Source organism: Mauremys reevesii, linkage group 4, assembly GCF_016161935.1.
Source record: "Mauremys reevesii isolate NIE-2019 linkage group 4, ASM1616193v1, whole genome shotgun sequence".
Lineage (NCBI taxonomy): Eukaryota > Metazoa > Chordata > Testudines > Geoemydidae > Mauremys > Mauremys reevesii.
The window spans coordinates 16,827,542-16,971,720 of NC_052626.1; the positions used below are offsets into that span (position 1 = coordinate 16,827,542).

Consider the following 144,179-nt stretch of genomic DNA (forward strand, 5'->3'; position numbering starts at 1 on the left):
TACCTGTGGGCTAGTTCCTTTGATAATGTAATTCAATAACTAATTAAGAACTGAGAAATGAATGCAAATATATGTGACTAGACAGCAGTCGAATTAATACATTTCTGTATTTGGGGCATTTTTGGACAGGCATGAATTATCCGTTGACTAGTTGAGTCTACAACAACTTACTTGCATTTGTTATAATATGCTTTGTTGGCAGCTCTTTCTTGTTACCATTAAATTCATGGCATAAAATGTTATAATTTTACAATATTTAACTCCTCTTTGCTGTAACCGAAAAATTGAATCTTGGCCTAGATCCCCAGCTATATCCAGCGAGTGCACAGTGCAGTTCAGGAGGATCTTTATGCTTGTGGATCCCGGGACAGCTGTATGCTAAGCTGGTTCCTTTGTGTAATGTAGAGCAGTCCAGAGGCTACTCAAAATTTTCACTGGTTGCCAATGACCGTTAAGGGGCTGATATAACAGCGGGGGATCACCTGGACTTTAAGGAATGTTTTATTCCACCCATGCCTAATTGTTCATGCACAAATCCATGAATAAGTGGCCAGTTAGATTGCATTAATGGACTTGATTCTAAAAGCTCTTCTGTGGCTACTCCCCCATGAAGGCTTCATGAGCCTCTGAGGGTGTGCAACCACAGTCGTTCATTTCCCCCTCCAAAATGGGTAATGAAAGCCCTCCAAGAAGCCAGCTGCTCATAACGTTGGAGACAAGCGCTTCACCCAGTTGACAGATGTCCGCTAACCAGAGAAACATTGCAAAGAGGCTGCATGTCTGAGATCTCTCTCCATGCGTGGCAGCTCAGAAGCTGAGCTCAGCGAGGGAGAAGAAATGTAGGCCAATGGCTGCAGCTTTTTTTTTTTTTCCTCCTTCAAAAACTCACCCACCAGAGTTGTAATTTAATGAGGGAGCTGAAGACAGCCCTTACATGAACTAGTGCATCCAGAGGCTGCAAACATTTTCATTTGTATTGGTTTCTAACTGTACAGAGTAGGCAGGCGTACAGTTTCCCTTTCTTTTCCATACCCCAATGGTGCTCCCCGTTCACAGGTGCACAGTTTGATGTACTTTCCTGTGTAACTTTCTATTTCCCTGAGTCATCTGCCTAACCCAGAGAAAGTGTTGTTTGTCGCCATGCCGGTCCCAGGATATTAGAGACAAGGTGGATGAAGTAATAGCTTTTATTGGACCAACTTCTGTTTGGTGAGAGAGAGGAGCTCTGTGTAGCTTGGAAGCTTGTCCGTCTTTCCAATAGAACTTGGTCCGGTAAAAGATATTACTTCACCCACCTTGTCTCACTAACAGAGGAAAATAATTAAGTGATGGCATACTTTTGATAGTATAGCATTTTGGGGAGAATGCCTGAGTTGGGAATCATGCTGCCCCCTAATGAACAGAAGTGAAATAGCAGGGAAGTTGTTCCAGTCATTCAGTTTTAATTTTAGTTTAGTGTGTGCATGTTTCTATATACAGCTTTCTCTCTTATATCACTCTTATAGTGACTGAAAGCAATGCAGATGTGCGTGTTAGAGTAGGGTGCAGAAACAGAACAATAATTTTGCCCATTGTATTATCTTGCACTAGTACAAATGACAAACAAAAATGGCATGGCCTGTTGCCACACAATCATGTATGCACTGTTAACATGATAGTGCATTCATGCCGTGCTCTGTTTCCTGGGCCATGTGCTTTCACTTGTGAACACAGTTGGTAGAAAGATTATGTAGGCCTTTGCCCCTGTGTTGGGTACCAATGAACTGTACATATCTCACAAACTGTATTCCAGCTGTGAACATGTGGTTAATCATTTCATAAGGTAAAAGATTGTTTCCATGTGCCCTTTGTTATTGCTGCACTAACACGTGTCTGTATGTTTGCCTTGAACTCATGTACATTCCATCATATGCTGAAAGGAGAAAAGAACGCTTAAAAACTCCTCTTTAAACTGATCATGAGTGCCCTCAATATAGTTTCTGTAGAAGATTTTGAAGACAAGTCACCTGTTTAGTGATGCAAGAACTTTCACCCAATCTCACTGTGAGTGAAATGAAAGAAACATACAGATTTTTTTATTTAAAAAGCCTTAAACTAAGAAGAATAATCACTGATTAAACATCACCAGCATCTTTCCCCATGCACACAGCCCCACCTAATGGACTGGCTGAAAGATACTCACTATACCTACAAAGTGTGGTGTATTCGCTTTTTCTTGTGCAAAACGAATTACCCTGAAAACAGGACCCCAGAGCACATTACACTGTTAATTAGGGGTGCAAGCGGCATTTTCCAGGGAATTAAAAAGATCTGCAAAATGGCCCTGGTCTCTAGGAGGTGATTCTTAGCAGCAAAATGTGTCTTAGTGGCAGTGACTCTCTTATCTGAAGCATTCAGTGTTCTCTCGGCAAGGATTAACTACAGCATGGGATCTCCATGTTTCTTAGTCATATTATCATTATGCCACTGATTCTGGAATGTCATAATCATACAGAGCAGCATAGCCCTGAGGGAAAACACCGGGAAATCATGGAGAGAAGAAAGATATCGGATAATCCAGGCCTCATTTTCTATTGTGTATTTGAGCTTTAAAAAAGCACCAAAACACTTGAGGTTTGGGTTCCACAGAAAGCCCCAAGTGCCTTGGCCTGCGTAGTTCATGTCCGATGAAAGGCCACTTGTACGGCTGTCTATTTTACATGCTCCTGTTACGTTAATTTGAATAAGCCTGTCTGAAAAATTATCATCCCAATATTATGCTGATGTTATTACGGGATAACACCCTTTCATGTCTAATGCCTGAAAACCTGTGGATTTAACTAAATACCAAAACACAATGATTAACTATCAACAGCACACTTCAAGGAGCTCGGTCAAGAGATTAGGGCCTGATCCAACGCCCTACTAAAAGCAAGAGAAGATTCCTATTGACTTCTCTGGGCATGGGACTGCACCCGTCAATCTGAAATGATTATCTGCTCTCAGAGCATCTTTCGGGTTTATGAATGTCTATGGTGCCATTCTGAACTTTAAACAAAATGGCTAGCATTATAGTAGGACTCCTATGAAAGCAATGTTTAATGCTACCTTTGCTTATTCCTGGAGAAGTGGTCAACTAAACCAAAAAAGCAGTCAAAGAAACTAAATCTGGATGATTTAGGCCCAGGTTTCTAAAGGCATATAGGCATTGTTCCACTCAGTGTTGCAAGACCTAAGACTCACAGAAAACCAATGGGTATTATGCTCCGAAGTGCCTAAATCACTTTTGAAAACGATACATGTGCTGCTAAATCACTTAGGATCAGGCCTTCAAAGGTGTTTAGGCACCTAAAGATGCCCGTAGATGTGGTGGGATTTTCAAGAGTTTCTAGGCACTTAACTTTCACTGATTTCAATGGTAGTTAAGTGCCTAGAAACTCTTGAAAATCCTGATAGGCACCTAACTGCCGTAAAAATCTGACCCTTGGTATCCTGCCTGCACAGGAGAGATTATTTTCTGTAGTGAATTTTCCACTGCTTTGTCCAGTTCATTTAAATCTCTCAGGCAATGAGGCTTCCACAACCTCTGCTGGGAGACTTGCCTACTTAAAAGTGATGGCCCTTTTGTAAATGAATATCTGGTACCAAAACTAAATAATTCTTCCACATCTTAAGGGATGTCGGTTTGGGGAAGTCGATCCTGATATTTAGCTTACGTTTAATCTTCTTTCTAATGTGCTAGTTGTACCCACTGGTATTGTGCTTGATATGAAAAATGTTTATATGACGAAGGGAGCCTAGTATCATACAGCAGTCATTTTAAACAGTATTGTTGGCACTCTCAGAACTGTAATGTTTGTTTTATTTACATTAACAACATCATCAGATAAAGCATTCTGTACAACAGTATTATTCATATGGGAGAGAGAACTTCAGCAGAAACATATGCTATATATGATTTCCTGTCCTGCCTTTGATCACTCTTGACTACCTTCTGAAGTGTTGGAATGACAGTATGAAAGTCATTATCTTTTGGCTGCATGAATATTTCAGTGACCACAGATGTCCTCTTAAAGGGGAATGCTGACCAGGTGCCAGATTCTCATCTCAGTGATGTTACATCTTGGTGTTATACAAAATATTCACATTCAAAGATTTTCACATTTCAATATGAAATCAAAAAATAAGTCCACTTTTGTTAAAAGCTTTGCTCCAGGACACACATTTGTCAGAAACAGGTCCATTCTCTAGTCCAAAATTTGCCATTTTTTTAAAAACAACATCAGCTTTCCTATTTGTCATATGGGTAATCACAGTGTGTCTTAGTAAGAAGAGTTTATTAAAGAAAATTGCTGATATAAAAACAAATAGGCTTCTACACAGTTTGAGTTTCAGCTTTGTCTCATTTGTTTACCAAAAGAAGAGTACTCTGTCTGGAACTCTAATCAGAAAACAGTAATCTAGAGGCTGAATAATATAATGCAAGTAAACATTATTATACCATTAAAAATAGGCAAAAGTTTAAATTTGCACTCCCCCCTCTGCAAATTTAAAAATAACTGGGTTAATTTAAAAGTATTGAATGGAGAGAAATGAAATAACAGCCCCTAACACATTTTCAGACTTTCAGAAATGTCATTTATTTCCCAACAAACATTTTTCAAGACTCTATAGTGCATTATTTATTTTAATTAATCAGTTATGAAATACATTTAGTGCTGGTTTTAACCTCAGCTGTTGGTCTAGGGTGCAAGACTTACAGCACTGGAAATTAAAATCTTAACCACAGCTAGCAATAGTACGACCTTACCACACTGGCTGTTGCACAGTAGCCATGAGTTGGAGGGAGCATCTATTATACAGCAAGGAGTGAGAGGGTAATTTAATCTTCAGGCTGAATAAATCCTTGGCCTCTCTGCAGTGCAACTAAAAGATTGCCACTTGATCCCCACTGTGATGATGATTTTAGTAACTAGACTGAGCTCATCAATTGCTATGAAGTAGTAATCGCCAGCACTAGGCAAATTGAATATTCAATTCTCTGATTATCAGCACTTTTCAGCTAGCTAGATCTGGAATATCACTCAGGCCACTGGAGCCCTATTCAACTTACAAATATCCCCCCATGCATCCCCGAGTCAGGATCAAGAAAGAGAAGCTGGCTCTGAGCTGTTTTCAGTTCCTCTGGCGCTGGCCTTGACTTCTCTGCAGTGCACTGGTAGAATATGTCTACGCTGCAACGTAAACCCATGCTTGAGCCAAGGCTCAAGTCTGATCCCCTTTGCATCTACACTGCAATTGTGCTAACCCAGGGCTTGGACCCAGTATCTCAGGACCCTGCAGCACTGGAGGGTCTGAGATCAAGTTAAGCCAGGACCCAGGATCTGAGCCCTATTTCTCTGCAGTGTAGATGCATCCCTGCTTGACTCAGGTCCCGGGAGTCAGCCGGAAGTATTCCACAATTCCATGGAACAACTTCCTTAGTCCTCTCTATCCCAACAATTTGCAATCCACTCTATGGAAAAGGAAAGCCCTTCCCCCTTGCTGAATGGCAGCAGCTCACGTCAATGTTCACACATTCTCTTCTGATCGCCGATCTGCAAAGACGCTATCAGAGACCCTCCTGGGTTTCAGTAGAGATTTAAGCCTTTTGCAAAGCGAGTTGCTTCCTAGTAAAGCGCAGGGTGGGCAGTAAAGTTTTCCTACAGTGCACCATGGTCTTCGGGGTAGAGTGGCTACATTTGGCAGCCGGAAGGGATAGCAGGGACTCCGGGATATGGTTACTTTGACTTGGGTCTGAGCACTGCAGTGTGGACACAGGGGCCCTAGGTTCAAGCATGGGTTAGAAAAGTCTTCACGTAGGGTTAAAATACAGTGTAGACGCTCAAGCCCAGGGTGCCATGATGTGGGTCAGCTGACTTGAGTCCCATTAACCCTGGGCTTACATTGCAGTGTAAACATACACTCAGCAGCAAGGAGCCTTGAGAGATAAGGAAAGGACAAGGAACTGCAGCAGCCTACCCCACTGCTTGACAGTGGAGATAGTGCCCAATGGCACCACTTGGCTTTCCCCTCCATGGAGGAAGGTCCCACTCCCCTCACAGGATGTTCTACCTCCAGAGGGTCTGAAGGAAGATAATCTGATAGCAGGTGAATCTAGGGCATGGGGTTCACATAATCCTATCTGGGCATATGTGATGGGGTGTACAGACCCCCACACTGGGCAACAAGGGGCTAAGGCACTACTTTGGACCCAGTAGCCCCGCCCGCCATACCTGTAGGAAATGCTCCAACTGGAGGAGGAGGAGTTAAAAAGTAGTGGAACAGCTCATTTCGTGGCAGACTAGGGAAGAGAGCAGACCAGAGTGACCAGACGTCCCGATTTTATAGGGACAGTCCCGATTTTGGGGTCTTTTTCTTATATAGGCTCCTATTACTCCCTACCCCCATCCTGATTTTTCATGTTTGCTGTCTGGTCACCCTAGAACAGGCCTGTGACCTGCAGCTCCAGCAGAATTGCCCAAAGGTCCCTCCTTGAGGCAAGGGAGGACCTGCCATAGAGTCAGCCTGAGAGGGAAGCGTTCCCCTCTCCCCCCATATGAACTCTAGACTTTGGTAATTCGCTTTATTTTTTGGTTTGGACTACCCCAGCAGGGGAAGGCCCTTGGACCGAACTGGCCAAACCATGGGAGGAAGCAGTTGCCCTGGAGGAAGAGAGCATGCCACCACCAGAAGGTGCCTTGTGGTGAGCAGGTATCCTTCACACTGCCTTAACCCAGACGGTGACCTAGGGACAATCACGGGGCGGGAGATAGGAAGTGGCCCTGGGAGGGCAGCCGCAGCTGTCAGAGCACTCATAGCCCTCAAAGGGCCCTGGATCAGAGACCGGTGGAATAAGAGGACCCAGGCTCCCATCCCAACAACCCCTCTACGGGTCACAGGTCTTAGCCCTGACCACTTGAGCAGGGGGTTGGACTAGATGACCTCCTGAGGTCTCTTCCAAACCTAATAGTCTATGATTCTAGGCAATACTACCGACCAAGCAACACTGAGTGAGGACCGTCACAGGCTATGAATATCATCATCTATTTGTACACTAGTTGCACCTGTGCACTCCAATCAGTGAGAAGGCCCCTGTTGTATGAGGTACTGTACAAAGACATAACAAAAAGACAGCCCCTGCCCCTAGGAATTTACAATCTGTCTAAATACAAGGATCTGCCTATATGAATAGCCAATAATGAGCCAGTCACACAACGTTAGCGACATCTTTCAATCCCTGTAGACCTGGGGGCAACTAGAGGTGAAAGGTGGAGGAGACCTCTGTGACACCGGCGGGGCAGGTAGGCCCAAGAAGGTGGGGTTCAGATGATTTGCATTTCCCTAGGTCCAAATATTCCTATGGACCAGACCTGAGGCATTTGGGGGCTGGGTTGTGGTGGGGAACCTTACACTGCCAGTTCTTATATTCAGCTTGTTCTGTGGCTAAACAGAGGGCTCTTCAGAACTGTCAGTCCTTTAACAAATGCAAAAGTCTTTCTTTTATAAAGAAAAAAACAAACCAAAAATGAATGCTGAATGCTAATTAGGCTGCTGTTATGCAACTCATACATAAAAGCCAAGGCAGATGATACTACTAGCAAGGCAAGCAGCCAGCACACTGTTATTTTATAAGATTACCTCAGAAGTGTATTGTGGGGAGAACAAGACTCACACAACTCTGTGGTTTTTCTTGCTTGGGTCAGCTTGACTTGCTTACAATACATGTCATTTTCAGAGGAATAAATATACATTTTGGGCAACACTGGTCTGTCAAGTAAACTCTAATGGCTCCATTCTTTAGACAAGTTTACTCTTCTCACACATATGACACTGCTTGTACTGATAAAATGAAATGAGGGGAAGCGTCATTGGGGGGAGTAGAGTCAGCACTTAACTAACAAAAGTCTCCCTGTGCTAGTCATGTTTCTGTACCATGTTCATCTCTGAGTGACAGAGGGAGCTATGCGAAATTCAAGCCTTTAGTATTATGGAACTGCACACGCCCATGTCTGCTGTCTTGTTTCAGGTGATTGCAGCGCCACCCTTTTGTGCGCAAACATACACTGCTATTGAAAAGCTCGTTCTTGGCTAGGATGCTGATCGGGATATATAACTACTCAGATACAGGGTTTTGCTACACAAGCTTCTAGCAGGATGGCTATTTGATCAGATAGGAGACAGCGCAGCAGAACTTAGCAATAGGCTGTTTATATTTCACCAGGGATGCTTTTCTCTGGAGAGCAAGGATAAGCTGGAGGTGCTGGACTGTGACTCAGGATACATGAGTTCAATTCCTGTCTATGCCAGAGACCTTGGGCCAATCAGTTAATTTCTGTGCCTCAGTTCCTTGCCTGTAAATGAGGACAGTACCTGCTTTTGGTCTGTCTTATCCATAGGGCCCTACCAATTTCACAGCCGTGAAATAAGCCCTTCCCCGTAAATCTGATCTCGCTTTTACTGCTGGGAGTGCCCCAGTCACGAGGCTTCTAGCTGCAAGTCCCGGCTGGGCTGGGGAGGGAGAGGACTTGTCCTTCCTCTGCATGGCCGTTCTCGCTCTCGGGTAGATCAGACCCACCTCAGAGTGCCTCCCCCTGCTGCAGGAAGCTCCAGCACCAGAGGTTCCTGCAGCTGGAGGAGACTTGTGGAGGTGGGTCCGATCTTCCCCTGCTCCTGGAAGTGCCCGAGCCACGGAGCTCCTAGCTGAGAGTCCCTGCTGGGCTGGGGAGGGACAGGACTTGTCCTTCCCTTACATGGCAGCTCTGGCGGGCAGGGGAGGAGGGAAGTGGGGAGATCAGATCCATTTCCGGGTACCTTTTGGATTGGGACCCCCACGGTTGCAACACCATGAAATTTCAGATGTAAACAGCTGAAAATGTGAAGTTGACCAGTTTTTAAACCCTCTGTCCGTGAAATTGATCAAAATGGACCATGAATTTGGTAGGCTCCTACTTAACCACTTAGGTTGTAAACACTTTGTAGCAGGGCCTGTCTCTTACTATGTGTTTGTACAGTACCTAACACAACAGGAAACTGATTTGGCTAAGGCCTCTAGTTGCTATCATGGTACAAGTAACACTTTCACCAAGATAGCTTATATCAAATATTTCCTGTGTGAAGCTTTTGCCCTCCTGACAACAACAGTCATCACCTTGGATTGATTTCATTTAAAAAATGAGCACTGTTAGAGGGGTAAGTCAGCTCTTCATTTAAAATCTATTTCCTATTAATGATAAACACAACTTTTAGAGAATTGCAATATTTTCAAATGCATATAGGGCTGAGTTTTTGTTTTGGCTTTTCCCTGACATGTCGCTTTCATTGGAGCTAATAGACCGGGTAGTTCTTGTTTAGTGAAAATCTATTCCAATCTGTTGAGCTGATGCAAAATACTTTGTGCCACTTAAAAGCAGGATGGATAAGTGCTGTATGGGGGAAACTATTGGCTGAGAATTGATTTGTCTCAGTCTGGCATCATGACCTGACCCATTGGTTTAGAGGACTGAACCAACTTCCATCCTGATAATTTTCTATATGTGAGATTAGTGCTTGGTAAAGGTGTCTGTCAGGCCTCTATTTGTCTATCCATCCATAGGATAAATGTGCAGCATTAGCAGTGCAATATTTCTCCTCACTGGCTATACCGATGTGCCTCAATCCTGACTCTGAGGGGCCACCTCTAGGGGTCCATCACAGGGTGACAGGCCCCTTTAAGAGTGAGTGGGGTCTTGTCCACCTGTGACTTGTCAGCTGCCTCCTAACTGGGTTTTAAGAGAGAGCACCTGGGCCATATAAAAGGGAGAACCTGAAAACAAAGTGGGTCAGTCAGGAGATTAGTGGGTACTCAGGAGACTGGAGGAGGTTGCTGAGGAAAGATGCAGAGAGCAGAAAGCTCTCTGAAGGCCCTCCTGGGGAATAGAGAGAAATTGTCAGAAAGCCATTGGAGGGGCTGGCCTGCTGACCTTCCTGAGGCAGAGCACCATGGCTGGAGAGGGCTGAAGGCTAAGAGCAGCACATGTCTGTTGGCTCTTTGGGCCAGAGAGCTGATGCTAGAGAGCCACCTGAGGTCTGAAGGCTGGGGCTGAGGCATGGTGAGAAACACTGGGGCTGTACTTGGTGGACTTTTGGGACTTGAAGATTGACTGTGCTGAGGAATTCTGGATTATGGCCGTGGGACTTTCATTATGGTTTATGTGCACAGGGTTTTCTCAGGCTATAAATTTAACCCTGCAAGGGCAATATCTATACACTTGTTAAGACTTCGTGGAGTCTTTCTGGGAATTGCTGAAGGGGAAATTGAGGCAGGCACATCTGTCATGCTGTGGCCTGCTCCAGGAGGGTCCTTCGGGTGGGGGCAGTCTTCTCACAGGTTCTTTCCGTGCCCATTTGGTCCTGGCCTCTCTGCTGAGATTGTTGACACACTTGATAGATTATTCCCACTGTCTGCTGGTTTTTGAGTTATGTGGGTATAATTTTTAAGCAGATAAAAATAATTCTAAATCATCCCAGGCAGGGCATTGTTCTGTGTTTGCACAATACCTAGCACAATGGAGTTCTGGTTCATGACTGGCATTCCTAGTTGCTACTGCAATACAAATAATAAATATTAATAATCCAGAGAGATACAGGCAAAGAATTATCTTTACTAGTGATACATTTGGCATCTAAAAATACTAGATCACTAACAGCTGATTGGGAAATTACTTGATTTCTTCAAAATCAAACATTCAGATTGACAGAACTAGGAAGGACATCTGCAACCATGCCACCTAGTGACAACAAGTGACATTACAATCTGTTGCTAGGATGTGATGACAGATATCTGGAACTGCTTGAAATAGAATCTGCAGCAAAAGCATAAACTTTTCCTTGGTGGTGTTTTGAACATTTTGAACTATTATTTTATCTGCAAATTAAATAACACTCTCATTTAACCTACTTCTGAGTTTTGTCTAGGTGATGTTGAAAGCACTCATATACTACAATGGCAACTGGCCTTATAAAAACCTAGATTGTTGAGGACTTTTTGAATAGTTTTTATGAACAAGTTTTCCACCAAGGCATCTTAATTAAAAAGCTTCTGCTCTACACCCTTTTGTAGGAAGTGTATGTATTCAGAACCTCTCAGGATCAGGGCCATAGCCAAACAATTGATCTTACTTTGATATTTGTGTGCTCTCAAAGGACCAGGTCCTCCCATTGAAGTCAATAGGGGTCTTGCCATTGACTTCAGTGGAAACAGAACTGGGACCGTAAGAACATAGGAATGGCCATACTGGGTCAGACCAAGGGTCCATCTAGCCCAGTATCCTGTCTTTTGACAGTGGCAGGTGCCAGAGGCTTCAAAGAAAATGAACAGAACAGGGCATTTATCGAGTTATCCATCCCCAGTCATCCAGTCCCAGTTCTAGCAGTCTGAGGTTTCGGAACACCCAGCCCATGGGGTTTTGTCTCTGATCGTCTTGGCTAATAGCCATTAGTGGACCTATCCTCCAAGTAATTCTTTCTTGAACCCAGTTATGCTTTTGGCCTTCACAGCATCCCCTGGAAAGGAGTTGAAAAGGGAGAATGTGCACTGTGTGAAGAAGTACTTCCTCATGGTATGTTTTAAAGCTGCTGCTTATTCATTTCATCGGGTGACCCTTGGTTCTTGTGCTATGTGAAGGGGTAAATAACACTTCCTTATTCACTTTTTCCACACCAGTCATGATTTTATAGACCTTTATCATATCCCCACTTAGTCATCTATTTTCTAAGCTAAACAGTCCCAGTCTTTTTAATCTCTCCTCATATGGAAGCAGTTCTGTACCTCTCATCATTTTTTGGTTCCCCTCGCTGTACTTTTCCCAACTAATATATCTTTATTGAGATGGAGCAACTAGAACTGCACAAAGTATTCAAGGTGTGGGTGTACAATGGATTTATATAGTGGCATTATGAAATGTACTGCCTTATTATCTATCCCTTTCTTAATGGCTCTTAATATCTGTTTTTTTGACTGCTGCTGCACATTGAATGGATGTTTTCAGAGAACTATCCACAATGACTCCGAGAGCTCTTTCTCAAGTGGTAACAAGCTAATTTAGACCCCATCATTTTGTATGTATAGTTGGGAATATATTTTCACATGTTCATTATTTTGCATTTATCAACATTGAATTTCATCTGCCATTTTCTTGCTCAGTCACCCAGTTTTGTGAGATCCTTTTGTAACTCTTTGCTTTGAACTTAACTATTGTGAGTCATTTTGTATCATCTGCAAACTTTGCCACCTCACTGTTTTACCCCCTTTCCCGATCATTTATAAATATGCTGAACAGCACTGGTCCCAGTACTTATCTTTGGGGGACTGTGCTATTTACCTCTCTTCACTTTGAAAACCGGCCATTTATTCCTACCCTTTGTTTCCTATCTTTTAACCTAGTACTGATTCATGAGAGAACTTTTCTCTTACCCTAGGACTGCTTACCTTGCTTAAGAGCCTTTGATGTGCGACCTTGTCAAAGACTTTCCAATTTAATATTTCAGATTTAGGACATTTATTCCCTTCTAGAGTTTCTTTCATTTGTTTCACTTTTCAAGTCCTTGATAATAAAGGTTGCAGCTATTTGTGATGTGCTAAGGTCTCTGACCAATTTCATCCTAGGAAACTGTTCCTTGGATCACTGCCTTCTGTTGCTCAGCAGATATTCTCTGTGACTGTGACAGGAGAGGGGAGATGAGGATAGTTGCATGAGGACTCACATTAAAAATCCCTGGTTTGAAACAGTAGCCTGTGGAACCTCATGTTCCCTCCTCACCCTTAAAGAGAAATGTATCACACTTCAGTAATGGAGAAACAAAGGAGAAGGAAATTGGACTCCAGTGAGGAGGGAGGATGAGGGAGAGATTTACAGATTTGTGTTTTTAAAAGGCAGTTTTTATTGCTGGCTGTTTGCTTTTTAAACTGAAATGAGAATGAGAGAGGAGGCCGCAATCTTTCAGCAGGGGAGGAGTTTATACTGCTCTGAGTGATCAGCATGCAGCTTGTTGTACAGCTTCCAGAGAGGAAAGATGGTATTGTGGTAGAGCTGGGTGATTTATTTATTTTTTAGAAAAAGGCACATTCAGTAACATTGAAACACTTGGAGAATTAATGTGGGGTTTGCCAAATTGTTTCAGTCCAAAAAAAATTTCCTAAAAAATCAAAATGTTTTGTTTTGACATTTTGAAGGGAAACATTTTGATTATTTGGTGGTCAAAACAGCTTATCACTCCAAAATTTCCTTTAATTTTATTTTTTTAAACAAATGTTTTAAAGTGGTTGAAATCGAAACAACTCATTTCAGTTTTGTCAAAACAAAACATTCAGCTCAACTCCCAATTTTTTATTTTATTTTTTTGTGTTAAACAAAAACAAACAAAAAATGAGGTTCCAATTCAACCCCATTACCACCCCCCCCCTTTTAATTTAAATTGGCAGTGAACTGGAATAATCTGTCATTCATACAGCTCAATCTTGTGTTGTGGTTCAGCCATTTGCCAGGAGCTCCGGAGATTCATAGATTTTAGGGCCAGAAGGGAGTACTGTGATCAGCTGATCTTCTGCATAACAAAGGGCATAGGATTTCCACCTGTACTTTCTGCCTCAGGCTCATAAATTCTGTTTGACTTGCAGCATATCTTTTAGAAAGACCTTCATTTAAACAGAGATCAGAGTTCAGTTCCTGCTTCTGCCACAAATTCTGTCAAGTCATTTAATCTCTCTGTGCCTAAATTCCCCATCTGTAAAATGGGGCTAATAATACTGAATTTCCACCACCCTGCATCTATCTTGTTTATTGGGGGGAAGGGATAGCTCAGTGGTTTGAGCATTGGCCTGCTAAACTCAGGGCTGTGAGCTCAATCCTTGAGGGGGCCACTTAGGGATCTGGGGCAAAAATTGGTCCTGCTAGTGAAGGCAGGGGGCTGGACTCAATGACCTTTTAAGGTCCCTTCCAGTTCTAGGAGATTGGTATATCTCCAATTATTACCTTTTATTACCTATTTCAACTGTAATCTCTTTGGGGTGTAGCCTGCCTCTAACTATGTGTTTGTACAGCTGAGGAATCTTGATGCCACTGTATTACTACTAGCTTGATTCTGAACAATTAGTCCAACATCTGGATTTCTCCCAATCTCATTCTAAACAATGCTGGTGGGGTATTAAGAAACCTTTGATGTGAATTATTCCTAAAGAAGGACACACCTGAGGGGGAGGAGGCAGTTATGCCTTGGGGTAAGATTTTAAAGTTGTATACAACAGGTTTGTGAAAACCAAAGCTTCTTGCCTAGAGATGTTTGCTATGTTCTTTTGTTCCTCTCTTGTGATACTTTAGTAGTGTCAAGCCATCATATTCTGTACATGGGGAATGCTATATAAAAGAGAGATGTATATATGCAGATAATTAATAGAGTGAGATTTGCTGGCACATAAGAGTATGTAGTATTGTTCAGAAGTGAGTAGGTTCAATAAAGTTGTTGTTACACATTGCAAATGGCTTCCTGTATTCAGCTATTAACATTCTGTACAGTGACTTAGCATATGTAATGAGGGCTTTGCATTTGGGTCAGAAAGATTCTCCAGCACAAATACGGTGAAGTTCTAGTGGTTTCCCAGCAATCCTAGAGAAGAACTGAAGTAACTTGTAGGCATCAGTGTGACATGCAAGTTATTGTAAATTTCTCCTCACATGAGACATTTACCAGCACTTTGCTCATGCTACTGCAAACTCACATCTCTTGCTGACAAATTCCCTTTCCTCTGTGCCATGGGGCTTAATCTTGGTCTCTGTACCTTCCTTGCTGCATTTAATCAGGCTAGGCATGTTAACTACAACATTCTTGTAAGGATTTTAAACACTTGGGTCTCTCATCTGCAACTTAACCAAGTTTTTCGCTTGTAAAGCCACTGAGAGGTATGAATATTTGTTCAGTTCCCCAGTCAATATGGCACTGAAATAAGTGGGGTGTGTTTCCCAGGCTTATTGTGTATCTCTATCTATTTAAATGTCCCCGCATTGCTTTAGTATGTGAGCATCGTACAGAGAACTGATTAATTGATCCTTACAATTCTCCTTTGAGGTAGAGAAAGTATTAATAACTTCACTTTACAGAAGGGGAATTGAGGCACAGGGAGATTAAGTGACCGGTCCAAAGTGACACAAGAGATCTGTGGCAGAGCTAGGAATTGAATGCAGATCTCCCCAGTCTCACTGTAGTGTCTTATTTACAAGAGCATGATTATAGAAAATCTCCTTCACTGCTGGAGTGCCCATCACTTCTTATCATGATGGGCATTGCTTTCTTAGGCACTGGGTTGATATTCTCTTTGTTTTCTGGTGGCCTCTCCTTTACCACAAATGAAACGTATATCTGTAATCATGGGGACACGTTTTCAAAAGAGGGTGCAATGGGTGCACTCGCAAAAATGCAAGAGCACCCACATTTGCTCATGCAAGTGAGTAACAAGGTGAATAACTGCCTCATTTGCACAAACAATTGCATCAGGTATAAATACCTGGCCCAGGTATTTTAAAACCTAGCTCAGAATATACACATATATACGTTTAAACTACACATTTGAAAATCCACAGAGGCCTAAATTTTCAAAGTGATTAGTTACTTGGGCACCCCAATATTGTGATGCCCTAACCTGAGAATCTTGAAAGGGCCCTGGCTACAGAGAACAATTGCTCAGTGATTTCTGAAAGCCTGACTGCATTAAGATATCTCAATTGGGGGGATGGGGAGTTTTATGGCCTCTGTTATACAGCAAATCAGACAAGACGATCACAGTGGTTCCTTCTGGCCTTGGAATCTATGAATCTCAGCTGGCAGGGGCGGCTCTATGGTTTTTGCCACCTCAAGCATGGCAGTCAGGTGGCTTTCAGCGGCTCGCCTGTGGGCCGTCCGCTGGTCACGCAGATTCGGCGGCATGCCCGCGGGAGGTCCAACGGTGTCTCGCCGCCGAATTACCGCCGAAGCCGCGGGACCGGCGGACCTCCCACAGGCATGCCACCAAAGGCAGCCTGACTGCTGCCCTCACAGTGACTGGCTTGCCACCCCCCGCGGCTTGCCGCTGCAGGCACGCACTTGCTGCGCTGGTCCCTGGAGCCGCCCCTGTCAATTGGGCACCCAAAATCACTGTCCATTTTTGAAGATGTAGATCATTCTCGTATACTGACCCACCAATACCTAATTTCAGGACTCCCTGGCTGCAGATGGTTACACTGATAATACCTAAAACAAAAGATTGGTTAAATTGTCCCATCTAGGCACAGCCCTGCATTGGGAGCTGTGCAGAGCCACTCCAACCTCAAAGGGAGCTTGGGGAAAAATTGTGCATCAGACGAGCACAATCTCTCCATAAATTCCCTGGGCCGGAGGTGGAGGGGGAGTTGCACAGCTTTGTCCTGTCCTTTATGATGGGTACTTCAGTCTATCAGAGAACAGCTGATCCATAACAACACAACTCCCTGTCATTGTTGTGTGTATATACAAACTGACTAAAATGGTTTCATGGAGTCAGAAGACTTTAAACAAGGATTAATCTGCCAGGAATCAGACTGGCTGCTGCAGCAACCGGCTCATATATTCCCAAGAGTATTGTAGGCTGTTGGACCAAAAAAAGTTGCTAATTTCCATACTGGGTCTGCAGCAATATGTAGGTTACTGAACATGCTTATCTACATATCTACATTGACTCCGGTTTGTTTTCTTGGTATGTTGCTTTTAAAAAAATATATTTATGCATTTGCATTAAACTTTGGTTTTTGTGAGGGCGAGTGGTAATCATAGGCTAAACGTGTCTGTGTGATGGACATTCATGTTATTATCATTGAAGTTTTGTCTCTTTAAATTAAGAAGCAATAAATAACTTGTTTAGCACCATGAGCTGATTAAAATCATTTTGACACTGGTTCATAAAAAGCACTCCATCTTAGGCACTTTGGCAAAGCAGTTGAAACTCATCAGTGGTTCTGTTTTGTGAGAGCTGTCTCAGGGAGGATGGGAATAAACTGCTTTACGCTCTCTGAGAATACCGTCTGCTATCAGGCTGAAGCCGCAAAGGCAATGTTATCCCAATTATTTTATATATTTCATATCTTTATAACAGTAGTTTCATTTGTCCATATCAGAAAATATTTGTTGTTGCTAACCAGAGTTCTGAGAAGAACCAGGGCTTAGTAGTAAAGGCATGGTCTTAGGAGCCAGGAGATCAGGGCATTTCTAATCCCAGCTCTGCTGCACATTTGTTATGTGATGGTGTTCAAATGTCTTTATCCCTGCCTCAGTTTCCCCCTTTGTAAAATGTGAATAATACGGTTTCCTCCACTAGGGCACTGAGGGGCTTAATTCTTTAGTGTAGATACAATTTTGAGCCCATCAGGTAGAAGGTACTGCAGAAGAGCCAGAGGTCTTTGGAGCATTAACTATGTTTGCCTGTGTTTGCGCAGTGCCTAGTCCTAAATGATACACTGTAACAGCAGGTGTGGATTTCCAGGGCACAAGGAACCCCTGGCCAAGCTCCCTTTTTCCTCTTGTCACCCCCTGCATGAGCCACTGGGCTGGAGCTGCTATACTGTCTTTGTGTTAGTGGATGATACCCCTTCAATGTGGTACTCCCTGTGTGGCCAGCTATTAGGGTCACTTCCTGCCAGCAGAGTGGCAAAAACCAGCACAGACATAGAGGGAGAAACTAGGCCATTGTTCCTGGTGAAAGCTCCACCGGAGTATCACACAAGGGTAGGGAATGAGGAAGCAATGAACAACAGAAAACTTGGGCAGGCTAGAAAGGCACTGAGCTCTTTCTTTTGAATGTGTCATCTCAGGGGGATCGTTCCTTCTTCTGTACATCCAGGGTCTGGACTCTGTCCTGTAAGGTGCTGAGCACTCTGGCACATGACTCATAAGCATGCGCTGAAGTACTTTGCTGGATCAGGGCCAGAGTGTCCAGTGCCATAAAGGATGGATCCCTCTGAAAGCATCCCTGCGGATGAGGGCAAACAGATCCCAGTTCAGGGAAGCATCTCTGTTCAGAACAGCGCTTATAGCACACGCTATGGGGTTGGCCTTAATGCACATAGTTCCGTGCTGTCCTGAATTGGAGCATTCTCAATCAGGAGCCAGAGAGAAGATCCAAGAGGGATGGGCAGTTCTGAGGTTGATGTAGAAACTCCAAGGAAATGAGGAGAAATCAAAGGCTGGTTATGTGTTGGAGCACGGTCTGGGGAGGAAGGGAGGGCAGTGTTAGCTCTGAAGGTCCTGGGGTCCTGTGAGCCTGACATGACATGACAGAGCTGTATACAGATACAACCGGGGCGTTACATGCATGGCAGACAGAGGTATATTCTTTCCTGATAAGCTGCCTGCCAGGATGAGAGCTGTGAATGGGGTTTGGGGTTTTTGTTTAGTTCAGCGCTTGTGGATATAATTATGACAATCTTCATAAAAACCAAGTCCCTGTTATGATTTAATGCAGCTTGGCGTATGGATTCTGCAGTGATTAGCATGTCAGAGAGGTGCAGTCAGATCTGTAGCTGGAACTCTAATTACCGGTACAAACTGAGAGGAAGTGTAGGACACCAGTCATTTAGCTGAAGGGCTGCTTGTAGGATGGTATAGGTAGCCCAGCACTTTCGGTCCCCGCGTGCCTAAAGTTAGGCTCTTAAATCCGCCTTTAGGCACCTAGGTAAAAGTGGGCTAGTTTTCAGTGTTTGAGCTCCAAGCTCCCATTCAGGTCTCAGCCTCTCTGAAAATCTGGCTATCTACTTAGGTGCCCACATGGGAGCTGCTAAGTGCTTTTGAAAATCTGGCCATAAATGTAAATTTAGGAGCCTAAGCAGGCTTGGAAATGTTAGCGTTAGAGCTTTTATTATACTTGTATCCAAGGTGACCATAAAAGCTCCTTACCTGCCAAGATAGGCATTCAGTTTTCTGTAAATCTCCTCTCCATGGCAAGTATCACTAAGTGGTGAACCACAAATGGAGTCTGATCCTGTGAGATCACTGACTGCAGTAGGCACTGAAGACATTCAGCATCTCTCAGGATCAACCCTTCTGTTAGGAGTAACTATATGACTGAGCCCAAATTTTCCTGCTCCTTTAGGATTAAGAAACTAGGCTTGAAGTCTAACAAGAATCGACCTTTGCAAAAGCTGTCCAGCCTTCCCTAGATTCCAGGAGGTTAGAAACTTCTTGCAAATTGTTTTTGTTAACAGATTTCAGCGTTTCTCCAACTGGTAGAAAACAGGCAGTGTCAGAGGGCTGGAATGCTGGTTCATTTCTGTTTGGAATGAAAGTTCATGGTCCAGGGTTCTATTATCCAAAGTCGATCACAATCACAAGCATAATATACAACTAACAGAGTTCTGTATTTTAATCAGACTGTAATTGACATAGTGGGTGCTCAACACCTCTGGGGGCGGGGGAAACAGACCACTTTTATTTAGATGCCTAAATATTAAATTAAGGGTCCAACTCTCAGCATCCAACTTTGAAAATATTGGGCTATATTCCTGGCAACACACTGTCATGCTAATGCATAATTCAGTGAGCCCATCTCTCACGTAACATGCACAGCCCTACCGCCCACACAAAGTTCTACAGGGAAATTATGTAACTCCTTTCTTTGTCATTGAAATAGTGCCTTAGGTCTGGAAAGTGTTGTATGCGGTACCAAACTTTTTCTTGCCTAAAAAGATCTTGCTTTGATAATATATAAATTGAGTTTCCTGCATAAATCAGTGCTTTTTTTCCCAAAGCCGTATTGTAGCAGCACCACTCAAAAATTGTAGCATTCATATTTGTAAATCTTCCGGAACTAGTCATGAAGAACCAAACTTTCTGTTGTCAGGTCACATTAATTCCAGAGTTCCTTACAGGCAAATTATATCTTGAATACTCTGCACAATTCACCAAAAAAGGGGCCTTTTATTCTATGTAAAGCATCAGCTCCCATTAAGCAGGAGAAACAAGTCACCACATGCAAAAGATAGAAGCATCCAGATAGGTTGAGCAAGCTTAGAAAAATAAGTTCAGACCGTGGCGAGCAATTACAATTCACTCAAATTAGCACCACAGTCCATCCAAAACCAAGGTAAACAGTCTTCCCTCAGCATTTGGGAAAAGGGGAGAGATCACAGCTCACAGTTGAGTGGTAGGTCAGACGAGTGCTCCTGAGTTCTGGTTTAAACATTAGTCATTTCACCTGGCTCCTGACATCTAGATACCGTCAGAAACATTCGAGCACAGCCAGGAAGATAGACCAGATCAGTACTTCTCAGCCTTCTTATAGCTAGCCCCAAAAGGACGGCTGTGGTTTCTTGCCATAACCCCAAATCCCACAATCCCTTGCAGCTACAAAACGGCAGTTTCAAAGGAGAAGGGGTGCACAACATAAAACTGCAGCTGGGTTTTGGGTACTGGGTGGGGGAGTGATAGATGGGGGTTGCTGAGTATAGCACTACTTCCTCTTCCTCTCTTCAATGCCACACAACATTCTGAGGGAAGTGCCTGTCTATCATCCCACTGTACAGTGCTGTATTTTGAAGTGGTGCTTCCCCCCAGTGAACCAAGCCTGGTGCAGACAAGAAGGGGAGAGGAGCAGCAAGTGGTGACAGAGTAGCAGTAGCAGCAAGAAACTGGGTGTTTCCAGTGATTAATTTGTGCCAGGGTTGCGCCCTGGCATCTCTATGCTTGGCAGTTCATAACCCTGGCACCTCTCGGCTTACTGCATCAGTTGTGAAAGTAAAAAAATTGCTTGAGCCCTGGCACGTCTTTCATTACAAATTAAGCACTGGGTGTTTCTCTTTCTGTCCCTCCTTCAATCCCACTGGGCCTGAACATACACCAAATAGCTGTTGTTTGTGTTGTGATCCATGGACTGTGACCCTGTGGTCACCTCTTCACAAGTGAGGGATGCAAAACAATCTAAGAGACACTGGCCTACGGGAGCACCCAGGTCTTATTGTCTCTGGTCTCTGGGATTCTATGAGGAAATTTTCATAAAATCACAGAAGAGAAGGTTACTGATCCTATGCAGTGAGGTTCTTCAAGATAATTTTCCCCTTGGGTGCTTCACTTTAAGTTGTTGGGATGTCGAAGGCTGGGACGGGAGCTGTTGTCGTCTTGTGGGTCTCTGTTTCCATCTTTACAGGTCCTTTTGTCTCTGAGGTTGTGTATAAGGCACAGACCGGAATCTTTGCACTGAGTAGTACTTGCCCTGTTTTTTCTTATTTGTAAGCATGTATATGCCTAAGGAATTCAGCGTCAGTCTGGAGTCCTTCAGTGTGTGAAGGGACTCATCAGTTTTGGATGTGAATAGCTTGGGGCCTTGAAATGGAAGATCCTCGACCATTGATTGTACCTCTTTGGGAAACCCAGAGAGATGGAACAAGGGCACATGTCACATGACTACAGACGTGTCGCCATATCTGAGTTCAGTGAGGGTTGCAAGGCTCTTTGAGTGAGAAGATGGCCCTCCGAGGTGGTCGTCCTGAACTATTCCTTCTTTCCTTCAGGCAGAACCTCAAAAAAATCTGATAATTTTGAGTAGTTTGTATAATTGTACTTAGCCATTAACACCTCATAGTTGGTGATCCTAAATTGTAGGGTTGACAATGAGTAGGCCTTACAAACATAAAGGTCTAGTTTCTTCCAGTCCCTGTCACACGGGGTAGTTCTTGAATGGTGGTGTCTACTCCATTCGTTCACTGCTTCCACCACCAGGGAGTTTGATTGTGGGGATGTGAAAAAAGGAATTCTATTCCCTTAAAGGTCACACAATACTTTTCATCTACCCTTTTGCAGGTGGATGGGACTGTTGCTGGGGTTTTGGCTGTGTCCAAGAGGGCATCATTGGTTGGTAGGGCAATTTTGGAGGAAGTTGATGTGTTGACTCAAGCACTTCCTCTAGTGGAATGTCCAAGGAATCTGCCACTCTCTTAAAGAGTTCCTGAAATTGTTTCAAATCATCCCCCATGGTGGGAGGTGGGGGCATGATGGCTTCATCCAGGGAAGAGGAGGAGAAGTTGGCTGCTGGTGCAGCTTCCTGGTCTGAAGCCTCCTCCAGTTCCTTGACCACCTCTTCTGGGGGAGGGTCCTGGTACCGAGGGTGAAGGGGAATGTCTTGACCTCATCCTGCTCTAACTTTTTTGCCACCCCAAGCAAAAAAAAAAGAGCCCCCGCCCCCCCGAGCGCACCGTGCAAGCCCCCGCCCCCCCGATCGTGCTGCACTGCCCGAAGCCCCCGCCCCCCCTCCGAGCACCACCCAGCCGAAACAAACAAAAAAAAAAACCCTCCAGCGCTGCCCTGCTGAACCAAAAAAAAAAAAAAAACCCGAGCGCCGCCCCGCCCCAAGGTGCCGCCCCAAGCACGTGCTTGGTCGGCTGGTGCCTGGAGCCAGCCCTGCATCCTGGCTGGACTGGGAGACTTGTGGTGTTGTGCTTGGTACGCTGCCCATGGGTCCCAGTAAGGCCAGTGTAGTGGGAAAGGCATGGGTGATGGCATCCAGGGGTGTCCTTACCAGCTCTGAGTTTGAGATCCCGGGTGATAATCCCTTTTTTGTGATGGACCTGGTCTGGCAGATGTGTCTGGGGAGGCAAAGAGTGATGGGAGGATTAGATTTCCCCATCATCCTCAGGATCAAATACAATAGATAATAAAAATGCTGCTAAGGAAGTGTCCTACACTAAGTGAATTTGGTTCAATGGCAAATACAGCTAACTTTCTCTATGTGGTCAAACTACATAGAATTGTTGCTTGCGTTACGTTCTCCCTTTCTATCAGATGTGTTTTCATGTCCATTCCTTGGATAGATAAGTGTGTGAGCAAACGATCCCTTTCTATATCACAAAAATGTGAGGAAAGGCAATTACACTATGAATTGTAAAAATCCTCCTTTGGACTTTTTTAGTGGTAGATCACAGCAAACTGTAATGGAGCTAAAACATAAGGTATTATAAATATCTTTATTATGGGAGTCTTGGATTTATGAGATCAGTTTATCTGGGTAGTTTTAGTGACAAATGCGAAGTGGTAATTTCTTTTGTACTCTACATAAACTGTTAGATTAAAATCTGATGTAAAGTTGTTACCTCTTCCTGCTTGTCAAATGCAAATAGATGATATTGCACAGAGCATGTTGTTAGTAAACACTGCTGTCATTTCCTTGTTAGCCACGATAGCCCCAGATCCAATCCCAATGGATTTATCTGGCTTTAAATGACCGCAGAATTATTTAAGTCCCCAAACACCAGCTGAATTGGAAGTCAGTGAGCCCATTAATGTTTCATGGAACTAAAATACTGGAAGAATGGGGATTGCACTCTACAGAGGCATAGGGAAACTAAGGTACATTGTACTGGTAGCTGCCGTCCCAGGATCCACATACAATGAACTCCTGGTCTCATTGAAGTAAATGGCAAAACTCCCATTGGCTTCAGGTTGGCCAGGATTTCACCCAAAGGTCCTGACAGACTGAGTGAGGGTGCATTCTGTTCCTCTGCTGCTCGGCCCACCTGACGCTGACTTAACAAGCAGTGGGACTGAACACGGGTACTTTTTAAGCCCTAATCCAGACCTGCACAACTCGTAAAGCAGCGAGGGCCATATTACTCCAAAGAAAACAGTTGAGGGCCGAACCCCGCCCCGGCTCTGCCGAACCCCCCTCCTACCCCAGCGCCGCCAACCCCCCCCCGAAATACTCCCCTCCCCGAGCACTGCCCATCCCACGGAAACAAACCCTCCTTCCCCAGCGTTGCCCCACTGAAACAGCGGTATTGAACCTCGCTAATATGTTATAGCGGGCCCCTAAGGTAGTATAATTAAGGTAAAAGAAAAATGTCTTTTTGCTAGAAGTAGAATAAGATCTCCCCCCCGCCACTTTGTAATCAATTGCCCTGTTGAATGAATGAGGTGTGACTGAGGAAGGCGTGGAAGGCAGCACCTCCAGACAGCTGCAACTCGTGGGGAGGGGATGGGAGCCAGACCAGATCAGTAGAACAGGTCAGCCACCGACTCCCTCGGCTCACCCACTCACCCCCCACCACTGCTCGCCCACTCGCCTCCTCAGCCCCCCACCCCCCTGGCTCGCCTACTCAGTCCCAGCCACTGCCAGCCCGCTCGCTCGCTGCCACTGCCCCCTGGCTCACCTCATCAGCCCCCCACCCCCGGCTCGCCTTCTCACCCCCCGCCACTGCCCGCCCGCCTCTTCAGCCCCCCTCCCTCACCCGCCGCTTGCCTACTCATCCCCCACAGGCCACACAGTGAGCCCACCTACTCATCCCCCACGGGCCGCATGCAGCCCCCGGGCCGCATGCTGTGCAGGCCTGCCCTAATCCAAAGACAAAGGCTCCTCTTGACTTCAATGGGATTTGAATTGCGTCCGTACCTGGTTTATATTTCTGATCACCAAAATACAGCCACATGCCAGACCAGGCTAGCTGTACCTTACCCTTTGAGCTCATCAAATCTATTGCTGATTTAGGGACATAGCAAAGAAGTCAAGTACCCTGTACTCATTTACTTTTGTAAGACATCATAGTTGAAAACTTAGTTCCTTCCTGACTCCATAGACTGAATTTATCTCTGACATTCGTAGCCTTGCATCAGGGATGTGTTTGATCCCCTAAATCTGTAACCCTGGTTATGCATGCACTATCTGACACCTATATTTCAGGGTGTGGGATGATTATCTCTTGCCTGTATGTAGACAAGACGACTTGTGTTCTCATTGTGATGGACCACCTAATGATTAAGTCTCAAAAAGTTGGGCAGTATCAGTTATACTTGTAACACTGTCACACAGAATGCTTGTCAGGTTGGATGTAAATATTTTATTGGCTTGAACATTTTGTGTTCCAGGCATGGTCTTATGACTTTGGATGTAATAAGCTAGGAAGGACAATATACCTTGTGGTTGCTATTAATCCAAGAAGAGAAAAAGATGGTTTAATTGATAAAAGCGCATTGGGGTAGGTGCCTAAATCTGACATTTAGGTGCCACTGGTGTTCCCAGAATCCCCACTCAGCCACCAGATATCCCTGTAGGTGCCTACAGTCCCTAGGTCTCCAAGTTTCTGTCATTCATGTCCCAAAGGTTCCTGACCCTGCCTAGCACCTTACCCAACCCTAAGTCCCAGCAGGTTTCACAAACTAGTCATTCCCCTGCCTATTTTGCCTTCGGGGCCCAATACAGTAGGTGTGCTTACTGGGCTATAGCGTATTCTGGGGCAAGTCTGTCTCACTCTAGCCTGAAACTGTTCCATTGTGTATAAATACTTCAGTAGTCATGGGACCAGAGAGTGAGTGAGAATGAATCGCTAGGCTGGTGATTCAGGGCACTCACTTGCGAGGAAAACCCAAATTCAAATGCCTGCTCCACATCAGGCAGAGGGGGGAAGTGAACCCAGGTCTTCCACATCTTGGGTGAGAGGCTAAAACCACTGGGCTAAAAGTCACAAGGAGGGTGGTATCACTGCCACCTTTTTGGCTGACCTAACTTAAGCACCAAACTTCAGAAGTGGGTTCGGAGTTGTGACTCATGAGTGGAACTTCCTCCGAGGGGGTAGGACTTAGAACACACTCTTCTCCTCGCATTTCCTATTGGTTAGCTTATGCAGTTCCCCACTCAGTCTGCTGGCATTTGTGAATCCTTTTCTTAGGTACCTAACTCTCCCCAAGTGTTGCATAGGAAGACTTGGCACCCAATTTAGGGCTGTGAATTCCGTCTGGTGGCAGGGCACTTAACGTAGTAGTACCAACGTTCTGTTTGTGAATCTATCCCTTAGTTTCTGTCTGGGAACGAATAAATCTTGACAGTGTCAGTGATCCACTATATGTAGCCATAAACTTCTCATTCCACTCCCAGGGAAACCAATGTTGGCATCAAAATTCAGTGCCAGGCAATTCCTTTAAACCATTTCAATGAACTTTAATGTACTTCCAAAACGAAGCACTCTCCTGGCATGATGGGTAGATGTTGTGTGTTGTAATGAATATGGCCAGGAACAGAGACATGCAGAGGTACAAATCAGCAATGGTGCATGACAGAAATTAGTAACGCAGCAGTTTAAAGATGTTCCACAGGCTTCCTGAAGAATATAAATGCACATTCTCTATGAACCAGAGCTGGATGAATAATTCACAACATAATTTATTCAACAAATTTTGCCTCTTTTAAGGGTGAGCAAATTTCCCACGAACAGACACATTTTTCTTGAACTTCTCCCCTATCCTCAATTATTTGCTGAATTAGGCCCAATCCTGCAAACATTTACACACATGCTTACCTTTACTACCCTGATTTCAATGGGAATACTCACGGTAGTAAAGTTAAGCTTGTGTGTAAGTGATTGCAGGATTGGGGCCTTAGTTTAGAAATAATTATTTGGGCTGTAGATTGTTGAGGAGCAGCTTGATGTGGGTATTCACTTTTTGTGCTGTTTTGATTAGACCCAGAGCATAAGGAATGCCAGGAAGCTGTGGCTGCAAAAGAATTTTTAAAAGAATTCAAAAAGACCATCTTTAAAATGTATCAGAATCCTCAGGTTATCTGCAGGTTGCTAACCTAAGTAACAATTTCTTCCCTCCTCTTGTTACACTTGTGTTGCATCTTACCGTGTATTAGATGGTAAGTTCTTGGGGACAGGGATGGTGCCTTCTTGTGTGTCGTTACAGCATCTAGTACAAAGAAGCCACACGTCGTATTATCACAAGAGTACTGTAATTACAGTGTAATTACATTGCAATCACATTTGTAATTACACTTTTTGATTCTTATAGTTACTACTAGTTTATATAAACCAGGAAGTTTACTACATGACTGAGAATAATTATAGTGTAAATACAATGTAGTTAACAATATATGTAGTAAGAACAACACCAAAGGGGAGATAATGTTAATACTGCAGTTAATCTTCAAGTTATAAGAATGCTAATTACATGTTGGAAAGCAAAAAGACAGCATGATTGCATTGTTATTGTGAGGCTCTTATTATAAAATGTGACCTGATTCAGGTTGGGTCCTCAGTACAAAATTAATAATAAAGTAAATAATAATAATATACTCTGTGCTTTCTGGTGAGTATGTTAGGAATGTCCATACAGCAGGTCTGATCATTGGTCTGGAAGAAGAATCAGAGCCTGAGCTCCTTTGCTCTCTAGCTCAGTTTCAGCACTGTGGGATACACTGACTTTTTATTCTACTTACAGAGAAGCTAAAGCACCGACTACGGATAACAAATATATCATGTTGTCTTCTAACGATCTCAGAAGCACAAATTAAAGTAACTTCAACACGTTCTAGCATGAGAGAGGCAACACCGTACTGTAATACACTCTGCTGTCAGTAGGAATGGGGGAAGAGGGGATTCCCACAGAGCAGTTATAATACTAACTTGCTCCCAGATCTGAAACAATAAAACTCAGGCCTTTTCCATGTGTGAACTCTGCAACCCAGGAGAACATATCTTACAGATAAACAATTTCATTATCTTGCAAAAAGTACTTGCAGTCTGTGTTATAAGCCTATCCAGGGAGAAGTTATTGGGCTCCCAAATTTAATTTGAGCAGCAATCAGTCAGTGAGTACATTGAAATTAACACGGATTTTGTACATCCACATTGTTTTTACATCCTGTAATAAATGTGCTGTAGAGGAGCAATGCAAGTCAGTACTGACAGCAAATACTCCATAATATAGAGCCCCAGCTGGTATAGGAAGAAAAAACACACCCATAAATCAGTGTCTCATGGGTATCAAGATTATTTTCTGCCCACGCCAGTGCCATGTATCAAACAAAAAGATAATAAATATTGTAATACTAATAGCAATGCATCAGGATATGTGGAGTTATGTTGGTTTTTTTCCTGATTTGTAGTATTACCATAACACAAATTTAGCCCAATGCAGATGCAGCATCTGACTTTTTCAGTGACATCCTTTACCTAACTTTTTAGTTGCTCATCTGTCTGTCATTCAAACAGAATTCTGTGACTCCCAGTGCCTCATGCTTACAAGAGATTGGTAGAACCTGGGGTTAAATTGAACCAGCTTCACAAGTTGGTATAATTTTATGAGAAAGTTTCTGTAGCACAAGATGACAAAGCTTTCGTTTTTAAAAGCGTTTGTAGCCTTCATGGCTGGGAAGATAAACTCTGTTCACAATATGGAGGTTAACTGATAAAGCGATATCTAGCTGAATCGGCAGACAACCTGAAACATCTGAAATGTCTTAACTGGCCCCATCACCTCAATCAGATGTTGACTCTGAAGCCTAATAATGATGGCATGAATGCCAACATGAACCATTTCAGTGCTGGTCAAATCGCACAAGAAAAACAAGGGAAGATCACATTAGGAGAATCTGCTGTAACTGGTGTCTCATTTGGCCATCTCCTTTTGGATACTCAAGTGGGTGGGACTGTGTTTGTGGGTAGAGCTTCCATTACCTTTTTTTCTTTCAGTTTTGGCCCCTAGGTATTCCTGTTCATGGCTGCTAATATTGTTGCTTCATTACAGATATAATTAGAAATTATAAAATATAACTGCTCCCCAACTTGCCCCCCCCAAAAAAACTCTACACAACAGGACATAGTAAGTGATGGATCTGTGATATTTTTCTCCCCATCTCGGCTCATAAAGATTAAAATGAAACATTTAATTTCTCTGTAATGCCAAATATAAACTCTGGATACAATGAATTAATTTCAACATGTTTCACATTTTATATTCCAGGTGCTTATATGAGGCCACCTCAGTTACCTCCATGGACTAAAATTGGGTCCCTGGAACATTTACATTCCTTCACACCTATGGTACCTGCAATGACAATGCTCATCCATCTTTTGAAATATCTAGCTGCATTTTTTATAATTATAGCTGTAATATTTCTCTAACCTTATGCACATTGGACCAGAATATCATGGGGCTTGACCATTCTCTAGGCAGGAAAAAATATATAGGGAGTTGGAAATCCAGTGATTTCCCATGAGTGGAATTTCCATCGAATTCTCCCATTACAGAGTTGGGAATTTGACCTATGCAGAATGAGCAAAAACATTTCTGCCCTGAAATCTGCAAATCCCATCAAGATCTCTAGAGAGCAGAGCCTAAATTCTGGATCCCTTCCCCTCCATGGCAATGCAGCTCCCCCAAGGAGCTGGGAAGAGAGGAAGGAGTGGATTCCTTGTGATTTTTTTTTTCCAGGTGAGAGGTCGCTGAAAATGGTGTCAGTCTCTAGGAGTGAATTTCACTCTTTCTGCAGTGATACAGAATCATATCTTGCAGTTTGGGGACTTAGATGATTGCACAGAATAGATCTAAACAGTTCATTCCTTGTCACCAGTTAAATATTCTATCAGGGTTGCCAGGGGAGAATATTCAATTGCTTTTTAATCTGGAAGCTGAATAACAAGCAGTTCTTCCTGGAAGCAACCTAAGTTACGATTTTGTTTGTAGAAGACAGCATTCTTTATTCTGCTTTTTGCATTGCTGAACTTCTCCGCTGGCTCCTCTAAATTTAAACATGACAAAAGGAAGAGCAAATGATTTGAACTTTCCCCTACTTAATTTCAAAGCAAACAGAGTGAATCTGCATATAAAAATGGGTATTTAAAAAATGTAACAAGGAAACTGATTCAGTGCAGTGGCTCATTTTTGAGTGTATCCTTGCAATTAACTGAGAGAGAAGCCAGGGATCACCATACTTATTTTGAATAGATGTATCCTTCAGAGTGTGGCTGCTATTTATAGTCAAAATGAGTCTAAACATCCCTGATGTAAGCCTCAGTTACCCCAGTAGTGACTTTGGCCCAGTGTTCTATGACGATCACAAGTCTCATCAAGGATCTAAAAGGAATCAATGGTGTAGTGGTTTTAAAAAAAAAAGTGAGTGAATTAACCTGAATTAAATTCCATATTCCTCGAAGGAGAAGTCGGTAAACTCAGTCAGATGGGTTTATCCTTGACTAAACTACTGAAAAGAATGATGATTCTGTATAAGCAAGCTGTGCTGGAATGAATAGAAAGGATGCTTTATGGAGTTTAGCACAGTTGTTGGGTACCCAGTTTGGAAAACATTGAGAAACAGTGTCCTCTACTTTGAGCTCACAGGAACAGGGACTATCTTTGTTTTACTCATTTGGACAATGCCTAGTTGTGTGGGGCCTGGATTTGGGCCTGCTGGTGCTACCACAATATAAATAGGTAAATAAATACATCGTTGGTCCAATCTCTTTGAATTAGAACTGAGCTGAAATGTGGTATCTGTATTGGATTTGGACAAAATTTCAGATTCAAGAAAACATTTGTATATCTTTAAAAAAAATGTTTTTGTTCAACTTTGTGTAACGGGGCTCCATTTAAGACAGGCAGGGTCTTATTCTGCTCTCACACCAGTTTTACACTACTGTGAGTCCATGTTTTTCACTTGAGCTACTCCTGATTTATGCTGGTGTAACTGAGATCAGAATCAGGCTCAAAGTTCAGACATATTTGAAATGTGACTATGCCCAAAATAAGACCATGAAAACTTGTGTGAGAGAAATACAAGAGAAATGAGTAATATGGGTGACTTGAAACAAAGTTCTTCCCTCTTACTCAATGTAATGTAAATCCCAAGAGTTCTCCCTTCCTTGTACAAGTTTGGCCCAGCTGAACAGTCGTCCTCCATGTCATAGGGACACTCTGGGGCTCTCCATGCAATATAAATTGCACTGGGTAACTCTGGGACCTTTTTTTTTGCTACTGCAGAAGTCCTTTCTCTTCTGGCAGGATCTCTCTGCAACATTTGATACTGCTGACCAGAGAATCCTGCTCTCCCACATTAGAGACAGGCATAGCAGGGGTTAGAGGGTTCCTGTCCAACCTCACCCAGGGAGTCATGATGGGCATGTGCTCCTTCACCTCTAGAATCCTCACCTGAGGTCTGCCTCAGGGAGGCATCTTGTTTAACTTCCATTTGCAGCTTCTGGGGAGATTGGACTGTCAGAAAGCCTTAGACAAGGTCTCTCGCCAAAGGCTCTTAAGCAAACTAAGCAGTAATGGGCTAAGAGGGAAGGGCCTCTCGTGGATCAGTAACTGGTTAAAAGGCAGGAAACAAGGGGTAGGACAGTTTTGACAGGTAAATAGCAGTGTTCCCCCAGGGGTCTGTACTGGGACCAGTGTTGTCCAACATTCATACATGGTCTGGAAAAAGGGGTAAAGAGTGAGGTGGTAATGTTTGCAGATGATACAAAATGACTCACGATAGTTAAGTCCAAAGCAGAGTGTGACGAGTTAAAAAGGTCTCACAAAGCTGGGTGACTAGGCAATAAAATGGCAGATGAAATGTGTATTGGAAAACATAATCCCAAAAATACATACAAAATGATGGGTCTAAATTAGCTGTTACTACTCAAGAAAGATATTGAAGTCATTGGGGATAGTTCTCTGAAACATCCACTCAGTATGGCCATTCTTGTCGTCTTCTTATGTGTCAAGTCTGCTCAAAGTAAAGGTCTCTTGCTTTGAACATGGCTTATCCCAGAGTTTGTTAAAATTCCAACAGGCCCCAGGTCTCTGCTCACCTCACAGCAATTCTGTAAAGGAGAGCGGGGTCAGACGACAGAGGGGATCACAGAGCAGGCGAGGTTGTTGCAGTGGGGTCAGAGCATGGAAAGTGGAGCGTGAATAAGAAAGAGCTCCTTAAAGAAAGGTTTAGCTTGGTTTGGATTCAGTTCTGCTTAGGAGCTGAGGGAAGGTTTGAGAGGGTTCTTATTTCTCCAAAATCAGGTCACCAGTTTATGATGACATGGTTCTGCCCCTGCTACTGTTTGTGGGACAAATGTTCCATGGTGCGATAGCGGATAGGTTACTATTCACTTGTTCTCCAAGGCTTAGTGGACCACAGAGGTCAGTTCATGAGCACCAGTGTTGGCCAGAAAAGGTTCATGATGCCAGTGTGCTCAAGAGGCTGGGTTGTACTTGAAAGAGGAAGAATGGACTTTATGGTGTTTCTGTGTTGTTATTTTGGGGAACCCCCACATATCTACTCCTAATATGGCTCATGAAGCTGTACCCCAATATTGCCAAGCCAAGAGAAAGGGAATTCAGCTACAGGCTCAGTAGCTGGGGCTTGGTGGTGAGTGCACCTTTGGGTAGCTCAAAGCTCACTGGAAAGGTCTTCGGACCCATGTGGATGGCAGTGTGGCCAACAGGTTTTGTGTAATTATGGCGTGCTGTGCTTTGCACAAAATATCGGAGTCTAAAGAGGACTACTTCAGGAGTGAGTGGGCACTGGACAGATCTGGTTTGCCAACCCTATACCGCCAGCCGGGTCCCACCCCATGTTCACACTGCTCCTTGTTCCTCATGGGCAAGGGAAATTTGTGATGCTATGTGCTTGCACATCATGGAACAGTGGGGAGCCAGAAGGTGAAGGACACTATGTGCTACTATGGTGCTTCTCGAAAAGCTCAACAGACCATTGCTACACAGTTGTGTTGCACCATACCTGCATGGGTTTCGATCCCTGGCAGCTGACACGAATGTACTAACTGAAAGCAGACAATTGTGGGAGGGCCCCTCCACAAGGCTCACACTTTGGGCTGTGGTTTTGTGATGCAGAGGGGTATATGCAATTTCATGCAAGCATTGAGCAAAGTTTATATATATAAACAGCTCTGTGTAAGGATGCTTTAGGGAGATCACTTCAGTCATTGTTAAAGTACTTTTGAAAAACAGTTCAGTAAAGTTTTGGGAGGGGTTTCACATAATCCTTCTTCAGTCTTTTCTGGCCATGGTCCTGCTCCCTCTGGGCATACTCCCATTCCCTGTGGCATGACTGCATTTCAAGGAGCCGGTTCATGAGTGCCTCATCCTGCCTAAGGAGCCCAATCCTCCCTTGCTCTAAGGAACTTGAATTGTTCCTTGAGCAGGTCCTCCAGGGTCCTTTTCCCTCTGCCTCTGCTGTCCCTGGGGTGCTGCTCCTACCCTCCTGCAGAATAGTTTCCCTGTCAGCCGCACAATGTCCTGCTGAGACAAAGAAAAAGGAGCCATATTTCATTTCTCCTTTGAAGGAACCCAACCAAACCTCCATGTAACATAACTGCTGACAAAGGCCACAATATCGATACTTTTTTTCAGCATCTCAAGAATGCAACTGTTAGTTTCCTTCCTTCTCAGACAACTTTTGCAGCCCACAAGGAAAGAGCTGGGTAATAAGGGTAAGATCTGCAGTCCTGTTGTTAAAATGTTGTAATGTTTACAGTGCATAAAGGGGTTGGTTGGGGTGGGGTTTGGTTCCTTTCAGGGGCAATGTTACCAGTTACCCGTTTGTTCTTTAAAGGCTGGCTATCATCTGGGCAACATAACAGGAAGAGAGCAGTATCATTCCAGTCCTGTGGGGAGGAGATCTGCCCTCCTATGCCAAAGAGATGTTTCTGCTAATGGTCACCACTCTTCCCATGACTGAGTGGAGGAGTTAGGTGAGTTACACAGGTGGACCAAGCACATTTGCCTAGCCATTAAACCAGCTTAATGCCAAAAATATGCTGAGTCCTGCTTACAGGACTGGGAGGCAATCTGAGAGGAAATTGACTGAATTCTAAGCCAGCAGACCGAGTTCCTGGGGAAGAGAACAGAGAATCACAATGAACATTCACCCAGCTCCTAAAACCCCTCTGCATGGCCAGCAGGTCCAGCGAACAGCATTGAAAGGAGCAGAGACACAGACCGTCTGACTGCAAGTGGATTTTCTTCCCTGAACTATTAACACTGCAAGCCTGTCACTTTCCACTGATAAGGCACATGGAGTTGTATTTGCAACCACCAGAGTGGATCCTTCACCCATCCCTGCTTCTCCTGGCTTCTGCAGTGCAGGGAGAGTCCAGACACCAGGGAGTGGGATGGGAGAATGGACTGCTCTGACACTCCTCAGACAACTAAATTGTTCCTTTTTTCCTGGGCCTAGGCAGGCCCTCACTCAAGCCAGCAACCACCCCCTTCTGTATGACATGCATTTCTAAGAAGGAAAGACAGAGTGGGGGGGTGGGGGAAGGGTGATTTGAGATTTTTGAACAACCATTAGGGTGACCAGGTGTCCTGATTTTATAGGGACAGTCCTGATATCTGGGGCCTTTTTTATATATAGGCTCCTATTATCCCCCCACCCCCTGTCCCAATTTTTCACACTTGATATCTGGTCACCCTAACAACCATAAATGTCATGAAACAGTTCTTTCCCTACCTGGCCCTTTTCCAAATCTGCCCCCTTCCTCCCTGGTCCATGCAGCCCAGGGGCTGTTGCTACCAAACTGCTGGCAGAGAAATGCACAGACACAGAGGCACAGTGATTGCTCATTAGTGATTTTGTTACAGCTTCCACTACGTGCATTACAATAGTTCAATGGATTTTAATACAATCACCGATTTACAGCTGTGTGTTGCTCAGGGGTCATGGAAGGGTGGTGGGGAGGGGAGAGGGGGGGCGCCGGCTTCAGGCATGTATCATATCACGAAGTAAGAGGGGATATTTCCAGGGAGGGGCAGGAGGCAGGCTGAGGTAACACTTAACAGCCTCAGATTCTGGTTCCTGCAGGGGCTCTGGGTCCTCCTCAGACTTCTTGTTGTGGGGCTTCCTCAACCGAATCCACTGGGTAGCAGAGGTGCGTACATACTCCCACCCCCTCATGCGTGCTGATTTCTTTATTGTGCACTGTCCTTCAGTGGTGTGCTTCAGATGTGGGGTCCTCGCACAACAACGCACATGTAACTACATATAGGCACCCATGTACATGTAGCCAGAGATGACTGGACCGCTTCACGCCCTCAGAGCCTTCTATGCTACAGGTAGGTGTGGAGAGGAGCCCTTTCCTTCCATCATCCCTCTATCCCTCCTGGTTAAAGGATCCCGTTTTTCAGTGCTCTAAAATCCACATGCTATGATGGATATTCTTGAAATTTGCTACGTGTCATGGGAGGGCAGGGTAGGGTTAGTGACCCAAATTAGGGGTCATTTTGAGCCAGGGTTTGTAGAGTTATGTCCCCCACCCTCCAAAACGAACCCCAGTCATTTTTTCAAAAAAAGTTTCTGTGTGTATGTTTCACCCACAGAGCTAGGATCCAACTATTGGTGTGATGTGAGTCAAAGTGGTCTCAGTCGGCCAAGTTTTACCCAAGAGAGTGCCTGCCACTCACTAAATATTTGGCAGACTCAAATTGTGAATGGTATTTAAGAACATGTTCACTTCTTTGCTTGAGTAGATGTGACGTCTGGGAGGATTACAGTGTGCATGCACCAAGAAAGAAAAAAAATGTGAGAGGGTTTCTAGTCAGCCATGGGTAGTTTGAGCAGATGTGCTGATGCCATTGCCCGTGGTGAACTTCCCCCCCAGCCCCCTGACATTTCTAGTCCAAACCTTTGTACACCTGCACAATACAGAGTCTAAGGCCAGAAGGTACCATTTTGATCATCTAGTCTGATCTCCTCTGTATAACACAGACCATAGAACTTCTCCAAAATAATTCCTAGAGCAGATCTTTTAGAAAAACCTCTTGATTTAAAAATGGTCAGTGATGGAGAATCCACCATCACTCTTAGTAAATTGTTCCAAGGTTACTGTTAAAAATATACACCTTGTTTCCAGTCTCAGTTTGTTTAGCTTCAACTTCCAGCCATTGGATTGTGTTGTACCTTTCTCTGCTAGATTGAAGAGTCTATTATTAAATATTTGTTCCCCATGTAGGTACATATGGACTGTAATCAAGGTCCCCTCCTTAACCTTCTCTTAAGCTAAATAAATTGAACTCCTTGAGTCTATCACTATAAAGCATGTTTTCCAATCCTTTAATTATTCTCATGACTCTCCTCTGACCCCTCTCCTATTTATCAACATCCGTTCTGAATTGTGGACATCAGAACTGGCCACAGTACTCCAACCGCTAGTTGCACCAGTGTCAGATACAGAGCTGCTGTTTTGCAGGTGTTAAGTCCGTGTCTTCCTGATAGCCTATCAGATGGCGATTCTAGCTGAGGTGGTAGGAAATGTCACTCTGTTCGAAGCTGGGTATAATAACAGCACCTCTCAGTCTTTGTGTGAATCATGACTTGCTGATTTGGGTTGAATTTTTATTCTTAGACAGGTTGTGTACTTCTGATGGATTTGACTGAAATAATCAGCACATGCTCTATACCGCTGATCCTAATGCTAGCAACAGATGCTCATATGCTCACAATTTCCTGGCAGATGGATCCCATCCACCATCTTTCACTTATTCAATTTCAGGCTCAAAGCCACAAGTGAACTAAGTGAACATGCTGGAAAAGCACAAAATAACAAACAAACAAAAAAAACCCCACTTTCAGTCTAAATTCTTTAATCCCATTCACACCAATTGAATAATAAATGGTACCTGATGTGTTATCAGACCCAAAGTCTTGAGACTAATAAAAGAATAAATTGGATCTGTTTCGACAAGGCAAATAAACCTTTTTAGCATATATTAATTACACTAGTCAATGCCATTGATAATGACAAGCTCAGATGCGTTATTTTAGGGAAAGGGAAACAGAAATGCACACACATCGCCAGCATGGCTTCTAGTGAATAACGAAACAGAGTTCTTATCCAGTCTGTTTTTTTACCTTTTCTTTGGCAAGAGAATATGGGACAAACAGATAGCATTTGAGTCTAGGTAAGGTTTATTAGTAGTAGTTTTATCGTAGCACCTAGGAAGCCTAATCAGGGACCAGATGTGCTAGGTACTGAATAAAGTGGTCACTGCCCCCAACAGCTTATGGGCAAAGTATAAAACAAGAGATAGCAGACACAAATAGGGGGAAAATACAAGGGAACAATGAGGCAATACTGGGCAACATGATAGGCAGTGGTCTTAGCACATCAGCAGCCTAACCACTGTGAAGGTGAGAAGTTTGGCCAAAAGCCCATCCTGGTTCAGTGGTGAAGTGAAAACAGCTATTAAAAATATTAAAGCAATATATAAAAATGGAGAAAGCAGGAAATAGGTAGCAATCAATATAAACGAAACATTATAAAGTGCAGAAAATGGATAAGGGAAGCTAAAGACATCAGGGAAAATTCTGCAGTGATCAGGGCTAAGGATACTAAGAAGGAGCTTTTTAAGTATATGAGGAACAAAAGAAATCCTAGCCCTGTGATAAGCCCATTCCTAGGTAGAGATATTAAAATTGTTGAAAAGGCAGATGTGTTAAATAAATATTTCTGTTTTGTATTTTGGAAAGAAGCAGGATTATGTACTTGTACCACAAAAAGCTGCTGAAGTACTTTCTAGTGTTTTAATAACTGAAAAGATATTAAACATCATGTTACTATTGATAAACATTCTTAAATGGGGAGGCCCAGATAACTTGCACCAAAGCGACATAAAAGAGCTGGTTGAGATCTCTGGCTCCCTGATGTTTGTTTTTTAAATAAATCTTGGAATGCCAGGAAAGTTCCAGAAAAATGGAAGAATGCTAATGCTGTGCCAATCTTAAAAAGGAGCAAGCAGGATGATCTGGGTAACTATATGCCAGTTAGCCTGATATCAGTCCTGGGCCTAGTAATGGAAAATCTGATATTGGATTCAGTTGGTGAAGGAATTAAAGGATAGGAATATAATTCTGATCAACATGATTTTCTGGAAATAAGTGTCCTCAAACAAAACTGAGTCCATTCTTTGAGATTACAAGTTTGTTTGGTAAAGTTAATAGAATTAGACCTTTGAAAGGCGTACTGCACAACATTCTGATTAAAAGATTAGCACTACACAATATCAGCAGAGCAGGTGTCAAATGTATTAAGAATGAGCTAACTGGCAAGTCTCAAAAATATTTGTCAATTGGGAATTATCACAGAATGGGGGTGTTCCTAGTGGGATTCTGCTGGGATCAATGCTAGGTCCATTGCTATTCAACATATTCATCAATGGTCTGGAAGTAAATACAAAAATCACTGCTGATAAAATTTGCAAATGACACAAAGACTGGCAGAGTGGTAAATAAGGAGTACAGGACAGTTGTACAGGGCAATCTGGATTGCTTGCTTAGCTGGGCCCGTTCAAATAAAATGAGTTTTAATACAGCTAAATGAAAAGTTATATACCTAGGATCAAGGAATGCTGGCCCTATCTACAGAATGGAAAATGTATCCTGGAAAGCAGTGTCTGAAAAGGAATTGGGGTCATGGTGGACATATGACTCTGAACATGAGCTCCCAGTGCAATGCTGTAGTCAAAAAGGCTCATGCGATTCCTGGATGTATAAGCAGGGGAGTAGCTAGTAGGAATAGGGAGGTGATGTTCCCTCTGTATATGACACAGGAATACTGCATACAGTTCTGGTGTCTACATTTTTAAAAGGCTGTTGAAAAATTGGAGAGGGTGCAGAAAAGAGCCACAACAATGATCTAAGGGGTGGAGAAAATGTTGAACAGAGAGAGAGAGAAAAACTTAAAGAGCTCGGTCTGTTTAGCTTATCAAAAAGCGTGAGAATTGAATTGATTGCAGGGGAGAAAATACCAGGTACTAAAGAGCTCTTCAATCTATTGGAGAAAGGCATAACAAGAACTAATGCGTCAAAGCTGCAGTCAGGCAAATTCAAACTGGAAATAAGGACAATTTTTTACAATTTATATTTAATTGATTCCCCCCCCGCAAAAAAAATTAAGAGAAAACAATAATAAAAAAAAGACAGTCCCCCCTCCCCCACAACAAAAGGAAAGGGAGGGAAAGGAAGGGGGCAGAGAAGGGAAAGTAGAATGACAGCTTGGTTTCCATCCATTAGGGATTAACCGAAGATTTCTACAGACTGCCTCCAAGATGTAAATTATTAGAGTGAGTCTTCCCTAGAACAACCTGTGACCCGGTGTGCCTAGCAGCCCGCACTGGAAATGCCAGAGCAGATACTCCCAAGACTGGTGGGTAACACTGAAGTTAAACTCCCCAACCAGTCACAAACTGTGCTCCTGATCCCCCACCCTGGTTATCAAGAAGCTGAAAAAGAAAATCACACAGTCCCCTTTATTGCATTCCAGTTCTTTGGCTCCCAACGAGCACCTAGGTCCAGTACAGTGAGAAGTTATTTTAAAAACTCTGCTCACTATACAAAATGTTCTTTAAAACCCCAAAGGGCCAGCCACATTGCCAGGTCAGTATTAGGTTGGCTCTTACCCAAAGTACCACGCTGCCAGCCAATCCTTTAGTGTCTAAAACTAAAAGGTTATTATAAAGAAAAAAGAAAGAACAAGATGAGAGTTGTTAAATGATAAAGCACTCAGATATATACAGAGACTTCAAAGTCCATATATCAGGTTCTTAGCAGTAGTGAATTTGCTGGCTTGAAAGTACCTCTGGAAAACATCCACAGCTTGGATGGGTCATTAAGTCCTTTGTTCAGAGCTTCAGTTTGTAGAAAAATTACTCCAGAGGTAAGAAGCAGGAATGAAGACAAAATGGAGATGATGCTGCTGCCCTTCATATTCCTTTTGCCATGTGGCTTGTACTTTCTGTGTCCCAAACACAAGCTTTACAGCATATGGCATCGAAAAGTCTTAGAGTTCTGTCCGTAGCAATGTCCCTATATGTCTTGCTGAGTCAGAAGGTGTACCCCTGGTTCCTTTCAGTGAGTTCATTGTACAGTTGACCCTTGATGGGCCATCCATCAGGCTAGGCAGTGCTGATGCCAATCTGTCTGGGGGTGTCACCCAGAAACAGCACAAGTTTGGAAATATCATACATTATCTATAACTTCCAATACAAGGCGATACAAACATATAAACAAGATTACCATACTTAGCAAATTATAACATTTTGACAGATACCCCACATGGCATATCTGGTCAGATTCCTTGCAATTTTATAATATTGGTATCAACACTATCATAAAGTGTCCCATATATTCCATACAGTGTCACACCCACTATGCAAAATTTATGCAGAAAGGGGTGTCCCTAGACACTGCTGAATGCATCAGAATAATTCCCAGTCCTGGACAATACAACCAGTCTTGGGAGTATCTGCTCTCCTTTTTGCAGCCTGTCCTGACCTTGGCATTTCCAGTGAGGGCTGCCCTAGGCACATTTCTTGATGTCTTCAGCTCAAGACTGGGTGCCTTTCTGGGCAATATGCTGTAATCAGGGGTTCTCAAATTGGAGGTCACAACCCCTGAGGGGGTCACAAGGTTCTTACATGAGGGGTCGCAAGTACATACTGCCCAGCTAGCTAAGTTTGCTGTGATGTATAAATATTACTTTAAATAGGGTTAAATATAAAAAAAGTATTTTTAATTTATAAGGGTGGGTCACACTGAGAGGCTTGCTGTGTAACAGGGGTCAGTACAAAAAGTTTGAGAACCACTGCATGTAGCCAAACACAAGTTATGTTTTAGTCAACTGCAAACTATTGGGGCCAATACAGGGATAACGGTGAAATTTAATGGCCTATGGTATGCAGTTCAGACTACATCTAATAGGCTCTTCTGGCCTAAGCCACTATGAATAATGAAGTTTTTTTGCAGGCATTTTGGAAAAGTAGGATTTTGAAGGAAGAGAATAAGGCAGCTTTGCAGAGAGCTCCTCCCAACTGTGAGGGGCACCTTGGGAGAAAACAGGAAGGTTCTTGTTTGAGAATTTAACCAATGGGTGAAGGAGGCAGGCATCATCAGCCAATTGAAGGTGGGAGTTGACAGCTCAGTGGTGAATGAGAGATGATAGGTAGAGCAGAGGTAGACTGAGAGGATCCTTGAAAGTACAGACAAGTAGCTAATGTTTGATGCCATAGAGACAAGGGAGTGAGGGAGGGGATGTAAAGAGGAGTGACATGGTCACAGCAATGGGCTATGAAAACGATCTTTGCAGCAGCATTTTGAATGGTTAAGAACAGGGCAATATTCATTTGTCAAGAGAGGAAGGTGTTGCACTATTCGAGGTGTGAGATGAGAGCCTGGATGGAAATTTTAGTTGTGTGGATGATAGGTGAAGCCTTGTCTAAGAGATGTTATGCAGAAAGAAACAGCCAGGCTTAGACATGGGAAGACCTAGAGAGAGGCCCAAGGTGACATCCAGGTGACAGGCCTGAGTGATGGGCAAGATGGTGGAGTGGTCCACAGAGACCAAGAACGGAGGTAGCGGGGAAGTTGGGGAGAAGGGGAGATAAAGAGTTCCATTTTTGTCATGTTGATCTTAAACTGACAGCTAGGCATCCAAGGAGATGTCAGAGCGACAGGCCACCATTTTAGTTTGGACAAAAGGAGACAAGAAGAAGATGATTAAGGTGAGGGTTCAGCATTCAGAGAGTTGGTCAAGATATTCTGAGCATCCAGCCTCTGAAAACCAAGCACCTTTAAGGTCAAGTATCAAATTGGGTACCCAAAAAATGAAGGCATTTTAAAATCACTACATATGAAATCTTGGCCTTAGAGCAAACTCACTTGAGCCGCTCACAATCTTACCATTACCATAGTATCTGAGCCCCTCTCAATCTTTATTTTATTTATCCTCATAACATCCGTGTGAGGTAGAGCAGTGCTATTTCACAGATGGGGAACTTGGGAGCAGAGTTACAAAGCCCCAGATTTTCAAAGGTATTTAAGTGTCAAGTGGACTTAGGCACTTAGGACCACAAGTCACTTTTGAAAATAGAACTTAGCCATCTAAGTCATAGAAACACCTAAATGCTTTACAAATCTGGCACTAAGGGATTTGCCCAAGATCACAGAGGAAGCCTGTGGTGGAGCAGGCATTTGAACCCAGATCTCTTCAATCCTAAACAAGTGTGTTAACCAATGGACGATACGTCCTCTAAATTAGAGCCACTGTGAGAAAGAAATTTATCAGGATCAGCTGCTCTCATGAGTTCTGTATCTGAATCAGAGCAAGAGAATAGCTTCCTATTGGTCTTTGGAGAACTGGTTGACAGACATTTTTTTCCCAGCAAAAGACTTCAAAGAAAATTAAAATGGTTCTTTCATTTTCTTCAACCATATTTTTTTGTTTTTGTTTAAAAAACTGAAATTCCACAAATTTTTTATTTTCATTTATTAAAAGAAAATTTTTAAAATTGGTGAAAATAGAAAGATTTGTATGAAAATTTCCATTACATTGAAATGACATTTTATCATTAAAAAAAAAAGGTTTCAATGAACATTTTTTGACTAGTTCTGTTTTTTGGATCCATTCCAGAACCAAATCAGAAAGAGGGTGAGCTCTGCTCCAATCATTTGAAGCTATATTTCCTGAAATTGAAACGAATACAAGGTTCATCTCTAATTAAAAGGAAGATTTGCTTTCCTTGTTTCTAATGCTGAGACTCCCCAAATGTCCTTGAGCAGGCCACATCTGTGGAAAGCTCCTCTAGAAGCATGTTCCAGCTGTGACTGACATAATCCCAGAGTCATTGAGTAAATATCCTTGAAGAATTATGGAGGAAAAGATTTTTTTAAAAATACGAGATTACTCAGCAGCACAGGAATGAAAGCCTAGAGAGAGGAGATGGACTAGAAACGACTAAAATGTGAGTAGCAAACACCCACCTCAGATGTGTTCACAGGCACTCAGTCAGTTTTAAAAAGGCTAAATAAACTGCTTTGCTCCTGAAATCTTAATGTGGTCTGAAAAAATAAACAGAAGTCAGATGAGTACATTACTTTTCATTTTTAAAAGGTTTTAAAAGACTGTTTTCTCCCAGGAAAGTGCTGCAAAGTGCTCCCACCCTTATTTATCACCCCTTAAATTACAGCTATCTTGCAGTAAAGATCTGAGGTGAAATCCCGGCTCCATTGCAGACAATGGCAAAACATCCATTATTTTCAATGAAGCTTAGACTCAAATACCCACACCTCCCCCTCACATGGATGTACAGCCCTACCCAGTGCTGGGTGAAATAGCTGTGCTAACAGTGAAATAAAGTTCATACAGGGTCACCCAGAGGGATGGGCAAGTGAGACAATTTGCCCCAGCCCCGCAGAGGCCCTGCGAGCCCTGGCCTGGCAGCAGTCTGGGTCTTCGGCAGCATTTTGGTGGCAGGGGGCCCTTCAGTGCTGCCGAAGATATGGAGCAACCGAAGGGCCCCCCGCCGCCGAAAAGCCCCGCGATTCCTGGCCTGGTGGCAGTCTAGGTCTTCGGTGGCATTTCGGCGGTGGGGGGCCCTTCAGTCACTCTGGGTCTTCGGCAGCTTTTCGGCAGTGGGGGGACCCTTCAGTGCTGCCGACGATGAGGAGTGACTGAACAGCCCCCCGCCATCGAAATGCCGCCGAAGACCCGGACCGCCGCCGGGTGCATACAAGCGCTGCAGCTCCCCTGCTTTGCCCCAGGTCCCCTGAATCCTCTGGGCGGCCCTCAGTTCATGTTGCATGATACTGCTTGGAGCTAGGATGGGATTTGAGGCACTTCCAGGAGATGGTTAATTGCCTGCTAGTTCACTTTAACTTAAAAGCCTAAATCAATTCACATATCACCAATTTTACTAAAATTTCAGGTCTCAGCAAGGGATGGCTTTGTGTGCTCTCCGTTTTGTCTTTAGGGGTTATTTCCCTGCTCAGCTCTCAGGTAAACTTTACTTAATGGCAAAGCTGATGCAGGAGTCCACAAAAAATGTGAAGCACAGCAAACATCATAGAGTCTGTACAACTGCTGCTTTATTGCATGAAAAGAGGAATGCTGGCTCAGAGGAAAAATGACAGTGGATAAACATCTTCAGGGCCCAGGAACGGAAAACATTTAGGGATCAGAGCACCAAAAAGTGAATTCCACAGATAGGTACATCTAGGTGTAGGGGTTTGGGCCTAAAGCAGTAACAGATGAAATGACACATGTGAACATAGCTAGTAAAATGGTCAGGAACACTCGGACAATACTACAGGCCAGGAACTTGCTGCTTTATTCCTCTACAGAACACAGTGGGGGAAACACCCACAAAGCAAACACGAAGTAACGGGCAGTAGCGGTAGAGCATGGCTCCAACCCATAATACTCTGAGTAATCCAGTTAACCCCTTGATATCCACTTTACTATAGTACAATTATCTGTGGCCCTGCGCCTTGTGTAATCACTGGGTTGGTCTACGGTACACTGCCAGCAGGGGTGTGACTGCAGCATGTGGAGCCATACCTGAGCTAGATTAGATCTGGCTAGTTTAAATAATGATAACAGTGGAGTCACAGCAGCATGGGCTAGCCACTCAAATACATTCCCAGGCAGAGAACATAGAGGCCTCCCTTGTTGCTGCCGGTTCACTGCTATTGTAATTTATTCAAGCTAGCTAAATCAAGGTAGGGGTACATTTGCTGCAGTCACACCTCTGATTGCAGTGTAAAATGCTCCATCATCAGAACTTTACATCCACTTTGCACTGGTGTAAGCATTGCCAACCTCCAGGAATGTCCTGGAGTCTCCAGGAATTAAAGATTAATCTTTTACTTAAAGATTATATCATTGGATGAAACCTCCCGGAATACATCCAACCCAAACTAGTGTAAGTAGAGTCTGAATGAGCTCGCCCCTAACATCTAGTGGTGCGCTGTGGAAAAAGACTTCAGGAGCTGATCTCGTTTGCCTGGAAACACCCACCCTGCTTAGGTGCTCAGCATGATGGGATTGCTTGCCCAAATGATCACTTGTGGCTGGTGTTGGATCCCCAGTCTCCTTGTTATTGGAACAGGAGTAATAAAGTGTTGTTATCCTTGTTTCGTGAACCAAGGGCGGCAGAACTGAACGTGGCATAACCCGATGGAGGGACTTGCCCTCAACTGAACGTCACTCGCTAGACAGGGGACATGGGTTCCAAAGCCCAATGAGTTGAGAGAGAGTGGGGATAGGGACTTGTATCTGATGTTGTGGGCCCTGTTTAAGGGCTTGAGACACTTAGATCTTTTCTCTCTCTGTGCTATAATAAAAATGTTAATTTAGACTTAATTGAGAGTCTTATCACGGATACCTATCTCTAAGTATTAGATCTACTTTAGGACAGTGTCTGTTTTGCAAGAGACTGCCCAGTGTACACCTGCAGTGAGGTGCCCCCCACTAACAGCTGAAATCACTGAGAGCTGTGTTAAGTGGAGGGTCCTGAAGACATCTTGGTGAGTGACCAGCAGGGTGGCTGGTGGAGAGGCATGGCCAGCAGGGTGGCTAGTGGAGAGACGTAGCCAGCAGGGCAACTGGTGGAGAGATGTGGCAAGTGGCCAGCAGGGCAGCTGGTGGAGAGATGCGGCAAGCGGCCAGCAGGGTGGCTAGTGGAGAGGGCCAGAGCAGAGCCCTGCAGAGAGGTATGGCAATTGGCCATTGGGGCGACGAGCAAATGCCCGAACAGCAAAGCATGTAAGGTGCCTTCTTACCCCCCCCCCCACTTCCACACAGGATGGGAGGTTAACTCTGCCGATGAACCTCTGAACTCTGGGGCTGCACTGGCTAAAGACAGCAACTGTGAGTGGAGTGCAGAGAAGGGACAGGCACATGAAAGGGACTTTTGGGTTGCTGGACTTAAGAACCTGAGGGAAAAGGACACTGCCCAGCTTATCTGGGGGTGGGTCTTTTGCTCATGGTTTATGTTTATGAACCCTAGCTGCGGTGTTTTCCCAAATTAATGCTGAGGTTCTTCCCTCCTTTTATTAAAAGGTTTTTTGCTACACTCAGACTCTGTGCTTGCGAGAGGGGAAGTATTACCTCCTGAGGCGCCCGGGGGTGATGTGTAATTGTCCCAGGTCACTGAGTGGGGGCTCAGGCTGGTTTGTGTTGTATTGTTGAAAAGGAACCCCTAGGTACTGAACCCAGCCCTTGTTGCTGCTGGCTGCACCTGGCAGAAGGGTTACATTGGCAATCCTAACTGGATCCTAATGAGGGCAAAAACCAGTACAACTAACTAAGTCCCATCAAGGATTGCTGACAGAACAACTTATAAACGGTGTGCATGGGACACAGTATGATGGAGACTGAACGGTGACATTCTCAAGCAGCAATGTTGAGCTGATGAAGGATGCCACAATGGGTCAAGGTGGCAGGCAGAAGTGGCAGCAGCCACTCCCTGCGAACACAGGCCTCAGCAAAACTCGGTCTGGCAGATGGCAGAGATTGCAAGGCAGCATTGCTTCACATTAGCTACGTGTGTTGCAAACTTGCTCTCAGTTACACGGAAGTTCCTGTTTCACTGCCACGTGGCTGCTATTCTGACTTTAAGGCAGTTGATAAGCAGAGAGGATTCATTTATCCTCTGGAAAACAAAGGTGGGTGACTAAAGAAGATGCTATGATGATACCTTTGGCATATAAGCAAATGCGCAACTGCTTAAACAGTGTTCAGCTATGCCTGGCTCGCCAACAGAATTCAAAGTCTGTTTCCAATAATTATGTTCTATATGAAGTTAATAGTTAGCCTTCCTCGGGTCCTTTTCAGGCCTGGGGTAATACCTTTTAGATGTGTGTTCATCACTTTCAGGAATGGGTTAGAATATAACAGCATGTTTGTCTTTTAGGAAATACCACAGGCTTCTCCTGGGACAACATTGCATGTGTTATAACACTTAATAGCAAAATCAATATGTTCTTTTCTTGCATTCTCTTGATATATGCCCTCTTTCCAAAAATCCAAGCACAGAGAAAACTGTTTCTCCTCCATTGAGGAAGCTTGCACTTTCTCCCAGCTAAGTCTCCACATCCACTTCTTTTCTTCTGTATCCACCACCTCTATTTTCATGGACTTGTGTCTATGAGCCAATTAAAACAAGGAGGTCTCAGCTTTACTGAGTACAGGCATCTCAGTTCCACAATCTGTCTTCCATTAAGAGCACAAGTACTCATCATACCTGGAACTCTTGCATGACTGCAGAACACAGCACCCTGCACAGTAAAGTCAAAAAACCCTTAATAACTGGTAAATGTTCTTGTATGTGAGCTGAAGGTGGAGATAGCTAGAGATGTTCTGATTCAGTTAACAACTAACTAACTAAATAAATAAAATACAGTTAAAGTTTTTAGAGAATACTAAGGATAAAACAAGTGAAACCTCAGTTAAGTGCATCATAAGTTGCTTGAAGAATCGGAGATGCTGCTCTGTTCTCTAGCAGACCACAGAGTCTCTCAAAATAAATATTTTGTCCTGCATATTTCTTTTGCAGGGACTTAGCTGTGTACCATTAGCCTATCTCCTGCTCGCTATTAAGAAGCCTTTTGATATTAGAGCTGGTCAACATTTTCTGAATTTTGTGTTTATGACAACATTTTTCATCAACATTTTGACTTTCATCAACACTTGTTTTCTTTCCTCACATAGCCACCCTCATATCACACAATGTAAAGATGGTTTTTTCCTGAGAAAAACTGTTAGCTATGATACAGCATTAAAACCTCTGACTGATTAAAGGTGTCAAAGTAATACAAAGTATTGAAAAAGCAATCCCCAGGTTTGTTAATTTACACTATAATTAAGGGTTTAAATTATAGACTCATGATGTTGCAAAACAATTTTTAACATGGATAAATAGAAAAATCCCATTGCTTCCTGTTCATAAAAGTAAAGACAATCATTGACATGGAGCGCCATAACCTGAGCTAATATTTGATCATACAGCAGTTTTCTTTTTTAGGAGTAAATTTGAAATGATGTGTGTTTGATGAGTGGTAGAAACAAATGTTTGTGGATTTCACCTGCTGTAGGTTTTGAACCATAGCTTTGTCATTCACTATCCATATTTCTTTTACATTTCTAGAGCACTTTCCATGTGAGGAACTCTTTCCATACAATAATTAAGCCTCACAATAACTCTGTGAAGTAGCGAAGTAACGTTACCGTGAGGTTACAGGCAGGGGGCTGGATCGTCAGCTAGTGTAAATTGGCATCGCTCCACTGACTTCAATGGAGCTACGCTGATTTACACCAGCTGAAGATCTGGCTCTCGTTCTGCATTGAACTCCATAGCAAAACCACCAGACTTGGAACAGTGAATTTAGGGAAGTTTGCATTTACCTGAATTATCCATATATCTAGTACATATATGATGCAGGAAAATCTAAAGCTATAGATCTGTTATTTCTTTGTATTAGGTCAGATCATGTCCAGACATTTTGGAGAAGCACCGATAAGCTGAGTCGCTCATGCTGAGAATCGGTACCTTTCTTACCTACTCTCCTTACTTGTTTCTTAAGACTTGTCTACTCGGAGCTGCAATGTGCACTATGGGGGTGATTTCTAAAGCACGCTTACATGTTGTGCACAGATTGTTCTATGAAGACTTATATAATAAATAATAACTGGAGATATACCAATCTCCTAGAACTGGAAGGGACCTTGAAAGGTCATTGAGTCTAGCCCCCTGCCTTCGCTAGCAGGACCAATTTTTGCCCCAGATCCCTAAGTGGCCTCCTCAAGGATTGAACTTACAACCCTGAGTTTAGCAGGCCAATGCACAAACCACTGAGCTATCCCTCTCCCCCACTTGCTGGGGCTTCCTGAAAGTTCCCTGATGTGCTTTAGAAATCCCCCTCCCCACCCCCACTCCCCCACGTACAGGATGCACCAGTGCTCCATTAGACTAGCAGTTCTCAACCCATGACCCGATTAGCACACAGCTCACCTGTATGCTAAAGGCTGGCTGGAGTGCTGGGGACTGGAGGGGTCCAGGCTGCCCTGCCAACCAGCGCAGTGGGGGTGGGGTCTGGGGCAGCCGGCTGGCCCACCCTGTGAGCTCTGGGGTCCATGAGCTCCATGTTCCAGGGCAGCCGGCCAGCCCGCCTCACATGGCACATGTCTGGGACAGCTGCCCGGCCACGAGAGCCCCGGAGCCTGGGGCAGCCAGGTGGCCCTGGTCCAGGGCAGCCACACGGTGGGCGTTTGGGGCAGGCAGCCGGGATGCCCCATGGGGCCCAGGGCGGGCAGCCCTGTGCGGCAGGGGTCCAGGTCAGGCTCTGGGCTGCCGCTGCCCTGCCATCCAGCCCCTGCGGCCCAGGTAACACATTGTGGGCTACATGTGCGGCCCACAATGTGTAATAAGCTGAGAACCACTGGTGTAGACAAACCTGTAGCCTAATACACTCAGATTGGATCCATTTCCTGCACTCTGCTTCCTCACAGTCTAAACCTTGATGCTAGCAGTAGAGCCCTCTTACTCTCCACTCCACACCTGCTATCCTTCTCTGAAGCCTGACCTCTCATTAAACCCACCCACGCTGTAGCATTCTAGGGCTGACACACAGCACAGACGCACTTCCCCTCAGAAGCCATGATCTCATCTCGGCAGTGATTTCAGTTCCAATTACACTTGCACACCAGATCACACAGAGGCTCTGTAGGAACTCAGACGATACAGTTTTGTGGGCTAGTTACACTCCTTGAGTTGAATCAATAAACGTAGCCTGGGGTAATAAAATAAGAAGCTTCTCTCTTTGTACTGTGGCAGAAAATAGCGAACAGACAGCCAGTGAGTAATTCCCTTTGCCCTGCTTCTTGGATGTATCAGTTTAAATCACAGCAATTCTGGGTTAGAGGTGGAGCATTGTGTGTACTGGCTACAGGTGATGCGATCTGGAAGCACTTATATTGGGTCACTCCTTAAGCAACCAAGATCTTGAAGTAGAGTTACCAGAATGTCCATCTCCCTGAGGACAGTATTTATGACACAAAAATGGAAAGCCCACCACCGGGGATAAATCAGATTAGCTTCACAAAGAGCCCAAACTGAGAACTATCTAATGGTTAGACCCCAGTTCTCGGGTAGGCGCTAAACAGTAATGGAAGAAGAGATGCTATTTTACATGACGTGCCCTTAAAAGAGATTCCCAGGGTCCCATTAAAATAATCCATCAACTGATAATTAAGTGGGAATAATGCCAGATAGGTGTTTTAAAGACACCATTTGTGTGTGTGTGCATGCAGAAGTGAAGAGAGATTCAGGTAATGATACTGGTATGAGAATGCTGCTGCAGTCCATTAGATGGAGGTGTTATATTAATATACAGCTATAATCCAGTAAGCACATAAGCTTCTGTGGATTTCAAATAGAATATCTTCAGGGTTTTCATAATAAATTTAATACTTCAAAGAGACATTGCCTAATGGCATTCAGATATTATAGGGCTCGTGCTTCCCTACAGGAAATCAATTAAAGTTGAAGCTTATTGATTTTAACCCATTTCTTCATAGTTAAACCCTGACTTTGAACTCCCTTTAGAAAAAAACCCTGATCTATTCTCTTACATGACTGAGGTAGAAATAATTTCTAAATCAGATCAGATGAAGAAAGGAAATGTTAATTTAGTGGTTTTTCTCAATTTTAAAAATCAATATTCCATGTAACTTCCTGTAGGTGAGGAACTATTAGAAAGACTGAAAAGCTGGGGATGTATATCATTTTGTACATGTATAATTTATAGGGCTTAAAAGGGACTTTGGTGGTGCATAGCCCTGGTGTTGGGCCTCTGAACAACGATGACTTAATCATGGTCTACAAGTACCTACATGGGGAGAAGATATCTGACAGCAGTGGGTTCCTTAATCTAGCAGACAAAGGTATAAACAAGACCCCGTGACTGGAAGCAGAAGCTAGATACATTCAGACTAGAGCGAAGGCAGACATTTTAAACAGTGGGGGTGATTAACCATTAACTTACCTGTGGTGGATATGGTGAATTCACAATCACTTGAAGGCTTTAAATCAAGACTAAATATCATTTTAAAAAATGGTTTAGCTCAACTACAAGATATGGGCTTGATGTAGGAATCAGTGGTAAAATCCTTTGGCCTATGTTACGCAGAAAGTCAGACTAGCTGATCATAATTGTCACATCTGGCCTTAAAAGCTATGAATCTGTACTTTCCAATCCACATAAAGTAAAAACTATGGAATTTGCATGACGATATTGAAACAAATCTCATATTTAACTGATTTGATTTATAATAACTTTGTAGTGTATAGACTTTGTGAAATAACCATTACAGACTAGTAATATCCAGTATGCCATACTGATGAGTGCTTAGTATAGAAGGACAAAAATATTAATATATTATTTTTGGTAAACATTTTGTCATAACACAGCTCCAGTAAATAGTATCAGTGGCCAGGGATGATTAATTTACCTGTGAGGAAGCAAGTATAACATAATATTGTTTAAATGATCAGTGTAATAAAAAAGGTATCAAAGGTAAATGTATAATTTATGCTTACAGAAAGCTATAGGATGTGCCATGACAGGGGGCACTATGGAAATTAGAATAATAGCAGAAACAGCACTGAGCCCAGGTCCTTTCGTCCTGTGCGGAGCATAATGCAGGTGGTAGGTAGAGATGCAGTGTAAAGATGATTTAAAACCACTCTTCTACTCTCCTGTCCTTGGGCAGGTGTGGGATGTTCGCTCCCCAGCATAATTGACAGCAGCTTCAGGGCTGCTCTAATTTACATCAATAGATATGGTCCACTAAGAGCTGTTCTACCAGCTGTGCTCCCGACTCACCCCATTTCACCTCCAACATACCTCCTTTAGGGGGCAGACTGGGGATAAAGGAGAGATTTTTTTGCACTGTGGAGCAGGGACTGAGAATCTGTGCCAATAATCCTCCAACTCTGGAAACAAAATCAGCACTGGAAATAAATCCCAGAAGTCATTACTCTGTCTGCTTCTGATACGAAAAGATAAAATAGAGCTCTGTTTAAAAAATACACATACAAAATAGACACAGTATGTTTTCATTTTCAAAATTATGAAAAGAATAAAACATGAATTCTCTTCTGTAAACCTGACAAAATATTATTTTTCTTGTGAAGATTAGTATGTAATATAATATCACCAGTAAACGTCAGAGTAAGTGTAATTAGATGTAACTGTAATGTTCCATAGCTATGAAAAATGTTCCAAATACACACTAGTAATGAGAAAAACTAAAGCTTCAAGAATATTTTTTCCCAGTGATGAAGTTATTTAATCCTTATAGTACAAACGTGCTATAGATGAGTGTAAAGGAAATGTATGCATTGAGTAGTGTTGTAATGTACATTATGTTCAATGTAGATACACTATATTTTGTATTTGCAGTGAGTCTTTCACTCAGGGACCCCAAAACATTTTGCAAAGAGGAATTAAGCATTCTGGTATTCCTGAGAGATAGGGATTGGATTGGTGCCTAAAGTTAGATCTCTAAGTCCTTATTATGGCATAATGTAATAATAATTAGGGCCCTACCAAATTCATGGTCCGTTTTGGTCAATTTGATGGACATGGGATTTTAAAAATTGTAAATGTCATGATTTCAGCTATTTAAATCTGAAATTTCACGGTGTTGTAATTTTAGGGGTCCTGACCCAAAAAGGAGTTGTGAGGGGGTTGCAAGATTATTGTAGGCGGCGGTTGTGGTACTGCCACCCTTACTTCTGTGCTGCTGCAGGTGGCGGCACTGCCTTCAGAGCTGGGCCGCTGGAGAGCGACAGCTGCTGGCCAGGAGCCCAGCTGGCCAGAGCCTCCGCCAGTTGCGGGGGGGGGGGGTCGCAAGGTTATTTTAGGGGGGTCCTGGTACTGACACCTTTACTTGTGTACTGCTGCCTACAGAGCTGGGCCCTCAGTCAGGAGGGGCGTATAATACGTATGGGGTTGAGTATAATACATACAAAATGAGTTTGTTGAATTGGCCCAGCTTTGTAAGTTAGTTTTTGGATTTGATCATTTTAATTGGGCATAAGGGAAGGGGTGGGGGGGGATGACAGGAGTAGGGGATTAGTAAGAGTAAGGGAGCAGGAAAAGACAGGGGGAGGACTATCACAGCTTACTGCCTATGTAGTTGCTATCACCAGCCAGGGTTCGGTAAGCCCTAGAGAGGATAAAGTGCAGGTGGATTTCTTTAAGGTAGGGGAGACCAGGACATGACGTGTTCTGATTTTCAGAGAGAACTTCAGTAGGAGTTTTGGATGCTTGGCATCCTGTATATGGAAATTCATATTTGACCATTTGGGCCTGTGGCCAATTGAGTGCATGGAAGTGCACAGAAATTACAAGATTTGCCCACGGACACAAAGTGACTCAGTGGCAGAGCTGGAGTAGAACCCTGAAGTCCTACCTGCCACTCAGCTACTCTAGCCGCTGTCCCACACAAACTTCATGTTCAAGGATTTTTTTGCATAAAAGGAGAGCATAAACTCCACCTTATTTCTTTGTTTGTTTAGAAAGACTCATTTCCTCCAGGAATCCAAGCTTTTATGGCTGATTTCTAAGGTTTCAATTTGATGATTATTATTTTTTTTTTGATCCATCAAAAACTCCCCTGTAGTTTCACTGCATCAGATCTCTGGAGGTGCCTGAAGAAAAAGTTAACAGAAAATGATGACATCACAAGAGGGCTACTGTTTGCCTCCTTCAGAATGGCTGGGAAAGCAGCAGGAAATACAAGCAGAAGCACAGCATTCTTGGTAGAAACAACAGTTCAGAGGACATGAAGAGGAGCCACTGGGTTCTCCATTGCTCCTGGATGCTCTGCAAAGGACTGTGACAGATGCAGCTGCCCTTAAACAGCCAGGGAGGCTTTTGTCTCATCGTTTTGTGAGCAGACACTCATGTGTTTGCAGGTTGCAGTCTATGATAACCTACCCTAGAATCTTTGCAGGTGTGTACGATACTTAGAAGCAAGGCTGCCCTAATTTGCTTCTTCTTTGGATCTTTGTTCTGCCATGCTTTGTCTTTAACAATACTGCCGGCCCCCAAAAAGCAGCCCTGCAGTGAAGTGATCATGTTATTTTTACTGCCTGAGGTGCATTCAGAGACCAGCTGCCTCGAAAAGACAGGAACCTCTCTACATACCTGCCTACAATGGGAAATTGAAATGCCTGAGATTTTTCTCTTGACTGCTCTCCTCCCCCTCTTGCGTCCCCTCCTCCCCCCAGGATTCAGTCTGCCATATGGAGCAAACTTTTTAAAGGGAGGAAATAATACACCTATGTGCCGATCTGAATATATTTTCCCAGTTAAAATATGTGCTATTTATTTACATACACATATAGCAATGCATACAGATTCATGGATTCATAAGATCAGAAGGGACCATTATGATCATCTTGTCGCCCTTTCTGCATAACACAGGCCACAGACTTTAACCCTCTGACTCCCGTATTTAATTTAGATGAATCTAGACAAAAGCAAATTCAGAATCAAGGACGGAAGAAAGAGCCTCGAAGTCGCTTACCAAGGCAGGCCCCATCTCTCCCTCTTTCTGGGTTCACCATCATTTCCCCCTGCATCACCCCTGGCTGAATGTCATGAGATGAGTGTGTCTCAGAGAGAGTATTGTGTGCCCCACATGCCTGAATCTCAGTTCAAACGGCCAAGGTTAGGGGAGGACAGACATATGCCTGGATAATGAGATGAAAAGCAAACTGCAGTCATACAAATCATTTAATAGAAAGGAAGGATCTTTTCATAATTTATTAAGGGAAACATTAATTGCAGTTTTCATTTTAAAAAAAATTGTTTCAATTCTTTATCGATGCAAAGACAAGTTTGAAAATGAGGCCTAAGCATATCTGAGGTCTGTGTGAGTCTGCAGAGAGCCGGAAACAATAACTCCAAGAGACGTGAACTTCCTCATTGATCATAATTACAGCTGTTCTAAGGAGAAGCAGGGCCATGGTGTGGGGCTGGGACCATGGCATTGGGATGTGCCGAGATGCTGCCAGTGCCTTATGTAGACCTGCATGTAATTATCAACTTCCCTTTTCATGTTCCCCAACAAACACAAGAACATTATTTTTCTTATCCTGACTGAAGTAGTTTGGGTCCACACTGAAAACCCAGGGCCCCAAAACTCCTAAACTTTAAAAAAATTCATCGTTCAGGTCCATCTTCAGCCTGAGGGTACCAGGACTGAAATGTCAGGGCTCCTGAGACAAAAGTAGGAAGGAAACTGTCAGACACAAAGGAGGGCATAAAATCTGTACAGCTAAGGCTGTTCTAGGGAGTTTTCATACAAAGGCCATGAAAGTCGAGAACAAGTGCCCCAAGGAGCTCGCCTCTGCTGGCTCCTCCGAAAGTGGCAGTGAGATGAACACCGTTGCTGATAAGATCCAGCATATCCCGGTACGTGTTTGAGCTGCTGTATGTACCTAAATGCTCATCCTCTTGCCGGTCAAATTGCTATCTGGGAGAGAAGGTTTCGGAATAAACAGGTGAATTTTATTTAGGGGGAAGAAAGCTGTTGGATTCTAAAGGCCAGACTTCTTCTAAACTCATGAAAACCGATTAATGTGATTTGTGGTTTGACCAGGATTCCTTCTTACATTGATCAGAAGCCAGGTGCGGTGCCAACTTGTTCTTACAAACAAGAAGGCTGGAGGATTTATTACTTGCTATACAAACCTCCTCAAGCAGCTGAACAGTTAACGATTATTCACGCTGCCTTTTTTTTTCTGCTCTTCAAATTCCTCATTCATAATGTATGAGTGATGTCATTAAAAAGCAACATCACAGCTGCTAACTAAACTTCGTAGCAAGGAATAATGTTACTTTTCAGTTACATATGTGCTCAGAAAGGGAGCGAAACAGCCTTGTAGAGGTGAGGAGTAAAGTGGAAGATGTTTAACGTCATGGAAAAGGCTTCGTAGGATTGGCGATTTGAGATTCGCTAGGAGAGTTCTGAGAATGAATAAAAAAAGTAATCCCCTGTGGCTATCTACCCTTTCCCCCTTTCTCTATCACAATAAGGCAGAGTATCCCCCGCCTCCCAAATCAATATCACATTAACTTCCCTTAATAAAAAAGATTAGCCCATGCAATGAACAGGAACCTTCATCTCCCTCTGCAGAATTTTAAACTCTCCAGTCCCTGACTGTTTAGAAACATAATTATGATTATTTTAAGCCAAGATGGAAAGCCTTGGTTTTATCAAATGGAAAGGAAGATTGTCTTAAGGCTTCCAGACTTAAGCTCCTAGGTTTGGTGTTTTCATTGCTTAACTATACTGGGGCTGATCTGGTTAAACAGATTAAATGAATGTGCATTTAACCTGACAAAAAAGAAACTCTTTCAGATGAAAAAGGCACTTTCCATTTTTCATGGGTTGTCTGAATCTTTACAAGCTTTGCTCCTACATTTTTCTTTTACGTTTAGCGATAGGCGAATGAAAGGAGCCTGTAGCATAAAGCTGGCTTTTAATTTCCAAATATCTTATTTCTTATCCTAGGCTGAGATAGCTGCTTATTCTTTAGAAGTCATCTCACACAGCTTTGTTCCATTGCATGACTTTGTTTCGGGAGGGAGGGGGGGGAGCAATGGCTGAGTCCAAACTGATATGAAAAATAAATCACCTCTCTATGAAAGAGAGGGCATTCCCTCTGGGCATGTAGCAATAACTCCTTCTGCAGCCATCTAAGCCCAAGCCGGCTTGCCTGTTTAACCATGACGAACCCAAACTTGCAAAGCTAGGTACCACTAAGAAATGAGGGCCTGATTTATCTTCCCTCTTTCGTTGGCTTTGCACCACTGGGACCCCACTGCTGTCAGTGGAAGTGTTTCTGGTTTATGCTGGTATGAAAGGAGAACAGGGCCCCGAGGGTTCATTATTCTTAAACTTTGAATCAAGTAGCTAAGATGGGATGAAAGGATCCCTTTATGTTAGAAATTCATAGTTTATTTTCAGTTTCATACATGAAACAAAGCAGTAACAGGGTCTTCTTCAAAAATCTTGTTTTAAGGGTTTAATTGTGTCTCAGAGGAATAAAGAAGGTTCTCCTCCCCTCCCCCCAGTAACAGCTTGATTTGCATTGGCATCACTCATGGCCTTTTTTATAGTTCAGTGTTGATACGTGCAAAGTAATGCACACTGGAAAAAATAATCCCAACTATACATGCATTAGATGGGGTCTAATTTAGCTATTACCACTCAAGAAAGAGATCTTGGAGTCATTGTGCAGCAGCAGTCAAAAAAGCGAACAGAATGTTAGGAACCATTAGGAAAGGGACAGATAATAAGACAGAAAATATTATAATGCCACTATATAAAACCACGATATGTCCACACCTTAAATACTAATTTCTCATCACCCCTCTCAAAAAAGATACACTGGAATTGGAAAAGGTACAGAGAAGGGCAACAAAAATGATTAGGGGTATGGAACCAATTCCAGGATTCTCTGCATGTGGCTGGAAGGCTTTCCTGCTGAATCACCCTGACATGCAGTGCCTGAATGCTGTCAGAATCAGGGCCTGCAACACAGTGACTCTCTGGGCAACCCACTGAGTGCAGGTGGCCTGTAGGGGGCTGCCTGATTGGCTACATTGCCTGATTGGTTGGAAGAGTCAGGAGACTGACTGGCTCTTAAACCCAGCAGCAGCTCTGATGGTGCTAGGGTGACCAGATGTCCCGATATTATAGGGACAGTCCCGATATTTGGGGCTTTTTCTCATATAGGCGCCTATTAACCCCCCAACCCCCGTCCTGATTTTTCACCCTTGCTATCTGGTCACCCTAGATGGTGCCTATGTCTGCTTGTTCCCAGCCCTACCTCACTCCAGGTCACCAGGTCCTGCCCCTCGACTCTGATTCCTATCTTTTAACTTTGGCTCTGCTCTTTGGCTTTGACACCTACCCTCTGACCCTGATTCTAGGCTCTAACCATGAGGCCTGACCACCTATGTTCTGGTCACTGACAAACTGCTCTGAGGTTAGATGAGGTGTATTCGGTTAGCTTGATATTAGGTGTAACAAGGGCCAATTTTTCAAAAGTGCTTAGGACCTGGCATTTCTGGGCCCAGTATGCCGAGGGCTTTTGAAACTCAGGCCCCAGAGGGTACATGTATGCATTTTGTACATTCTTTGGAATAGGTAAGAACTCTGCCTGCTTCCATCCATATCTGTATTGCAGGGGGAGCTCATAGGAGCACAAGTCCCACTGACTTTGTTACCTTTTGATGCTTTTGAAAAATCTCATCCTTAATCTCTAACTTCTTTAAAAGAATGTAAAAGAGTTTCGCATTCTATAATGTGCACTAACACCCCCAACAATTTCACTTTGAAAACACTGTTTTGGAATGCTTATTAAGAATAATGCACAGGGAATGATCATGTGGATTTAGCTTTTTAAAGTAAAAAGCATTAGAAACCCCTACACTTTCTTGCACTCACATTTTTAAAAAAATGAACGAATGCACTCAAAAGACAAACATAGTGCTCTTGTGCTATGCCTTTTGAATACCAAATTTTCATCTGGAGTGAATCTTTTCCAGCCAAATTCTAAATCCCCTGAAACCTGGAAATTCTGATGTGTCTTTTCTGTAGTTTAGCTGTACCAATGGACGCCACTGTGAAAATATTGTTACCTTTAGTCACTGTGAGTCCTGCCCTCTCCTTTCTTACATTCAGGTCAGCATAAGAAGAGCTTGAAATGTAAAACACATTCCTGTGTGACAATGAAAGAAAAATCACTTAGAAATTGAAGTTACTCACTCAAACAAGTCAGACTGACAAATTGCCTCTGCTGTTTCAATTCATCCACATAATGGATCCTCCATTCCCTGGCCAGTTATAGAAGAATAATTATCTCTTCCAGATCGACTGCCTTGGCTTCATCATAAATCAATTCCTTCCTGTCCCTCCCTCCCCATTTTTATCAATGTAGCATTCCCATAAAACTTTCTATGTCCAGATTTTTAATTGACTATGAATCTGATGACAAAAGTGAACCCCAAAGACCTTCATGAACCTCAGTGCCGATTCATTGTTCAACCAAATGCCTTAATTTCATGATATACCTGACCAAGTTAACATGCGTATTCCTCGCTCACAAGTTCACAGAGCTTGGAACAGAAAAAGCTGGACATTGTACTTAAGAGAATCTATCCGATAAGCAAGGCTGCTAAAGCTCAGATCTGCAGCGAGAAGTTCCAGCCCTTTGAAAATCTCATACATACATTGATCTAGCAAAACACTTAAGCATGTGAATAGTCCCACTAACATCCTGCAAGAGTCCCAGTGGAATTACTTATGTTCTTAAAAGAAAGCACGACTTGAATTCTTTGCTGGATTGAGCCCTTATATTGGGCATTGTGTATAGCCAGGTTTTAGAAGCTTTGCCCCAAATGTGCCTGTTCCAAAGCCCATTGAAGTCAGCGGAAACACACCTATTGACTTTAGCTCAGGCTCAATATAGTTACCTGAGGAATTGGAAGACACTCACAACAATCAGGGGGGGAAAAAACAACCCAAACCTGTGAGGTCACCTTGTCCATGCCCTCCACGGTCAATGCAACATTGAGCCTCATGCTATGTTCTTCAATGTGTTGTGTAGCTTCAGGGTATGGCTACACTATAGTGTAAGTCAAATCTACATAAGTTATGTCACTCAGGGGTGTGAATTAGCCGTCCCACTGAGCAATGTAACTTCTGCCAATTTAAGCACTGGTGTGCACAGCGCTATGTCACAGGGAGAGCGTCTCCTGCCAACACAGCTACTGCCACTTGCGGGGGCTGGAGGAATTAAGCTGATGGGAGGGCTCTCTCCTAGGGCCAAAGCCTGAGTCTGGGAGAGCTACCACTGAGCTCCATTGGGATTTGGATTCGAGGAGCGCCTTGTTTGCACTGCACGGTATTTTAGTTAATGGTAAAACGCTGTTACTTTCTGGTCTGATTGGCAGAATCGAAAAAGCCTTTAAGCAGGAAGGCAAGGGAATAGAGGGAGGAGTCAAAAGGAGAATGAAAGGTGACTCCAGCTCCATTTACCGTGTCTTGGATTGGTCATTTTTGACCCAGCACTAGCTGTTTCCAGAGGGTGTGGCCAGAGGGTCCAGTCGGGTGGCGTTCTTTAATTTCCTTCGAGAGTGTTCAGAATGAGTGTGGGCTCTGGAGGATATTCAAAGGATGCTGAAAAGAGGCAGATAGAAAACAGCACACTGAGTCTGCACACTATATTACAGCTGCCTACAGCAGCGTGATGATGAATTTAGTGACGTTATTTGCAAGCTTTTGTGATACATTCCTCTGTTTGTCAAGCTTCTGAAATACATATTTTGTGCTCACTTTTTCTCTCCTCCTGCCTTGTTTAATTAGCTGTCTGCTGCGAGAAAAGCAGATAGATTAATTATGCTTGCAGCAAAGGCACAGGTAGGTATGCTGTTATTTTTCTTTGGCTCCCAGACAGTTATTCTAACCTCTGAGTGGTGCAATAAGGATAAATCACTAAGGTGTGGAACCCACCTTGATTGTATTTGCTTGCTTGTTACACAGAAGAGAACAAACAGTTTAGCTTTAGGCTTGATCGGTCAAAGTGCTCAAGCTGCAGAGTAGCAATAGTGATTATGATATTTCGCTATGTTCTTGAACCTCCCGAAGCATCAGAACTGTCTGGATTTTCACCTTCTATTTTAGTTACCTGGCCACATTCCCTGCCCCTTCCATTGCATGTTGACCTTTTGGACAGTATGTATAGGATGGATCCCTCCTAAAGCTTCCCTGCCAGAGCAGTTGAATTGATTTCTCGTCAAGGTCTTCTTCCCCAGACATTTGTAACTGCCCACCACCACTGACCACTAAGATCCCAGCATAGTCCTCTTTTCTCCTTGCTAGCACACTTGAATTACAGCACACGCTCTTGGCAGAGTTGCCTTGTTTCAATCTGCTTTTCACACGGTTGGCCTGAGTGTTTCTACTGCAGCACCATAGTCTCTGTCCTGTTTCATCTTTGCTAACTAGTTAGGGTCTAATCCTGCCATCCTCTCTCAAGCAAATCTCCCACGAAAGCTGTGGGGGTTTTGCCTGGGTAAGAATGGCAGGATTTGGCCCTACACAGAGCTGGGATCTGGATTTGAGAGGATCAGACACAGAGTGTTTATCACTATTCCCATCTCTGCAACAGGCCAAAGTCAAGATCTGACCCTTCCCAAGCTGTCTAGGTCTGGGATTTGTTCAGGGCTGTTCCTAGCTCCAGGACATTTGTGTTTAAACAGAAGTTCTCATTTTTTACCCTTCTCTCGGGACCCGAGTCATGTGGTCAGCTAGCCGAGGCCCTTACAGTCATTAATGCTGTTATGTTCACAATGCCGCTGTAAGTAGGGAAGTGCTGTTCTCAGCATTTTACACTTAGCGCAGAGAGGCTAGGGCCCAGACCCTCCACGGTGTTTAGGCATCTCCCTCCCATTGACTGCAGCCAGTTGCATTGACGAGGAGTTAAGTCCTTACACACCTTTGAGGATCTGGCCACGAGGGACTTGTTCACAATCTCACAGCACATGTGTGGTAGGGCAAAGAAGTGAACTCAGATCTCCTGGGTCCCAGGCTAGCAGCTTAACCACCATCCTTCCCCTCTGTTTGCAAAGCTAGTGTTTGTGACATCACAAACCTGTTCACAGTGATGGATAGTGATGTCACAAAGCTGATTGATTAGGCAAGAGGGACAAAGCCAATTGTAAAGGAGGCAACTTGATGTATCCACACAGCATGGCAAGGAAGTAAAGGGAAAAAATAAATGCCAGGATTGCCTCTGGAGCTATCCTCTAGTCATCTGGTACAGAGGCTGCGTTAGGTGAAAGGTTACATACCACACGTAGTAGTTCTGCAGTTTTGTATCTGAGTTCCTTCAGAACTCTTGGGTGAATACCATCTGGGTCTGATGATTTCTTATTGCTTAACTTACCCATTTGTTCCAAAACCTTCCGCTGACACATCAATCTGGGGCAGTTCCTCAGATTTGTTACCTAAAAAGTTGTGAGGGAGATTCCTACAGCAGAGACATTGGGGGCAAGAGCCTCCCCCTAGGAGCTGGACCTGCTGCTGGCCACTTCCAGGGTGCAGCGTGGTCGGCAGTGTCAGGACAGGCAGGGAGCTGCCCCCAGCCCCCCAGCCACTGCTGCCAGGCCCACCCCCCTGCCCCAGCCCTGCCCTCCCTCTCTCCCCTCCCCCCTCCCCCACCCCCCCCCCCCCCCCCCACCCCCCCCCCCCCCCCACCCCCCCGCCCCCCCCCCGCCCCCCAGCGCCGCCCCCCCACCCCCCCCCCCCCGCCCCACCCGCAGCCTCCCCCCCCCCCCGGCCCCCCCCCACCCCCCCCCCCCCCCCCGCCCCCCCCTCCCCCCACCTCCCCCAAGCCCCCCCCTCCCCCCAGTAAGAGCAGAAAGGAGGGAGGAGGCGAGGAGGAGGCCAGCCCCCTGGGAGGGGGGGGAAATGAGCCTGCCATGGGTGAAAGGGTGGGGCTAGCCCTCTGGACTTTTGTGTGTGTGGTGGTGTGTTTCTGTTTGCTCTGGAGGTGGCATGCCCAGTCCATGCGGGGTTCCTGCAGGTCCACTCTGCATGGGCCACAGTGAAGGCCTTGTGCATGTGCACAGAGAGGAGACTCCCCTCACCCCTCACACAGTCCAGCTCACAGCTCACCAGTCCAGCTTTGCTCAGCACGCCAACTCACTGGCAGCTCTTATTTCCAAAGAACTGGGCAGTCCTGTGTTGTGCTGTGCATCTAGAACACACATTTCTAGACTAGACAGGTGTGGGGTACCCAGGCCAGCAGGGGGGAGGGCAACAACAGGGTGTGTGTACCCAGGAGATGGGTGAGAGGACTCTCAGACCTGCTGCTACCTTAGCAGGGCAGGAAGGCAGTACAGAGGAACCAATCAGCAGCAGCAGGCCAAATCAGGCAGCAGGGCAAATCAGGCAGATCACTGCACAGGAGCCAGCACAGCAGAGAGCAAAGGCAGGGGCAGGGAAGGCAGCAAAGGAGGAGAGAGGAGGAAGAGCAGAGAGGCTGAGGAGCTGAGAGAGGGAGAGCTGCGGAGCTGAGGGAGAGAGGAAGTGAGAGGCTGAGAGAGGAGGAGAAGGAGGGAGGAGGGGAGGAGGTGGGGAGTGGAGGAGGGGAGGAGGGAGTGGGTGAGGGAGCCCAGGAGGAGGAAGCCTGCTGGAGGAGGCCAACAGGCAGGAGCTGGGGACAGCAGCTCCACAGAGCTGGGCAGCAGCCTGGGAGGAGACCAGGCACCTCCACCAGGGCCGGGCAGAACCAACTCACCATCAGAGACACAAGACACCAGACCTCAGACCAGGGTCTCAGACCCAGGGGAAGAGACACAGGAGAATCCGACCAGACCCACCACCCACCAGGGAGGGAGGAGGAGGGAGGAGCAAATGGAACAGGAGAGGAAAAAAAAAAAAAAAAAAATTGAAAACAAAAGAAAAAAAATTCAAGGGATGCCTTTTTCTGCTTCACATCTTTTTTTCATCTAAAGTATCAGAATCATCTCAATTCACATTATCAAAAGAAAAAATTTTTCAAAAGAAAAAAAAAGCATTTCAAGAATGCCTTTTTTTTTCATACTCAGCTTCACCTTGCTTGACAGTTTTTTGCATGAAAGCCTGCAGCATTGGGACAATTGCCCCATTTTAATTCCCATTTAATCAGCCCCCTCCCCCAGCCCCCCCTCCCCCCCCCCCACCCACCCTCCCATTGCTCACATTTTTATTTTTTTTTATTTTATTTTTTATAAAAATTTATTTAAAAAAAATTAATATTAAAATCATTTAAAATTTTAATAAAATTTTGAAATTTTTATTTCATTTGTGTTGGCTTTTTTTGTTCTTGGGCTGCTGGGACATTTACACAGCATTGGATTTGCGGCATTCTAGGAAGAAACAAGAACAAACACAACACTTCTTCTTCTGCCTTCTCTTCTGTTCTTTCTCTCTCTCTTTTGCTCTTTTCTTGTCAAGTTTATTTTCAAACAAAACAAACATCAACAAATCAACAAAGGGATTGGATTCAGATTTTTCTTGAGAGACATGCAGACACAACATGTGAGAGGTGACAACAGCAGTGACAGCTGTGAGTGGCAAGACTTTTTTTCTCTTTTTTTTTTTTCATTTTCATTTCATTTGGAAGGCCGCCTTAAGCATTTTAACATTAGGTAACCCATTAAAGGAACAATCTTGCATTTTTGTTTTTTTGGTAGACACTTACTCTTATTCCTCTCTATTTCTTCTCTGTCTCTCTTCTTCCCCCCCCCTGACCTCTGGACAATTTTCCTCCTTCTTTTCACTTAACATCCACAACACATCACAAGCCATCTCCCATTCAGAAAGCTGGGGGCACTGGGACACTCTACATACTAAGCTACTACTGGCCCCCCTGCCCCCATCTTGGGGCAGCCAGAGCAGAGACTAGAGAGCTGTAAAATAAAATGCAATGATGTTTGCTGGGCTGACCCTGGCCTGGACCCTCCGCCCCGCCCGGGTCCCAGAGTGGACTCAGCCAGCAGCCATACAATGAGCCTGAGGCAGATGACACCGGCCAGACATGGGTGTTTAATTGTAGTGTTGACATACCTCAAGGTGGCTTGCAATCTCCATCTCTAGTAGGAAAACAAGCCATGGCCCTGGAAGTGGTTTGCAGGAAGAGATGGCAACTGCTTACATGCCACTTTGCCCATGTAGTTAGACTTCATGTAAACCTCATTGCCCCCATTTTATGGATAGAAACACTGAATAATTTGCCTGGTGAAAACTGTGAACTAGCCATGACACTAATTGGGTAGTGTTCCTTTAAATAGTTTGTGTCCCCTCTAGAGGCCCTTACTGTCTGCTACATTTCAGAAGCCACCAGAACCCCGCCAGAGGAGCAGTGTGTACATATCACTAGGCCTGGCCTAGCACAGTGATATGGACCCCTCTGTGCCCGTGTGGTTCCTTCATAATATGAATGTTATGTAAAGAGCAAAAGACACAACACACTGGGGATCACTTCAGGTAAATTTTAATCCTGGTTTTTACACTGGCTCCTTCTGTGACCTTGAACAAGTCCCTTACAACCCAGTTCGACATACTGAATAGTATTCATACAAGCAGTCCCATTGTACTACTTGGTGTGGGTAAGGTTTGCAGAATCAGGTCCCCAGACTTTCTGATCCTCTGTTTTGCCCTATGTGAAATAGGAACAATATTATTTACCTACATAACAGTGCTGGTGTACAGTAACTCCTCACTTAACGTTGTAGTTATGTTCCTGAAAAAGGCAACCTTAAGTGAAATGATGTTAAGTGAACCCAATTTCCCCATAAGAATTAATGTAAATGAGGGGGTTAGGTTCCAGGGAAATTCTTTTTCACCAGACAAAAGACTAATATATACACACACACACAGTATAAGTTTTAAACAAACAGTTTAATACTGGTACACAGTGATTAATATTGTGAAGCTTGATTGAGGTGGAGGAGTCAGAGGGTGGGATATTTCCCTTACTGCTAAATGATGAACTAGCAATTGGCTGAGCCCTCAAGGGTTAACTCTCTCACTCTAGGAGGCAGCAGGAATGGAGGGAGGGGGGTATGTGTGAGAGAGAAATGTGCACATTTCCCCTTTAAGTACACTGCCTTGTTAATTAGATCAGCTTGCTGAGACCAGCTGCTGCAAGCTCCCTGGGTGGCCCATCTTCCTTTTGAGCCCTAGTGTGGCCCCCCTGCCCTATGGAAGATGGGGTAAGCAGGGTGCAGGAGGACATCCTGACATTAGCCCCCCTCTTCCTTCCCTCCCCCCCCTGCACAGCAAGCAGGAGTCTCGGGGAGCAGCTCCAAGGCAGTTGGCAGGAGCAGCACATGGCAGTGGGGGGAGGGACAGCCTGCTGGGTGGCTGCAGCACAGGGAACTTAGGGGAGCGGGGAGCTGATATGGGGGCCTGCCGATCCGTCCTGGTTCCAAGCCCCCACCAGCTAGCTGCAAGGGGCTGCTCTTCCTGCAAGCAGTAGACAAAGCAAGAGGCTGCCAAACAACGTTAGAAGGGAGCATTGCACAACTTTAAATGAGCATGTTGCCTAATTAATCAGCAACGGTAACAACAAAACAACATTAACCAGGACGACTTTAAGTGAGGAGTTACTGTACAGCCAACTCAGCTGACGGTTGGGAATTTTATAAAAGTGCAAAGTCATATTATGATGAGCTATTGGACAAAGTGAAAACCTATGGGTTCTCCCAGTCCTGAGTGTGTTACTCTATATGATGCTGCTTCTGTGTCTTTGTTTTAATCGTACAAAGCCAGCTTGGTTATAAAGCATCCATTGCATGCCATGTAGCAAGAAGACTTAGTAAGTGCCAGTTTTTATTGCTGTGTCATGCTTTGAGACAGAATTCCCATATTGCCTCTTGCACTTCCAAAGAGTCTCTAGCCAGGTATTATCCACCATCAGCTGAAAAATATAAATATCCTTTCAGCAATTGGTTCCACCTACAGAATCCTTCTGCACTGACTGAACACAGTCTAATTTTCAGGTATCATGTGAAGTAACTATTAAAAAGAGAACTGGATTTTTTTTTTTTACTTAAGGTTAAAAAGTATACTTTTCACTGTCTCATAATTTATCTTGCTAAAGGCCAAAAATCTGTAGCTTGGCAAAATCTTGAAGCACTATGCATAATCCAGAATGCTCCGAGGAATATGTGTATAAAATTGCTTCTGTCCCATTTGTGATCTTGAATAGACAGTCTCTTGTTTTTGCATTTCTTCTGACTGAAAAGTCAATGAAAGGGCATATTTTTCTGCTAATTAGACTCCTAGAGACTTTCTTAGCTTTTCAAGGAGGACCATTGGCCTATTTTCAACACCCTTCTAAGTTCAGTAACAGAGTGACGGCTCTTTCATCTCATGTTTTCCTTTTCCTGCAGCTAAGAGACGTGATTACTGAGAAATCTAACTAATTTGTTTCTCTGCGAGCTTAAAAACCTTTTATTAGATTCTGATAAACAGACTTGTAAATTAAATAACCCAAATGACATCCATGCTGAATGGGAAGGAGTTTTCTCAAATGCTTCAACAATTGTGCATTTGAGAAATATTTGTTGTTTGTACTTTAAGGAATTTTCAACATCCTGCACCAAAGACTGAACATTTTATTTTAAATGCTGTTGAGCTAGAGTTAGATGATGGAAAAATGTGGGAGCGGAAACCTCCAATTTTAATATTCAAGTTAATTCTTTATTTGCTTTGCAGTAGCCCACAAGAGCGATCAGGTCCCTTTGTGCCAGGCACTAGAAAACATGTCACTAGAGAGCTTACTCAAAATAGATGCAACAAAGATTGGAGGGGGAAACAGGTACAGCAAGGCTAAGAGTGTCTTCCCCATACAGTTTGCTCGAGGGTTACCCCTAACTCAACTCCTACCCTCCCCCCAAATCTTGAGTTAAGTGGGGCTCTAAGCTTGAGCCATTTGGCCTCTGTGCGGGGGGTGTGTGTGTATATTTTTTGGCCCGGGGGGGAGGGGTTGTTGAAGTGTGCTGCTGATGCTTGAGCTAGTAATGCTGTGGGGGATGCAACAACTCGAGTGACAATAACTCATCACAGCTAATGCAGTCCCTCTGCGCTGCTCATCCAATCCCTCTGCATAACTCCCGAGTCATGGGCAGCGTGGCTGCTCTCAGGCAAGCAGGGTTAACTCGAGTTCAGTCACTCCCGTGTGCTGACTTGCCGTGAAGACAAGGCCTCACTGATTTGCCCAAGATCACACAACAAGACAGGGAATACAACTCAAGCCTCCTAACTCCCCGTCCGGTGCCTTTTCCACTCAGACCTGCAGCTTCTTGTTAAAGCAAAGCAGGTTTGGTACAGATATTCAGACTCAGTGGATCAGTGGTTCTCAAACTTTTGTACTGGTGACCCCTTTCACACAGCAAGCCACTGAGTGTGGCTGTGTGTGACTCCCCTTATAAATTAAAAACATGTTTTTATATATTTAACACCATTATAAATGCTGGAGGCAAAGCGGAGTTTGGGGTGGAGGGTGACAGCTTGTGACCCCCCCCCCCCCATAATCACCTCGCGACCCCCTGAGGGGTCCGGAACCCCAGTTTGAGAACCGCTGCAGTGGATGAAATCGAGTTATGTATATCTCTAAAAACTGCTGGTAAAATATTGAACTGCTCTCCAGAATGGCGTGTGTGTCCCTATTCATCTATTTGTATTTCTTTCTGCCTGTCCTTGTACATCACATTTAAGAATGAATCACAAAAACCATCATAGTAAAAATGACTGGGCAGTCTGGCCAAGCAAAGAAGTGGGGGAAACATTTCAGTGTGTCTGAAGGGAGGGAAGATCCACTGCTAGCTTCAAGCCTGGGAGGATTTGTCAAGAAATAACTTAAAAATAAGGAAATAGAATAGAAACCAGATAAGCCAGGCCTCCGTTGTTCCTCATGGTAGACTGGTATTGAATAGAAATCCTATGGCACCCTGAGGGAATTACCATAAGGCAATATGGATACCTCCTCACCTACAAAGAGCAGTGCATTAATGTAGCTTGCAGCTGATTGTCTGGCATGGGTGCTGAAGCTAGAGGTGCTGGGGGTGCTGCCGCACCCCCTGGCTTGAAGAGGTTTCCATCATATTCAGGGTTTACAGCTTGGTTCAGTGGCCCTGAGCACCCTCACTGTACAAATTGTTTCAGTGCCCCTGTTGTCTAGATGAAATTCACCCTGGGCAGATGGCCAGTAGAAGGCCCATGCACTGCTTGCTTAAGTGAAACCTAATAAGTGCTTAGACCTTGCACGGGGTTCGCTCTGGCTGCTTACATGCTGTGGAGTAGAATGTCAAAAGCACTGCGGAGACTTCCCCATCCCCATCCCTTTTGTTCCTAGTCTGGGTGTAAAGAAAACAGCTGCTTCCTCCCAGTCAGGAACATCAGGGCTGCTCTTTTGTTTATTTTTTGCCACGGGATTCCAGTTTAGAGGCTGCCATTTCACTAAATTGTAGCCTCTCCTCTGGAGCTGACGCTGCACACAAAGCGTTGCGAGATGCTCCACGAGCATCTAAAACAGCCGCAGCCTCCTGAGCAAGGCAAATCTTTGTTTACCTTTCAGCATGTCAATCATCCTTCAGTCTCTCTCTCTGTGCTGACCTGCTTACTCTCAAAATAAATCGATACGAACAAAACATAGTTGATGCGTTGTTTAGTTCTGCAGTCAATAATCTCTTCCCTCGCTTTCCATTGGAAAGCCTGATTGATAAACCGCTGTGAATTTCAGAGCAAGGAGCTTATGCATCAGAACCTGAATCTGGGGCAGTCCTTGGCTCTCAGCCAAATATAAAAAGGAAAGAAAATGAAGCCGCAGATTTATAATCATTTCCTTTGTCACTTACACATTATGAGCGGGATGCCCAGTGGGTGCAAACTGGTGTAGCTTCATTAAAGTCAGTGGATCTATTCCAGCTTACACAAGCTGAGGATCTGGCCCTATAGTCACTTGTCGTGAGATGATGGAAACAGCGGTGTGCCATTTTTGAATATGTTTATTGCATTCTTTACTTGCATTGGGTTTAGGTTGTCACTATGCCTAATAAAACATGACTAAATTATGGTTAGTGGTAATAGTGCAAATTTTGGGGAATGGCTTTTATTTTGATCAATATTTCAATTAAGTTACTAACAGCTGGAGGGAATGCAGATCATGCAGATCCTTGAGACTGATATAGGTGAAGAAAGGAACCTAGCCACTTGCCGATTGATGTTTTATAGGACTGTAATACAAGAAGTTTTTCTTCTGAGACAGAAATGTTGGATCTGTCTCTTAGGGATTTATTTTGCTAGAACCAATGGGAAACAGCTGGGCTGGTTGCCTGGAGAAACAGAGAAAGCAAGCTAGTCAGGATGTTCCTGGTGATTTAAGGTGGATGCTGATTAGTGATTAACATTTGCCTGAATAATAAAAAAAACAGGCTGGGATCAGTTGCTTCTCTATTTCTCTGTTGCATCTTTATAAAAAGAGCTGCAGTATATAACCGAATGCTGGGAATTTTCCCATAGAGATTGGCTTATTTCATTGCAGAGGAGAAAGCAGTACCCGGGAGAGGCAAAGATGTGCAGCATGGTATTGCAAATGTTAGAAATTCTGCACTGGGGACATCTGTGTCAGTGAATTACTGAGAGACAAAACTCCATCTTTGAAATATACGTGAGAAAGGCTGTCTCAACCCTGGCGGTGTGGGTGTGACTTGCTAGTCTTGGAGTGAGATTCAGCCTACACCATTGCTCCTTGTCTGGACCAAAATATGAGTGACTTTCCATAGTCCTCTTCCTCAAATTCAGTTTGAGAGAGTCTGCCATGCCTTACATGAAGGGATGGCTTCCTGCTGCTAATTAATCAATCGTGCGTTAACAAATAAATGCCTAGATAGTTTGCGTGATCAAGGATGTATGAACTGCAAAGAAACATTGTTTATTGGACTTCGTGGTAAATCAGATGAAATTATATATTTGTTTTCCTTTACTGCTGTGAATATAAGTTCCATGTTTTGAAACCTTTACTCTGAATTTCCTGACTTCTTAATAGTTGGGATTTTTTTTTTTTGGCCAACTACAACGTCCTTCCAAGGGTTAGACAACCCTTAGTGATACAGTCTCCACACCTTAACTTCCCTGTAACAAAGTTTTCTTCAAGGAAATAGTATTAGTGGTAGACTCTGATGGTTTCATAACTGACTATGTAAAGAATGGATGCAAGGAATAAAATGCTAAAGTTGTTCTTGAAGATCCCTAACTTGGTATAAGGAAAGAGTTTGTTTCTGAAGCAGAATCAGAGAAGAACTCTTTAAGTTGTGCATATATTGCTGATGAGTTTGCAGACTGGCTGGTCTCTGGAATAAGGATCTATCTGATATTTGTATGGCGGGATTGGTGACTTTGGAATGGAAGTTCCACCAACAGAGAATCTGATGATGCCAAGCCTTCTTTCTGTGTCTAAGCCAGACACTAATCTGTTTAGGACAGAAATTGACAAGTTCACTGAACATTTAGAGTGCCAAGGGTTAAGGTGAAAAATACCCATGACATCGCCCACTCCAAGGCTCTGCCTCCTGAAATTTAAAGAAATAAAACTACTCTGCACTAGATTTGACTGCCACATATTGTCAGCCAACTCTAATAGCAGAACTGACTATATCCCTTGTGCTTTTTTCATACCTTCTTTCTTTCCTGGCTTATTCTACTATAGCCTCTCTGTCCTTTCCAACAATTGAACACGGTGTATCTTTTCCTGCATTATTTTCTATATTTGTTTCTTCTTTTCTTTCTCTCCTGCTGCAGCCCCATATGTCTGCTCTTTCTTTCTCTCCCTAAATTGTGTTCTCTACCTTCATCCCTGCCTTCTGCACTTCTCCCCCAAATCAGTCAGTTACTGGGGAGTGGCCCTGATTTACACACTGTATTTAGCGCATGGCCATGGCAGATGCCCTTGGTCTGTGTAGTGTTAAATCGCCATGGAAAACAGTTACAGGATGCTGGCCATAGTCACACAGCACTTAAAATAGAAAAGAGTGACACTTTGGTAGGGTTAAGTTCAGATATTTGTTTGAGACCATGCTATAAAGACTCAGCTTTGGATCCCGAATACACAAGAGATCTAATAGAGATGGTGGTAGCTTTATATAGCATTCATACACTAGCTTTCCATAAGGCAATCCAGTACTGCAATGATGGGGTTCATAAAGAGAGAGATCCACCCGGGGTAAAAGTCGTCTTCTCAGAAAGGGAGGCAATAGAGAATCCACCCAAATAGTCTTCAATAATAGGAGGAAATGGAGGGCCAGATTGTCATCTGGTTAAATTGATAGAGCTCCATTGATGTATGCAGTGTAATTGTACCTGTGTCAGTCTCAGACTATTAGAGGACAAGGTAAGTGAGGTAATAGCTTTTATTGGACCAGCTTCTGTTGGTGAGAGAGACGAGCTTTGGAGGCACACAAAGATTTTATTCAGGTCTGGAAGGTAACAAACCTGCACAACACTTTCAAAAGATGGTCCTGGAAGCTGAAATTCATAACTCTGCTAGACACTAAAAAACATGGATTGAACAGAGACACTGGATTTATGGCTTATTACAACAATCTATAATCCACCAACCCCCTTCTTTGTCCTATGACTGCACTGGTGTTAACCGGCCACTCTACTTTGAATGGTCCCTTACAAGATGTTCTAACTACTTATGCTAAACAATCTGTTCCACTTTGCATTTAGTTGTGATGCTCGGAGTACCTTTCCCAGACCCGAGGAGGAGCTCGGTTGCTTGAAAGGTTGTCTCTCTCTGGTCTGGTCTACATTACAGACCTATATCAGTATAACTAAGTCACTCTGGGGTATGAGAAATCCACATCCCTGAGCGATCTAGGTATACTGGCCTAAGCCCCCGTGTAGACAGCGCTATGTCGGGGGGAGAAATTCTCCCGCCAACGTAGCTACCACCTCTCAGGTAGATGGATTAACTACACCAACAGGAGAGCTCTCTCCTATTGGCATAGAGCGTCTTCAATAAAGCGCTACAGTGACGCAGCTGCATCAGTGCAGCTGTGCCAATGCAGCATTTTAAATGTAGATGTGACCTCACCCACTGAAGTTGGTTCAATCAAAGATATTACCTCAGCCATCTTGTCTCTCGGTAGCTCCACTGACTCTAAAAGAGCTATACTCATTTAAACCAGCTGAGGTTCTGGCCTGAGGTTTCAAAATCTAGTGAAGCTCCCTGCCTATTGTTGCAGATCAGGGTTCTCAAACTTTTTCAGCACATGAACCAAATTTTAGTAGGTAGACTTTGTGGACACCTCCCTCTTATTCAAGACTATGTGGGCTGCCCTGCCTTCCATGTAACATCCTTCTGGAAACTTGAACAATTCCTTACATGGATGAGTAACCCTAGGACAGGATTTAACGTATTTTGAGCTGTCTTTTAATGAGATTTAGCATATGGAAACAAGATTATGGACCAACACCATGTGACCCACCAGCAAGTGGATCACCAGTGTCTGCAGACCACAGTGTGAGACCTACTATTACAGATGATGAGCCTTACAGAGAAGTAGAAATGAAGTTTAGAGAGAGAGGCAGAGCAGACTTTCCTTTGGATTGGAGAAGTCTCTCATTTTAAATGTTTTATATCAATGTCAATTAAGTGAATGACCACACAAAAGTCAGATAGGTCACCTTCATTATAGACTGGTGGAAACTCCTCTGACTCACAGTATGATTCAAACAGTTCAGAACTGGCCTGTTCTCAAACTTTTACTAATTCCCATAATTAGAACAGCAGAGCCCAGGTAAACAGCAATTCCAAATGATCACATTGTTTATGTGTCAATAGAATAATGGGCTATGGTAGGGCTCAGTACACAGAAGTCTGGTGGAAGGGGAAGATAGTAAAGAGGGGAGATTAGGATAATGCCATGAAAAGGATCCCATCTTTTAGTAGCTGGATTGCCAGAGTAGGGCTGAGGTGAATCTGCGGAGATCAGCTATTTTTTCATATTTGACTTTTTTCTTCTGATTGGGTTCCTCCTTGTTTTGTTCTGTAGGGGCCTGGTGTTTGCTTGGAACTCCCTCAGGTCCAGCTGGCTGGGAGTGGGAGGGTTTTGATAACCTGTACATCACTAGTGTGAAGAATACAGTGGCAGAACTACTGCACTCATGTAATCCAGAAGCAAAGACTGCTCCGACAGTGACAAGCTGCAAGCAGGAGGCCGATTGACAAGATGATTCCCCACTACTACAGCATCAGTGTCAATATGGAAATGCTCCAGGAGCAAATGTTTGAATTAGAGGTCAAGTGTTGAAAGGCACCAGTCACAGTGGCCCAGAGGGTTTGTACATCTGGGCATCTCATAGGACGCTTCCTAGATTTAAAAAAAATCAGAACCGTAGGCTTGTCACAGTCAATGAAGCCAATTGACAGCGACAGTGTCTCTCTTTGTCTCTCCCCATTGTGCTAGCCACTCTACAAACACAGAACCCAAAGAGGTCTCCTGCCCCAAACAGCTCACAATCTAAGTATAGAGACAACAGCCGGGGGGCCGCAAGGAAACAGCGAGAAAATACGTTCAGTCAGCATGATAAGCAATGATCACCGCACAGATGATGCTAAAGAAGGAATAAAATCCAGCTCCCTTTTCTATAGCTCTCTTGGTTCTGTAGGGTGAGCAGGAGTAAAGAGCAGTAAAACATCCCCATAGCACTGAGATCTGACTCTGAACGCAGAGGATGCGGCTCTGGAGAGAAAGGAGGTGCCGGTTTCCATAGTCGCTTGCCTTGTGCAGCGTACATAGGGCAGAAAAGAACTGCACTCTAAATATTATTCAGACTGGGATTAATACTGAATTTTTCTTTCCATCCCTTTTGGTGTCCACATTACAGGCACTAGAATCAAGTTTATAGCCATTGCTGGCAGCCTTAGCAGAGAGGCAGAGGCTTGAATTAGCACGGCAGAGATGGCCCTTCCAGCTCTGGCTGGCAGCGGAGCAAGGGGAAGCTTACATTGCTGTTGTCCATGCCCTAGTTGTCTGGTGGCGAGACAGGTCTCTATTTCCATTGCTGTGCGTCTAGCAATGTCCACAAGCATGACATGCTCTCTGGCACTCGAACCCACGCAGCTAATTAAAACGGGGCCATTAATTTGGGTCAGACAAAACAAGTATCGGAAAATAGAATTTAATTTAGACTTGAGAAGACAGTTACTTAAATACTAGCTAGCGCAGCAAATGTTTAGCCCTCTCAAAAGTTGCAGGATTGATAACTGTGGATGCCCTGGTCCTCTATCCACACAATGAATTGCAATGAATCTTGAACAATGAGTTGTTTGTTTTTTTTCAAGATTTTGATCACTGAACGTTTTCAGCCAGTTCTGTAGCTGTTCCCCTCCCCCCCATTGAAAATCAAATTTTGAGAGAGAATTAACTTCCAACTTAAGGAATTGCAATCCCTAATTATTTAAGATGGCATTGCACCAGGCTGTATTTCCTTTACTGCTGTAAGTCCATAGCCAAGGTGACATAGTAAGGAATTTTTCCGCAAGATGCTTCAGCACAACAGTTTGATATACAACAACCCATTAAAAGGCCCATTATTTATGGGGGAATGTTTGCAGTGCAATTTCTCATGTTACTTCCGTATAAATTATATCTGTTTGCAGTTCCTCAGGCCCCTCGTTCCCATGTGTATAAGTAGGCTTCTGATGTACAGTGTGCACCAAAGCATGCACTCCAAACAGAAGGAGTGAGCTGAAACACAGGTGACCAGTAACGTAGACAGTGACATTCTGCAGATGTTTTATGCAATCCTGTAGTTTGTCACTCAATAGCGCGCACTACAGCAAGTGGCAAATCTCCTGGGGATGGCAGAATGTCACCGCTTAGATGCTGACTCTATTAAAATGACTTGCAAACTGTTATTCCATGCAATGCAAACACATGTATTTTGGGTGTAGGATGGGAAAATGTACAGATATACTTGCTCCTTAAGAACACTCTGGAACTCACCTGTGATGCTTTGCACACTGTTTCATCTTTATTTTCTTACATTTCTGCATAAATGATAAGACATGAAATGGCTATAGCTGCTACTGAAGAGAACGTAATGCATTAAGGACCATCTAAAGAGGGAGTTGTCTACTCTGCACTACCATTTGGCTGTCAACACAACACAATCTAGTCTCAATTACCGTGCCATCACAATCCTTCTGTAACATTTCTCTAGCTAGATACTTTTAAAGTCCTCATCCACGTCGTATCCAAGCACCCCTTAATTATTAATGGATTTAATTGAAGAAGGGAAGTATTATCCTTAATTTGCAGATGGGGAAATGTTACACATGGTAAATTAAGTGACTTGCCCAAGGTCTCACAGGAAGTTTGTAGCAGAGTCAGGAATGGCCTCCAGCTCTCCTAAATCCTAATCCAATGCCCTGTCGATTAAACCACCCTCTGAAAACTTCTGTAAGTAATCAGGAATGTTCCTCACACATGGGAATGATTGCTGCACAGAACTCCTCGTACTCTAGCACCTGATCCAAGCCACATGAAGTCAAGGAGAAGACTTGCCCTGACTGCAGATCAGTCCCCGTTCCACCTAATGTGAGCACAATTTACCATCTAGTTTCATAATTTGTATTTTTACCATTAGGAATGCGAGCAGTTATTAGTAACCTTTTATACTGTAGCATATGCCTGACATTTTGACAGCTTGTGTGTGTGTTTTCTTTCTTTTTTTTTTTTTTTAAGGAAACGGGGGGTCTCTGCATACTGTCAATTCAGGAGCTTTTCTAATGCTCACCCTAGACTCATGAGCCTGATTAACTTTCAAGTAACTTTAATTTTTTTATTATACTTTTAAATAACTTGTCAGGCAAACTTTCACAAGTTGGCCAATCTGTGCTTTTAAGCTATAAAGGAAGGTTCAGTTATCTCTAGTTTTCTTTGCATGGACATGCCACAGCCAGAGAACAAACATTTACAGATTTTTATTGTGTTTGTTTTCTCTCCCCTTCTCACAAACCAGCAAGAACATGTTATTTTATGAACTGCTATTTATATAAGTTTTGGCAGAGGATCAAAGGGGATCTTTAAACTATCTTTATTTGTAGCTCACTCGGGATGAAATATACGGTTTGGGGCAACAACTAAACCCTGGAGCCTCTTTCAGGATGTAGGGGGAAAATCAATCAGAATTGAAAGGTAAGAAAGAGAATCCTGGTTATAATTATTATGAATTATAATGGGGCTTTCATATAGCTGGAGTGAAGACTTGTGTCCGCACTTCACAGATCGACTGCTGCATTCATGGTTCTGGAGCTATGTGCTGTTTCAGGTGCAAAGACACACGATGGCTGTAACATTTAAGGAGAAATTAGTTTGCAAATTGTAACTTATGAATGAAAGGAAATAATCATTTGAATACGACTTGCTCCAAGATTGTAGAACGATTCAAAACAAACTTGGTTTAAAAAAAACACATTGGCAAGATTAAAAAAGACAAAACATGCCTTTAACACATCCCAGGGCCTGCTTTATTTGTTGGTTGATACATGTCTTAGTTGTATGAAGAGACACAAACAGTAGTACACATTTTTGGCCTCCGTCCCGCATAGGTTTTAAGAACACACTTTACTTTAAGCACATGAATAATCCCATTGGAGTAAGCACAGGAGTAGACTCTTATTCAGAGTAAAATGTGCTGAAAAGCTTTGCTAGATTGAAGTCTTAACCACCCCAAGGCATATATTAATAGAGAAAGAAATACACCTGGATTCCTTAATACTATTAGAATACTGCTGTTACATTATTAAAAAGTCATTTGAAACAAGAAAATTTTTGCACATATAAAGTGCTACCTTATGGATATTTCTAAAATGCACCATACACCTTATAATAGTAATAGAATGTCTTCTTTCTCCACTTAATACACGCCATGTGTGGCTGAAAGTGGTGGAGAGGCTATTATGGAAGACTCATAGGCTTTGAGGCCAGATCATCCAGCCTGACCTTTGACGTAACACTTGCCATAGTACGTTCCCCAGCAATTGCTGCATCTAGCCCAACAACTTGTGGTGGAAGTAGAGCATGTCCTCCAGGATCAACTTCCTTACCAGTGACAAGTTCATACTGTCCATTCTGTCTTTCTCCAGCTATGACATTTAGGTTGGATCCCTACTTGTCATGCCCAGATGTTTCAGATGGTCTCTCCTCCACCTTTTTCCACGATGTGCTCCTGATCCTGCAGACCCTAATGCACGTACTGAACTGAACTCATGCAGGCAGTAAGAGCCAAGTCAATAAACGTTTCCAGGATTGGGGCCTTGGAGAGCAGCCCAGCCTTTGGTGAACAGCGCCTCTCTAGTCTAGTTCTTTGTATTTAGGGGTCTAAATATGGATTGAAGTGCCTGGCCTTGAGGTACCCAGATCTGAAGATTCTGTCTGACCCAAGGTTATAGGTGAAGGTCTGAATCCCTGGCCCCCATTTCAGCTGTTCTGTGGGGCTTGTACAGGGAAGAGCAGCCAGAAAGCTGCTCAGACAAGCCTTGAGTGACACAAAGCCAGCATAGGTGGCTCTGTGCCACCTTGCAAAGTTCCAAATAGCAAGGGAAAAGAACAGGGCACGTCAGGGGATGGTTGGGTCAAGTGCATAGCCCTCTGCCAGACTCTGGGCTAGTGCAGCAGCTGGCTGGAGCCAAAGAAAGGCTGCTCTAAGTTTTGCTGGATGTAGTTCTGGGCCACGGCTGGTCCAGGACTGAGAGATCAGAAAGGAGGCATGTTTCAAAGGGTCAAGTGGCAGCTCCTGTGGCTCCTGTCCCACAGGGCTGCCTGGACTCGTCTCCCTGCTCCAGGCACTGTAACCTCTGGGGTCCCAGCACCACTCAGGTTTAGCCCAGCTGTCATGATGACAGGAGTCCAGGTAGACCAAATTCGAGTGAGTGGCGCTGCAACCCGACCCGGCGGAGCAGAATCCAACCGAAACGACCCCAGGGGCCCCAGAGTATGCAGCTGAGCTGGGAGCAGAACCTAACCCCCTTTACACCAATCCCTGTGCCTCAAGCATCTTCCTTTCCTTAGTCTGTGACAGGAAAGATTTGGGATGTTTATTTTTAGAACCCGTTTGCCTGTCACTACTCTCTTCTCCGCTCTTCCCTCCCCTGAGTAGTAGCCATGGGCATTTTCTTTGCAGTCTGGCCTTCAGTGTCACACCTCACTCAAGCAGTCAACTCTTTAACTCAAGCCGCCCAAATCCACTGCCGTTGGAGGCATACAGCACTCCAGATTCTCAGCGAGAAGCCAAGTTAGCAATGCTGAAAATATACTTGAACTGAGCTTTGTATGTGGGTCATGTAGCTGCCAAACACCCCCCCCCTTCCCTGCCCCATTCAACTGAAGCAGCTATTGAATTTGCTTCTCTAAGAAAAAAAGAGACAGCAGCATGCAGAGTGACACTAATTGTTAGGCAGCGCCCAGAGAGTATAATGTACTTCTGCAAATTAGCTGGGTACATTTCTTTTTTTTGCTATTTTGTAATGTCTTTTTGGGGAGGCATGGGAAAGCTTATCGAGGTGAATGCATAATTTAGGAAAATCTGCAACAGTAGCTCTTGCAGGAGAATTTCTTTTTCAGCAGGATGGTATCTGCAGTTAGGCACTGAGGAGGGAAATATTAATGAATTCTTATATTTGTCCTAAAAGAAGAGCCACATATATTTCATATCCCACCAGCCACTCTTTCCTGAACACTATGCTCAGCAATGATGAGAAGAAAGATGGTGATGACGCTGAACCATGCAAATGCTCTCTCTTGCAAACAGTCATAGAAGGTAGGAAACTCAACAGGGGGATTTGCTATATAGCGTAGCCTCAAATGCATAGACCATCTCTCAGACTCACCAGTTACCCTTACAAGAAGAGGCCAACAACCTGGAAAACCATGGGTGCTTGTTGGGATTGGCTGATATGGCAAGCCCACTGAGGCAGTTCACAAGACAATGTGAAAGTGCTACACTGGCCGACATGAGCCATCTAACACATGGACAGAGGGCTTCTGTTCAACTGCATCGCTCACTCACACACTAACGTCTGGCCAAAGGAAAGATGGTGGAATGATAAAAGACCTGTTCTCTATTTCCAGCTTTGGCCTAGAGTGGAGGCAAACCTTTTAGGACCTGATATTGCTCTTCTTTCTTAAGACGAATCATACTTTATTCTACAAACAGTCCTATTAATATCAATAGTAAGAAATCAAGATGACTGTTTAAGGACTAAGTCGTTCCTCAGTTTCTCCATTTGTTTAAAAAATAGAAAAAGATAGTGTGTGTGTGGGGGGGAATAATACTTAACTATCACAAAGGAGTTTTGCAATACTAAATTGCTTATTGCTTCTGAAGTGCATTTGTAACACCGAGAGACCCTGCTTGTCAGCAGGTGGGATTGAACCAAGGACCTCTGAAGCTAAATGCATGAGCTTCTACTGCATGAACTAAAAGCCCCATGCTGCTTAGCTAAGGCTGTAGCAAACTCATTCATCTCAAAGTGGTCTCGGTGCCTCTAAAAGGGACAGAACACCACACCCACCCAGGAGGTGTGTAGGTTACACATTGAGATCATTGCCAGGAAGATGCTATATAAGTACAAAGTATTGCTATTATTAAGCATGCATGTATGACATGGACAGCTGAACACAGTTTTTACTCCTCTTGTTTCCACCAATGTGTGCATCCAGTGCTTTTAAAAAAACTTGTTTTAAGTTATGGTGCGTCTTGAAGGTATCATATAGAAAGAAGCTGCTTGCTCGTGGCTCACCACATAGTTAGATAAACTGACCACCCATTGCCCAGTTGCGATGCCCTTAGCATAAAGTAGTTTTGTCTGTGCCTGCTGAGGATCAGCTTCCCGAAACTAACAGCCTCTGGCAGCATAAGCACTGCCTGCCAGGCTGCCGCAAGCCTTGCTCTCTCTGTACAGGTAGGGATAGGCACACACCAACCCCTGAGTACTCTGAGAGTTCCCTGCAGTGTCCAGCCCCTTGTCCAGTGAACACTCACAGAATTACCAGGCCTGCTGTTCACAAAGGAACAAAACTAACCAGCTTGTAAGAGTCCAGCACATTGCTTATCACCACAGCACTTAGATACATTGAGAGTGAAAACAAGGGGGAGGGATAGCTCAGTGGTTGGAGCATTGGCCTGCTAAACCTACAGTTGTGAGTTCAATCCTTGAGGGGGCCACTTAGGGATCTAGGGCAAAAAATGGTCCTGCCTAGTGAAGGCAGGGGGTTGGACTCAATGACCTTTCAAGGTCCCTTCCAGTTCTAGGAGATTGGTATATCTCCAATTATTACCTTTTAAGAATAAGTTTTATTATCCAAGAACAGAGAGTCATGTAATTGAGTAAGAATGTTTACACATAAAATATAAATATAACATGCTTCCTAGAGCCTAAACTACACTAACAAGTTACTCTTTTGTCAAAAGAAGCTTATCTCACTCCAAGTTCTCTCCAGCATTTTCAACCACGCCTGGTTGAGACCCCTCTTTCATTAATTAAACGCGCTGTCTTTTTACTGCTTCAGTAAAGGGTGCCTGGGTATCCTCTCTGTCTCCCCAAATATACTCAAGCAAATCTTTGATATGCACTTCAAGATAAGACTTTCTTCCCCCACTGTGCTTCTCTTCCTACTAGTTTCTTTCAGAATTTTTTTCTGAAGCCTTCATTAGCATTCAGTTCAGACTGGTGGTGGGGAACAAGACAATACTCAATTTACATGTAAACAGATGGCAAAACATTTCTTGTCTGACAGAAAACCTGTTTTTCACCTTTACTTATGACTAATACCTCGCTACAGCCTTTGAGTGTGTTTTCAGTATATATATAAAACGTCATATATATTATCTGTACATACATTTCACGATGATATAGATGACCAGTGTGACACCAACTTTTATTTGAGACTTCCCATGACATTCTTTGGTGAGCCAGAATGTACATACCAGATACAGGAGATTCCTGCACCGCCCCTCTGACTTCCCCATTGCCAGTTGGCATGAGGAGGTTCCTGGGTCACATCAGTACTGCAGATGGGTTTGGTTGCATTAGGTTGTTTTACTTAGGCCTGCTGTGATCCTGCACTGACTCCTTTTTTCTATTCAAAGGAATTTTGAGACTATTTGTAATAAGTTGCAAACTGCAATTTACGTTCATGGAGTAAAATCCTGGCCTCCAATTAAGTCAATGGGAGTTTTGCCATTGATTTCACTGGTGACAGAATTTCACCCTTGGGCCTCAGTCCTGCAAAGACTAAGGACTTGTCTACATGGATAACTGAATCTACCCCACCCTAGCCTGTCTCCAACTAACTGTCCATGTGGACTGTTGCTGATGCATATTAACAGTTTATTAATGTACTCTGATTAGTCCCATTTCAAAGAGGACTAGATCAAAGCATGTTAATGAACTGTTAATGCATGTCATCAGGGACTAGGTGGCCAGGCAAGTGAAGGATAAATTCATACCCCAGCTTGCCATGAACTAAAAATTCACATAGACAATCCCTTATACACACTTGCTTAACTTTATGCACTTGATGTCAATGGGCCTATTCACATGCTTAAAGTTAAGCACATGCACAAACCTTTGCAAGATTTGGCCCAGGCAGTGCAGGGACTGGAAATAGATGAGAAGTGACATAGCTAGAGAAAATACCCAATGGTAGTTTGTTGGGTCTCTCTGAAATACTCTGCTAATGGCTGGCTATGGCACTCCGCACCACTGGCTATTTTTGAAGGACCAGGTGGCCTGCTGCCTTTGTATTGGTACATTGCCAGCACCTTCGTAACACCAGCTGGTTGGTTTGTTGATTTAGACTTCTCGGATGTTGCATTCCTCCCTTATGCCTTAATGTACATCCTGATTTTGACCGCGCCGTTCTTTTTGGTTTTAACCATGCTCTGATTTCCAGACAACTTTCTCTTTCATTTGTGCCCTTTCTGTCAAGAAGTGAAAAATGGAGGAAGAAACCAAAACAGCGGCAGCAACAGATGCTAGAATCTCTTAGTTAGATACAGACAGGACTAGGAAGAAGACAAGTAACCCTGTTAGGGTTGACTCTACACCAAACACTTTGGTTACAAAAACAGTGTAGCTTTACAATGTATTTGCAATGGAAATTTTCTTCGTTTCCCTGCAGGATCTTGCAAAATCTGCAAGTCTTCCTCTGAAGGGTGTCGGACTGGCTGATGGGCATCTCTTTAAGCGTTATGCAAAGAACAGGAAGCAGAATTTAGACATCTAAGAAGAGTGGGCACAGAGCTCAAGTGATGTCTTGGCATTGTCCATAAATCTAGGGACAAAGTCTGTTTGCAGTGATCACGAGATGATTTTTGGTTACAAAAGCTATACATGAGTGTAGCAGGGAGGGCTAAGAGAGTCCTGTAAAAAACCCTGAGATATAATTCTTGGTGTAGATACCTGAGAAGCTGGGATCCAGAAAAGTTTGAAAGGGAGCATGGGGCAGACCTAATGAGTAGCATTCCAGAATTTTTAGCAACTATGCTGTCCACTAAACTTAATCCTCAAGTTTTAGTGGTAACGGTGTTCCATGCTCCAGATTCAGTTCCGGAAGGAATGGCAGTAATAACACTTCTGTCAGATCTGGACTGCCATCGACAAGGACAAGAAAATTTTCTTCATGGGCAAGCATGTGCCATGATTAGGCCTGCGTAATTCAACTCAGGCGTAGGAAATTGGAATCATTAAAGCATGACTTTGTGGCTACTGAGGCAGCTGTGTTTTTTCTGGCTAAGCTGTAGGTCATTATTGATGGACAACACATTATGTTCCAAGACTTTGAAGAGCTAAGAATCTCTAAGATGAAAAAAACAGCAGCTGTTCATCCCACAGATAAGGAAGAGAATCTCTTTACATGCAAGCTGGAGGAAAAACCTCTCCAAAACGTTTATTTCCCCCAGTTATAAATGTGAAGTCACTGTAACTTCTTTACGCTTCCAGCTTTAACTGACTTCTAAAATATATATAGGAGATTTTCACAGTGATTCTTCCCTTTCAAAATATTTTCCTCAGAGCTTTTCCCAGTTATGCTTAGAGTGCGTGGATTTATTGCCACATGGCACTTCTGGAGTATGAGCCTGATCCAACACTCATTAAGTCACTGGAAATCTTTGTGATGACAGTGGATTTTGGATCAGCCTGTATTATAGCTTCTTGATTTCTTCCAAATCAAGCAGGCAATGATTATATTTTTCTTTTGCCTTGATTCTCATTTATTTCTTCACATACCACATTCCCTCCTAGATTTTTTTTATTAACTAAAATTTTAGGGGACCAGTATTTTTTGTTCTCCTGCTTTACGTTAAGCACAAGCACACATTTAACGTTAAGCACAAGTTGTCCCTTTGGATGCTGCTGGAACTATATATGTGCGTAAAGTTGAGCACATGCTTAAGGGATTTGTTATATTATACAAATTTAGGACCTGACCTAGCATTCTTTGTTCACCCATAAATCCTATAGAAGTCACAATTCTGAGTCCAGATCAGTCCCAGATTTAATTTTACGAATGCTCCTTTTGCCTTCAAGTGGGGCATTACTTATCAATTGATTCTTCCTATGATGGATAGCTATGTGGTTGCCATTAGCAAGTCATTATTTCTTAAGTTACTCAGCAGAAATAACTGAGATGTCCCAGTTTTCTCTTTGTCATAGAACAGAAAATAACAGCAGTAAGTGTTGAAGATGTCAAGCATGCCCAGAGGAAGACCACAGAACATCCAAAGGAGCTGGATAGTCTTCAATGGGGACTCAATGTTAAGAGTGTACATAACCATTCTGCAGGATACAAAAGGACAAGTGGTCTGTGCGCTGTCTTCCTGAAGTGAAGGCAATGTATGTCATTGATAGAATGGGATTCTGCCAACTGCAGGCAAGGATCTATTGGTTATGATACACGTTGTTTCAAATGACACTGCTTCAGAAGGAACTGTGCAGAGCATTGAAGTCTTCAGAGATCTTAGAAAGGAGCTGAAGGAGAGGAAATTTCAGGTGATTTTTTTCTTAGATCTTTCCTGCTCCAAGAATGAGACAAGACAGCAGAAGGTACAGAAGGTAAACATTTGGCTAGGTAAGTGGTGTAAAGCAGAGGGTTTATGTGGAATACTGACCATCTTCTAAGGGAAGAGGAGGTCTCAGACCACCTCCACCTCAACTGAAGAGAGGCCAGTCTTCTCTGTAACATCAAACCATGTAGCCAGGAGGGCTTTAAACTAGCTTCTAAAGGGGAAGGTGCTAATGCTAATTGTATGGGCTACTGTGTATGTTTAAACATGTACCTTGAACTCAAAGTAGTATGAATGTAAAAGAATCAAGGGAAGTAAAGAGAATACAATCTTCAGTTGCCTACATGCTAACGCTAGAAGCCAGGAATTAAAATTGCTCATTTATGAAAAGGAATTTGATGTGAAGCCTGGTGGGATTCATATGATTAGAATATTAAAATCATTTAATATGCTCTATTAAGGAATGAGAGAGTGGTCAGAAGGAGAGGTGGGGGGGAGGAATCTACATTAAAGATACCATTAGTTGCTGTAGAATTAGTGATAGTTCAGAAGGACAGGAATATTGGTGGATCAATGTATTATCTGATAATCTGCAGTCTGTGGTTGGCTATAAACCACCAAATCAGACAAGGGAACAGCACAATCAGCTCCTTAAACAGCTATCTATAACGTGTAGAAAGAAAAATTGCATTATGGGGGATTTCAATCTAGGGGATGTATGGTGGAGTTCTCATGTTGCCACTAGCTGAACTTTTATGAAGATGCTAAAATGTGTAGATAATTTTCTTATACAAAAAGTATTGCAAACCACTTATGGTAATTTTACATTAGCCCTCATTCTGATGGATAAAGATTAATTGGTCACTGAGCTAAAAACTGATGGTTGTCTAGATGCAAGTGATCATGACAGAATATCATTTGTTATGTGCAAACTAAATATAGTCTTAATATACACATACACACTAGGAGCTTTAAAAAGGTGTTTCCTGAAGCTGAAAAACAATCATGAGAAAATTCAAGTGAGGGGGGAAAAATTAAATACAAGAATGTAAATGATAAGAATGATAATTGAGAGATGCTTAAGAATATTTCATTAGATGCCAAAAAATCTGAAATCATGAAGTAATTAGTTTGGTAAACAACTATCTTTATTAAAAGGGGAGGTAATAGCAGAAATTAAAATAACAATATATACACAGAAAATGGAAATCTGGGGAAGCTAATGACAATGAATACAAATCAGCATTTAGGAAATGCAGAAGAAAATTGATAAGGGAAGCTAAATCTAACATTGATGGTCTGCAGAGTTAGGACAAAAGAAGGAAATCTTGAAATATATCAGGGAAAATGAAATCCTGGCAATGTCCAATACTAGATAAGGATGGTATAACTATCAGTCATGATGTAGAAATACTCAATAAATATTTTTGTTCTGTATTTGGAAAGAAGCAGGATGATGTATTCATATCTTACAATGATAAAGATTTTTTTTATACTAGCAGTGATTATGGAGGATGTTAAACAGCAACTATTAGCATTAAATGTTTGTAAATCAGCACAACCAGAAAACGTGCACCCAAGAATATTAAAAAAATTGTCCAGGAAGCTCTCTGAAAATTTTTTAACAAATCTTAGAACACTGGGGAAAGTCCACAGGATTGGGGAAATGTTAATGTTATGCCAATACTTAAAAAGGGTAAACAAGATGATTTAGATCACTATAAGCCTGTTAGCCTATCATGGACCTGGAGTAGAATCATGGAGAGGCTCATATGACATCCAATCTGTAACAAATGAAAGGATGGTAGCATAATAAATGCCACGCAACGTGGTTTGATGGAAAATTGGTCTTGTCAAGCAAACTCGTTGTTTTTGATGAGATCACAAGTTTGGTTGGTAAATGTAACTGTGCTGACTCAATATACTTAGATTTCTGTAAGACCTTTGACTTAGTCCTGTGTGATGGTCTCATAAAAAAAATTTGCACTATACAAAGTGAAAGTAGCCTGATGATCTGGATTAAAAACTGGTTAATTGAGCAATCTCATCAAGTAATTATAAATAGGGAATTTTCATCTAGTGCGGTGTTTGTGGTGGGATCCCAGAGGGCGTTGGCCTTAGCTCAATGTATGCACTGTCTTTATTAAAGATCTGAAGGAAAATATAACATAATTACTCATCATATTTGCTGGTGACAAAAAATTGGTAGAATGATAAATAATGATGGAGACAGGGCAGTTCTACAAGCCAACCTGCACTGCTCGGTGAGGGGGGGCTCATTTGAACAATGTGTGATTTTTAATTAAGCCAAATGGAAGGTCATGCAATTAGGAACAAAGAATGTAGGCCATACTTACAAGCTGAGGGACTGTATCATGGAATGCAGTGACCCACAAAAGGATTTAGGGGAAATCGTAGCTAACCAAATGAATGTGAGCTCCCACTACAAGATTGAAACTAGGTTGAACAAAATCCTTGGGTGTATAAGCAGGGGACTATCAAGAATGAAGAAAGTGGTACTACCTCTGTGTAGCGCAGTAGTGAAACCATTATTGGGATATTGTGTCCACATCTGGTGTCCGTACTTCAAAAATGATGTTGGCAAGAGTTCAGAAAAGAGCTACAAGAATGATTAGAGGTTTAGGAAACATGGCTTATTGTGAGAGACTAAAGAAGCTGACTCTATTTAGTCTACCCAAGAGAAGGTTAAGTGCTCACTTGATCATGGTATACAGGTACCTATATGCGGAAGAGATTTCTGATTGCAGATGTCTCTTTAGGCTATCAGTAAAAAGAATAATGAGATCCAGTGATTGGAAGCTGAAACTAGACAAATTCAGATTAGGAATAAGGTGCAAATTTTTAATACTAGGAGTAATTAACCATCAGAGGAGCTTACTTAAGGTTCTCTATCACTTGACATACTTAAATCTAGACTGCATCCCTTTCTAAAAGTTATGCTATAGATCAGACAGAAGTTACGGTCATGATACAGAGTTAACTGGGTAAGGTTCTTCGGCTTGTGTGCGGGAGGTCAGACTATATCATCACAGAGTCTCTTCTGGCCTTAAAATCTATGAAACTGTGGCACTGGTTGTTAAAACAAATAGTGTTAACTGTACCTGCAGTAACATAGGGTATTCCTTTCATTCATAACGTTGCAGACTAAATTACGTATTGGAGTAAAGATCATAGTGCATAATGCAACGTCATCCATTTTTCTAAGGGACCAAGAGAAATTTTTCCATATTCACAGTTAAAAGAGCTATTGGCTTTGAGAACGTTACATCAAAGAATTATAAACATTAAATCAAATATTATTATTAATAACACTGCACTTGCACCTAAAGGCTACAACCGGGCTGGGCCCCAGGCTAGTGTCAGGCCCAGTTCAAACGTGTGAAATGACAGTCCCTGCCTCAAAGAGCTCCAGGTCTGTAGCCTTTTGATTTTGTGAACACGACACCTCTAATACTGCAGGAGAGTAGAGGATTTTCAGTGCTGTTCTACTATGTCATTCCCTCCCACACCACACTTACACCCATGAACAAGACTCTCGTAGCCCTCCCTGGGACACTCCTGTGCAGCTTTTGTAACCTAAAATCATGTCGTGATGGCGGCAAACTGTCTGTCCCTAGATTTGTGGACGGTGCCAAGACATCACTTGAGCTTTCTGCCCACTCTCCTTAGACGTCTAAATTCCACTTCCTGTTCTCTGCATAATGCTTAAAGTGACGCCCATCAGCCAGTCCGACACCCTTCAGAGGAAGACTTGCAGACTTTGTGAGATCCTGCAGGGAAATGAAGGAAATTTCCATTGCAAATACGTTGTTTTCTGCCCAGGAGTCTCAGATGCTAATTTGCATATTAGAGACTGCAAAAAGCGGGGATGATACAGCATGAAAGCCTAACTCAGCATTTAGCTGTCACAGGGATTATTTTATAAGAAAATTTGATATAGTTCCTGCACCCCTGGGCCCTACTGCACATTTGGATTATGCAGAGAAATGCTCCCTCTGCCTACACTTTGCTCACACTGTGGTACGTGCCACAAGTGCTGGATATAATGTCTCATCATTAGCCTGGGCACTTCCCTCAGGATTTAAAGACACTAAAATATCCACTGGTAAATCAGCTGACTCCTATGCCCTTAACATTTCCTAAATGGGGATTCTTCCTGATGAAGTATCTTGTTTCTGTGTCTAAATCTTAACATGGGTTTCCAGCCCCTTCCCTCTGATGCTCTCTAATTGTGGAGATCCAGCACTCTTCCATTGCCTTGTCTAGACAGACTGTAATAAATAATGGGCTGTGAGGTGCTGTTCTTTGTCATGTTCCAATGGATCCTACTTTGGAAGGGATTGTGGGCTTGACCCAAAGCCTACTAAATTCCACTGGGAATCTTTCCCTAGGCCTCAGCAGGGTTTGGAATCGGCCCAAAGATACCTGCCACGGACACGTTTCAGTTCTATGTCCCTTCATGAAATCCCTGTCAATGGTAATCTGCTCAGACACTGTCTCACGTGTGTTGTCTCCCCTCAGAGGCTTCTGTGAAACCTATTTTGGGCTCTGTCATGGGTTCTATTGTGATTGGAAAAACTCCTCTGTCATTATTAACACAGTGACTGAACAGGAGGCCTGTAAACACACGTGGCACTGGATAAATCAGAATGTTCCACTTTCTCTTTGGATGTATTCTCTTTACATTTGCTTTGCTCTCTCCTATGTGACTCCTATTTTTCTCTCTTTCACTTTCTTCTCTTAGGAGTCTTCTCTCTCCTTTTCCCTTCTGGTTTCCCCCTCTGTTTGTTTTTCTTCTGTATAGTCTTTTTTTTATGTACAACTGAGCAGAAATTTTTCAAGAAAAAGTTTTTTGTTGGAACATGCTGATTTGTCAAAATGGAAACTTTTGGCAGGAACGTATCAGTTTTGACTAAACTTTTATTGGAGATGGATTCTCAGGTCCAGGGGGTGGGGATGGGGGAAAGGGGAGAGAGAGAGAGAGAATTACCTCCCCCCAAAAAAGCCAATAACCCTGTGGTTCAGGCATTCACCTGTAAAGTGGGACACACACACACACACAGAGTTCAAGATCTTTCTCTGAATCATACAGAGAAGGAAGTTTAACGTTGGCTCGCTCACTTCCCAGGTAGGTCCCCCTTACCACTAGGCTATTGCTTACTCTAAAGTTCATTTCTCTTTCTCTCTGATTTTTCATGAAAGCTTTTTTTGGAAGGTCTCAGTTTCACCCCAATGCAGAATGGGATTTTTTTTTTTAATCTCAAATTTTCACGGGCTGGGAAAACCTGTTTCCCGCCCAGCTTGGCTCTGGTGGCCCTGATAGCATCTGAGCCCCTCACAATCGTTAATGAATAAGGCCTGCATACACAAAAGGAGTTAGGCTCCTAAGTCCCTCTCTTAGGCACCTAAATCCCAGTTTGGGGACCACTCCAGTGCACTAAACTCCCACTGAACTCTGTAGGTGCCTTAACTCAGTGCCTCCATTTTTGCAGTGAAAGTTTCCCAGGCACCGCTAAGCATGCCTACTGCTGCCGCCCTCTGGGTGCCCGGGTACCTATCTCCTGCCTAAGCCCAAAAGTGAGTCCCAAGCCAGGGGAAGACAGGCGTTTGGCCTCCTAAGTCACATCTGAGGCCTGATCCAGTAGGCAGCCTCTGAGCACACCTACCGGATTGGGCCCCTCATGTGAGGTCACACAAAGCAGTGGGAGAGGAGGAAAGGATGACCCCCCCTACTTTTAGCCCTGGGGTTAGGGTGCTCACCTGGGAGGTAGGAAATTCTGGTTCAAGTCCCTCCTTTGCCTGAAGGGAAGAAGGGATTTGAACAGGGATTTCCTACCTGTCAAGTGAGCGCTCTGACCAGGCTCTAGAGACATTCTCATGCTCAAGCTCTCGCACATGAGCACTTACCTCAGAGGCAGCAAACCCCTGTTCAGATCCCTTCTCCCCTTCAGATAGAGGGTGTCTCCCACCTCCCTAAATAATGGTGCAGGTGCCTAATTCCAGGAGAGGGTTGAAACTCACTAGCAGAACTGGATGTCGGTGCCTGTCTCTGGGAGTGGACGGGGCTTAAGACATGCTCTTCTGGTCAGCCTCTCCCATTGGCTAGCTTAGGTGGCTCCCTGCCCAGCGTGATGGCCTTTGTGAATTGTGCTCTAAGGTGCCTGTCTCTCCCCATTCATTGTGGAGGGAGCCTAGGTGGCTGTACTCATGCTTTGTGAATTGCAGCCACATTCTAGGCACCTACACGTTAGATGCTGTGACACTCAGCATCACAACACCCAACTCCTTTTGTGCACCCAGACCTAACTCCTGTGAGGTATGGAAATGTTTTTATGCCCATTCTAGAGATGGGGAACTGAGGCACCAAAAGGTTAAATGACTTGACCAAGGTCATTCTGGAAGTCTGTGGTAAAGCAGGTCCATGTCTCCTTACTCCTAGATTAGGACCCTGACCACTGAACCAGCCTTCCTGTCCTTAGTTACCACGTCTCTTCCATACCCCTCCCTCTCCCACTTATTCCTTTCTTCATCTACTGACTGCCCTGCTGGTGATCACATGTAATAACAACCCACAACAGCAAGCTGTTTCTCAGATAGTCAAAATACCATGAGAACATCTATTGTCATGGCATTTTCAGCAAGACAAAGTTCCCCTTCACTAAGGAAAATAAACCTGTATAAGAATGGGCTGGATCCCAAGTACCAGACAGTGATGTCTGGTTCTGGTTCATTTGTGCCCTTGCTAACTGAGGAGTGGTGTTATGGGAACACTGTGATGGTGGGATATATTACCTGTAGTGGTACTGGGAGGACAGCGGCCCCCTGAGGACAAGAGAGAATCTCTTCTATCTCTGCTGTTTGGCAGAAGTTCAGACAAGGAAGTGTTAAGCATCTGGAGGTCAAGATGGTGGGACCCTTTCAGGCAGGTAAGTTCAGCTGCCTTATAAACTCCATAAGGAAAGTAGGGTTGGAGGAGACAACTCTGTGTTCAAGAGGAATAGGTTGTGATTCAAAGCACAGGTGTCCCAGGATTCATAGGACTGGTTTCTTGAACCGCTGTCTATATCCTGGAGAGGAAAAAATTAGGTGAGTAACATTTGCAACTTGAAAGGGGGAGGGTATGTGTGGAGAACCTGTGCAAATAGTCCTGCTGTAAACGAGGGCTTTTTGCACAGTCGTGCTCATAACCATCTGTGCTGCAGGCATTGAGGCTAATGAATGAGGCGAAACATGAGCTATGAAGAGCAAGCTGCACGTTAAAGTTCTCCACATGAGACTAACAATAACAAAAATGATCAAGGAATCACCAGAAACCCAGCAAAAAGTCTCCCCGGTCATCAATTTGTGTGACCTGATGCACGATCAAATACATCGATATTCAAAAGCCGGAGAGAATGCCTTTTACATTCACAACAAATGACACTTAGCAACCCTTTTGCTGATGCTCTCAAAGGAGGGTAAGTTGAGATAAAAGATGAATTCCTTGGGACTTAAACAGTAACTGTTACTGTAACTAGAGTGGAGGCAGGTGCCGATAACAAAGGAGAAGGAAGAAATGCCTACAACATGAAGAGAGTTGCAGTTTTCCCTTTGATCTTCCCTAGTATCATCCAGTATAATCTTGTATGTCTACGTACTTATATGATCTGCATCACTGTAAGACTTGAGTGCTGCATAAGCATTGCACATTTATCATCACAACAGCCCTTGAGGGTAGAGAAGATGTGGGGGCTGAGGCACATGGAGCTTAAATGACACGATTTTTGCCCAGCTCACACAGACAATGCCAACCCCAGAGTGCCCTACCCACAGGCCCATTCTTCCTCTCAAATTACCAGTGCAGTGTCATATATCATAAGACAAATGAGACAACTATGACTGAAAAGGAGTGTGCAGAAGGGAACTATTCTAACTATATAAAGTGCAAACTGGCCATTATTACTGCTTGAATTGTGTGCTAAGTATCTATGGTTCTGTTCCCTATGCTTCTGGCTAATACAGAACCATAATACTCTGTTTCTTCTAAAGCTTTGATTACAGAGAAAGCAGCTTTCTTAGCTATTTGAAGACTCAAGCTTAAGAGTTAAGCGTGACCTGAAAAAAAGTAGAAAGCCACTTTGTTCACATCTCCTGGCCCAAGGACCTGTGGATTAGCAGTACAATAGAAAATGTTTCCTATGGCAAATCCACAGCCCAGAGTAACAGGAACGAAATAGAATTCTGCAGACATTTTGAAACCTGTACAGTTTACAAAAGAAATTCTGTCTCATCCTAATTCTTGCAGCTCTGTTTATCTCCTATCGGAAAGGGAGTGCCAAGTTGGCGCACTGAATCATGTACCAGAAGAGAGCGTGACTGTAAGCACAAATCATGATTTGCATACTTATTAAACTTGACTGCCAGTGAACGTTCTGGCTCTTTTGTAAGCTCTGAAACAGTGAAAATGTGTTAATGGTGGCATATCAAATTTAGATTTTAGCCAATCTGTCAATATTTAAATAGCTTGAATGTAATATATTGGGTAAACAACTTGCTAAAAAGCATGATCTGATGCCTGGTTCTAACTGCTTGAGAAACGTCCAGCAGATCAGGTAACTGCATATAAACACACAGGCAAGGGGGATGACTTACTGACCTTCAGTTATAGTAGCCTTCTGACCTGTTTGTTGCCTCTTTCCTGGGTTGAGAAATGGCTCATTTGGGAATTGAGGGTGGGCGGAGCGTCTTTCAGAAAACATTCCACAGATCAGAATCGGCAGATGTGCACACTCTGTACAGAAGTGTGGGTGGATGAATGATTAGTTAATGTGATAAAGACACACCTATTGACATATACCTGTTAGAAGGCCAAGCAACCTATCTCTTAGCAAAGACAGCTGTAGCCTCGTTCTGTAGCAGCAGACCACATGACACGTCAAAAGCTAATGACAGTATCCTTCCACCTTTGCGGAGTCCATGTCTGCAAAAGGAACAGCTACTGCCTTTCAAGCCCTCCGGCTCAGGTGAGGCCACGACTGTCCAAAACAAGACCAGTTCAGGCTAACAGTTACTCACACCCTTTGCCTTCATCCCAGGGTGACAGCTGAGTCTCAGCTTCCAAATGCTATAATGTTCTCCGTTAACCACCCTAAATCTATTTCCCACTTACAGGCCTGATCTTGCACCTAGTCCACCAGCCAGGCGGGAAATGTTTTTTGCTGCCTCCCCCATAGCAGCTGAGAAAAAACAAAGAAACAAAAACACAGCTGGCCACTCAGAATGGAGCGCAAAAAAGCTGAGTGGTGCAGTAGTACGGTGCAAGCTGGAAGTTGGTGCCCAAGGCAACTTCCTTCATCACCCACTCCTAGAACCCAGCACCCTGCATCCAGGGAACTCAGTGAACAAAACACTGATTGATTTCTGTGGGAGCTAGTCAGGCCCCAGATGACTATCACCTCACCAGGCTTCTCTTGCACAGAGCCAAGTGCTTCTCTACAAATTGCCCTGGTACCCCACTCAATGGTCACCAGTCTGTTGTGAGTGAACCCAACTGCAGAGGCCCACGTGCTTCCAAGCCTGGGTCTAGGCAGACTCTAGTCACTGTTTCCAACTCTAGGGCATGTTCCCAGGCTCAGACCTCTTGTCCGATGCCCTTTCTTGGGATGTAGGACTCCACAATCCAGCCACTGCCCTAGTCCCCAAAGCCAGTGCCTCAGCCTCCCGAGCCCCTCCCTCCCCCACAAGCAAGGGGTGTGATTCCCCTTCTACACATATTCGTGCTAGTTCCCGTTGAGTATGCATAGCAGCGTAGCTGCGGTAGCACAGGAAGCGGCAGCAGAGGCACTGCTGAGCTATGCCAAGAACATATCCGCCAGTTTGCGGCAGGTTTGTACTCAGCGCGGCTCAGCCATGCCCTCGCTGCTGCTACCCATACTACCAAGGCTCCGACTGAGGGCCTCACCCTCAACTGAACGGCACTTGCTAGGCAGGGGACATGGGTTCCAAAGCCCGGTGAGTGGAGAGAGGGTGGGGACAAGTACTTGTACCTGGTGGTATGGGCCTTGCCTAAGGGCCCCAGACACCATTTGACCCTGCCTCTCTCCATTGTGTAATAACAGAGCTAATTTAGACTCAACTGAGAGTCTTGTTACATGCTGCAGAGCTGAAATCACTGATATCTAAGTCAGGGGTCCCCAATTCGGTGCCCACGGGTGCCATAGTGCCTGCCGGGGCATCTATGTGCGCCCGCCTACTGGCTGCCGGACAAGCAGCCGCCGAAATACCGCCGAGAAGCAGCAATGTCACAAAGCGTTGCCACTGAAATGCCGCCTCTCGATGATGATGCTTTTCGGCGGCATTTCAGTGGCAATGCTTCTTGATGTTGCCGCTTCTCGGCAGCATTTTGGCGGCTGCTTGTCCGGCAGCCATGGTCCTCGGTCCGGCACCCGCCACACGGAAAAGGTTGGGGACCACTGGTCTAACTATTAGACCTGCTTTGGGACAGTGTCTCTGATGCAAGAGACTGCCCAGAATGTACCAGCAGTGAGGCTCTCCACTAACAGCTGAAATCACTAAGAGCTATGTTAAGTGGGGGACCCTGAAGACATCTTGGTGCAGCCAGCAGGGCGGCTGGAGGGCTGGCAGAGAGATGTGTCCAGCAGGGCGGCTGACAGAGAGGTGTGTCAAGCAGCCAGCAGGGCGGCTGGTGGAGAGACACAGTGATCATCCAGCAGGGCGACTAGCCGGCAGTGCCGTAGCAGAGGCCCGCAGAGAGTGGCGGCGAATGAGTACCCAAGCAGCGGAGTGAGGAAGGTGCCTCCTTATCCCCCACTCCACCCAGGATGGGAGGTGAACTCTGCAGATGCACCTCTGAACTCTGGGTCTGCACTGTCCAAGGACAGCAATTGTGAGTGGGGTACAGAGAAGGGATGGGCACATTAAAGGGACTTTTTTGTTACTGGACTTAAGAATTTGAGGGGAAAAGGACACAGCCCAACGTACCTGGTGGTAGGTCTTTTCCTCATGGTTTATGTTTATAAACCCTGTTTGCAGTGTTTCCCCAGATTAATGCTGCATTATTTCCTTTCTTTTATTAAAAGGTTTTTTTTTTGCTACACTCAGACTCTGCCTGCCAGAGGGAAAGTATTGCCTCTTAGAGGTGCCTGGGGGTGGTGTGTAATTGTCCCAGGTCACTGGGTGGGGGCTTGAGCTGGTTTGTGTTGTATTGTTGAAAAGGAACCCGAGATGCTGAACCCGGCCCTTGTTGCTGCCAACTATGACTGGCAGAAGAGTTACATGTAGACATAGTGTAAGTCCTTTAGGGAGGTGTCAAACGCCTTTCCTGGGCAGTCAGCTGGCTGGCATGCAGTACAAAAGGAGGTCTTTGGGCATGTCCAGGCTTGTGCAGTTATAGGATCCAACACATCCACACGGAGAATAAGACAAAGTCATAATTCAACTCATACTCTGTCACAGCCCCATTAGCTTATCTGCTTTTCTATTATCCGTGGTAAGTGTATCGGCAGACTTGTCTTTTAAGCTTTTGGCATTGATGTACTTTGGTTTCAATGTACAAATGAATCCAATCACATAAATGGCTGCCTGGCAACTTTGCAGTTTCACAGAGAGGAAGGTGATCAGGAACAGTCAATATGGATTCACCAAAGGCAATTCATGCCTGACCAACCTGATTGCCTTCTATGATGAGATAACTGGCTCTGTGGAGATGAGGAAAGTGGTGGATGTGATATCTCTTGACTTTAGCAAAGCTTTTGATACGGTTTCCCACAGTATTCTTGCCAGCAAGTTAAAAAAATATGGATTGGCTGAATGGACTATAAGGTGGATAGAAAGCTGGCTAGATTATCTGGCTCGATGGGTAGTGATCAATGGCTCGATGTCTAGTTGGCAGCAGGTATCAAGCGGAGTGTCCCAGGGGCCAGTCCTGGGGCCGGTTTTGTTGAACATCTTTATTAATGATCTGGATGATGGGATTAATTGCACCCTCAGCAAGTTTGCAGATGACACTAAACTGGGGGAAGAGGTAGATATGCTGGAGGGTAGGGATAGGGTCCAGAGTGACCTAGACAAATTGGAGGATTGGGCCAAAAGAAATCTGATGAGGTTCAACAAGGACAAGTGCAGAGTCCTGCATTTAGGAAGGAAGAATCCCATGCACCGCTACAGGCTGGGGACCGACTTGCTAAGCAGCAGTTCTGCAGAAAAGAATCTGGGGATTACAGTGGACGAGAAGCTTGATATGAATCAGCAGTGTGCCCTTGTTGCCAAGAAGGCCAATGGCATATTGGGCTGTATTAATAGGAGCATTGCCAGCAGATCAAGGGAAGTGATTATTCCCCTCTATTTGGCACTGCTGAGGCCACACCTGGAGTATTGAGACCAGTTTTGGGCCCCCCACTAGAGAAGGGATGTGGACATATTGGAGAGAGTCCAGTGGAGGGCAATGAAAATGATTAGGGGGCTGGGGCACATGACTTACGAGAAGAGGCTGAGGGAACTGGGGTTGTTTAGTCTGCAGAAGAGAAGAGTGAGGGGGGATTTGATAGCAGCCTTCAATTACCTGAAGGGGGGTTCCAAAGGGGATGAAGCTCGGCTGTTCTCAGTGGTGGCAGATGGCAGAACAAGAAGCAATGGTCTCAAGTTGCAGTGGTGGGAGGTTTAGGTTGGATATTCGGAAACACTATTTCACTAGGAGGGTGGGGAAGCACTGGAATGGGTTACCTAGGGAGGTGGCGGAATCTCCATCCTTAGAGGTTTGTAAGGCCCGGCTTGACAAAGCCTTGGCTGGGATGATTTAGTTGGTTTTGGTCCTGTTTTGAGCAGGGGGTTGGACTAGATGACCTCCTGAGGTCTCTTCCAACCCTAATATTCTATGATTCTGCATACCACAGGCACCGTGTTTATATACCTCTGGCTTGAGACAGGTGACCTGACAGCAGATACGAATGCGAAACAGAATGTGCTGGCATAATGACCCTATGATAGCTTCTCACAAAGGATGTCCTAGAGGCTGCTGGGAAGAAAGACTGTCATCATGACTAGTATGCGTTAGTGTTGCAGCTGCATGCAGTGTTGTTGTAGCCATGTTGGTCCTAGGATAGTAGAGAGACTAAGCGAGTGAGATAATAGCTTTTATGGGACCAACTTCTGTTGGTGAGAGAGACAAGCTTTTGAGCTTACACAGCTCTTCTTCAGGCCTGGGGAAGGTACAGCTGGAATTCTGGCAACAGTCATAGTTGTCAGATGGCCTATGTGTGATTGTTTTAAGCTCCTGGTTTCAGTTGCTCAGCTCTTTCTGTAATGAGCATCTTTCAGACTGAAATTTCCCAGGCTTGATATTGGCCCAGAGGTGTTTAAGACTGAGCAAAACCAACCGAGTGATTTTTGAGTAGGAGAAGTGTGGGTAGGTGGGTAGGTGGGTGAGGGAATACCCTCTGCATAAGGGAATGTTCATCCTGGCACCGGCACGCCCCTGGGGAACAGTGCCTACTGGGGACAGTCAGGCACTCTGCTAAGGCACTAAACACTGGGAAACGAGGGCTCTGCTACTCTGAGCACCTCCGTTTCTTTCATTCTTTCTGTGGCTAAACATTGGCAGCTGGACTGTCTCTCCGTTCACTCCAATTTAGTCGTTTAGTTTTTCTTTTTACGGTTAGTTGGTTAACTTAATTGTGGCCTTAATTTGGCCCAAGTGGTTAGCCAGTATCTGAGGCCCTGAGGGCTGTTTCCGTTAGGAGAAGAAATCAATTACACAAATTGGGTTTAGTCTTTGGTGCCACCCTGTTTATTTTCAAAGACTGGACGGAGTGCAGCACAACAGAAACAGACAGCAGAAAGTTTCCTTGCTCAGGAATCCCCAAGTCTGTTCTCCAGCGGGGTCTGTGCTCAGCTGGCCGGAGAGGCAGAAACAGGGCCTTAGACTAGATGATCCTTGCGGTCCCTGCTAACCCTATGATTCTCTGCCTCTCTGCTTCTTCTCAGGGTCACAACTGTTTCTCTGGATTTTTCCTGTGACACACACATACAGCTTGCAAAAAGCAAACTCCTAGCTTCTGTGTTTTCAGTCAGGGAAACCTTCAGATCACATGGCTTAGATCTACTCGGGTCTTTCCATGCAGCACAGTGCCTTGGGTGGTAGCCTCCATTTTTTCCAGCTGCCTCACTATATAAAGAAGCGTGATGGTTTCTTCCACTGTGTTTGAAAGAAGGGCACTTAGCACTGAAATTTAGGGCTGAAAGGGATCTCAAGAGATCATTGAGTCCAGCCCTCCACCCTGACACAGGACCAAATAAACTTAGACCATCCCTGACAGGTGTTTGTCTAACCTGTTCTTAAAAACCTCCAATGACAAGGATGCCACAACCTCCCTAGATCACCTGTTCCAGTGCTGAGCTATCCTAATTGTTAGAAGACCGGACCTAAGCACCCTATCAGCAAGCTAAGGAAGACCATAAATCCACATTTCCTCCCATTCGCCACCCATAGATCTTTTATACCCTCAGGTTTGGACCACAAGGGGCAGACATGCTGAGGAACTGAGCCTACAACTCAGTACCTGGGACTGTGTCCAACATTGTTAATGCTCCTAATTTTATTGCAAGCCTCACAATATTTTATGTCTTTCTTAGAGTCCCAGTGGCTAGAATCCAGGTTGTTGCTCAAGAATCTCAGCCTTCATTTAAAAAAAAAAGTGATTACAGTTCTGGCCCTTATGGCTGCAGAGAAAAGCTTGAAGATGTAACCCCTAAACACAAATTAAAAGAACCCCAAATCTTTCAAGGCAAACTCATAGGACACTGGACTGGAAGGGACGTCCTGGGTAGAGCAGGTAAAACATTTCCCCGTGAAACTGTGTTTCATTAGAAAATGCTGATTCATCAAACCTGAAATGTCTTACAAAAGTGAAATGGACTTTCACTGAATCACAGGCAGGTTTACCATCAGAAATCTTCTGAGTCCTCTGTCAGCTCACCCGCCATGCAGACTGCCCCACTGCTGGGAACTCCAGGTGTTTAGGGTTTGCTGCTCCACAGCAGCCTGGTCATGCCAGGGCTTCCAGGGTCCCTGCTGTGCAGCCAGAAGCCTGGAAGCTCTCCAAGACCCATCTCTAACTGAGGTTCACCTGCCATGGAGCCAGGAAGTCCTGGGAGACCCATCTGTAACGGGGCTTCACCCAGGGAGCCAGGAGCTAAGTAGCCCTGGGATAGCTGGATCTTGACAAGGTCTTGGAGTATAAGCTCATGGCTCTGCAACAGGGAGTCTGGAAATCTCGGGGGCTCTCATGGAGGATAGGCTCTGGGACAGCTCTGCCATGTGAACTACCCCATGGCTTCCAGACTTCCAGGCCAGTTGTCCCCCTGGGCTGCCCACAATAGCAGTTGTGAAACTGACAAGAATATCATGTTTCAGTCAGCAGCAGCCAGTCTGGGGAGTAACACCGCCTGCCAGTGTTTTCACAGCAAAATAATATCAGGGTTTCTGGTTCATGAGAACTTTTTTAAATTGGGTTAACTGTGATTCTGAACTTCAAAATGCCCAAATTTTGTTGCAAACCAAAAATCCAAAATTTGTGTCTCGTTAGGGTGTTTGCCCCCACTACTCCTATTGGAAGGCTGCTCCAGTTCCTCACTTCTCGGACAGAAGCTAAGTGGATACAATGCCCCTAATTTATCTAATGAATAGAAGTCAACATTGTGCATGAAGCACTGCTTCTCACTGACATCTCACATGCTGTCCCTATCGCCTCAGGATGGTTTGGGGGCAAGACTTGTGATTGTTGAATGCTTGGAGAAGGTCATTCTGTTATATACATTGCCCTTGCAACTTGAATTCATACTTGGCCTCTGGTGTATGTGTGGGTGGAGGCCAACAACCTTGGCCTGTATGCATGTATTCCAGAATTAACAGGACATATAGCGGCTGCCGTGGAAAAGTTAGCATTCTGTAGGGTTATCACACCATGAAACAGGGATACCATAGTCCCCTTTTATATCAGCAGTATCTCAGATAACATGGAGTGCTAACTAGGAAAAAGCTGACTTATTAATCAAAATCACTTTACCTTGTTTGCCAGTAATCAGTTATGTAAATTTTTCCTCATGTTAAATTTCATACCACTGCATCAAGGTGACATACCACACATGCACAATAGCTGCCAGTGTTATTCCCAGACCTTGATCTACAGAACGTAAAATGCCACTTATTATAAAGTCCACACAATCAACAAGGCTGCTGTCATTTCTTTATGCGTGTTTGCTGTTCTCTTTTGATAGGCACAGCATGCCAGAAGCCAGTGGAAAGCAAGCACTACATGCACAGTGTGGTCTCTTTTGTTAATTAGCTGAATCAGGGGCATAATGCTGTCTGCTTAACTTCTATAGAATCGGAGCTGTTGCTACATCTCCAGTCATGATTCAAGTTTGAAAGGTGATCAAAAATGAAATAGGATGGAAAAATATGTTTATTATTGTTTATAAAGTGCAATAGCACAGTCATGGGAATGGCACTTTGCGGGCAAATAACATGATGGTTTCTCGGCGCCAAAGACTTTACAATCTATGGGCCAGATTCATGCTGAGTAGCACTTTATTCCACAAATTGTCCTGTTGATTTCAGTGCTATTCAACCTAAATAAGGGTATTGGGATCTGGACTTAATTAAAGAAACCCAAACAACTAATTGCGTTAAGTAAAAATGATACAGCCACAGCCATAACTCTCTTACAATAGGAATGAGGAAAAAGTATCCACCATTATATTTAATTCCTTGGTATCCAGACTAGTTATTCATGGAATTGTCTAAGTCATTCTGTCCTTGTAGTTGGCTTCTCAACTTAGCACCTACCTATAGTATCTTTAATAAAAAATATACATTGTCAATTTAAGAATGCTGATTAACATATGCTTCTTGAGAAATATATGCCACCACTGATCCTTCTTTTGACTACATGAGCAATTCAAGTAATCTGAGGAAAATAATCCAGTACAAGAGATGGAATTCTTCCCTGTGTTCCACCCCCATTGCGTTCACTGTGATTTCATGTCATCTTAAATGTTTCTACTACACCTCTACCCCAATATAACGCCACCCAATATAACACGAATTTGGATATAACGCGGTAAAGCCGTGCTCCAGGAGGGCGGGGCTGCATGCTCCAGCAGATCAAATCAAGTTCGATATAACGCAGTCCCTGCCAACCCTGATATTCTATGATTCTATGGTTTCACCTATAATGCGGTAAGATTTTTTCGGCTCCCGAGGACAGCGTTATATCGAGGTAGAGGTGTACCTGTTCTGACTTTATCAGTAATTGAGCGGCATTTCCTGATCATTCCTCTGTGAATGAAGGACCCAGGCCAAGCACAGTGGGGACTTCATGCATAGCCCCATTAGAGGTTGCAGGAAGAAGCAGGACTGAAACCCATGGATCTAGTAATGTGTCTCTCCACTCGCCTTTCCTTCTCTAGAGGAAGGGGTGCAGGGATGGGAGAGATTAGCATCGCTAGTGCTTAGGTTATGCACATATGCAAATTGCAGGTGGAATCAGCTCACTAGAGTCATGAATGGCTGAACTTCTCAACTTCGGGCTGAGTTGAAGTACAGAGAAATTTCAGTTCAAAATTAATCTTTTTTGCCAAGGTCTCCAAGAATAGGATTTTACAGTAGAAGCCCCAGCTCATCTTTAAGGATAGGTGACAGTAAAGGCCTTTGGTGAACTCCATAATAATCAGATAAGGGGTTTGTAATTAAAGAATTGGAGATTGATACCCTCTATCTATGGGCGGCACCTGGCTGCCATCACCACAGTGTTGCTGTAAACTCCACCCTGGGCAATCCTCATCTGCGATCAGGCAGGAATTGGGTTAGAGCAGGGAGCACCAGCCTGTTGGGACTGGCCTTACTGGGAACAAGCAGCCCTCCGCATACGCTACTGGTGAGATGATGAGAGATGTGTCCCCTCTCTCTTTCCACCCAGCTTCTCTCAGTTAGGGAGATTTCAAGTTCTGTCCCTGTGAAGGGAGTGAGCCAAGTCCAGCTGATGCAGCGCCTGCTTCTCCCCTCCCCTAGTTCTCCAAAGGGTCAGGAAGCTGCAGGCAGCCTGGGCAGCCCTACTGGCTCAGGCAATTACTGACCCTGACTCTTGCTTTTTTACAGAGCAAGAGGGTTGGGGAAAATTGAGGGCAAGGTGCAAATGAGACGGAGGCCAAAGGCGCCAACAAAGAAGTCACCCTCCTGTCGCAAATCTATTCAGTTAGAAGCCTCTTAAGGAAGCCCAGCTTAGCAGCTCCCGTTGAGCCACACAGGGTGCAGGAGATAAGCAGTGGGAACAGGGGCCTTGCCACTGACCTCAAGCACATCTCCAGTCAAATACAAGAGAGAAACTCAAATTAATGGATGCAGCCAGGAAGGCTGGTTTAATAACAGGGCTGGATCTCATGGCAGACCTTCATGCTGGCCTGACTCACTTTATGGCACCTCTTCCATCCACCCCTATTAAGAGAGCTAATTGGAACACTCCAGGGATGGCCAGAGCCCACATGGATAACATAGCAAAAACACTTCTGCTCTTGCAGGATGTTAATTCCTTCCCTCCACCCTGCTAACCTGGACATCGCCAGGGAAATATGCAAATACAAGTGCTCTTCAGCTATTTAAAACAATATAAAGATCATGCTGTGGCCAAAGGAGAAATTCCTTGGGACAGGAAGACGTCCTTCCCCATTGACTTCAGTGGATTTGCACAAGAGTAAACAAAGGGTAGAGACTGACCCATTGTGTTTAGTTGATGATACTTAGGCCAGATATGAGAAGCATGCAGGGTTATATGTACTGCACGATATCCAGCAAGGATGCTCATGCATCCAAAAACTATTCATATTACTGAGACTTTATTTATTCATCTCTAAAATGGGTGACATTCCTGCTTCTCAAAGCTGTTGTAAGGCTTAATGTTTGTAAAGTGCTTTGAGACACTCAGTTGAAGTTGCCATGGAAATGGAAAAAAGTATTTATTATTTATTATTAATTATTATTTTATTATTATTATAGCATTAAGACCTGAATAGGCTGCACTGAGGGAGAAGCCCTGAATTTGTGCTGCACTGCCTAGTTGTGATAAGAACTTAAGAACAGCCATACTGGGTCAGACTGAAGGTTCATCTAGCCCAGTATCCTGTCTTCTGACAGTGGCCAATGCCAGATGCCCCAGAGGGAATGAACAGAACAGGTAATCATCAAGTGATCCATTCCCCGTCGCCCATTCCCAGCTTCTGGCAAACAGAGGCCAGGGACACCATCCCTGCCCATCCTGGCTAATAGCCATTGATGGACCTATTCTCCATGAATTTATCTAGTTCTGTTTTGAACCCTGTTATAGTCTTGGCCTTCACAACATCCTCTGGCAAGGAGTTCCACAGGTTGACTGTGTGTTGTGTGGAAAAATACTTCCTTTTGTTTGTTTTAAACCTGCTGCCTAGTAATTGGTCAGGTAAGTCACGACATTATTTCTGTTGCTTGACTGGGAGAGCAAGCACTTCCTGTCCAAACACTCATATGTTTAAGTTAAAAAAAATTGTTAATATTTTAAACTTTTAGTTCTGTGACTCTCCAGGGACACGTTACAAAAAGGGATTGATAAGTTCCCTACCCCGAGAGTCAACATCCTAAGGGCCTGTCGAATGCAATGCGAGTCTTTCCAGTGAATTCAGTTAGGGTTGCCAACTTCCTACTTGCAGAAAATCGAACACCCTTACCCTGCCCCCTTCCCCACCCCTTTTCCGAGGTCCCGCCCCTGTTCACTCCATCCCCCTTCCTCCATTACTCGCTCTCCCCCACCCTCGCTTACTAGCTCATTTTCACTGGGCTGGGGCAGGGGGTTGGGGTGAGGGGGGCAGTGGCAGCGAGGGCTCTGGCTGCAGCTGGATATGAGGGATTTGTGGTGCAGGAGAGGGCTCTGGGCTGAGGCAGGGGGTTGGCATGTGAGAGAGGGTATGGGCTCCGAGCTGGGGGTGCGGGTTCTGGGGTAGCGACAGAAATTAGGGGTTCAGGATGCAGAAGGGGGATCCAGGATGGGGCAAGGGGTTAAGGGGTCGGAGTGAGGGCTCCAGCTGTCGGTACAGTCTCTAGGGTGGGGCCAGAGATGAGGGGTTTGGGGTGCAGGAGAGGGCTCTGGGCTGAGGCAGGGGGTTGGGGTGTGGGAGGGTGTATGGGCTCTGGGCTGGGGGTGGGTGGGTTCTAGGGTGGGGACAGAAATGAGGGGCTCAGGGCGCAGGAGTGGGATCCAGGCTGGGGCGGGGGGCAGGGTGGGGCTGTGGTTTGGGGTGCAGGAGTGGGCTCCAGGCTGGGGATTGGGGTGTGGAGGATGAGGGCTCTGGCTGGGGGTGCAGGCTCTGGGGGCAGGGCCGGCTCCAGGCACCAGCATTCCAAGCTGGTGCTTGGGGCGGCAATCTTCAAGGGGCGGCAGTCCCTGTTGTTTTGCCCCCAAGCTGCGCGCCGAATTGCCGCCGCAGGCAGGCGGGGGAGGGAGGGGGCAGTCCTTGTGCCCTTAGGGCGGCAGGTGCGTTTCCACGTTGGCGGCAATTCGGCAGCAGCTTCTATGTTTAACTGTCTGGGCCGGCTTGGGGCAGCGAAAACTGTAGAGCCGGCCCTGTCTGGAGGCTCTGGGCTGGGTCAGGGGGTTGGGGTGTGGGAAGGGTTTCAGGGTGCAGGCCCCGGTCACGCTTACCTCAGGCGGCTCCTGCGAAGCAGCGACATCTCCCTCTGGCTCCTAGGCGGAGGCACAACCACTTGGCTCTCCGCGCTGCCCGTGCCTGCAGGCACCGCCCCCTCAGCTCCCATTGGTCATGATTCCAGGCCAATGGGAGCAGCTGACCTGGCGCTGGGGGCAGGGACAGCACGCAAAGCCCCCACGGCCATTCCTCCACCTAGGAGCCAGAGAGAGATGCTGGCAGCTTCCTGGGAGTCGCACAGAACCAGGTAGGAAGCGGGCCTGCACTGCTGACTGGACTTTTAACGGCCTGGTCAGCAGTGCTGACCAGCGCCACCAGGGTCCTTTTTCGACTGGGCGTTCCAGTAAAAAATCAGACACCTGGCAACCCTAAATTCAGTGGGCTTTGGATTAGGCCCTAAAATCCACAAGAGAAGACACTGGAAGCTGATTCAGCAAAGGGAGTGTGTAGGAACCACTAATGATGAGCAGGTGGAAAAGGCCAGGGGATGGGAGTGAGTTTTAGGTAAAGTTGCTCCTGCGTGTAAGTGGTTACACATAGCTCTCACATAGCTTGATCAGGGCAGGGTTATAAAAGGGAAGGAGTCTACCGCAGGGGGAAGGGTGGGTTCTCTCTCCTCCCAGCTGGCTGAAGCTAGAAAGGCTCTGGGTGGTTTGTACCCAGCAGTTTGAGTGGGTTGGTTTTGGAAATAAAACAAGCCTTGAGGAGAGGGATGGGAAGTTACCTGTAGCTGGGATTTTTATTTTTCCTCCCCCTGGCTGGTGAGCCTGCAGACTGGCTCACAGAGCGATCGGTGGAAGGGAGGGGAGAGAAGGTGCTTGGCAGACAAGACTAGGGAAGCATGTTGCAGGGACATCAGGACACAGCGATCAGTTGTGTCTTAGCGCCACCACGCCAGCAGGGGTGCTTTTCTAACGGGAGCGCCATGAGGCACTGTGATTGTCCCTTGAGGCAAACAGTCAAGGAAAGGCTTGCTGGGCAGAGTCCATGGCCCGTGCCATTAGGTATGTAAATGGATTCGGTGGGATGGGACCAGATCTCTCTGTCGCTATGCAGAACAGGAAGGAGGGGGCAATTCAGGAGGATCAATGCCGGGGATGAAGAAGGCAGTGGGTGAGCCAAAGGAGAGGCATATTTCCCATCCTCCCATTGCCTCCCCGCCTTCCCTCCCCCGCACGCTGCCGGCACCCAGTAGAACTTTCCCTAGAGATGTGCTACAGACAGAGACTGGTACATTTCCATTGCAACTGCTCTGTGACAGAGTGACTCTTCCTCTAAGGCAGACACTGCCAGAGGAGTCTCAAGCAGCAGGACTCCTATGGAGTTGAACAATGAAGTGGGAGGATGGAGGAAGCTGTTAGAACTGCAGGGCCCAGAGCTGCGGAGGAAGAGGGGCACTGCCTCCCCTCCCCCATGTGGATAACAGGGTATTGGCAGGATCTGTGAGCCAGACTCTTGCTTTCTTTCATGGTGCTGGGGAGGGCAGAGCAAACCCCACCTCCTAATGGAGGAATGCAGCTGAATCTCTGCCCGGTGAACCTTGCTGACTTCCCTGCCGGGATGAGGATATTATAGGCCTCGAACGTTTTACAGGGAAATAACAACGTTCATGTAGAAACTCCAATACATGCAGCAACTGAGTAGCACTTAAGTGCAGGTTTTTCACTGACATCCTGTAAAAGGCACACACTACAGGCTGAATTTGGCTTTGTCACATCCATGCAAGCCCTCTCAACAGCATTCAAGGAGGTGGACGGAGGGGACAGCAACTGCACTGATGAAAAGATGGAGCAGATGACCTAGCAGGTCTCCATGGTTCTGTGACCTCTTTGAATTCCTACTCCTTGTAGGCAAACACTTATATCAGATTGAAGTGCTCCATTTCCTTCCTAAAGGGCTTTCTCTGTTTGCTTGCAGTAGTAATCAGGAGGATATAAAATTTTCCTTTTAGACCATCTGGAAGCCACAGGAAGCATCAATTATCTGCATACATTTGAATCATAAGTACATTACTCTGGAACTTTCCACATTTCATAAAAAGTAAATCCCGTGAAAAGATTTTCAGCCGCGCAACGTGTAATTAAATCGCAGTGCGGCAGCGTGTGGCTCAGAACAGCGTACTCACATAGTGGGACGGCGTTCCTGGAGTATAGTTTTTGACTTGATCTAGCCGATTTCTTGGCGCTGCAATATCACACACGTGTCAATCGCAGCCATCTCCCGAAGGCAGAGATTTTCACTTGAAATGTCCAACAGCGTTTCTTAAAAAGAGAGTTGTGCTCTCTGCTGGCTAGAACATCCACAGCCAGATGGGGTAGGGAGGTTTGATTCAAGCCCATTAGGTTTTGCACACGGGCAAAGAGGCACAAACAGGAGCCAAGGAGAGCAGTTTGCCACTTTGTTTGGAGCGATACACAACTGCAGGGGCAGTTTGCAATGAGAAGAGGGGTCAGAAGCAAGCGCACTAGCCCAGTCTTCTCTACTTGAAGACCTCCCAGCATGGCCTAGTGTGTAGAGCACTAGACTGAAGACCTGGGATCTATTTCTGTTACTGTCTTGCTGGCTAAACCTTGGGCAAGCCACTTCACCGCCTTGTGCCTCAGTTTCCCCACCTGTAAATTGGGGATAATGATCTTGGCCTTCTTTGTAAAGCGCATGGAGAGTGACGACGCGTAACAGCAAGGTGGGGTTATTAGTAGTGCACATTGCGGTGCTTGCTTCCTAAAGCCTAAGCGGTGAGTGGAACAGCAAACCAGGCAATTTCCCCCCTCCCTCCTCCTGAGTGACTGCTCACACCGTAGTGGTCGCTTCACTCCCTGTGCTCTCTAGGAAGCACAAAGACTCCTTACATCTGGTTTCATCCCCTTCCAGCTGCCCCATAGCCAAGAGCCATGGCCTTTCTTCCCTATCTGCACTGGGTCCAGAGCACTGGGGAGAAGCTTTCCGCACCAGCCTACTGGGTGGATCCGATTGTGCTGCCTCCAAGGACTCAAGTCCACCAGCAGGAGAGATCTGTGTCTGGGAGCTCCATACTGCTGCGGCTCAGAAGGTGGGGATGGGTGGGCTGGTACCAGCATGAAACATCCAAGTGCCGTGTTGTCCAATGGCTGCCCGCTCCCCTCAAGGTGCTGCATGCGGTCTTGAAAGCCCTGATTGATCTGGCACATGCTTACTTGGAAAATGGCCTTTCCCCTCTGTTACAATCAGCTGGGGATTTGCTTATGTGTGTTAGCAAAGCTTTCCAGAGCCAGGAAGCAGGGCATTCTCAGTCACTAGCATTCCCCTGGCGATAGGCCCATTACTGCACATCCCTTCCTCTGGCGGCACCAACAGCCTTTAATCAGGTATTATTGCTGAGTACCAGCACGATGGTGGAGAGCCATTGGCACTGATACGGCAGTGGTTTATGTCGCTGCTCTGGATGAGTGCTCCTATAGGCATGGAATCTTGGAATCTGATGATGGTCAGGGCACGATGTTGTTCTGTCTCTGCTCAGTCCGGCATCAACGAGGAGGTGAAGAAATGTGGTAGGGAGACAGACGTGGTGCTTTCAATTTGCACCTGTCCCTCTGCAGGGGGCAGGCCACTGAAAAACACTGAGTTCTGGTTACAAGGACCCCCCTCCTCCCCTTCTTGCAGGACAGGTGGAACTTTAAGGCTCCAGGTGGTACTTTGTCATTGGGCAGGTAGGAAACTTGGTGGGCTATTAGATAGGGTGTCCGAAGGTGCCCAACTGCCTGACCACTCTCAGATACATGGTCTGTTTTCCCATGTCCCGTGCCAGTCGTGCCCAACCTGTGGTCCTCAAAGCTCTAAACTGTGGCCCTTGAGACTAACTGTGTTAAGAAAAAGCAGCAAAGAGTCCTGTGGCACCTTATAGACTAACAGATGTTTTGGAGCATGAGCTTTCGTGGGTGAACACCCACTTTGTCGGATACATCTGTGTTAAGAAAAGAATTTGCATTTGTTTACAAATGGAAAACGTGGTCTTCCCTGAACAGCACCTTGCAATTTTTAAATTGAAATGTCTTTGCATAAGCCCTCACTATGCCAGGGAAACACCTCTCCAGCTCCTTCCGAGGGTTGCCCCCAGGCTGGTTAATAACTGGCCTGGTCGGTTTTTGTACAGCCTCGCTGGTTGCCAGGGAAGAGGTTTAATTCTGCCCTCTCCCTGCTGCCCCCTTGTCCCTGAGGGAGAAGGGGGAGGAAATGGGCCCCAGAGCCAGGCTCTCTAGCTGCCGTTGGGAGAGGAGGAAGGGAGAAGGGGGGTTGCTGTGGGGTCACTTTCCCTGCTGGCTGCTTGTGGATTTGACAGGAGCCACATGTGCAGTGAGGGGCAGGGAGGGCAGAGGCCTTGGCTGAAGCGCTCCCAGCACCCCACCTGCACCACTGACTGCAAAAGTGGGGCCAGGCTGCTGGGCATGGGGGCAGGGTGAGAGAGGAAGTGAGGGTCAGGCTGGGGGTGGTTGCAGGGAGGGGGCAATGGCTGTTTTTTCTGCATCTCAGAGGTGGCGGCCCTACCCCCTCCCACCATTTCCCCTGCAGCCCCAGGAGCAGCTCGGCTGTGACCGGTCCCTCACCTGCTGCAGCTGCTCAGCAGCTCCCCTGCTGGTGACCTGCTGCATCACAGGGGAAGGACAAGAGAAGCTTTGGCTGTTGCATTGCCTGCTTACCTCTGAGCTGAGCTGTGGGAGCTGGGAGAGCAGGACAGGAGCTCCCTGGCACCAGGGAACCCCAGCTGGGGGCTGCCCTTGCTCCCATTGGAATGCCCGACACGACAAACAGACAACAGTGCTCCCGGGATAGTAGGGCAGAGCGTGCACACAGCCGGGAGGGACAGTGTGCACAGCACCCACCGCTAAGCGAATGAGATCATCACTTCCTCCACATCTCTGCTTTCCCAAGGTCACTGCTGAATAGGATGTCCCAGTTGCAATACAGCCTGGTTAGTGGAATAGAAACCTGATGTTAGCTTGCCACCTTCTGTCCATTTGCAGTACTGCGGCCCAGTCTCGCTAGGAGGGAGGTCTTATGCAATTAAAGTAAATAATCCTAGTTGGTTTTTTCACACTTAAGCTGCATGGCAAGTTCTGACTCTTCCCGGCATCATATCTACCTTGGCAATGCAGAGCGTCACCTGCCATACAAACAGACACGCTAGCACATGCGAAAAAGGGGGGGAAAAGTTCAGAAATCCTAACAGAGATGGGAATGTTCCATACCATGTTTGCTGTGGGGAGTAATAATAATAATAATAGCACACAAAAAAGTCCAAAAGCCAAAGTTCAGAGAAAGGGGATTGAATAAAGCAAAATCACTTCAAAATTCTAATACTGAGTAGGCCGGTTCTCTAAGAAAGAGCCTTTAGTTCTTCCAACCTCTGCTCGCTGCATAGCTAAATCTGGGACATTGCTGATCAGCTGGGAAAAATTATCTTGAATGCCTTAAACTATGGATCCTTCTCTGTCAAGCACCCCCTTCCTTAGCTAGCTCAGATGAGCACCCAGGCCTTTTAAATAAATATGTCAAAGATTTTCAGTTGAGGAGTGGTGGTTTTTTTTCATTTATTTTTATCGTTAGTCCTTGTGAGTTATTGATTTGTCTGCTTGTTTTTACTGTGCTAGCTAATTGTTGGGGCTGGGAGGAGGGACTGCATGTGATGCAGAGTCACTTTTTTTTTAACATTGCAACCCAAGCAAGAACAAAGGCTTCACGTTTACTGTCACATATGAAACGAGTAGAAAATCACTTTGTCACAAAGTTTTGCAACCACAGTTTGGGGGCCTGAGAAACATAAGTGAGTAATGTTAACATCAAGCTTGTTAATGGGCGGTTCTCCATACACAGTGCAGTGTCTCTGCTGTAGTCTCACTTATCTCTGTTACACAGATCAGGGCCCCGATGTGCCAGGCATTGTACACATATAATGAAAAGAGAGTTCCTGCCCCAGGAGAGTTTACAATCTAACTGAATGACAAAAGCCAGCAGGTGGATACAATAAATAGATGGGACAGTGTTTAGCGTAGTTTAGTGTTCCAGTTACAGCATCAAACCTCTCCTTAGCCTCACTTAGGTAATATGTAAGAATATCACTTCGCTCTAATACAGCATTGTACTAATTAAGCCATATAATTGGCTTGGGGAAGCAAGTAGTATTATCCCCATTTTCAGAGTGGGAAGTTGAGACTTAGGTCTGGTCTACACTGGGGGGGATCGATCTAAGTTTCACAACTTCAGCTACGTGAATAACATAGCTGAAGTCGACATACTGAGATCTACTCACTGCGGTGTCTTCACTGCAGTGAGTCAACTGCTGACGCTCCCCCGTCAACTCCGCCTGCGCCTCTTGCTCCAGTGGAGTACCGGAGTCGACAGGAGAGCATTCGGCGGTCAATATATCGCGTCTAGACTAGACGCAATAAATCAACCCTCGCTGGATCGCTCGCTGCCCATCAATTCAGTGGGTAATGTAGACAAGCCCTAAGAGAGAGAGGCCTGTTGCCTAAAGGTGCTCTGCACCCACACCTCTGAAAATGAAGCCATAAATGATTTGCTTATGGCCACCCAGTATGTCCATGGCATAGCCAAGATTAGAATGCAGGAGTTCTTGAAGCAAAGCGCTGTGTTCTAACCCTTAGGCAACGCCACTTCACTGGAGAGTGCCTACCCATGACTGGAAAGGAAACAGTTCAGCGGTGTGCCTTTTAGTACAAGCTAGTACAATAGGTCTATTGGCATCACTGATGCACACGTTATAAACTGTCACAAGCATATATATTTTAGAATATATTGACACAGTCTCTGGTGATGAGCATACCAGTATCTCATCAAATAGCAGTCAGAGGCATAATCAGATGCTTTCTCTGGAGGTCTGCTGTTCAAAGAATCAGTACAAAGTTGGCAACAGTGATATTGAACAGTCAGGTTTGTCAGGACAGAAGGCATAGCATTAACTGCATGTACACTGCTCAGGCTAATTCTGCTCAGGTTTCTGAAACACCTCTAGTTCCCACTGGCATGTTCAGAGACTTAACACAGTATTCTCATAGTCACTTGAGTACTAGCATTAAATCTTCTCATTTCCACAGTCACTCCTGCACTAGTAACTTAATGTCCAATGTACGAACACAATGTATTGTGCCAAAGCATTATCCAATGTACAAGCACAATGTATTGTGCCAAAGCATTATCTACCAGTATGATTTTTATGGAGCCGCTGGGTTGTCATTTTTCTAGTGAGACATAAAACTAATGACCTGACCACTTATGGTTATTAAACATTTCATGTCACTTCTCTAAAGAGCAGCTGTGTAAGCCCTGGTGTCCTGGCTAAAACACAAATTGTGTTCTGCCTATCTAAATTTCCTTTGTAGCTTCACTTGAGTACAGAACTTTTTCCACTCCTGTCCTAAGCTGTTATGTAATGTTGCTGTGTATTGTTAATCAGCTCCTACATTCCACCCCAGAGGCAGATGCATTTGATAGGTGAATCAAGTGGCTTCTGTAGGTAAGGTCTGTAAAAAGGTAGAGAGCCTTCCGGCTCAAAAGAGCTAAATAAATGTAAGCTGTTGATAATGTATTACTATGGCCTCTCTTCGGCATAAAGCACTCTCCTGATGCCTTCTGAATTATGTGGAGGCTGCAGTCTTTATTAAGGGATGTTTCTCCCTCAGAACTGGGCACATTACGCAGTGCTACCAGGAGCTGGTAAGCTGCAAGCTCTACTAATAGCATTTATACAATATAGTGTAGAATACTAGTCCCTTAATGACAAGCTAAACAGGGGAAACAACTCTGATTAGCTTAAGAAGTCAAAGTATTCAGAAACATGTCTCCCATTGACTTTAATTAACCTTTATCTCCCATACAGCACTTAGATGATTGTTCTTAATTTTGTATAATTTTTCTTAAGAGGAAGTAATAAGGCAGTCTGGGGTTGTCCTTTGTCCTTGCCAAGATTCTTGTTCATATATTTTGTGGACCAGTGTATTTCTCAGGAAGCAAGTGTCAGCCTTTTGGGTAATTCCCGTGAATTCCCAGTCTGGAGATATTCCAACTGGCACATAAGTAAGCTCCCAAAGAGTGGAATATTGCAGCAGCTGATGAATGTTCCATTGCGCTTGATGAAGACTATGAAATCTGAACAGAAGAGGGCGCCAAAGATAGCAACATGTTCTCAAGGAAAGAGCTGTCACCCACTCCAGTATGTGTAATATATTAAAAAAGACAAAATCTTACACAGTACCCTGGTGAGATTAAAATGAGGAGTTCACAGAGCATGCTAGAAATGCAGGATATCAAAATGTAATTAGAAGCAAATATATGTAACTATATGAGATTATATGAGGCTGACTGTGGGCCCAATTCAATGCCCACTGAAGTCAATGGGTGGCTTCCATTCAATTCACTGTGCACCAGGACATACTATGTAAGCAGAGCAACTCAAGAAAAACAAGTGTTGCCAAAGGGGCATCAGGGGACATCAAGATTTCTGTGTGTCAGAGGCATTTTCTAAGGCTAATAGAAACCATTAAGGCAAAATATACACCAAATTAACCAAACTTGGCCAGATCCCAGCCCCTGCTAGGACCTCTTCACACTGCTCAACCAGTGTTTCATGTTTGCAGCCAGCCCATAGAAAAGAACTTTGCAAAGCACAAAAGTAACATCGGTGGGGCTACGTGTGAGAGTCCTGTGAGCAGGACTGGGTGCTTGGTGTTCTCTGAGCATCTGATGAGATCAGAGCCACCAGCACACCAAGAAGCAGTCTCCTTTGCACAGCTGCAGGTAAGAGAAATGAGGAAATAAATTGCTAAAAGGAAATAAAATATTTTAAACAGGAAAAAATGTTATGACATAGACTCTTCACCCAGTGCACTGGAGGAGAAGCAACCAGAGCAGATCATGCAATAGCGTCTCTGGATATATATATATATACACACATGCATATAGAGAGAGAGCAATTATATCATTCAGCATAGTGACAGCCGCTTGATGTGTCCAGGAGCGCCATTCCCAGGATATTGCACAGGGACGGCTCACTTTCTCATTCACATGAATGAGGAGGTTGTGACCCAGACAGACAAAGATAGCAACTGGCTCCATCTGCAAATGAATAGTTACCTAAAAGTGGGAGCACTTGATGCCTGTGCAGAAGCCACCCCAGGGCACCACCATTTATATCTATTCTTGGCAATATTTTTTTTTAAAAATGAGGCTTGCAACAGGATAGATCCCTTTTCATATGGCCGTCGCTTTCGTCCCTCCCATTGGCTGACACCAATTGCTGAGTCAGTTGACTGGTATAGACCACAAGGCTACAAAAAACAGGGAGATCATATTATTATCTTAAATGCCCCAAAAATTTAACGCAGAGTTAAGTTTGACGAGTGGTGCCTCATACACTTCCAGGAAACCGCTGGAAACCAGGAAATACAAAGTTAAGGTATACATCACCTCTGCAACGCAACCTTAACTGGAGTTGACAATAGCCACTGTGCATGGTCAGCAAGGGCAAGTGGAGGGGTAGTAGGGTAACCAGAGGGTAGGAGGGGTGCCATAATTAGTAGACATGAGGAAGTGTTCAGAGACATTACTTTGTGGTGGTCCCCAGATCTGAATACCTGCATGAGCTCTGACAGCCTTGACTGGGTTAGGTGTAGCTGTATTGAATGGTGGAGGGAGTAGTTGAACCAGCTTGGCAGAGCAGTGACTGTTTTGAGGAGAGGTGCATGTGTCCTTTGAAAGGTCAGGTATGCCTCACCAGGGCTGAGTTTCTAGGCTGTCTCTGCTGAGGTGTGTCTTCTTGGCATGGGGATTGCCAGCAGTCTGGTGCCATACATGGCAGTAGTCTCCAGAGTTTATGGAGCAATAAGTGAAGGCAATATCTCAGAAGGAATTCTCAGGTCAGGAATGAAGGGGTGGAAATGGGTGAAGGGGTCACAGGGCTAGGTGGTTTGTGTGGAACAAATTCATTATCTGAGTGTGGGCATGATGTAGACAGCTCCCGGTCACAATGCTGGGCCTGGTGTAGGTAGCTCCTGTTCGCTATCGCTGGCCTACACACAAGGTGTGCTGTAGCAAAGGGAAGGTGTTAGGCTTTGTCCTACAGTGCTCGCGTGCTCTGCACCCTTTTGTAAGCGTAAAGGGCTCGTATGTGTGTTAGAGGTGTGCTGGGGCGCAACTCAAAGAGAGAAGGTTGCGTTGCAGAGGTGTTGTGTACCTTTGTATTTCCTGGCTTTAAGTTCATGAATGGGCACTAGATACCACTGAGCAGCCTTAACTCTGGTTTACCTAAGTTTTGGGGCATTTAAATGCCTTGGTTTTAAAAATATATCTATTTATCAGCTGCCCTATGTACCACCGTTCAGCTCCCCCCACCCCCTCCACTACCTCTGGCTCCTTGGCGATGATTACCCCTGCCACAGAATACACTGGCTGACCGATGACCCTTTCATTCCCCTTGCATCACCTAGTTGCCTCACATCTCTCTGCCTGTCCAGCACAGCTTGGGGCTCCCTCCTCAACACTCCTCTTCACAGAGAGGCTGGCGTCAGCATGTGACCTGCAAGTTCTGGAACTGAGAAGATGATGCAGGAACAGTGCATGGACTAGCCTGGAGTCAGTGGGGATATTTCTGAATGGTGGACAGACTTGCGTTGGTACTGGGGGACAGAGATGAAGCCCCCCAATGACACCCGTGGCTATTACTGTTTCAGTTGAAATTTCTCATACTTATTCTAGGCACAGTGGTGGGTTTTTTAGGGAAAGATGTTTGGTATTTTTGTTTAAATATTCTAGTGTGAAAATAATATTTTTTCACCTCCTGAAAAAATTGCAGACATTTGTTTTGCTGTCAGATAACTAAAACAATGGCTTATTTGAAACACTTCAGACTTGCCAGAGGATTTATCCAATATATTGTGTAATGGGAGAAGGCTCAATACTCTGCACTTTTGGGACTTGACAACCTACAGGGTCTGGTCATCTTTAATGATGGACCTTCATCTGAACACCTCTCAATCTTGACAATATATCCAGATCCAACACTTGTGGCTTTAGCCCAACTCTGTAACAAGTGGACAAAAATATTCTTCCCATCAGCCTGACGTCAGTGACGTGCATGTTTGCTGAATTGGGGTAATTGGGTTAAAGAAGTGAAGAACAGAATGAGAAGATGCTCTAATTGTGATAGTTGTTATATACCGTATTGTCAAGCATTATGGTGTATAGCATTACTCATGTTAGGAGACAATCAGGTCTTCCCAACGGTGCATCTCAGGGCTTAAATCTTAGTCACAAGGTTGAATAATGCATGGTCATTATCAGCAAGTCATTTTCATGATGGAAGTGATCCAATAGTCATAAATAAAAATAAATTAATGGAGATATACCTATCCCTTAGAACTGGAAGGGACCCCCAAAAGGGTCATCAAGTCCAGCCCCCTGCCTTCACTAGCAAGACCAAGTACTGATTTTTCCCCAAATCCCTAAGTGGCTTCCTCAAGGATTGAACTCACAATCCTGGTTTTAGCAGACTAATGCTCAAACCACTGAGCTATCCCCCCTCACATGTAAGGGCAGAGAATGTGCACCTTTTAAACTGCATTTAGGGTTTGCTTGAACAAAGTTTCTGAGCAATATGGCCCCAATCCAGAAAAAAAAACATGCTAAACTTTAAGCATGTGAATAATTCCATTAACTTCATCTGTACTACTCACATGCAAATGCTTAACTACTTTGCTGGGTTGCGCCTGTACAAAGCAAGGGGGAACAGGAAGGTAGGAGATGATAGGCAGATATGATTACATAAGTGAGAATGCTTTGGGATTTATTGCTTCATAAAAATGCTGTATGATTGATAGGACCAATAACTGATCACTTGGCAGGGAGGCTGTGGATGGTATTACCACCCAGCAGTCTTTTCTGTCACACATGTTACTCTTCTGCAGTAGTACCAAGAGGCTTTAGGGACATTACCTTCTGCCTTTGCTGATGTTTATTTTCCAGCAGGAATTTACTTTCCTTAGTCTAATAAATATTGAGAGTGGTAGAAGTCATCACTGATTCTATCCATCCTATTCCACAATCCATATAGTTGAGTGATTTATCCGTTACTTAATCAGTGATCTTAACACACTGATGAATATTTTTTCCATTGGGATAAATATACATATGTGCAGTACGCTGGTCGCACATTTGATCTGCCGGCTAAAATGAATGACGTGTGCTGCTGTGAGCCACATTAGCCACATTATTCACATTCTTGCAAGCAGGCCAGGTTTGCCAATGTTCAGATTACAGGGAAGACATTTGACCCTTCTCCACTTACCATGTGCACAAAAAATACACTGCATGATTTTACTATAGAGTTTATGATAGACCAGTCTATCAACTTCCATAAACCGCAACAAGGACAGCAACTTCTGGGCAGAAGCCAAACGAAGGAGAATTGAGGAAGCAGCTATTCCTTTAGCGCTTATGGCGATAGGTGTTGAACATTGGGCAATTTTCTTAGTTTGGCAGAGACAGAATGAGAAATCAGTTTGCACCAGTCAAAGCAGGTGGAAGGCAAGATACAGGGCTAGCCTAAACATAATGCATTGGTCTGGTCTACAGCTAAAACTTAGGTTGACCTCGTTACCTCACCCAGGGCTGAGAAAAAATTTAATCTCCTGTGTGACATAGTTAGGTTGACCTAACCCCCATTGTAGATGCAGCTGGGCTGATGGAAGAATTCTTCTGCCGATGTAGCTATGTCTCCCACAGAGGTAGATTTACTGCAGTGATGGAAAAACCTCTTCCATTGCTGTAGTAAGCGTAGCTGCAGCGCATGCCATGTAGACATACCTGTAGAGACGACTTTTTCAATGCAGTGAACTGAGCTCTTTTTTCATATTTTTTCATATTCCAGATGGTTTCAGTCCAATAAAACATATCTAACTTTAAATTAAACCTCATATTAGTTGCATTGTTTCCCTTTCTGACTCCTACAGCCCATCCTTTGAGGAGCTGCTAAAGTTTAGGTTTAAAGTCAAACAACACTATGGATGTGTTTCTCAATCTCTGATTTTCACATCAGTAGAAGCCCAGATTTCAAGTAGAAAGGATAGTTGGGCACATACGTTGAAATTTTGGCCCCATAGAAGTCAAAGGTAAAACTCTCCCATCAATAGGGCTAGGATTTCACCTGTAGATGCCAACCCTGGCCGTTCTAGGGCCAGAGCCTGGTCCTTGCTCTGGTGGCACAGTTGAACTAAGGTAACTCTGGGTGTCTGGTATTTATAAATTTCTAATTCTTTTTTTTAATTATACTAAGCTCTTGGTCTCAAGGATATCTTGTCTACAGATGACATTTTAGCTGCTATTGCACATTTTACTGATATTGTATACTGCTAGTATAGGTAACATAATATAGTAATAACAGCTAGCTCTTATGTACTCAAAGTGCTTCACAATCTTTAATGTATCTATCCTCACACCCCTAGAAGTAGGGATGTACTATTTCTCTTTTTACAGATAGGGAACTCATGCACTGACAGACTAAGTGACTTACCCAAGGTCATACAAAAAGTCTGGGGCAGAGCACGGAATTGATCCTGGGTTTCCCCAAGTTTTACGCTAGTGCCATTAACCGGTTGGTTTTGTTTCTTCATAGGAAAACCACTGCTTTCCACATACTTTAGCATCCTTTATTTGCTGCAATGATTCTTTTATTCAGTCAAGTAGTCTTTCCCCCTATGCCCATAGTAGTTTTGATTTTATGGGAGCGCTGTGCTATTAATCATGTGCAGGTTACCCTTCACTGTTACTAATAATTTGGGGAAGTATAAATAATGACACACAGCACTCGTTATCATCCTGTCCTCAGCACTCTAGGTGCTTTAAAAGGTGAGCAGGTATTATTATCCCTATTTTACAGCTGGGGAAAGTGAGGCTGCAGTATTTCCGGCACTCTGCTTTGGTTTGCTTTAAACTCACATCTAGGAAAACGTTCCCCTAATAGATAGTGGTTCTCCCCTCTTTTGTGATTCAACTTGCATGTGATTGAACAGTCAACTAAACTCTAATAGCAGGAAAAAATCAGGCTAGAGACACGGTCTGTCATCTACGAGAGGCTTGTACAGCAAGTAACCCTCATTTTACATCCCTGGGAGCTACTGATATACATATTAAATAGCAATAATCAAGTCCAGATCTTTACTTTCCTCACTTTCTCCTTATTTTGCAGGGGCTAAATAGGGGGATTTGTTGGCAAGCTTTGCCTAGCACTGGCTTCAAAATTTGGTTTTAAAAAAATGGGCCAGATCCTTACCTGGTGTAAACTGTTGTAACTCCACTGAAATCAATGGAGTTATGCTGCTTTACTTCACCTAAGAACATGGCCCAATATTTCTTTAAAGAAATCACACAAATAAATAAAATACACACTATCCCAATCCACCTGGCTTTCTGAGAGACCGACTATATGCAGATTGGGGGGTTCTTAAATTGTTTTCCAACTACTTAAAAAAAAAGGAAACTTTATCCTTAGCCCTTTAATTAACAGCTCTGTCCATCTGTTTAAGGCTCTCATCAAATAACACCATTCTTGCATCTGTGTTCTTCATCAAGCATTCAGAGTTATCACACTGTCTTGCCTCCACAATAACCCACCTTCTGTTGTAGGCCAAAGAATTATTTCTTCATTTTTCATTCTAATGAATGCGTTGCTCACAGGCATTTTTCCATTACATATCAGCTTTCAGTATGCAGTCATTGCTTGGATTGTTGGCATAACTGGGACTGAGTCTGGTTTAGAGAACACTTTTATAAGAGAATGAGGAAGTATCGTTGACTTCTGCTTTCTGCTGGGATTCACTAGATGCCGCTATTACAAACAGCTGTTCACATTCTCTGTAACTGACTGCACCGGCGATTGGGTCTTGGAAGGACGTCTGTGTTACTTATGATGGTGCATTTCTTTTTACAAGCTGCATGCATACAAAAGTCAAAGCTTTCTCCCTGCATCATTCCTTAGTTGCAGATGTGCTCCCTACACGAAATAACTGTGCCAACAAAAAACATGTGATATCAAAACACTCCAATTTCCACCTACCAAAACCAGGAGTCAGAGAGGTTAAACACTAAGAAACTTCCTATCATTCCCCCTTTCAAACTATTTTGTTTAATAACTTCGACTATGAAAATCAAATCATACACCTCCCATCTTCCCCAGCATGTCTTTGCTCTTGTTGGATTTGGAAATATGAAGGAAATCCAGATTCGTTACATCTATTTAATATTAAAATTGAATATGACAATCCTTTTTCATTGCATAATAATGATTTTAAATATTAAATCCATGTACATTTTCAAAGTTCATCATTATGGTAGCAATGTAAGCACGCCATGCAATCCCCTATGGCCATACAGACGCCCTCATCACTCCCTCCAGAGAGCACATGTAACTCAGCTTTGAGGCACTGTTAACTTTACTTTTGGCCAAATACTGTTGTTCTGTTTTTTGTCAATGTAACCATGCCTCTGAGGGTCACTGCTGAGAATACCAAATTTAGGACAAGTGCTGAGAAATAGGGCAGACATACTCAAAACTGATGGTTATACTTCCATAAGATATATCAGACCAGCAACAAAAGCAAACTTCTGTTTCACCACACTGGCTAACAAGAAGTCAGAAAAGCAGTCTCCTTTGATATTCCAGTCCTTGTATCACCACCAAAAACACGGAATCAAATACATACAATAATTGCAAGATTCTTGGATCAGGCTTATAGCAGTAATGGAATAAACTGCTGGCTTGTTAAGTCTCTGGTTGCTTCCAAATCATTGAAAGGTCCTCAGTCCCTTGATTAGAATGCTCTCATTAGTATACATTCATAGTCCAGAGGTTAGAGTAGAAAAGAAGTAAAATGGAGATGTTTTCAGGGCCTGTAATAGCTTCTGCCATGTGTAGGGAAACCCATTGTTCTAGTTTGTGGAAAATTACAGGTAACAGGATAGATTTTGGAGTCACATGGCCAAGTCACATGTCTATGCCTGCTTTGCTTAGTCATAGCAGAGGCCATTACCCATACTCTAGTTAGTTCGTTCACATGAAAGTCCATCAGGTGTGGATGGGCATCTTCCATGGTCCATTCTGAGTTAAGTGTTCCTTGATGGAACATTCAACTTGAATAGTCCCTTCACAATGTGCTGGCTAAATACCTTGTGGGTATTACCAAATGAGCAAACACATTTGAAATACAAGTACATAGTTAATATTCATAACATCAGATACCAAAATGATACATGCATACAGATATGATTATCCTGTTAAGCACATAATAACTTTTCCATAGACATCTTAATTGATACACTGTGTACAAGATTTGTTGTGATTATATAACAGTGGTAGCAATAATGATCTACATGGTCATATTTTAGTCAGATAATGTCACAGTCAAGAATATTTTTTCCAAATACCAAGTCTAACTTGGGGTTGGGAATTAGATTTTCTAAGGCACAAAGGACAGGTAGGTATGCCGTTCCCACTGAAAGTCAATGGGAATTAGGTGAAATCCAGTTGATTTTTAAAGGGAGTAGGGCACCCAACTCCCATTTGTGCTTTTGAAAATCTCTCCTGAATAATTAAGGAGAGGTGCGTGACTAATTCCGTTCCTGCTTCTTTTCTCCCTAATTCATAGAAGACCCCGTTCTCACTGCTCATACATTTCATGTCGCCATCCCTACCATTCCACCTCTATTTCCTTCCCCATACCATACAGACTCACAGACTTTAAGGTCAGAAGGGACCATCGTGATCTTCTTGTCTGACCTCCTGCACATTGCAGGCCGCAGAACCTCATGTAGTGGGCCCATATCCTCTGGCTGAACTACTGAAGTCTTCAAATCCTGATGTAAAGACTTTAAGTTACAGAGAATCCACCATTTACTCTAGTTCAAACCCACATGTGACCTGTGCCCCACGCTGCAGAGGAAGGCAAAAAAAATAAAATAAAAATAAAAATCCAGGTCTCTGCCAATCTGACCTCTCAAGAAATTCCTTCCAACCTTAAATATGGCAATGAGTTAGACCCTGAGCATGTAGATGAGACCCACCAGCCAGACACCTGGGAAAGAATTCTCTATAGTAACTCAGAACCATCCCCCTCTAGTGTCCCATATCTAGCCGTTGGATATACTTGCTAATAACAGACATGGATGGGCCATATGCCATATGCAATCTCATCATACCATCTGCTCCATGAACTTATCAAGCTCAGTCTTAAAACAAGTTAAGTTCTTTGCCCCCCACTACTCGCCTTGGAAGGCTGTTCCAGAACTTCATTCTGATGGTTAGAAACCTTCTTCTTCCAAACTAGGGCCTGCTCCTGCTCCCAAGGGTGATTCACAGTTTATTCATGTGAGACGCTCACATACCATTTTCATAAATCAAATCCTTTGATTCCCGCCACCATAGTTCCATTGCTGCTTTCTGGTTATCAATATGCTATTATGAATAATAACCAGAGTAAGATTTGTTTTTTTTTTTAAGCTTACGAATGATTGGAATTTTAGAATAGGATTTTAGAATAGGGAAGTTATATACATTTAACCTCCTTTTCTTGTTCTGCGTAACAAGTAAATTAGATAAGGTTGAAGATCACGAGAGCTGTTCCCACAGAGATAATAGAATTATAGATGATAAGGCCAGAAGGGACCTGTGAATGCAAAATTTGTGTGATGATTTAAAAATCACTCCCCAAAGTGGTCAGCCTGCCCAATGCAAGTGACTTGACTCTTGGAACTGAAACAGAAAACACGCTAAATCTGGAATGAAAACATTTTAAAGTAATTGGTTGCGCTAATCTGGTGGTTTTGTAATGCAGACAGAACCTGTAAATTTGTGTGCAGTTATATAACCATGACAGTTAAACAATAGCTTTGAGATAAGAAGGCTCTCCTAAAGTTCCTGGGCCAGATCCTCAGCTGGTGTAAATTAGAGTAATTCCATAGGACTTCAGTGGACCAGCACTTATTGACCTCAGTTGAGGGCACATATCTCCAGCATATGTTTAAGAAAATATAAGCAGCAAGGTAACAAGAATATGTAATAAGAGAGGGAAAATGTAGTTGCATTGTAAAATTGAATGCCAGAAAAAAGCTCTCTCTAAGTCCCTATTTATGTACTGTACGTTCAGTCTATAGCATTAACTTTACATTTTGCATCCTGTTTCATCATTTGTCTCTATGGGCCAAATCCTCAGCTTATGTAAATAGGCTTGACTCCACCACTGTGATTTTGGCCCTGTAAACTCCTTTACCTCTGGTTCATCCAAGTGAGTATTTCAGCCTGTGTAGTTCTTCACTTCCCCAACAGTTCCAAAGCGGTACCCGTTACATACATTGAATATTCCTAGGTAGCGTAGAGCATGGAAAAGTGACTTGGTAGCATTGTACAACCACTGTGCATAGGAATACCTGACTATACAAGGTGCAAGGCAGTGGAGATTCTAAGCATTTGCTAAAATAACTGCAATAGCCATTAACCCTCTTGCTTATTGTATGCCAGCTGGCTTGCTTTACTGTTACTGCATTATCCCCCTTCCCTTTATTCCTATTTGTTTGAGTCACCCACTTGTGTCTTTGGGGCAAAGACTCTCTTTTTGCAGCATGTATGTGCAGAGCCTAGCACAATCAGGCCCTGACCCTTGATTGCCCTGAGGTGCTACTCTAATGCAAATAAATAATAATTATATGCAGCCCTCCGCACTAGCAAACCTAGCAGTGTGCAGAAATGATCCTGCAGCCTTGAGCTCTGACTACAGAGGGCCAAATTTTGATTTCAGTTATACCTGTATAAATCCAGAGTAACTCCATTGATATTAAAGTAACAAGTATAAATTACATCGCAGTTTGGACCCATGGATTTACAGTGGATTGACAATAGTTTTGTTCTGTGTCTCGGGATATACAATTTGTTACCTTTTTTGAAAATCACTGGCTGAAAAGTAAGAGCTAAATTAAAGGCCTTGCTTTCATTTCACTATGAGCCACATGCAGTTCTCAGTTCCACTGGTGTAAATCCAGACTGTTTGGCCAATCTCTTATATACCCTGGGTACTTCACTGTCATCAGAGGAGTTACTCCAGAACACAGGACTTGCCAAGCTGGATCAGACCAGCGGTCAATCTAATCCAGGGTCCCGTCACCAACGCCAGATTTTTCAGAGAAGTCCAACAGTTATGGGATAAAGTGCCCCTTGAGAATGTTTTCTCTCAATGCCCAGTCCTCTGATTTACCCGTGTGTAACCGAGGACCCAGTTAATTTGATGGGAGCAGTGGATGAGTGATGGCTCTGAAAATCAGGCCACTTTATTTAGGAGTCTAACTATGAAATCTTGATGCCTAACTTTGCATGCTCACCTCTGTAACGTTTGGCCAAAGCAGGGTAATGGCTTGCTGCACAGATTGCTTCCTGTGCTTTTGTGCATTGTTACTTCCAAAGTTATTCAAAACATCTAAAGGAGGCTGAGGCAACCAAATCTCAGCTATCCCAAACTCCTCGTTTTATAATCCACTTCCTCCTCTCCCACCCCAAAAATCCACAATTAAAGGTAACGCATGAGAAAATACGGAATAACCCACCCTTACACACTGCATGTCTCAGCACAATTCTATCGTCGCCAGCCCCAGCTTGGAGTGCTTTCCATTAACTCATAATCTATACGGGGATATGCTTGATAAGCACATACCAGTTTTCCCAGCACGCCAGCCAACCCCTATGAAAACTAAAAACAATAAATTTATTGAAAGCTTTTTTAAAATAGGAGGAAATTATTACTCATTTGAATGCTGCTCATGTTAAGGTCAATGGTCTTTTTTCTGATGCTGATTGTTAATATTAGATGAAAGGACATTTCCTTTACATTGTATTTATGGACTCTAATGGCACAAGGAAGATAACAGCCACACACATTACACACCCGAAACATTTCTGAATTTTGCATTGTTTACGGCTTAGTTCATTACTCATTTTCCTTTGACCTTTAAGTTAAAGCCAGGGTTCTCCAAATACACTGGGCCCCATTCTGCTTTCTGGACGTACACTGAACTTTTTTCCCTCATATATTTTGCAGTCCCTTGACATGTTCACTGTTTGCACTGTGATTCAGTCAAAGGACCCCTGAAATGCACAACCGGCATGGGCACTGATGTAAATGGTTAAGGTTTGAAAGTTGTCTGAGAATAGGGGGAAGACTATTCAAATGTGTTTATTAAGGTAGTGCCTAAGGGTCATTCAAGAAGGTGGGCTCGTGGTGCAGGGCACAAACACAGAGTGGTAGAGGGTCCCTGCCTCAAAAAGCTTACGCTCAAAATAGACAAGATCGACACTGGGTGGGGGCCGTGTACTCTGGTAGAAGGGTGTCTCTTCATTAGCTGAACGCCACATTACTACTGGACTATATCATAGCATCAAACTGCATGTTAGGTCCATTAATTGGGGCGCTTTGGAGGGCTGGGGTGAGTTTACTTGGGAGGGGACAAGCTAAATGGATAGAGACGGGAAGGGAAGAGGGATGAAGGAGCCAGGGTAGAGGAGAAGAGGTTAGGAAAGGCAGAGTGATTCATGTGTTAGACAAGGGGATGGAATTTTCAAAGAGGATGGAGCCAGAACCTCAGTGGAGCTATGCCAGTTAACACTAGTAGAGGGTCTGGCCTGTGCCATTCAGTTGAATGTGCACCGCTTTGCATGTCCAAAGCAGCTGCCCCGTGCAGCTTTGCAGCTATTAAGAACTGTGTGTTTGAGAAGTAAATTCTATCACTTGCTTGATCACTTGACAGGGTTCAAAAAGTTCCACGTGTACGTGCTCTTTTTTGGATATAGTCCAGTAGTAATGTGGCGTTCAGCTAATGAAGAGACACCCTTCTACCAGAGTACACGGCCCAAGAGCTTACTGTTTGGTTTGTACTGTAAGAGAAGTACCTCACAATCTACTCTTGATGGTACCATTTCGAATGCCCCAGAAATTGCCACCTTCCAATCTTCTGGTGTTGATACCACTAAAGACGCTTGTGTGCAAAGGCCAGGGGCTTTCTGTTGATCTAGGAAAAAAACAGACATGTGTTTGGAAGTTGGGGCAATATCCTGTAATGCATCACAGCTGAAAGGGTGCAAATGCTTTTAGATTCTACCAAACCTTCAGCCATCTGTGAAGTTACTCCAGATGGTGGTGTTGAGACTATAGTTTGGCCTGAAGTATTCTGTTTTGTGACCCCTCCAGTCCCTTCTCACTTTTGCCACTAACTGCCATTGCTTTATGTTCTTCTCCAGGAGGATACAGACATGTCACTTTATCTGAAGTTACCATTGGCTCTGCTTCTTCTGTCAGCTCACAAGGATGCTTGGTATGTTGCTACCCAAGATTATGCCCAGTGTTCCTTGTTAAAGTGGCACACGCTTTCCTGCCAAGGCTCTGCTCCCATTTTCCTGGTAAGAGTGTCACCGCTTATTCTATCCTCCCCACTCTTCCAAAGTTATGATGTCATGGTTTGGGTTCAGCAGAAATGTTGCTGACTGGTAGCCAAATTCATCCTTGCATAGCCCCTATTTCTTTGAAAATGAAATGAATTTTGGTCCTCTCTTTCTATGGGAAGATGATAGTAGCCTTCCGGGACCTTCACAGAATCTTTTCTATTCTCATGACAGCAGAGAAAGCATTTTTAATCTTCATGACTGACTCAGCAGAAACTGGGAGATTCAAAAATGTTCCTTCCACTCCATGGTAACTAATGTTAGTATGAACAGATTGCTTAGCCCATGCTCTCTCTCCCACCATCTGTTGAATACATGAATTAACACAGGCATTTTCTGGCTCTCTCTGTTCCCTGATGTTGTGGTTATTGTTTAACAATCAGATCTAAATGTTTGATTCTGGGTTTCATTCAGTACTAATATTACCGTAAAAGTAAAAATCTAGATCTGTCAACATCACACAGGCATGAGAAACTCTCATATTGCTTACTGATCCTGCCCTGTTCGCACACAATATGCAGTTCAGTAACAATACACAGCAACATTCTCCATTCTTCAATAGGCCTAAAGCAGGCAAGAACTCTCATCCAACTTTCAGTCTCTGATAAAGATTTAAAACTGTCAAGATTTTGAGATTTGGCCCGTTAAAAAAAATACAAGGTGGTGTGGTATTGGCATGTCTGTGGATACCTGATGCTCACCCCAAATGAGTGATTGTGACAGAATATACCCCTGTGTCCACACCCTGGACAGTATTGTAATGTTTCTACAAGGTATAACTTGTGAGGTATTTAAAAACTCATAACTTGCTGATCAATAATATCATGGTAAAATGCACATAGCAACATTATATGTAAAGTTATGAACATATGCTGAAATCATGGCTGTAATATGTTTCCCAGATGAATCTGGAGAGTGGCTAAACCAGTTAATCAGCAACAACAGACAAGCTGATGCCTCAGCCAGGTGTCAAAAAGGCTGAGGGACTGTTACCTGCTAAGTGGCCATTCTTTGGCAAGCAAGGGGACAGGGACAAAAATCTACATCTGAGAAATGAAATAGCCTGGAGTTTCCTCTCTTCACCAGACTGCCTGCTGCCTTGCTTCCAGCTGGAAATGCTTCTCAAAGTGGGGACAGGTCTATAAACAGATGGGGCAGATGCCCTTCTTCTATGGTCCCTGTCTGTCTCTGGCATACTCAGAATATGAGGATTGGAAGGGACCTCAGGAGGTCATCTAGCCCAACCCCCAGACAGATTTTTGCCCCAGATCCCTAAATAGTCCCCTCAAGGATTGAGCTCACAACCCTGGGTTTAGCAGGCCAATGCTCAAACCACTGAGCTATCCCTCTCCCCCCTCATTATATGAAGATATACCTATCTCGTAGAGCTGGAAGGGACCTTGAAAGCCCCCTACCTTCACTAGCAGGACCAAGTACTGATTTTGCCCCAGATCCCTAAGTGGACCCTTCAAGGATTGAACTAATAACTCTGGGTTTAAGCAGGCAATGCTCAAATCACTAAGCTAGCCCCTCTTGATGGGGGAAGGAATCCTGACCTGAGAGATTGGTCAGTAATCTGCTGGCGCATGTGCTGTGAAACTTTGCTTGAATCTTATATAGTTTGCTAAATTAGACACTAGTAAATGTATTATCTTTATATTTCTTGTAACCATTTCTGACTTTAATGCCTCATTACGTATACCCACTTAAAATCTCTCTCTTTGTAGTTAATAAACTTGTTTTATTGTTTTATCTAATCCAGTGTGTTTAAATTGGAGTGTCCGGGTACTCTATTTAAAATAATTAACTGGCATAGTATTCCCTTAAAGCAGTCCAGGCTGAAGGCTACAGCAGCAAGGCATTGTAAAGGGCACCCCAGGTTAGAGGGCAGGGGTGACAAAGCTACTCATTACTCTGGATTGTGCCCTGTTATGTCCCAGTGATAATAAATCCTTTATACTGCACTATGGTTTATGCTACAACATTTACAGTGAAGTCATTCTGGAAATGTTTTGCAAGATTTTAATATACTGTAAAGGTGCCATTTTTCATAACCCTGTAAAACCATGGTGACTTAGTACTGGGAGTACAACTATACAGCCCATAAAGGGGGGGGGGATTACAACTAATGCATTTTAGAAATCTCCAAATAATAAATAAATAAATAAAAAAAATACACCTCTACCCTGATATAACGCAACCCGATATAACACAAATTCGAATATAGTGCTCCAGGGGGGGAGGGCTGCGCACTCCAGTGGATCAAAGCAAGTTCAATATAACACGGTTTCACCTATAACACGGTAAGATTTTTTGGCTCCTGAGGACAGCGTTAAAGCGGGGTAGAGGTGTATCTCAAAATACCTTTACTCTCCACCATGCCTTTGTGTTTTTTTGTTCTAATATCTCACCATCGGCCATGGCTAGAAACAAATGCTGTGTACAACACTGGAAAAGGGTGATTCCCAACTCCCCTGTGTGAGAGAGAGCCCACATTATTAACTCTAAAGCTATGGTTCTCAACCTTTTTTATTCAGGGACCCACCCACCCCATTTAGCAATATGGGGAAGTATCACAGGGTGGGTTGGGCCCTTTAAGCGGGCTGAAGAAAGCTGAGGACCTGGGAAGTGGCAGAGGGGTTTGACGGCTGATGTCTCAAAGCTGGAGGATAGACAGCACTGGGAGCATGTTGTACTCTTTCCTGAAGAAGGAAGGACTCTAGTTAAGAAAACTGGGGACTTTCTGCTGAGAAGAGCAGGGAAGGACTCTGGCTAGAAGGCGCTGGAGTAGGTGCTTGATTAAAAAGCAGCTTGACCCTGAAAAAGGACCCTGGGATTGGCAGACCTGAATAGGTGTTGTGTTCACTGACTATTTAGGGGGGGTTCATATGAGCATGATATGAATTATGTTAATAAATCCAGATGCCAAAGAGAGGTATTTTTGGCCACAAGAAAGCTTCTAGTGGAGTTATTGATTAAGGAGCTTCAGAGCCACGCAGGCCATGAAGGAATGCTTGAGAGGCCACCAGCCCTGTAACAGGAAGGGAGAGTGGGCTTGTCCCCATGATACCAGTTTTGATTCCCCCTCACACTCCGGGCAGAGAACTGATGCCTGAAAACATCATGAGATATAGGACCTTTAAACCTGTCCCTGGTCCAGGACTGAATACTTTCCTTCCTGCACTTTAGACCTGGATAATTTGAGGGGCAGAGGGGTAACCATCTGGAATTAAGAAAGAAACAATTTTAGTTAGGGTGTGTTTTTTTTTTTTTTTTAAAGGCAAGTGTTTGAAAGCTGCTCTAAAGTTTTGAATTGTTTGCAGAAGTGGGGGAAATGGTTAGTGGGTAGAGTGGAAGAGTGGCCGTGAAGGGTGACAAAGGTTTAACTTGGAGGAAATGTATAGATTTAGATCCACACAGAAGAGTACACTGGGTAAGAACTAAAGTAGCTCGAGTGCATTAAGCACCAACACAAACAAATCTGCAAATCTCTCATCAAGGCTCCGGGCTCCCAGCCAGCACAATATTCCTTTCATATTACCTCTACAAATACACCAGTACTCTTCAACCAATCACAACACACTTACTGCCTGCATCACGCTCACAAGCAGATGCACAACCCAAACTCCAATCTTGTGGCCTGGAACAGAAAGCATGTGGTTGAACAGATGGAAACGACTAGAGTGCAGTGTTGTGTTTAGGAAGAATGCAGGATAAAATGGTAATGGGGTAACTGATTTGAATTGGCTGATCATTCTGAGCTTGTGTTTTTGATGTCAGTTATGGAATATCATCATTACAGCTTATCACTCAAAAACCGCAGCCAAGATCTGGTGTTATCACTTATCTCAAACAGTTCCTTGGGAGTACAGGATTTTGACAGAGGGCACTGCATCAGGCATGTTCAAGTGTTTGCCTAGGCTCTCCACATCCACATTTGACCAAGTGGAAGCTGAGGAATGACCTCATATTGTCACCAGACTTTTTAGCTGTCACTCAATTTAGAGTACACCAGTGTTTTCATTCAAGGTCAGAGCCTGAAGGGAGTTGTTCTGAAGGAACCAAGTTCTTCAGGACAATCAGCATTTCCTGTCATTTTGTTACTCTGTAGCCTTCCACAACACTATTTTGGGGTAAGGGGTTTTCAGAGGCAAAGCTGTTTTTGGATTTCAGCCTGCTGGATGGTGGAATGTGTCCATGCAATGGGTCTCTTGGATCATGCACTTGTTTTTGTCTCTCCTTGTTCCATCATGCAGTTTGGAAGGTACTTTAATCCTTGAAGTCATAGAGCAAGATCCAGCTGTTTACTTGCTGTTCACTTCTCAACTTATTTCCCGTTGTGACAACCCTGTGACTAAACATGGCTTTTTCTGATCAGGGAAGGCCAATTGGCCATGCAATCTGTTCAGCTGGTGGTGTCTGTAAAGAGAAACTACTGCTATTTGATCAAGTTCAATCATAACTTACATTATACCGTGTTTTTCACAGCAGTGCTTCCCACCAATCTTTTGTCATGTACAAGTATCGTGCTACCATACGGTGTTGCTTTCGATGTTCACAGCAATATGGCTGCCGTGGATGTTTGGAGCTGCATCTTGCAATGGTGATTATCACTATTGCAACTGACTACTGTTGTATTTTAATAAGGGCAGTTTCTCAATGGAAAAAATCCTTTGTGCAGAGAAATATAAATGTTGTTCCAAAAACGCCCCCCTCCACCCAAGTAATAAGTTTCCATACAGAAAAAGCAAAATATGACAATAAAGTTGGGCGTTTCTATTATGGAAAAGGGTGAAACAGCAAAAGCGAAGGGTGAGATTCTGAGTCCCACTCTGGTCCCTTTACTCAAGGAAATGAGGCAGGAGCAGCATAAGAGGCTCTAAAAGCTCATGATCCCGCTGTGAACCACCTTCACTGCCACTTCACTCTGGGCTGTGAGTTCATTAAGAGGATTTCTCTGAAGTCTCTGTGTGAGAATACTGTGTGGGGAGGGTCTCCTCTGTCACAGGCTGCAGCACCTCAGAAAACAAAATGGCTGCTCTCTCCGCCAACACTGTTTTTTTTTTAAATAAAGGTGCAGTGTACAGAAAACAAGGCATAAGGTTCAAGCTACACCCCACCTCCATAAGCACTTTCCTCCTCTTATTTCCATGGTGATTGCTGAAGGCAGATGTGAAGCTGTGAAAGACATTCAAGAGATGGCATCCATTTGGTAACTTCCCAGGCAGTTGTACTAACATGTCTTTGAAAGCCTGCCTGTAGGTCTATCATCTGGATTAGCTGCACATTCTTTCCTTGACTCATCTTTTGTAATGAAGAAATCACACACTTTTATCAAAGGTCTCCTCAAATCCCTGCTTTAGAAGAAGCTGATTTATACTTTAGGAAATAATTGTTTGCCACTGCCTCTACATATGTATTTATGCATATAAACATACATTATTTTCAACAAAAAAATCACATTTCAGTGTTACAGGACACCTGGATTTCAGTGCAAACTTTGTGGATTGATTTCCCTATGTAAATCAAAAATGAATTCCAGAGGTGTGCTCTCTCGCTCTCTCTCTGATTCAAGTTCTTTAGGGCCAAATGAGTACATCCAACTGGCTTCAGTAGGACTACTCATGTGAGTAAGGCAAGCAATAGTTAGTCTTTACTTCTCTTCACTAATGTACAAGTACTGGCATTTTTAATGTAATAAGCACACCGAGACTTGCATTTGCAACAGGAAAGGAATTGCGTGCCACAGTTGGATTAACTGGACCTTGTAGCAGGGTGGACCCCTGCTCCTGCCCTGAAGGGGTAAAAACAGCCCTGGGAGGGGGCTGTGGCTGGAGAAAGCAGCTTTTAGGCTTTTAGGCTGGGCTGATAGGGGGAAGTGGCTGCAGCTGGGGCCAGGCCCCAAACAGACTCAGCTAGCCCTATAAAGGCAGAGAAGCCAGGGGCAGACAGAAGTCTCCCCCTGCCTGTAGAGGGAGATGGGTCTGGCTGTAGGGAGCTGGACACAGGATACCTGAGTGAAGCAGGGCTGGGGAGCTCCAGCCTGGAAAGTCCCAGGCTGTGGCCTAGCACAAGGCCAAAAGATACTGGGGGTTGCAAAGGGCAGCCCAGGGGTAGGCCAAGGCAGCAGGTCCAAAACCAACCTTGCCAGTGCTGAGTAGGCTGATACTGCAGTCTGCCCCAGGGCACAGGGGCTAGACAATGATTGGCAGTAGCCATATACTGAGGTGGGGATAGTGGGTGGGGGTTCCCCAGGGAGGAGAGACCCTAAGACTGAGGGGGTTATTGCCATGGGCAGCACCCCAGCTAAAAGGGCACTGGGTCCAGAGAGGGACATGGGGGGCCAGAGGACAGGTGGATCACCGGCCTGCAGAGGGCGCTCCAGAGCTGGAACGAGCTAATTCCCAGGAGTCACCAGCAGGAGGCACCGCAAGGGGCGAGTCCGCTCGTCTACAGACCTCATTATCCTGAGCTTGTTCTCTTCCATATTGTTGGAATGGAAAAAATTTGCTATAGGAGAAATTCTGGAAGATCTATATCAGGCCCACAAGCTTCAGGTCTTTATGTTCTGAGGACTTTCTCTATTCTCATCTCAGCACCAATAACAGAGCCCCTGACTCTCCTAAGAGAAGTAAAAAAAAAAAAGACCTTGCCACCCCAGCATACTTATACCCCTGATCTTCCCTTTCCAATACATTTATCCCCCTCTCCTCATCTCTTCCACCTTTCCCGCTCAGCTAAGCTTCCTAACACTAACCTTTGCTCCATGATGTTTCACCAAAGACAGAGACAACACCTAGTGTACTGAAATCTTTCAGGAAGCATGGCAGAATGAGAACACAGAACAGAACTCTAAGGTAGCTATGTACTGGACCAGCTGGTTTTAAGTTGTGAATCTGTTTTTGTAATGATGTGGGAAAGACCTACCATAAAGGGCAAGACCTTTGGTTCAGTGAGCTTCTGCATGAGCTGATAATTAATTCTTCAGAGGAAGGTGAAAGGTCTCCATAATGCACCTAGGCAATATGGCAATGTTACATGGAGGAAAGTCATTCTTGATCTCACAGCTGGTCAGCCAGACCTTGATTAGCCTCATGTCATTGTTTGAACATTTGCAGCTACTCAGGTTATCAGTCATCACCAAATCAAGTCCTGTTTAAAATTCAGTTTGGTGAATTCTGCACATTGACTGAGTACAGCATAAAGTACAACTTCCATTTATTTGCTTAAAACTTGCTGCCCTTTAACATCTTTGATGTCCCTGCTGTTCATTTGCTACGGGGACAGGCTGGAAGAAATAGTCTGACTGTGACTAGACCCTGGGAAGGGAAATGAAATAAGAACAGCTGGGTGGGTCAAGTGGGAGATGGGTCAGGTTGCAGTCCTCTTGTCGGAAAGAGCCAGAGATTTGGCCTACAAGAGTGAGGGAGACAGCTGGGGGGGAGGAAAGCTATTTAAAGTGTATAAAACCCCTTTTTAAAAAGTTGGGTTTGATTTGCACAGGGCCAAGTCAAGCTGGTCAGGAAATAGGGTTTATGTTTGTGAAAATTTTTGACAAAAACAGAAAATTGCTTTTGGTAAAATATTCAGTGGAAATGTTTGACTTTTTGTTGGAAAACTGAGGCTTTTTTTTAAAAAAAATTCTTTTTCTTTTCTTTTTTTAAGGAGAAGACTAGATTTTTTTCAATGGAAAGCAGAAACTTTTTATGAAAAATTTCATTTAGTCTGAAGTCCTATTCCCTGTGTTTTTATCTGACTTTTTTAAATAAAAAATAAAAACAGTTTCAACAGAAAATTTGCTACCGCTTCAGGAAGGTTTGGAGGTTTTTTCCCTGAAATATTATATACATAACTAAAATAATTAACTAAAACAGTGGCAACTAATATTAACAATACACATATGTTTTAATTTTAGCCGGTTTTAGTTCCAGAAATGGCAAAATGTTCCCCCTCTGCATGCATTTGATTACTTCCACTTATAAAACTGGGCTTGCTTAAACAATGATCTCTTAGGGAGATGCACACCCGTCTATGCTTAACACTTCTTCCATTTTGAATTGTGTGGAATCTGTTTCCAATTGCCAAAAGAGGCCTTTCCAAACAGCTACCATCACTGCTGCTCCCTCTTGCTCCCAAGGCTTTTGCTACTTAATATCCACCATGCTAATACTTGTAAGGCCACATGCCAGGTAATGGTGTCTCAGCACCAAACAAAGAGGAGGGAGCAAGGAAAACTCACCAGCAGGGTGACTTCAGGTACCATTGTAAATAAATGAACCCAGCCTACGAGCTGGATTGTTGGATGCACTCACCAGTCAATTGAAGATCATGTAAAACTGGAGGCAAGCAAAGACAGGCTGTCTTTGAATTCAAGCACATGGCTCACTTGCTCCATGGTCTTGCCTGAGGTTCATTTTCCTGTTTATAAGGGGTTTTAATTATAACTCAAGTGTTTGGAATTTTTATTGTTAATCTTTCTACCCAGCAGAGAAATGATCTAATATGATACATTCTCAGACAAACTGGCAGGAAATATTTACTTAAGCCATGCAAAGCAAAGGTGGAGAAAAAGCGCCAGCAGCTTGTGTCATCCACACTACTCTTTCCAGTAGGTATTTTAATTCTTGTGCCATGTGAAAGAGGGAATAGTATCTCACGTTGTTTAACAGTGAGCTCTCAGAGGGATTAAGGAGCAGCATAGCATGGCTTTGCACAAGCAGTATTATCTGCAGCTGGAATGATGAGGGCTGCATTTTGTGGTTCCAAGGGGGAAGATGAAATGTTAAACTGTGGAGAAAGGGAGGGTCCATGGGACTCTATCACACAAATAGAAAAATATCCTAGGAAATGAAGAACTTGATCTTAAGCTTAGAAATCTGAGATGGTCTGGAGGCCTTGTAATGGATGTGGGTGTTGTATTTAGTCTTCATCTGCTCACTCTCCAAGAGCAGGTTCTGCTGTTTGCTTTTTCAGACAGAAATCCTTACAGGCTTATGATCAGATCGATGGTTTAAGTCCAGAATTAATGTGCTAAATGAAATAGGAATACAACAATATCACTATGCATTCATTTATCAGCTTTTATCCCCAAAGGGCACAAAACACACCAGGGGAGATCTTGGCTCCATTGAAGTCAATAACAAAACTCAGGGGAACTTAGCCCAGTGATGGGTGCTATAGAAAACCCTAAGATAATACAGTGCTACTGAAATGCAGTAACTTTTGGTTGGAGAGTGACCGGCATGCAGCATACCATGGAGAAAAGGACACAGGAGTCTGAAACTGGGGCAATCCTGCTCTCTTATGGGAGAACCCATGGGGCATGTGATATCTATAAAGAGCAGACGAAGATAGTTGTTCCATGCTTTGAAATCGAATACGGTACCAGGGTAAATTATGCAAGCTAGATTTAAACTTTGTTTAATTTGCAGGTTTAGATTTAGTTTACTTGTTATGACTCCATTTGCACAGCTCATAAAACCACCTCTCAACTCATTGCTATTGGCAATGTCTGCTTGAGGGAGGTGGCAGGTCTGGAATAATAGAATATTTCAGGTCTGGAGTGAAGTGTATTGTCCCAGTTCGAAGGGGATGTTTACAGAGAGTCTCCAACTTTTTTGCCTCGCTCATGCCAGAGCTCTGAGTCACTCCCTTTAATGAGCAATAATTTCACTCAGTATATATACACTAAGTAAAAGGCAAAGCTCAGACTTTGTTTTTATACACTTACAGAGGCATGAAAATTCTTCAGCTTCCTATTCAAACACTAAACCATCTCCCATGTGCCGTCCAGCAGCTGTGCGTTTCCAGCATTCATAAGACCTATAACCTTGCCTGCGTGCAGAGTTTCTGCTGTAACCTGGACCAAACAGAATTAGCTCTTTCTGGGAGATCACACACCAACATGTGGCAGAGAGGCATGAGGGGCTGATCCAAAGCCCACTGAACTCAATGGAAAGATGTCCCTGATTTAGTGAGCATTGGGTCAGACCCAAAGTGATGAACCAATCAGAAGTTAAGGACTTGTGTAAGTGAGCCATATAAAAGACTCTCTGGCTGCCAGCAGGGTGAGTTGAGATTAGCAGGGAGAAGACAAATACAGGAGGAAGCAGGCTTCCATACCACTGTATATGGGACTGGCTTTTGCTTTAGCCAAAGCAGGTCTTTCAAAATTGGATGTTTCAAAATGCTGTTTTTTGGTTATTCATGTTAAATGTAAACTCCAGACACATTGGAGTGATGATCCCACTTGAATGATTTTTTGTAGCTGGATTGTGTGGGTTGCCCCTGCTTGTATTATGCCCATGGTGAAGAACAAAACATAAGGCTCTGGCAGACATCGGAAGGTAGTTCCTCAAGTAAAGATACACATCACTGCATATGAATTTCAGCACCTGTATGTACCTATGAAACTGCCTTTGTTTTCTGTGGTCTGCTTGGGAAAAATGGCTTTATTTTGTGTCCTGTGCCTTTAAATTTAATAGTTATGCCTGATGGCAGAGCCAGCAGACAAGTTGTTCTCAGAGTGGCTGCCATCTATGTGAGAGGAGAGACACACCATGCTCTCTGATGCAGGCTTCACTTGTATTCTCTCTTGGTGTCGTTCTCCTTACTTCAAAGTATAAGTAATTCATCCACTGACAGAATGTGGTTACTTTGTGTATATGAAAAAAAAACAACAACCCAAAATACCTAATAGAGCTAACATGGAAATCTTCTTTTATACAATACATGATTTGTGCATATTTTTCCTATAGGGTACTTAAACTACTTTTTGGACTGGGAAGATTTGTTAAGAGCAATGATTACTGTATTTAATTTTACAGCAAATATATATTTGTTCAGATCTTTATTAAGCCAGAATCTTCATTGTATCCACTAAAGGTAAGGTCTTCTGAAACAAATACTCATTGCATTGACTGGGCTTTGCCACAGACAATATTTTTCATAATCATGCCTCTTCAAGTTTCATACAGTACTAATTCTTATTGCACAGCTTACCATAAGGGGCACATTTGGGCTTGTCTACTCACTGCCAAGGCATGCTTTTGAAATTACCGTAATAAACGTACGCTCCATCATTAGTATATAGGTATTATTTACAACAATATAATTAGTAGGTTTCTGCAGTGTGCCACCAAATAAATATAAATAATGAATACACTCATATCATTCCAGTTAAATATTAACTCAGCTCACCCTACTGCTACTTAAGCAGCATGTTATTGTAGAAATGCTGCAGGGTATTTTAATTGTATAGGATCACCCAGTCATCCACTGGACTCTTGTGAATATTCAAAGCTTCACTGACTTCAGTGGGGGCCCTATTTTTGTAAGAAACCTATATGCTATATGCTAACGCCGTCATGGATGTAACTCCATTGACTTCAGGGATAAATTAGCACTATATCTTTACTAAATCCAATGTAACTATTTGATAGTGTTATAAGTATTAGACATAGGTCCAAGACTGGTCTTTTGGTTCAAACCCAATACCAGAACTTGGGAGATATGGTTTCAGTGCTTGCCTTTGCCACAGACTCCCCATGTGACCTGAGCAAGTTACATTGTCTATGCCCTAGCAGTCTCCAGACACATTAGCTTTCTCTTGAACTTGGGTCCTTATGTAGCAGGCAGGATGGCATAACACTACCATGCCATCTTTATACCAGCTTCCCTCTATGGTCACATCTTCTGTTGGATAAAAAGTTGTTCTGGTTTTTTTGTAAAATACATGTTAGCTAGGGTGACCAGATGTTCTGATTTTATGGGGACAGTCCTGATAATCGAGGCTTTTTCTTACATAGGCATCTACTACCTCCCACCCTGTCCCGATTTTTCACACTTGCTATCTGGTCACCCTAATGTTAGCTTATGTATCTGGAGCACTATGTCTAGTTTTGGGCCCCACACTACAAGAAGTATGTGGGAAAAATTGGAAAGTCCAGTGGAGAGCAACAAAAATGATTAGGGGGCTGGAGCACATGACTTATGAGGAGAGGCTGAGGGAACTGGGATTATTTAGTCTGCAGAAGGGGTGGGGATTTGATAGCTGTTTTCAACTACCTGAAAGAGGGTTCCAGAGAGGATGGATCTAGACTGTTCTCAGTGGGAGCAGATGACAGAACAAGGAGTAATGGTCTCAAGTTGCAGTGGGGGAGGTTTAGGTTGGATATTAGGAAAAACTTTTTCACTCGGAGGGTGGTGAAGCACTGGAATGGGTTACCTAGGGAGGTGGTGGAATCTCCTTCCTTAGAGGTTTTTAAAGTCAGGCTTGACATTTAGTTGGGAATTGGTCCTGCTTTGAGCAGGGGGTTGGACTAGATGACCTCCTGAGGTCCCTTCCAACCCTGATATTCTATGATTATGTGACTACAAAAAATCACACCTTTTGTGCTATGCTGGGGGAATCCTAAGGAGCATCACTAAACCGGCTCTGTGGCTCCTTTGTGCCATCCGTGGTAAACAGTGCCTGTAATAAAGCTGAGGATCTTGCCCAGCATCTGAAATTGGGGTTGCTAGCGCCTCTTCTAATCTGTTTACTGAACAATGAACAAATACTTTACACTTCCATGGCAACCTTCTACTCTGTTCTATATAGGTTTATCCCACACTCATCACCATAGTATCTGAGCGCCTTCCAGTAGGACATTAAGCAATGTGACTGCATATGTGTCGTGTCATGTCTGCCCAGAGGGAGAAGAGTGTGCAGTGGAGGGGCTTGTTTTGGTAGGGCATTTTGTTTGTTTTTTTTATACCTTTTGCTACATGTTCATGTTAAAGAAAGCAAAGAAATGCCCCTTGCACTTGGAGGAGATGGTGGTGAGGTTTGGGATGGGCCTTAGCTCCTGGGAGAGTTCATGCCGCCGTCGCAGACCACCCCGCAGAAAATTCTGTCTCCCATACAGACAAGCTTTACTCTTCTTGTTGAGGGCTCCGATGTGCCTGAGGAGTGAAGTTGTCAACCACAGTCTTCAACTCAGCTCATTAGATGATCTTTTAGCCCTGGTTTACACTACAAGTTTAGGTCAAATTTAGCAGCATTAGATCGATTTAATCCTGCACCCATCCACACGACAAAGTCATTTTTGTCGACTTAAAGGGCTCTTAAAATCAATTTCTTTACCCCTCCCCGACGAGGCAATTAGTGCTGAAATCAACCCTGCTGGGTTGAATTTGGGGTAGTGTGGACACAGTTCGACGGTATTGGCCTCCAGGAGCTATCCCAGAGTGCTTCATTGTGACCGCTGTGGACAGCACTCTCAACTCAGATGCATGGCCAGGTAGACAGGAAAAGCCCCGCAAACTTTTGAATTTCATTTCCTGTTTGGCCAGCGTGGCGAACTGATCAGCACAGGTGACCATGCAGAGCTCATCAGCACAGGTGACCATGGAGTCCCAGAATCACAAAAGAGCCCCAGCATGGACCAAATGGGAGGTACTGGATCTGATCGCTGTATGGGGAGACGAATCCGTGCTATCCAAATTCCGTTCCAAAAGAAGAAATGCTGGAATATTTGAAAAAAATCTCCAAGGGATGAAGGACAGAGGTTATAACAGAGACCCGCAGCAGTGCTGAATGAAGCCTACCAAAGAACCAGAGAGGCAAACGGCCACTCTGGGTCAGAGCCCCAGACATACTGCTTCTATGGTGAGGTGCATGCCATTGTAGGGGGTGCCTCTACAACTACGCCACCCTGTGCTTCCCTCCTCCCTCACCCCTCCCGGGCTACCTTGGCAGTATTCCCCCCATTTGTGTGACAAATTAATAAAGAATGCATGAATTTGAAACAACAATGACTTTATTGCCTCTGCAAGCAGAGATCGAAGCGGGGAAAGGAGGGCGGTTGGCTTACAGGGAAGTATAGTGAACCAAGGGGGCAGGTTTTCATCAAGGAGAAACAAACAGAACTTTCACACCGTAGCCTGGCCAGTCATGAAACTGGTTTTCAAAGCTTCTCTGATGCACAGCATGTGCTGCTGTTCTCTTCTAATTGCCCGAGTGTCTGGCTGAGCATAATCAGTGTCCAGGCGATTTGCCTCAACCTCCCACCCAGCCATAAACATCTCCCCCTTACTCTCTCAGATATTGTGGAGCACACAGCAAGCAGTAATAACTATGGGAATATTGGTTTCGCTGAGGTCTAACCAAGTCAGTAAACTGCGCCAGCAAGCTTTTAAATGTCCAAAGGCACATTCTACCACCATTCTGCACTTGCTCAGCCTATAGTTGAACTGCTCCTTACTACTGTCCAGGCTTCATGAGCCATGGGAGCAAGGGGTAGGCTGGGGTAGGTGCGATCGCGTGGTGCTGCTGGCTGGGAGAGCAGCGTGAGGCAAAAGCCTCCAGCTCGCATGATATTCCAGGCAGGACTGAATCTCCGTTAGATGAAACTTAAAGAAGAGAATGACCTGGAGTCACTCCCATTTATGTCCAGGTGCCCCTGGCCAACCTCACAGAGGTTGGCCAGGAGCACCCACAAGACAGTGACGATGGTTAACAGTCATACTGCACCATCTGCCACCGGCAAAGCAAGGAGTTGCTGCTGCGTAGCAATGCAGTACTGTGTCTGCCAGCAGCACCCAGGAGACGTACAGTGACAGTGAGCTGAGCAGGCTCCATGCTTTCCGTGGTATGCCGTCTGCACGGGTAACCCAGGAAAAAAGGCGAGAAACGATTGTTTGCCATTGCTTTCATGGAGGGAGGGAGGTGGGCCTGACGACATGTACCCAGAACCACCCGTGACAATGTTTTTGCCCCATCAGACATTGGGAGCTCAACCCAGAATTCCAAGGGGCAGCGGAGACTGCGGGAACTGTGGGATAGCTACCACAGTGCAATGCTCTGAAAGTCAACGCTAGCCTTGGTACTGTGGATGCACACCGCCGACTTAATGCACTTAGTGGGGACACACACAATCGACTGTATCAAATCGATTTCTAAAAAAATTGACTTCTATTAAATTGACCTAATTTCATAGTGTAGACATACCCTTAGCTATCCAGGGCCCCCCAGCCATGGAACATTTTGAAGGCAAGGACTGAGAACTTGAACTTGATTTGAAATCCCAGGATCTGAACCTACTTTACAAAGATTAACTAATCTAAGCTTTGCAGTACCCTGGGGGGGGGGGGGACTGTGATAAGTGCTCTGAGCCATTTGAGATAATTGCCTTCGAGTCCTAAGGACCCATAAGCTAGGGTCTTACTGGGTGACCCTAAGGCAGGTATACAGGTTCGTAATGAAAGCAGCCCTGCCAATTTGCTCAACATTGCTACCTTGTTGGCTTCTGCTCCAGCCTATTGCCTGCTCCTGCTCAAGCTGGTCGCCCAGCTCTCCTGATGGGGGCGGGGGTAGGAAGGAAACGCGGACCAGTTGCATTCAGCACAGAGAGGTTTCCCACGATCATATTATAAACTAGTGGCAGAGTTGAGATTACAATCCATGTCTACTGATGATCTAGTCACTAGATTTGCATTTGTGAAACTCTGTACAAACAGCAAGAACATAGACTCTCTGGCGGCAAACCCAATGGCTATTTTAAGTATTTTCTGTATCACCGGCCGCATGCTGATTAAGATTTATTACTTTTAATAACCCTTTTGTCTGAGTTACCAGGAGTTTTTTTAAAACTTGGTCCCCTCTTACAGAGCAATAACACAGTGACCATCTGTGCAGAGTAAGAAAGCTTTAAAGAATAGACAAAGCAGCAAATGACTGACTGGGCCTGATTACCAGCTTCTCTCTCACTAGTCTGACAATGGAGTCACTCCTAAGTCACACCAGTATAAGTGAAAGGAGAATCCCATCTATTGTCAAGAAATTCTACAAAACCCCAGATCATTGCTGCAGGCTAGAGCTGTTTAAAGTATACGCCGATAAATATTTCTACAGAGGTGATCTATTCACAACTGACCCTATTATATTAGCTAATAAACTGATAGCTTCCCCTCAGCCCCTTTCACAGTGTCATGCAGTAGATTTGGCCTTTGTGTGAGATACAGACCGCCTGTGTCAAGGCAGACTTGTTTAGGCAGCATGGCATGCCCCCTCCTTTTTGTCTGCGTACATAATGAAAAGGTTTGGGGCATGTGGGCAGATCACTTTCTTTTCACTTTTGTCAGAGTACAAATTTACAACAGCCTGTTTGCACACCATGTGCCGGATTTTAATCAAGTCCACTCTGGAAGGAAGGATAATAAAAATGAGAACCATGATTACTTCACAGTTGATTTCATTTGAATAAAGAGCTGCTCCATGACAGATGGTTTCTAGGCTGCTCTATCTCTGCGCTTCCATGATGCTGAATAATAAGAAGCACAAGGAAACAAGTTGCTGTGGTCTTCGGATCCTTGCTTGTCTTATCTTTATTCATGTTTTATTCAGAGAGGAAATTAGATTCCAAGCCATTTTTTTATTCAGGAGAGAGGGTAAGAAAGGGGTAATAAACAATATGCAAACTTTCCAGCTTCTCTAAGGTCGAGGCTAGACTAGGAGTGCTTTGCTGGTATAGCAATACTCGTATTCTACGCTGGCAAAGCTCTCCTAGTGTGAGAACAGCATAGACCAGCAAAACTGTGCTGTGGACAGTATAGCTTATTCCAGCATATCCCCACCCGCCCCACATCCTCAGAGAAATAAGCTATACCAGCAAAAGCACTGTTATGCTGGTGTAATTGCCTCTGTATGAGGGACTCCTGCTGCCCCAGCCATGTCATTCAGGGATCACCCCTCTTCACACCCCTGATCAACAGAACTAGGCTGTCAAAACTCATGGTATAGACCTGGTGTAAGAGTCGACAAATGGTTTTAGATTTTCTAAACCTAACCCTTTGTGCTTAAATTAAATATACATCTTAGTGAGTTTCTTCATTCTAAGTTTAGTTTCCACTGCAACAAAACTCATCTGACATATATTGAGATAATATGGATCATGTACAAATTAAGGGCCAGAGCTTTACAAGCCTTATTCACAAGTCTGCAGGTTGAGGTCCTAATTTTTTTTATTGCCTTCATAGACATTTTTTCTTGCTACAATGGTTTGCCTTAGCAACATGAAATAAGGTTTTGCTTAATAAACAAATACTGGACTTGATTCTAATCTCACACCATTTGATTTCAGTTGAGTTACTCCTGATTTACTCTGGTCTGAAATGAATCAGAGTATCAGGATTGATTTCTATTGGGAACATCTTCACCAGAAAAGTGACTCTGAAATTTTCTTTCTTTCTTTTGAATGGTTAATGAATAGCTAGTGATTAAAACTTAAAGGTAACTGTTTCAGCTTGTAGGACCTGATCAATGGAAGTCTTTACATTGACTTTTAAAGTGCTTTGGATCATGCTTAAACTTGTCTCCGACTCCTTTCCCCCTGTTCAGTACTGTCTGCTCTAAATCCTACATTGTGGGCTCTCTGGGCCAGAGACTGTGTTTTCTGTAAAAGCAGCAAAGAGTCCTGTGGCACCTTATAGACTAACAGACGTATTGGAGCATGAGCTTTTGTGGGTGAATACCCACTTCGTCGGACGCATGCAGATCCAGACTAACACGGCTACCCCTCTGATACTTGTGTTTTCTGGGTTCTATTCCTGGCTCTGCCACTGGTCAGCTG

At 44.1% G+C, this 144,179-nt stretch overlaps 1 long non-coding RNA gene across 2 annotated transcripts; it reads right to left on the reverse strand.

Annotated features, from left to right (window-relative positions):
- Positions 1–22,565: 22,565 nt before the first annotated feature.
- LOC120405313 lies at positions 22,566–61,293 on the reverse strand. Of its 2 annotated transcripts, XR_005598485.1 has the most exons (5): positions 61,168–61,293; positions 59,709–59,849; positions 58,310–58,389; positions 26,659–26,721; positions 22,566–22,631 (listed from the first exon to the last, which is right to left on the reverse strand). It is a non-coding gene; the product is annotated as an uncharacterized LOC120405313 (long non-coding RNA). The 2 variants fall into 2 exon arrangements; XR_005598484.1 differs by lacking the exons at positions 22,566–22,631; positions 26,659–26,721 and adding an exon at positions 55,297–55,627.
- Positions 61,294–144,179: the final 82,886 nt, after the last annotated feature.